Genomic DNA, 138,457 nt, shown 5'->3' on the forward strand with positions numbered 1-138,457 from the left:
GATATGTCACTATAGTTCTCAGCTGGATTCTTAATACATACTTTTTCTTTAAAAAGAATATTGTCATGCACTTGTCTCATATCAGTCTTCTGTGGTCAGTCCAAGCTTTCCCTGGCATCCTAGGAACTTTCATGGAAATAGTCTGGTGAACATTAAAACCACTCTGGTTCTGTGAGATTCCCATGGATAGATACTGTCCAAGGTTTCTTACAACTCTGATTTTTTTATGCCATCTACTCAGACGTGTGGCTGGGACATCAGCAATATTGAAAACAACTAAAAATTCTTTCTCTTTCAGCTGGAAATGCAACAGAAAAGGACATTCACATCACAGGGTTATCTGCCTTTCTGAATTTCTAAACATAGTTACTCCCATCCAAAATGACATCACAGCCACCCCCACACCTCAGTAAAAGTTTAGTAGCAAAGTACTACTAGACAGATGGATCATGTTATTAAAGATTTATCTCTGTAACAAAATAGGCATTACACATCATTCTCTGGAAACTATTAAAATTAAGTCTTAGACCCAACTTTACATAACTTTTTTAAGTTTCAAATTTGGAGCCAAAAAACTAGGCAAACTAGAGAACCAAGCCTAAATATCTCCTAGTTCGAGAAAAGGTTGGAAAGAGACACGAACCCACAATCACTGATGATTTTTAATCATTTGGCCTAGGTAAGGACACACTGTCTCCTTTATGAAGTAGATTCTGGGTGGTTTGGGAGGCCAATCCAAATTTATCCGCTATTCTTCTAGCTTAGCCTACAGTGTTTCTGAGATTAACTTCTTGGTATTTTCTGCCTTCTAGAACAAGAGAGTTCATGCAAATCCCTCTCAGCACTTACACATAAAAAGGAAGAGCTTGTTTTCAGTTTTATGCTCAGGAGGAAGCCAGAATACTAAACCTAGTTATGGTGAGAAAACGTTGCTTTTCAGCTCTGGCAGTCTGACTGAAGTCCACCAGGACAACAAGGGAGTCTTGTTCTTTTCCCACCTTTTTTGTCCTGTCCATGTTTCTCAGTTTTTTTTGAGATAGGGAATTCTAATACCCAACTCCATTTAGTCTTTGTCATCTCTGTTGAGGTGGCCAATATTGTCAATGGCCAAAGGGCGACATGATCCATTTTCTGTTCCCCTGGGGTATCTATTCCATGAGAGAAGTGACATGGCCAAGAGTAAAACACACAGATACTCCAAGAAGTTTATCTCCAGGGTTCACAGCAATTCAATCAACTGCATATGTGATTAACCCCACAATGAACCCTGTCTGGGAGGAGATCCCTGGAGAAATGTCTTTGTACAAAGAGAGCATCAAGGTCTACAATTTTTGCCCGACATCCTTCTCCCTGGATGATCATATACCTCCAGTTCCCTGTCCTACCAGTCTTTGGACGCATTTCACATCTCCTTCTCCAAAGAAAGAAATGAACTAATGAGATGATAATTAAACTAGGGGTAATAACTAATGAATGAGCAGAAATTAAATTTGTGTGAGGAAGGAGAGATCTTCACGCAGTGAAGAACTAAGGGAAGATTAGCTCCACAGTAGAAGTGACCTCAGAGCTTCTGCACAAGTTTTTTTGGGGAAACAAAAGACTTGAAAACTACAGAAGCAGGGCTTAGTCCCTGTTTTGAGGCCTCTCCCTGCAAAAACATAAACACCCCGCACCTCCATACTTTGATGAGATAGATTTGTGGAGGAGAAGCTCAGGTTTTATTTTGTACCATCTCTGTTTGAAGGGTTCAGCCATGGGCTATCCCCCATTCCCTGTAACATTTCAGAGCAATCAGGGAAGACAGACAGATGGAAACACAGGGGGATGGAGAGAAGCTGATTTATATGCAGCTGAAACACAGCCGTGGGGCTGCTGCCAAGCCATATAGATGTGGTGGCAACACAAACAGAGACACGCAGAACAGCCTGTGCAAATATAAACACTGCCACACGTGATGAGGGTTCACCAAGTTCATGCAAACACCAGGGAAGGAAAAGAAAAAAGAGACTTAACTAGGGAAGCAAGTGTAAAGATTATGTCAGGCACAGGAGCTCTGCTAAACAAGACAACAAAACAAAATGAAACAAAACAAAACAAAAATTGCCTTTTCTCTTGTTCTGCAGAAAAGCACGCTTAGATAACAGAAATTTGTAACAGATTTAAAGGATACAAGCCTATCATCTGGTGTCATCAGAGGATATTCTTAACACTCCTGTGTATAACAGTTGTTATTAGCAATCAGTTTTCCTCTCCTGTCTTGATCTCCTGGCTGATCATTCATTAAATCACATGTCTCAAATTGATCATTACACTTCTTTCTCTGTCAGTTCAGGACTGTTTCCAAATGCAGATAGCTCCTTACAGAACTCTGTCCTGGCACTGGCTGCTCCAGGAAATTGGCATTTCTTCTCTAGCTTTCCCATGTGAATCTAGATCAAGTCCAGCAGAGACTAGAAGTCATCATCCTGTTAGAAGGGGCTTGCATGGAATGAATTTGTGGATCTGTGTATAGTCCCTAGAGGTTAAGAATTGCAGGGTAGAAACCACTGAAGTAATTATTGCTGACTGCCATCCTAGGACAGAAGGGACATGGAAACTAAACACTCAGCCATAGCTGAGGATGTCTCCTCCATCACCACGAAGTCCTACTGGCCGCAGATGTAATAACAAACCGTATTCTTGCTTTGGGGTATCATATTGCAGAGATGCCAGTACAGCATTTTTTATCAGCACCAAACTGCAGAAAGCACTGGTTTCCAGATAGTTTGTTTTCCAGGACGGTGTGCTTTTCTTTCACAGCAACAGCACTTCCAGCACTTCTCCTATTGCACATACCCCATCTTTTCACACCCTGATGTCCCTCTCACATCTGTCTCTTTGCTGCCATCCTTTGGCAGCCTCCAGGTAGAAATAGGGAACAGAGTCACTGAATGTCATCTGCGAAACCTTCAAATATCCCATTCAAAAGCTAAGCACTCAACAAACAAAGCTGTGGTGTCTTACCAAGGGCCCACAGGGACACCGCAATTTCCTTTGGGCTGAGAGATTAGATGGTTAGAGCACAGGACTGTAAGCCAGAAGGCTCCCATCCAAGCCCAGCCACTGAGTCAAAGTCCATAACCACCTACAGGCCCTAGCCAAATACAGCTGTAAGCAGAAAGTTATATCCATGAGACTGATGAGACACAGTGTCCTCTTGTTTATTGCTGTCCATAATATTGGCCTGAGCAGGCCACATTGGTTAGTTAAAACTGGTTGAGATATCCTTGAACAACGTTCCTTGCCATTTCAAAGCCCTGAGCTGTAGAGCCACTGTTGGCTGTTGGCTCATCCTTTGTCCACCCGCAGAAGTCAGCTTCCTAGATGTGGAGAATATCCCAAACTGCCACTTCTCCAGTCTTACCGCCTTCACAGAGTGGTTCTCCTGTACAGAAGAAGGGAGACAAGACTAGGAAGCTGAAGTTTCACCTCTTTTGTATCTTATAGTTTCTAGTTTCTATGGAATCTTTTTAGCCATATTGGGATGTATGCATGTTCATAACTTGCATTTTCTATCTCAGTTGGATGAGGCTGTGTTGAATTCTCTCTCACATACTAATCAACCTGCTTGCAATAATAACAATAACAATGCATGCTGTTTCAAGATCTCAGGCTTTCATAGTGATTGCCTTCAGATTCTCACTTTCTTGAAGATCTTCTTCTTTTTCTTCAGTTTCTTAAATTCTGCGAGTCTTTCTCAACAGTTGTTAGGCACTGGTGTTACCTCATCTGCTAGATGACTGTGCCTTTTGCTCTCCAGACAGATTGAGAAATGAAAATGAAGTGACTATTGCTTTTTACATCATATTTTTGATAAGGGGACTGGAGCAAACTCTAAAATATAGCAGCACAAAAGTCATTTGTCTTTTCAGAAATGCATCAAAATGTCTCCACATCTGTTTACATTCTCCAGTTCTACATCTCATCTCCACAGGGACTGAGCAACTCTGCTTGGTCTCGCGTTGAAGTCTGGATATTTGCTCTGACTCCTTGGGAAGGCTGTACAACCCAAAGCACAGTTCTTTTGGATACACCCCTATTCCAGCAAGATCACATTTCACTTTTTTTTTTTTTTTTTTTTTTTTTTTTTTGCATTTATAAAGTTCTCTCTGTAGTGTGAAGGAGGTTCAGTTGACAGCCCTGGAAATGGAGGTCCTCTGCTTAGCCATAGTGGATGCAATGTAAATTTCACCACTCCACCCACTGGCAACAAGACCTTAACTTGGAACGTCAGCAAAAGGAAGAGCAAATAAAGTTCACTCTCCATGATCAAAAGTGAGCTCTTCTGCTGTTACAATTAATAGAAGTGTCAATTTTGAAGCAAAGGCAGATCAGGGCAAGTGTTGCTGACCCTCTTGGAATTAGATACCATCTGTTCTTCTTCCATTAATAATCAGTTCCAAACATTCACATTTCACCAGCTTTCTTTGGTCCCAGCCAGGAACCCTGCTAGCAATGATTCAGACTTGCTCCCAAACCAATCACCAGCACCAACCTCAGCTCATGCAGTACTTTGAAGATCTGGACAGCTGATAAGAATCCGTATTTCTCTTGGTTACCCTGCACATACCACCCAGCTCTCACCATTCCGCAGCTCAGCTGGAATGAACAGCCAAGCCAAGACTGCTATGATGCATTGGGCATGCAGGAGGGCCAGCAGTGTGCTTGACAGCAACCATGGTTTCAAATTAACAAAACACAGCCAGAAAAAAAAAAAAAGAAAAAATAGTTAAAAAAAAAAAAAAAAGTTAAAAAACAAACTAAGAATGAGGATCAACTTCTATATAAAAGTTTTCCATCTGGGATTTCCTCTGCCAAGAAATATCTTTGTGATTTAAACTGACCCAGCAATGCAATTATACCCAGTTCAGTTTAAAAAAAAAAAAAAAAAAAGTAGGAAAAAAAAAAAAGAAGGTGGATAGGACGGGATATTTTTTTAATGAAGCAGTGAAACTCTGAAAATTCTGTTCAAATATTACCTGTTCAAATACAAATATGGTCAATAGCATGGAAAGTTCTCTGAAAATTCTCTGGTCCCTTACTCATGGTAAAACATAATTTCAGAGTCAGCTAGTGCTTCCCTTGCAGTATCACTAACATAGCTGTAACCCTTGTTGGAATACAGACAACACTGAACATGTATTTGGAAAGCAAGTAAATTGTTCTTAGTGTTCCATAGCCCGTTTTTTACATTTTCAGACAACTTCTTTCATATTTTGTCCCAAAATTTCTCCAAGGAGCTCTCTGTGAATATCTACAAAGTTACCATGTTATCTTCCTTGAAATTCATCCTTAACAGTTCCTTTTTTTATAACGTGGAAGGCAATCTCAGCCTATGTCTCTGATACCCTGAGATATGTGATCAATACGTTTCATTGCTCCCATTCTTCAGTATCTCAGTGCACATTATTTTGTACCCTCTCTTTTTGTTTATATAGCTCATGGGGCAATCTAGTGCTGGTTTATGAGGAATAAGATGGGGAAGACCAGGTGGGGGAATGGTTACAAGTGACTATATTTTCCCTGGAAATGACCTTTAAAAGGCATTAGTGTTGGCCCTGGAGCTACAGGTCAGTGAAAGGATACCTTTGGTCACTCACATCACTGATCTTTTTGGTAGAGCTGTGTCACACGAATAAAGTATGAAGGAAAGTGAATTCTGAAGGGGAACTCTGAACTGTCCTCCTACTGTATAACTCCAGGCCTATTCTGTCCAGACTAATCAAAACCCATTGGATCTAACTGTTTCTCAGACCCAGATTCATTGGTTCAGTAATCAGAAAATACTGAGGGCTGTTTTGTGGTATTTACAGATGTCAGTGATTTCATGAGCTGTTGTAAACATCCCAGCCACTTAAAGTGCATGTAGCGTGTTGAGAATATATTGACCGTATACTTTCACGGTCAGTACCTTTTTAGCAGAAATTAAATTGTATTTAAGACCCTTTTGCTGGCTGTGATGAATTGGCTTCCATCATAAAAAGTGAAATACTTTAATGAGAGCTTTCTTTATGAGTCTAGCTGTTAGCCATGGGGGTGTCATCACACTGCAACTTTCCAGTTCTTTCCCTCTAAGATGAATCAAAGGTGGCTGGACACCTATAATAATAATTAATTACAAAGACAGCTGCTGGAGACAGCAGAGAAGAAGCAATTAAGAAAGAATGAGAAAGCAAGCAAGCAAGCAAGATAGAGAGGCTTAACTACAAGATACAATTTGCCTGGACTACAAATTATTTGCACACCAGATGTCTGTATGGTTCAGGGTGACAACACTGCAGAGGGTGGGAAGTTCAACACTGCCCAGAGCCAAATAGAAGAGAAATAAATAAAACAAAAATAAGACTGACTTTGCTGTTTATTTCCTTTCACCCCGCTTCACCAGTAAAAATTGGGTCTTTCCAATGAACATACCATACACTAACACTTTCCCTTGCAAACATGTGTTTGGAGTCCTCTTCAGAATTTGGCCAGACTAACTAAAAAAAAAAAGATTTTAATTCAGTAGGCTGAAGGAGTTGCAAAATGCATCTCTTTAATTCATTTATCAGTTTGAGAGTGAAGGATTTGAGTAAAGAAACATAATGATGTCAGTTCTATGATATTTGAACAGGCTTATTTATATTCCTCACCTTATATTTTTTTCTTGTTCCACCCATCTTCCTTTCTTCACCTCTCCCCCTTCCCCCAACCTTCCTTGTTTCTTTCTTGTTTCTTGCCAAGTCCATCACATACCTGGGGTCAACTAGACAGTTCTGCAGATGGGTTGACGGTACTGTGAAACAGTCATCATGAGATGTTCCTGTCTGGCCTACAGATGGGAGACTCATAAACACTTGATACACCCAGTCCCCAATTACTGGTTTAACAGCTTTTGTACTGGAAAGTCAAAAACTTCCCCAGGCAATGCAAGGAGTTGCCATATGTTCAGGATACTAATAGCCCCTCCAAAAACTCATTTGTTTTTAGGCTAGAAGAAAAAGTGACATTCTTTTCTTCCTTCTATGTTTTTGGTGGTTGAGAAAGGATTCAACTATATGGGTTGTTCTGTGGGTATTGGCAGGCTTTGCCAATTGGATGTGTGCGAGTGTGAATGATGCTTTTTGTCTTAAGTCATACAGATTGGTTGCATTCAGAATATTTTACGTCAGTATCTTCTGTCCCTGATGGTACCTCATTACAGCTCCTCAGAGGCACCACCACTTAATCTGCCTGAGTCAGAGCACAGTGTTTTTGAAAGAGTTGTATATACATCCCTGTAAAAACTAAGTGGAGGAAAAAGGCTGGTCCACACCTCCAAAGCTTTCCTTAGCCCAGCAGAGCAATGGATCTCTTTGAAGGCTAACTGTCTTGAAGTCAGAGATAATTAAGAAACCCCTTTTCCCAGTGCAATTCCAAGTGTGAGCTTAGGACATCCTCCCCTGCCAGAAGAGAAAATTCCAGGGCAATTCCTCCATGTGTGAGGCCTAAAAGTGTTAAACTATCCCAACGGAAGAATAAGTCTTCCTGAATTCCTTTGGCTAACCAGAAACAGAGAGGGTCAAATATCTATCAGGTGCTGCAAGGAGCCAGGAGCATGATAAAGTAGGCTTTTATCTTTATTTCTTCATTAAATGCTAGGAACCAAACATCTTGACACTGTCTGATGGCACCCTAAAGTTGGAGGGCTTAATCAAAGACTACATCAGCCTGTGATGGTGGAGGATTCCAGCTTGCATTTCATAGGAAAAAGCCCATTATCTTTGGTTTTCTGGCTGAATTACTGCAGAGAAATTTTATTCTTGTTCCAGAGTCCTTTTTGTGGTTTGAGATTGACAGAGCATCATTCCTTGCACACAAGGAGTACTTGAGTGGTGTTGTTGCATGCCACCTTCCATCCCAGCTATAGTCATATTTTTTTGTGTATTTTGTATTTAAATCCCTGAGGAAACTATAAAAAGTTTTGCAGACCTCAGTGAAAGCAAACAAGCTTCTCAGTGAGACAGAAATGAGGTGTGCTGAGAAGAGAACACCTCTAAAGAGAAATTCAAAGAGTTATTCCCTGAGATTTGTGCCAAATTACTTTGTAGCCTCAAGGTCTTGGTGACCAACAGAGACTACATCATTCTAATAGGAAAAGGCTAGAGAAAACGACTGAAAGTGCTAAAATGCCATTGTGTTCACAGTGTCACTCCCTGACCTCAAACATGGTTTGAATCACCAGCCTTCAGAAAATATAAAATATATTAAAAAAAAAAAAAAAAAAAAAAAAAAAACTACAGCCAAAACATGGAAAGGTGTCCAAATAGAAAAGACATAGAAATAAGCCCTCTGATGTAGGTTATAAACAAATAAAATATTAGAGAGGAATATAAAACTGTGTTTGAATCATGGCAGTCCCCCATGACCTCATCATATTCCCAGAATGAGGGACTTCAACCTCCTTCTGAAGCACTTGCCTAGTTTGAAATATGTGAGCTGTTCCTGTAACATCTTCATGGGAATTCCTTGGATTACTCATTAGGTTTAAATCTTGGCACCTGCAATAGGATGTTGCTGATTCAATACTCAGGTTTGAAGAATAGCCAGTGGACAGGACTGCCCCACTCACTGCAGCAGGGCTCCGTGGACAGCAAAGCAGCACTTAGGATTTCCAGTCCCAAATCAGCAACTGACTCATCCCACCTTCTTTCTTGGAAGCCTTAGTGTCTTCATACCAGTGCCTGTTTTTCCTTCAGATTAGTTGAATCTCTATGACATTGGATCCAGTATGTATAACCTGGGGGTGTCTGTCTCTGCCCTTTCCTGGAGAGCATTCTAGGCTCATGATTAAGTTTCTATCTAGCTGTGCCATATTAAGTAATCTAAAAGCCTGCAGATGCTCCAGACCCCACTGTGATCCCCATTATTAATATGAGGAATCTTTCTACAGAGAAACTATGTACTTGTATCCAGAAGAGCTTAATACATGCCGTAGAAAGTTACATAAAAGTTGGTTTTGATGAGAACTTTCCATATGCAAACTGACTTTAAAATCTTGGTTTCATAAAAGGCTGTGTCATCTCCAAAAAAATAAAAATGCTGAAACACTTGCATTAAAAAGACAGAATTCCTGGAAATCTGTTTCTTCTTCTGCTAGTTGCAAAGGAAAGAAGAAAATAGTCTGCTTTGGTAATTCTTTTGTCTTCAGTACAAGACAAAGGCCTTGGGGTCCTCTGCAGTCTTGTCAAGTACTTCTTATTGTTACTTGCATGGGGAAAACAACTTTTGTATCTTCCAAAATGTGGTGCAGGAGAAAATTTATGTAATAAATCAGATGCTAAGGCTGGAGGGACTCACTCTTATCTGCACTGAGGTTCATCTCACCAGCTTCAGCCAATTATAAATTAGGATCCTAAATCAAGCAACCGTCTAGATCCTTCAGTTAATGAAGAAAAAAATGCATTTCCAACCTGGAATACCCTCCACCTCTGGGACAGGTTAGGATAAATATGCCATAGAGATACAAATCTTTCTCCATTGCCTAAACTGGGGTCTATACAGCTTGCAAATACCTGAATATTAGACAGTTTAAAACTAGATGAGTTCAATCCAATGTTCAGACCGAATTCCTGTGTAACATTATCCATAGAACTTTCTAGATGAATTCATTCATTTAAAACAGCTCTATATTTGCAATCCTTTCCCACATTTCCGAAGACAAGAACTACACATATGTTGTGAGAGAAAGAGGAAGAGAGGGAGGAAGGACCCGCTATGGCCTCTCTTAATCCTGCTTTATCAAGTATTATATGCCTGATTATATGAGATGCACAACACTTCTGCATCCTTATTAAAGTGCTCCTTTTCTGAATAGGCAGACCTCCTTGCCAAGTGTTACCAACGTTACTACTTCTTTTTTTCATGGTCTTGCTCTTCCCACTTTGATGAGACTAAATGATGGTTTCTCCTCCTTTTGGCTTACACCTTGCAAAAAAATACTGATCGCTAAGTCAGTCCTTCTTAACCTTGGAAATCATAGGTGACTGACCCTGGACCAGCTCCTTTCTCACCATTTTATCCTGCTTCTTAGAACTGCTTCGTCACTCCCTGTCTGGTAAAACTGTGCTAGACTCCTGCAGGACAGCACAGCAATTTTACTGTTTGCTGATGTAGTATTTTTCCCCTCACAGCTTACCACCAGGTTGGTGGATTTCCTTGCTTCACGCTGCCACAACAGCAGCCTTCTTTCCTTCCTGCATCTGTCCCTGTTGCTCCTCATGGGAGTTCTGGGGACTTTCCCATCCTGTTTCACTTCATTTGGTCACCAAACAACAACCCCTCCAAAGCTTCATTTACTAAATGTGTTATGTAAGATTCAGCCTTGTGGGTTTCCACTGGAGCAAGAAGAAAACAGAAGTCCTCTGTGGGAGCAGAAACACCAGCTTTTTCTCTCAGGGTGCCCTAGGAGGGGGCTTTGGCCTCCTCATTTCCAAGTGACTTCAGAGTTTAACCCTGCCTGGTTTACAGAACAGGAGGAAGGTACTTTAAAATGTCATAAATTACTGACAGCATGAAAAAGAAATCATTTTGGTACTAATTGCCCAACTAACAGCCAGGGTATAGCTGGGGGTACTACCAGCAAATATCTCCTGGCTGCCACTCACCAATAATCTGACGCATGATCCTAAGGCATATACCAGGGAGCTGCAAGATTGTAAAAGGACATGAAAGCAGCTGTGCTGAGTCTAACCTCATGACCATCTAGCCCAGCAGACTGGGGAAAGTAAGAACAAGACAAATATATATGCTGTTTCCCCCAGGACTGCTTAAACATATAACTCTCTGCATATATATTAACCCTCAGTTAATTTCTTCTTCATGAACTCATCCAGTCTCCTTCGAAAGTTTGTCCTGCACCATGCACCCCCCAGCCTCCTTTGCCTGGTCCTGGCCTTGTCTCCCTGGCTCCATTTGCTGCTCACCTCATGGGTGCCCACCTCAGTCCCCTGGCACCCCCATGGGTGGCTCTGGGTCCCCTTTCACCCTCTGCCGTGCAGCAGCTGTGACCAGAGAGCAGGGACCTCTGCAGTGAAAGAGTTAAAGCTCAGCTCCTCGGCCAGCATACTCCAGTGCTCCAGCCCCACTTTTGCAGAGCTAATGCTCCACACATGTTCTGCACCAGACAGGTATGCAAGACAAGATAGCAATCAGCTGACGCATTTCAGAGCTGCAAACAGGCCAGGAGTGCTGTTCTCTGAGACCTCCTCACACACACGGGAGAGGAGCCGCCGAGCACGAAGGAAGGAGACGGCTCAGCGTGTTGGAACACGATGCCCAGTCCTGCTTCTGCTCCACACGAGTGGGGAGGAAATGAGAAAGCTTTCTTCAGGCTTTCCTAACTGAAAGTGTGTGAATAGCTGAGGTTGAGGAAGAAGTTGCCCCCTGCCAACACACACAATTGTTTCTCCTATCCGTATCTCCCTGGGGCAACTGAATTTCTGGTTAAGCCCAGTGCTGAGTCACTCAGGTATAAATTTAAACCAATATGAAAACCTTCCTCCTTGATAGCAATCCAAAAAAGCACAAATGAGCAAAAGAGATGGAAGAAAAAGAAGTTAGGAATGTGACAGGGCTGACATCCCTGGAGAAGGTCCTGCAGGAGGTATCTCAGCACCTTCTTTCTACAACAGCCTGCCCTGGCAAAATCAGAGCTGCTCCTTTCCTGACACCCCTGACATGCAACAACAAACCCAAAACAATTCATGCTTCTTCCTGCGAGATGTCAAGCAACCCTCCACTCCCACTTACATTAGGAGATTGCAGAGTCTTGCACCTGGCAGGATTAGGTCTTTTGGGTCTTGGAGGAAAGATCCAGTTTTATGGCTGGAGATGAATGACAGCCATCTGAGCCATTGTCACATGCTGTGATGGGTGGCAAGGCTGCTCTCTGAGCTGTTCTGGCCAATTTTTACAATGGTGCCATTATCCATCAGCCATCTGGCAGGCGAAGCCTCTATTTTTTCTGCACTAGCCCTGTGTTGGCAGATGTTAGGTGGATAGGGAGGTTGGCGGGGATAATGGAGATTTGACATCTCATCCCTTCTCCCTTTTGCTAACATTCCTTTGGCGTGTAAGTCTGACTAACCAGCAATGGGAGAAGACTGTGTTATCAGAAAAGTTCTTTGCAAGGACACCGGGTCATGTGTTTTTCATCCTTTTCTTTTAAGACTTCAATGGCAAAATGGAAGTGCATTTCCCAGGAGTCAGCAAGCCTGTTCAGTAAAGCAACTAGGGGAGATTCTGGGTTTGGTTTTGTTGTTTGTAGGAAGGTGGAAATGATGCATTCTCCAAAATATCCTTGGGGTTCACAGGTATTCTTGCTTATAAAAGCTCTCATGAGCGTCAAGGCAATGCAGAGAGTGTCATGCAAAGGGAAAGCAGATGGGGGATGAAGGCTTTCAACAGGTTATGGTTGCACAGGTTTCATATTCATGCTGCTGGTATGGAGCTGAGCTGCCCCACAGACCCATTTCCTAGAAGAAAAGGGTGCATCCCCCCACCAAATAGGGCCCACTGGCCTCAGCTGATGATGCTGATCACTGCTATTCATTATTTTAAAACTCAAAGCAGGGATTAGGGTCCCATTGTTCTCAGCACTGGATTAACAGCACAAGGATGAAACCAGCTCTGGTAACCAAAACCAGCACGAGAGGGGCTCCCTGACAGCCAGCCCCTCCGCTGGGTGGTCTCTCCTGGGGAGACAGGGCTGGAGCAGCCAGCGTTTCTCCAAGCATCCGAGTGCTAAAAGCAAAAGGAGAAACAAGCAAGCAGAGGAGCTGCCCAAGGCACTCGCCTGCACCGTGGAGGCTCTGGGCGCTGCAGAGCCGTGTTCCTCTCCAAGCGGGCTCGGTGGCTTTTGCCAAGGGCAGACTCATCGAGAAGCTTGTCCAAAGACAGCGTGTCTCACTCTCCGAGTTTAACGTGACGCCTTTTGGTCTCTGCAATTCCCCTAGCACCTCTCAAAGGCGCATGGATTTGATTTTGGCAGCCGTTCAGTAGGCCACATGTTCGGCTGATCTGGATGATGTGATTGTTTTTGGGAGGACTTTCCAGGAACATTAAAATTGCCTGGAGGATGTGTGTAGCTGGCTGGAGCAGGCTGGTCTGAAAGCAGAAACCCATCCAACTGTGACGAGTCCCGGTCCCAGGTGCAGCCCGTTGGTCGTATCGTTTCTTCAGCAGGGTGTGCCTGTGCATCCCGCCAGGACAGACGGACACTTGACACAAACCCACCCCGGGAATGGCAGCTGAAAGGGGACGCTCTGGCCCTGCATGAGATGCATGAGTCCTGATTTTGTTCCATATTATCTGGCAAGAGAGGAAGAAGGGGAGGGAAGCCTGCAAGAACAGCCCAGAACCTGGATTTGTGGCCTGAGGGTAGGCCTGCAGTGGCATTTGTTGGCTTGCCTGCGGTGTGAGCATGGCAGTGCGGGGATGTTGGTCCTGGTACCTGTCCTCATTGCTGCCCTCCTGGTACCTGTCTACATTGCTGTCCTCCTCCAGCAGGGTTTCAGGCCTCAGAAACACGTCCCTGCCACAGCTGCTTCGGAGAGGTGGCACAGAGAGCTGGTGAGCTGCACACCGCAGCACTCACGAGAGCCCAGGGGGAAGAAAAACGAGGATTTTTTGGAATAAGCTGGGGGTGAGGACAATTAAATGATGGTCTTTGGATTGAGGTGCAGGGCTCTGTTCCAGCAGACGGAGCTTGTGCCTGAAGCTCAGCCCAGGGAGCTGTCATGAGCAGGAATGGTTAGCTCCTGGGGACAGTGCAATGGCCAGTGTCATACAGGCTATCGGTGACCAGAGGCACCAGGCCCACTGGTCTGGCAATGGCACACTCGGATCAGACTGCTCCTTGTAACAGGGGGTGAAGGAGATAATGAAATACAGAGATTTCCACTGTCTCACTTTGCTGATAAAACTCAGAAATAGGACTTAGTTTTAGGATAGTTTTTCTGTCCTCAGGAATAAGGAGAAAAAAAAAAAAATGAGCAGGCAGTACAGTGACAGCTTCTCTAGCTATGATGGAAAGATAGATGTTAAAACACTTGCTGTTGACTAGCAAATTTTAAAATGACCAGCAAGATGAGGGTTTCTAAGTAGGGCCTCCAGAGTAAAATGCACACAGTCCTTGCCCTGACTGCCTGAGTTTTCATTGCAGGGTCAGGCTTTTCTTCAAGTCTTCTCCTCAGCCAGCTCCCTCCTGGCCATCTCTCAGCAACTGTGGTCCTGTTTGACTGGCCACCTCCCGAAGGCCAAAAAAACAAACCTTTCAGCAAAGAAATCCTGAGCTTGGACAGGGTTACCTTTTGCAGGAGTCTTTTGTAATGCAAACCTTTGCACACAAACACTCATAGCTCTCAAAACCTCCTTGGAGGCTCATCACATTTCTTCCTTATTTGTAATGGGCTTCAGCAAAACTCATTGTCCATCAAATCCATGTGTCCAAGATCATGTAGTAGGAATCCTGGATCGTATGTGAAAGCAATTGCATTTTGCTGTTGGAATGTTAGATAAAATGCAGATTAGCTGCCGCTCTTGTAACTTATGTGGTACCAAGCTTTACCGTGCTTTCATCTTTGCCCTTGTGTTATATACAAGCATGGCCTCTCCTTCGCATCTGGGGATGCTGAGAGCTCAGCCAGGCAGCAAGATTTGTCCGGGCCCTTCTGTTTATAATAGCTTACAAATCTCATCACTTAAAAACTATGAATCACACATGCGCACTGCTAAATCACTCGGCTCCACATGTTTGGGGGAACCCAGCAAGTCTAAGCACAGCACAGAAACCCAACAGAGAAATGGACATCAGAGTGAGATATGAAAAAAGGACCAACAGTCTTGGGGGATTTAGCCCTTGTACAGATAGAAATCTGTTCAAAATTGTCTCAGGTAGGAGCTGCAGCCCATTTCCTTACAAGTCTTCTGTAGAGAGCTGTCAGCTTCCCTTTCTCTATGTTATCTTGTGCTCTTTCTGGTGCCCCAGGCTCTGGCACCACCAAAAGCCAGCAGCACTTCAAGTCTCAAACACCAGTTCCTTCTCCAAAAGGCTGTCACAGCTGAGCTGTCTGCCTCTTGTATCAAGACCTGGTGGCTGGAAATTTTTTTTGTTGTTGTTGCTGCTGGTGGTGGCGGGTTTTTTTGTATTACTACCAATTACAGCAAAGCAAAATGAATTACTTGTCACAAGTTTGGATTACAATAAAGTGGTTGATGCTGGGTCTCTCAAGAAAATTAATAGCTCAGCCTGGAGAACAACCTGACTGCGAGAGGTAGCAGCCAGCTGGAAGGCTGCAAACAGCCTAGTAAAATGGCAAGGTCAGCAGTCAGTACCTTTTCCCTGTGGCTTGTGTATCTCATACTAAAGAGAGGTGACAGCCTTTGGTCACTTTATGAGCTTTAATCACAAACAGTGCACTCAACATGAGAGCCCAGCCTCCCATAGCTTGGCATATTCTGCTGCAGTCTCATAGAGCACCACACAGGAAAATAAAATAAAATAAAATAAAATAAAATAAAATAAAATAAAATAAAATAAAATAAAATAAAATAACAATAAAAATAAATAAAAAAAAATCAGCACAAGTGTTTCTGTGCACAGCAGGACATCTGTCCCCAGGTTCAGCCACTTTCAGGTAGATCCAGCCCCTGAAAAACACAAGTGGATATTTGTACCCAGGTCTGAACATGACTTTGGGCAGGAGGAGATGTGGATGCTGGAAGGAAGGTTTTGGAGCAAGCACCAAGATCAGTGCAGTACACAAGATCAGTGTGTGCGCAGGTGGCTGCAATGAGCCTGAACTCCAGGCACTACTGGAATAAAAAAAGCATCCAAACCTGGTCTTGTCTCATGCAATCACCCAGCCCTCGGTGCAGGAAACCATTATTGTCTATGTCTGCTCCCTTTCTGTTCCTCTTTCAAAGTGTGCTGCTGGTTGAGGAGCTCAGCTTTGCACCGTTGGGGTCAAAGCCTGAGAGATAATGCAAGACAGAAACAACACACTGTGAACTGTCTACTAGGCACATCTGGATGCAGTGTAAACCTCACCTCTTCGTCAATATAATACTATGCATTTATTTCTCCCTCTGGGAAAAGCAAAAATAGTTCAGATCTGAGCAACAATAACAACAACAAAACCAGTGATTAGTGATGCAGAAATGATGTTATAAAAGGAGACCATGCAGAATGTTGGTTTGGATAAAGCAGGTGAAACATGCAACTCTGCCTCAAACAGAAATCAAAGCCTCCTTGGATGAGGTTTTTTTCCAGAGATGATTCCTAGGGGAAGGAAAAGAGAAGCACTGAACTACAGGATTAATGCTCACAATGGAGGTTACCCCTCCTGAATATAACCCCAAAAGTCACTGTCTTCAGTTTCAATGAGCTTCCCAGCCCCCAGTCTCCTATCCTGGTCACCGGGATGTGGCAGATGCGACAGCTTCTCCTGTTCTCCTGTTCTGAGCAAATATTCCCTTCCACAGTCATGATCATACCAATATACCTTCCAATTTTCCCCACCACCTCCTTCCTCACCATCTTTCCTGCTTTGCCTGGCATGGCATTACCCTGGTAATTACATCTGGCTACCCTCGTCCAGCTGTAAGCATCCCATACATTTTTCCTGCTGCCCTGCCAACCGCAGTAGGTTTCACAAGAAGCTGACACCAGCTCCTCCTCTACTCCCAAGGTCCACATCTAGTGGATTATGTGTAAGCACAGATGGCTTTGCACCTTGTGCTAATTGGGGATTGTTCCTTTTTATCTGGTCACTGGGGCTTGTCCTGCACTTCTCTTTGATTTCAGAGGTTTTTGTGTGAAGCTGCCAGGCAGAACTGAAGGGCTGGTCAACAAGACTTTCATGAATGCCCTAAAGTGCATGACCTGCCAGGCGGTCTGTGGCTGTGCAAACATGCTTGTGGCTTTTCAAGGCTCTTACCCTATCTGTACAGGGCAGCAGGGTGTACAGAAATGTGACCCAAGGAGTCTCTGATCCCCAGGACAAGGAGAAAAGTGGATGTAGAGTACGGGGGACTATGTTTCTCCTACCACTTCACCCCCTCTGACAAGTATCTGAGTATCAAGGGTGAGTAATCCCAGCATGTGCTACAGGCCACTGCACAATGAGACGGTTTTAAACACCCATTTCTCAGACCTATGTAACACTCATGCACCATTCTGCTTTGCTCTGCTGGGGGGAAAAGCACGGGAAGGCATCTGCTCAGAGTAGCTTACACCTCCCCTAAGTGTCTCTCCAGGGAGCAGGGAGAAGAAGATATCAAAGCTACGATGAGGTGCCCCAGCTGTGCAGGAGGATCAGCAACATCAGCCCCCTCACATGTCATACTTTGAGCAAGAAGCAGGCTTCACAAGCTCCGCTGTTCACCTGGCCATGCCCCATAATGAAGCGTGGTTCATCCCACCACCTCCACTCCCCTCATGGACTCAATCTGCCAGCGGTTTGTAGGAGGGCTGAGCTGACAGCATGATTCTTTCCTACATTAGCTTTTATAGGGAAAGTAACCCTTTGCCATGACATCCAGCACCTAATAAAAAGCTGCCTCAAAGAGACTCCTGACAGTCTTCCCCAGGACCTCACATCGCAGTCACATGTGGGCACAAACCCTTCTGGTGGCAGGGGCAATGCTCAAGCAGGTGGAGCTGTGGGTGAACATTTCCCAGTGCGGGAGCATCTCTGACAGAGAAATGAACGGTCTGGCCACAAAACGTCATGCAGGCATTCCTTGGATGGCTACAACCAAACTTCCACCTACTTGGAATGAGTGAGGCAAGCGAGCAGACCTTTGCCTCGGCTGTCGAGTAGTATCTCAGCAGGGGAGCCCTCCTTCGCCCTCCCCACAAGCATCCAGGCATCATTAGCATCGCTGGTGTGTGGAAGTCCTCATCAAGGACATGACCTCATTGTTTCTGCGGCTGCACAAATGTAGCTAAAAGATGGTCTCTGCCCCCAAGGAGCCCATAATCATGTGTAAAAAGCTGCACGGGGAACACAGTCTGATTGAAAGAGAGTGTGGAGGAATAATAAGATAATACGGTAATATGTCCTTGGCCTGTATCCCTTTCCTTAGTGTGTTACTCTCTTGACCCTGATGATGTGATGTCTCATTTACAGTCCTGGAAATGCAGGCCATATATATCCCTGTAGCTAAGAGATCGGGGACCGTGCTCTGCAGTCTGACTGGCACAAGCCAGCTCAGCTTGGCTCACAGCTGAATTCCCTTCCCTTCCCTCCTCCATGCCGCAGTAGTCACCTTCACGATCCTTACAGGGAACAGTCCCTGGCACATGCTGTGCCCCAAGCCAAGCCCAGAAAACACAGGTGTGAGCTGGCCAAGTAAAAGTCAATGTCTATTATCCCCACCATATGAGGCTAAGAAGTTGAGACGCCTCGCCTGTGGCCACGGGGAAGGTCAGTGTTAGAGACCAGGCTGTCCTTTCCAAGGGTCAGACCAGGAGGGAAAGCCAAGCACTTTTCAGGTTAGGATCAGCCTTTATTGGATATCTGTTGCTTTTTTAGCACATCATTCAGAATTTGTTATCACCTAAAGTTCAACTTTGTAAGAGAGCCGAAGCACATAAATCCTCACTTGCAGAGCTGCGTGTGCTTGTGGGTCTGGCCAAGCTGCGAGGAATGCCAGCTGTGCGTGCAGACAGCCACTGCCGCACACCGGGAAGCCTTTTCTGCAAACAAAAATGCTTTCTCAACCAGGACATGGCTGGTGCTGCATGCAGTGCCCTGGCAAACAAGTTACAGCAGCGTTCAGCAGAGGCCATTTTGGCATGGGGTGCTTTAGGAGGCTCGAGCTAGCTCCAGCTGAGCCCCAGATGTTCAGCCACAGCTCCTGATCCTGCACTAACTACTGAGCTGGACAGCACTCATACCAAATCTTCACCAGCAGTGGCTTTGGCCACCCTCGAGCTCGAGGTTAGTGGTGCTTATCCCCAGCGCTGTGACTCGCACTATAGGGAATTTGGGCCTGGGAGCCCTGGATAGCACAGGGATCCCATGGATCATTTCTCCTTTGAATTAGGAGGCAGCATTTGTCACACTGCCTTTAGGCATTATAATTAGCAACTTAAAGCTACGAGATCCCTTTGCCTAGATGTGAGGCTTTACCATGTGCGGCTGCAATGGCAGAAATGTCACGCTGCCTGCTCGCGCTTCTGTCATTTCTTGCTGCTGGGGAATATCTGTAGGGAGAGAGAGGGGAAGGGATTTATTTTTTTGGGTGATATAAAGTGAGCGGGGAACAGTGAGAAGAGAACTGCTGATTTGACCTTGAGCGCTGGGAGAAAGCATAACACACAGCCTGTATGAAGTTTCCTCTTGAAGAAAAATAATAATAATAATAAAAATCTTTTTGTTCCTTTACCAGAGAAGACTATAAAAATCTGCTCCTGCAAAGCTGAAGTGGATTTCACAGCCAAAGCGAGGTCATGCAGAAACTGTTGCCAGGTCAAGTTTTCACTTTGAACATTTTCACAGTTAAAGGAGGATCCAGGACATGTAAGAAAACACAGCCCCAGACTTTCCACTTTAAACTGCTTCTTGCTTGAACTATAAGGTGCAAAGAAGAAATCAGGATGGGGGAGAGGGAATCGAAGTGGCAGGGTTTGGGTGATTTGTTTATCTAGAAAATCTCTGCATCTGCTCTTTTCAGTGAAGTTCCCATTGCTTTTTTTTTTTTTGCCTTTTTTTTTTTTTTCTCCATTTTCCAGCTGTGTAGCACAAAGCACAGGCAGGTCAACAGTCTTGCTGAAGATCACAGAGTGAGTCAGTGGCTCTGGAGAGATCAGAGCCAGGACCCCACTGTGTGCCAGCTCTTTGTGCTTCCCTCTGGTTTTGAAATTCGTTTCAACCCCAGGTGCTAAAACAAGGTGAAGCAGGACAAATTCCAGACAGCGGCTTTGGCGGAGGCTTCTGAAGGATAAAATGCCACCACGACGCTGTGACACTCGGGAGTCGGGACATTTCTGCATCTGCCACTCCATGACTTTGCAACGGCTTCACAAGACACTGGCGCATTGCAACCAAAACTGACAACACCGCAGGGTCCTCAGAGTTATAACATTTCCACATGTTTCATGAAAACTGGTGACGAGGTAGAGGAGAGCACCTGAAATGAAGTACCTGCTGTAGGACAGAGGGACTCAGCCACCAGCAAAGCCACCTGAGAAAGGGATGCTGCAAATCAGAGGCTGTGGCTGCAGTTGCACAAGCAAAATTAAACAGGACAGGGGCTCAAGCACCAGCACGTGCCTCCCCATGCTATTTAAGTGCTTAGCTCCCCCCTCACGGCTGTCATAATGTCTTCTAGTCCTTAGCGTGGGCACCACACCAGAAGGGGACATGTCCGCGCATAAGGTGGGTGACAACCCCCTGGACTGGACAGCCACACAAGCCTTTATAGGGTCAGAGATATTTTTTGGTTTGTTTGTTTGTTTGTTTTTCCTGATTGGACGCATAGCCTGTTAAAATTGATCTCTGTCTTGTCCCCAAAAATATGATGTCTTTGTGCTAATGTTAATCAAAGTTCTGGCTATAAGTTTTAATTGAAGAAAAGAGTGGAAAAAAAATAAATAAAAAATAAATAAATAAATAAATAAATAAGGATTTTATTTAGCTGTTTTGATGTTTGGGAAAAAAAAAAAAAAAAGTAAAAAAGTGTTTATGTGTATATATATATATATATATACACGTGACTATTTTGCCAGTAGTGGATCTTGGTTTGTTATTGTAGGGTCCCTTGAAAACAAGGGCTGGCAAAGGTGAAAGTAATTTGCAATCCTTGAGCTACACTGATTAATTGTGGCCAATTTGTGCAGCGATAGTGGGGTCTTTTAACGGGAGGTCACCCAAGGGTACGAGGCTGAAGAGGATAGATTATTAGTGGAGGGCTGCTGGTTAACAGCAGCCATGGAGCTGTTCATGAGCAGGGGGCTCGGCTGCTATGAACAGGATATTCATGAAGGCTGCACTACAAAATGGTTCGTTGTTGTGGTCATGCGCTCTGGGCTGCTAATATTCGTGGGTGCACTTGTGTGGGCATGTTCAGTTTATTTAGAAAATAAGGGCATTGAAGCACTTGTTTTCTGAAGGGGGGGAAAAAAAGCACAGAGCAAGAGTGATTCCAACTGTGCAAATATTGGAGAGAAAGAAAGGAGAAGGTCTCATTCTCCATTTCACAAGTTTTTAAATGACGAAGCGAAAGATGTGAAATGCTGGGCAGAACCACGCTTGCCATTGCCTGGGGTCTCCAGCACAGCAGAAGGCTGCTAAACCAATAATCTTGCTACCCTGACCTTGCAGCCTTCTAACAAATCCTTTCTGCTTTAGCAGGATTTGTTTCAGAGAACTCGGCTGTGTAATCTGGTACTCTGGTAATGTCCTCATTTAACAGATTCAAGGCCAAATCCTGCTCGTAGCTCCACTGGCGTGGTCCCACTGCTTTTGGTGAGGCTGCTCTGGCTGAGAGCAGAGCGTGACATTTTTCCCATTAATCTCATTCCGCCTTCCTATTGTGTTTCATTTTACAGTGCCCTGGAAACCAGGAAACCTGTATGTCTTCGGCCATTTGATGTACAGGAAATATATTCACTTAACTAATCTGTTCCCTCCACAGAGGGCTGTGTTTGTGTTTTCTGGTTGTTGTTTTCATTTTTTTTATATATTTTTTTTTGTTTCTTGAGCCTCACAGTGCTTATGGAAGCCAGTTATGGTAGAGGGGAAAAAGATTACTGTTGGTACTCGGCAGCCACATGTATCATACTCAGTTAAAACTGTCTCCAGGACGCTCCAGGAACAGAAGTCCTCATTCCAAACTTTGTCCACGGCCACTCTCCAGCTACCCTTTCAGCTACGAGAGCAGCCTTTCTGGCTCACCCTGGAAGCCAACCAGCCCTTGGCCAAAAGGCTCATGAGCCTGCTGAAAAAGCCATGCAGTCCAAGGCACAAAAGGCGGACTGTTTTGGAGGAAGGACTGAAGGCTCTGAGAGCACTGGAGCAGCCACTATTCAGTCAAGTGTACTGGAAAGGACAGCATTTCTCAGCATCCAACAAAAGTCCCAGATTCCTCACACCCGTCTTCTACCACGAAGAAGTGCAACAGGTACGTTCAGCCAGACAGCCAACTTTTAGGTACCTATGGGGAGCTGGGGTGGAGTCTCCAAGCCTGGTTTTTCAGGGCATATGGGCTACAACACGGACTTGGAAGAGTGTGAGTAAAGTCAAGGATGAGGTGGTGGAAGGACAGAGATGGGACCCCTCTGACATCCAGCACCACTGCACTTGAAATATGTTCAGATTTAGGAGGCTTCCTGTGGGCTGCAAGACATACGGTACAAGCCTGGAAAACTCTGCCCACTCTTTGAAAACCTGAGACTTTAAGAGGCAGACAAAGGGGGCTTAAAGGAAGAGATGGGAAATCAAGCAACATGTGCTATTCATGGCGGACCTCAGGAAAACATCAAGGATTTGGCAGCAAGTAGTGGCTTTGGGCAGAGCTAGAGCAGAGAGAATAGCTACAGGAGCCAGTCACCTGGGAAAGCAGCTACAGTAAAGTTTATATTGGATCAGGCTGTCCTGAGGGATTTCTGCAGGAAGATTGAGGAGGCTGCTGAAAACTCTGGAAAAAGCATGCAAATGGGCCATAAAAATGAAGGCAAGTGGGAGGCATGATTTTTTTTTCCTTTGGCTGAAATCTATTCATTTTGTTCATAGATTAAGTTCTTGTCCTTCTGAGGAAGAATCTATCATGCTGGTATATGAATGTCTGCAGCGTTGATGCCATTGCCAGGATGCTCATTTGCTGTGCAGCTTCCTAATGTGACATGTCAGCACCAGGAAAGAGCTCTCCAGCTCGCTCATGCTGCTGGAAAGGAAAACCCCTGCTCCTCTTCCTAACTCTTGCAACTTGTCTGCTTCTCATGGCGCTGTGCTCTTTTATGTCTACCTTGTTATGCTGCTGCTCATTCCTCTTGAGCCTATATCCCTCCGATGCCTTCTTTGCACATACTTGTTCATCCCCAGGCTCTCATCTGAAATGTAAGTGAGCTGCCCTAGAGGAAGCCCAATGTCTAAGGGCATCATTCACACCAGACTCGTTCCAGACAGGCGGATGGTGACCAAAGGGCCGTGCATCCCAGCAGGTCATGAGACCCACTGCTATGGAGAAGCTCTCCTGGAATTTCCTATCATAGGAGGGCTCAGTTTCCTTGCCCTGTTCCCGTTATTGTCCTCTTGCCAAGCAGCCCACAGTTGGCTGGCATTTTCCCGAAACCATTGCGAGCAGTGCCTTCAAAGACGCGACGTCACGTGTGCCGGAGCATGCCTCTGGTCTGAGTGAGTTCCTGTCAGCCTGACGCACGGGGGGAATACTCAATTGATTCCTGATGCGCTGACACGCATCACAACACGGAGATGTCGCCCACTGGCACGAGCGTGTTGAGTCACCGCATTTCCCCGGGCTGCAGAAGTGCAGGAATCGTAACCATTTCCCAGCACAGCCCCATGAGGGTGCTGGCTCCGGCCAAGGCACTTGTATTCTCTGTCCCCCCATCCTGATGGCTTTTCCGAGGAGTCAGCATCAACCCAATGCACAGGCGTCTGCCTTTCCCTCTCTCTCTCAGCCTAACGTAAAATATCTGTAAAAGAAAATATATATATACTTTATATACATATATAATGCACATATATGCCTTTTATATATATATATTAGTAAATATAATTTTATATATATGTTTCAGTACCACATTTTTAGTATTTCTTTTAATACTGAGTGAAACAATGATTTATGGGTTTTTGAACAAGGTTTTATGGGCCACTCTCAACACTTCAGGCCAGTGTGTCCCAGGGGCCATTTGTCTGAGGGCACGCAGAGGCTGGGGAGGTGGCAGAGACTCTTGCTGGGTCATCCGTGAGCAATGCTCAGCTCCACCAGGAGGGCCAGAAGGGCAGAAACAGGAGTGGGGATGTTTCCTAGGGAAAACAAAGCGCAAGGCAAAGGACATCTTGTTCACAGGGTGAAAATGTCGCCCTTCACCAACCAGGAGCAGGAGTGAAGGTAGCAGCCTGCTAGCAGATCCCACAGCTCTTGACCTCTGTGCTTTTGCTACTAGAGCAGAAGTGGGGCAACAGTTTGGGAGCACTGCTGCAAGCCATTTGTCAGGAGTGCAGGAGAAATCTGTCCTTGGCTTACGAACACCACACATGGCTCAGCGCTTTGATGACTGCAGCTGCCTGCATTAAGGGAGCCGGCAACCGGAGAGTGGAAGAGGATGCTGGAAAAGGGGAGGCGGGAAGGCTGTTGGTCCTGGATGGACAGACAGACAGATAATTACTGCCTTCAGGATCCCAGGGGACGGGTAAATTGTAGGAGAAGCTGTAATATGCCATAAAATGAATATCTCTTGTTGAGGCCGTGATTTGTCACAGCCAGGAGAGTTATGAATTTTAGTTCAAGAGTCAGTATTATTTTAGCTTACCCTTGAGGATCAGCATTCACAGGCTGGAGATGAAGTGGATGTTGTATAAAAATGTTTCCCCACTGGTAAGTGGGTGTTTGTGCTCTTCACCGAGTGGTCTGTGTGATATGCAGTTTCTGGGAAGGCACTTGGTGTAAGGGATGAAATATATCACATTCCAGGTGAGAATATGTGGGATCCAAAGCTTTTGATGGGTCTGAAGTGGGACAGCTCTGAAAACACAGATAACTGGGTCACTGTCAAAACGTGTTATTTTAATGCCTTTGAGGTTCTGCTTCTGATGAGTATTTACATCCCCACACCTCTGTCTTGGGACAAGAGAGGGGGGTTTCAAGTAGGAACTGTCAAGCAGAGGCAAGGAGAGGAGATGATAACTTGCACTGTGCTGCAAGAGAGGGACTTGTCAGGGATCCCAGCGCTGCAGGAGACTGGGGAAGATGGTGGCCAAAGAAAGTCATCAAGAGAAGGGGCTCGTTGGAGGAGAGCTCTATGCTTTTTGATATCTCTTCCCTAATCACTACACTCCTCCGGATAAACCAGCAATGGTCTATCATGCCAGTGCTGCTCAAAATCTCTGTGGTTGAGCATTAGACCCACCCATGCAAGGGCAAATTCCTGGGAGACTTGAACGGAAGCAACCTCAGCCCATGACCAGGTGATGGTGTCCCTTAATTCTTCTTTGCCTTGGACAAGAGCTTTAGACAGTTACCCCCAGCCCTGCATCCAGCCTCTTTCATGCTTGGGAGTGTCAGGGGAATGGGCCAACAAAACATTGCACTGAAATGTGGCCTCAGAGGAGAAGGTGAACTGGCAAGCTGAGCTGGGACCCATTCAGGGGAGCAAGCTTTGCCACTGAGTGGGTGAAACCATTCACCCTCATCATCCTCTCCAGCCCACGGGGGGTGGAGGTGTCCCAGCATCAGCTGCAAGCCTTGTTCTAGAGGAAAGGCAAAGACGAGATGCGCACACAGGTTCCCCTGCAAGAGCTGATCCTCCTGCATGTCAGCAGTGTAACCATCCGGAACAGTGTAATTATTGTAAACGTAATTAATAGTGATCTGGGAAGATTATAACTTTCTCTCTCTTCCACTTTTTTTTTTTTTTTTTAAACTTTTTTTTTCCCCAAAAAACTTTCTGGTTGTGCTTTTTTTGGCAACCCCAAAATAGTAATTCGATGCAAACGCTGGCCACAAATCCAATGGAGCTTGATAGGCTTTAAACGAGGGGAGGGGGACAGGCGGGGGTGATTGCTTTAATAACTGTTCTTGGAAAAAGGCCACTGATGTGTTTTCATTACTCAGAAGAAGAAGAAAGCCAGAAAGAAAACAAGTGGCAGGACAGCCATTAGAAAATAACTCTGAATAATTATAGAGTGGGGGCAAGGGGAAGTCCAGGGAATTACTTCAGGGATATAATCATGAGCCCACATCCAGGCCAGTTACTGGCGGCTAAGAAGAGGATGTATCCAAGCAGTGTTTGTGGGCCCCTCTGGTTTGGGTCCGTCTCCATCAAGTCTTGCATGAGCCTACATCCCCGTCACAGAAGCTGCTGTCCCCACTGTCACAGCAGGACCCCAGAAGACTACACGTATTCCTGACCTCACAGCACTCTGCAGACCTTTGGGGATGAGGCTCCGGGTGCGTTTCTGGGGTGGGATGGAGACGGGATATTTTTCTTTCACAAGAGGGAGGCTGGGGGCCTAAGCCTCAGCCTGGATTAAATTGGTGAGGATCTTACCTGCCCTTTGAGTGGCACAACCTTCATAAAGGAGGCTATACACGGACATCTACCTGATCACACAGCAGGAGGTTCTGCAAGAAATCAAGGTGTGCTAACCGAAGGGAGAAGAAAGAACAAAGTTTTCCCTAGTCACAAGGAATATAAAAAGGCACAGGCAGTTCTTCCCATCCCCAAAAGCCCAAGTATTTTGGATGTCCCCAGGGAACCTCTGCAGCACCTCAGCAGAAAAGGCAGCCTGGTTTCTGAGCTCTCCTCAGAGCCAGGCTGGAAAGGTCATGTCTCCTCACCATTAGGAAGTCCCCAAACCATCCATAGCCTTTCCTCTCAATGTGCAGCTAGATATCCACCCAGGGGGCTCTCTGTGAAAATTACACTTCTTCAGGAGTGAACAGACACAGCAGGCTTGGAGGGAGCTGATGGTCACAGTCAGGAGTCACCTCCTGCAGGTAAACCACCACTTACCACCAGTTCATGGGGCCAGGCAGCAGGTACACGATCACAAAGTGCCTCCCCACATCACACTGAGCACACCTGTAAGAAATCTCTCTTTGCTTGGTCAATCCCAAGCATGCTTGCTTGCCTAAACCCTTTTCCTAATGCTCCCAGCAAAACGTGCAAGGCCTCACAGGGGACAAAAGGAAAGCCCTTCAGAGGATGCTTGCTCCTTCCAGGAGACGCCCCTCTCCCACCAGGGCAACAATCTGACTTATTTATGAGCCACCCATCACCGTGGCATCAGCAAGGTTTCTAAAGCTCCTTGCTCTATGCCAGAGAGACATGGCAACCCTCTGTATTTCACTGTATCACAAAGCAAATAACTAGACAATACCTCCAGAAGACAGCAGGCTGGGGCATCTGTTCGAGTTTCCCAGAGACCATCTGAATTTTTACTTTTCCTTTTATTTATGCCATTTTTTTTTTCTACTGGTTATTGATGATGTTTCTCATTTGTTTTTATTAGATGCAGGTGTTTTCTGCCCTTCAGCTGGGAGCACTTTCTCTTTTCAGCCAATTCCAGCTCTACTTTGTGCCTCGGTCACCTTTTGACTGTGATACTGGAGAGGCAGAGAATGGGAGAGGGAAAAAAAAAAGGAGAGCGGGAGAGATACCGATTTTTGCTGCCTCAGCAGATGTGTGTTAAAGTGTTTTAGTGATTCAGCCAGTGCGCCTGCCTGAGGCCAAAGGAGAGGCATTGTCTGAATCTAAAACAATTAATAACAAAAAAAGAATGTGGGCAGCACGGAGCGGGGGAAGGTGGAGGTGGAAAGCGAGCGAATCGCGGGGATATTTTGAGCTTGCCGAGCACCTCGACAAGAAGATTCCCAACCGCTTTCGAAGGCAGCCGCCTGAACCCACCCGGTTCCCTCTGCTATGCAGGATCCTCACCGGCCCTGTGGCAGACAGGGGAAGATGAAGCTGCTTTTGCAACTCCTCCCCAGCCCTCCCGAGCCTCTGGAACGAGGCCAGCCTCCTCCCCAGAGCCAAACTGCGCTGCCCTGACATCCCAAGCGAGCACAACCGTGTACGCAGGTCCATGCCCGCGGGGCTGGGAGGGGGAAAATGGCCCCACGTGAGTGCCCAGGGGACACCGAGACACTTGCCCACACGTGGGGACCCTGCTCAGGCCCTTTGAGCAAGGCAAAGGCCTCAGCTCTTTGCACCGGCCGGGAAGGCGCAAAGGGAAACCTCTGCTGTCTGCTCGTGATGAAACATCTGTCTTTTCCCCGTTAGCAAAAGAAACTAATTTCGCCTGTGCTCAGGCAAGAGGAATTTGTCCCCTGAGCAAGTTCTGCCTCTATCGTTTAAACATCCAGCACGGGCTTTAAGCTCTGGCCCTTGCGAAAGGGCCTTGCGATGCGCGGGAGCTGACATCCCCCACACCATGCAAGGTGACTCGGGTGGCTATGGGGGAGATGGAGGCACCCCAGTCACCAGGCATCGCTGGAAATCTTGGCAGCCGAGCCTTGATAACGTGAAACGGAGCCAACCCCGGCACGCAGAACACCCAGGCGCTGATCTGGTGAGGGGAGACTCCATTCCTACATGCGGTTTAAAATTGATACCCCCATGAGGCATGTTAGAAAGCAAAACATTGATGCTGTCTTCACTGGAAGCATCGGTTGCTTTGTTTTTTTAATGACACAGAAAGCTGCCTGCAAAGAGATAATTTCATTCAGCCTAGCCCTTGCTGGATGTGGAAGGAAGTCCTTGGAGGTGACTCCAACGAATCCAGTATGCCACCTAGCCCTCGCTAGCTCTACTACACCCACCGCTGCAGCACAGGCTGCTCGCGCCTGCTGGAAAGGGGCTCCCAGCATGAAGCTGTGAACACCTCTCGGGGTTAGCATCGCAGGGATGGAGGCACCACCCGAGAGAAGGACAAACATCTTGGGAAGGAATCCGAGTTTCCTCCTGACTCTCAACTCAGCCTCCATTCAAAGTGAAGTAGCGTGTTGGTATCTGCACTGCCTGCTGTTGCCCATCTTCTCTTTTTGTGCTTCTCCCCCAAGGCTTGCCCCATCAGTTCCAGTTTTGTCACTTGTCATTTCGCCCTCCGGGATTTTTTACACCAAGGATGAAATATAGGCTGTTTTCGTAACGATGCTTCAGGCACCTGATTTCACAACCTGTTGGCGTTTTTTTAATACTCGCACATGAAAAAAAAAAAAAATCTCCTGTATAAGCATTATTTTCCTAACAAGTTTCAGATCTACACCAACTGGACAGTGGTTTTGGAGGGAGAAGAAAAAAAAAATCTCATTCATGTATCTGTGATTCAGCCCTTAATCTTTCTAGATTGCCTGAACTTGTTTGATGTTCTGAGTGCCTCCAAAACACACAGATTAGCCCAAACTGATTAAAGCACAAGTTTCATCTTCATTATCATGCCCAGGAAAGTCAGTGCTTTTGCACATTACAGAGAGTATCATAATGAAGCGTGACGTATCTGAGATATAAAGAATGGTAACTCTTTTCCAAATGACTACTTCTCTTTTTTTTTTTTCCTTTTTCTTTTTTTTTTTTCCCAAGAAGGAGCCATATGTAACAAATAGAGCCTATAGCAATGAAGTATATTAGCAGACACTAACAGAAACCTTGGTTTCCTCTTGTTTATCCCCCCAAAATATGAAAGCATGCCTTTTAAACATAAAACATCATTGTGACCTCCCCTGGAAGAGAAAAGGCCAAGAGAAATGAGATCTTCATGATCCGTGGGCTCTGCTACAGCTCGTGACCAGCTGTACACTGCCCCATTGCTGTCTTTTATTCCCAGGGCTGTGGGTTTTTTGAAGCATCAGCACAAATGTCAAGAAGCCAGCCCTTGTGAGGAGCATGATGGCACACACCAAGAAGTCATCTGCAACTCCATCCCTGCTCCAGGGCTCAGCAGGATGGATCCTCACGGTTAAGGCCACTTCAATATTTGGGCAGAAAACCTGTTACCAGGGCACGTCTCGTGGCTAAAACTTTACCTTGCCCTGGTTGAGTATCTGACAGAGTTTCCAGGTGCACCGTGATGGATGAAGGTCCCGGCACAGCCTCGCAGCTCAGCGTAGGAGGGAAGCGAGGGTGGCCTCAGGACAACTTCACACCACTTGGATGTGGCCTGCTCTGAAACCCCGGGAGACAGCTCCCAGGCAGCCTGAAATTAGGGCAGCTTCCCTGGGGCTGCCTCGCAGGATCCCTGCCCCGTAGCGATCCAGCCGTGCCCAATTCTCCTGTGCCAGGGCTTGCAGCTGGGCTGCACGGAGGCAGCTCCCTACACGCCTCGCTGCTTCGTGTCCTGCAGGCTGGAGTGGGAGGGAAACCTCCCCGCCACCCCTCTCCATACTCCTGCTGTCTCCGCAGCAGAGATTATTTGGGACTCTCTGTTTCCTACAGGGTGGCAGAGAGGAAAAGGAAAAGCCAGTTCTCTCCTGCCCTTTCACAAAGTGCTCCCAAATCTCCAGGTGAGAAGTGCTCCTCTGCCCGCTGCTATTTTCTGCAAGGCACCCAGTCAGACCAGCAGCAGAGCCTCATAAAAACCAGCAGCAGGATGCAATTAATATGCTGTAAAAGTCATAAGTGTCAACTGGAGAAACCGTTTAATAATGCTTCTAGATAAAATCCAAAGGGGTTGCTTTTCTTACCTTAGGGGTGCCTATTTGGTAGCAGTTAACTGGGATCTAAGCAGAGATTCAGGTGTGATCAAATAAAACCTCTGGAAAACCTGCTGGCTGAGAGAAAGAGGAAGGAAAAAAAAAAAAAAAAAAAGCTCAGAAATGTGGCCTTCTTTTTGAAGGGAGGGGGGTCAAAAAAGGACGGCAGGGAGCTGATCCTTACTCCAGAGCTCCCATGGGGTAGGAAGGCAGTAAAACAAGGAATACCTGAGATGTGCAAAGAAAAAAATAATAAAAAAATAATTAAAAAAAAAAATCTTAAGCAGGGAAATTTTGGGGAAGAAAGAGTTAATGCTTTTAAGCAAGCACCCGTCCTCTTACCATAGATAAGGGTGCATTCTAGTGGCAAAATCCATGCAATGCAGCTGCATAGCTGCCTGATCTAAAAAGAAACCTGGGGAATATGAGGCTCTGGAGGAGTGTGTGCATGTGTGGAAGGAGGGTGGGGGGGGGGGGTGACTTGAATTGCCCGTGAGCCTCGCCCAGAATTGCCTGATGCCTTCCTGGTAGATAACCCTGGGCTGGTGCTGGTGAGCGATCTCCCAGCCGCTCCTCCAGGTGTAACATCCCTGCACACAGCTGCCTGGGCTGGCCACGGGGCTGCACACGAGGCAATTTTGGAGATTCCCTTTGCCACGCTTCCAGCTTCCCCACTCCTAGCAATGAATGAGCACTGAGGGAGGCAAGTGCGAAGGACCAGGGCCCGGAGAGCTGTAACGCTGAGGAATGCAGCGGTGGAACAAAAGGCAGCAAACCGCAAGCTGTCCAGGACAGAGGATGAGCATTGCAAAGCCTTTTTTTTTTTTTTTTTTAATTTTATTTTTAAACTTCTCCGCCCCCCCCCCCGCACACACACACACACATTTGTGCAGGGCAAGAGGCAGCAGAAGAATGAGCTAAAACGTGCAAATTGGACTTCGCATGGCAAAATTCCCCTTGTTTTCTGGCATGCCCTGAGCAACAGCGAACTTTTCCAAAGAGGAATCTAACACAGTTCTTACAAGCAGCCCAGCCCTCCCTCCTGCTCCCTGTCCGGCCGCCTTAACCCTTGCTGTTTGGGGGTGTCAGGGGCACAGCCTGGCATTGGGGGAAGCTCCCCCCTTGCCTTTTCACCCCTTGCCCAGGCTGGGGTGGGTGGGAGAGGAGAGCTGGGCACACCGCACGCACAAAGGCACCTCCTGGGATTAGGGTGGGCGAGAGCAGCTCCCTGGCACCCACCCAGCCATCTCCCTGCCAATCTCACCTTTGGAGCTGATGGTGGGGCGCAAGCACCCGCTCCCCCCTCGCCGAGGGTCCCCAGCCACCCGGGCAAGGGGCCGGGGGTCTCCACCCCAAGCGAGGCTGAGAGCAGCAGGATCAGGCCCTATTAATACACCTCCCCCTCTTCCCTCCCCAAACTCAGCACCCTGATCTCTCCCTCCCAGGCTCCCCGCAACCCCATTGCAACCACTTCTCTCCTTCTACCCTTTTTTTTTTTTTTTTTTTTAAACCGTGAAGATCTCAACTTTTTTTTTCCTTTTTTTTTTTTTTTCATCTTTCTCTTCCCCTGCCTTTCCCCTCCCCATCCTCGCCTTCCCCTTCCCCCCTCCTCCTCCTCCTCCTCCTCCTCCCCTTGTCTCTCCTCATAATATTATCCTTGATCACTGCCCGGGGTTTGAAGCCCAGAAGTCAGAAGCTGCGCACCCCACCCCCACCGGCTCGAGTGTGCACTGATAGGGCCCTGGCTGCTGGCACCCAGTCAAGCTGAGGTGTCATTGGGATCTCAAATTGCAGCTAGGGGCTGGCAGGCAGCCAGGGGCAGTCTATTTAAAAGACAGCCTGTTCTGCAGTATTCAGTCTCTTTAGAAACTTCTCCAGGGGAAAAGTGTTGGGAGATCTACAAAGTGGATTTTTTTTTTTTTTTTTTTTTACCTCTTTTCTTATTTTTTTCCCCCCTTCCTTCCCCCCCGTTTTTACCGCTCCTCTGCAGACTTTGCAACCAACCACTCTTAATTTTGCAGAAAACTTTTTTTTTTTCCCTTTTTTATTTTTTTTTGCCTTTTTGGTGCGTGGGGGGGCTTTTTTCCCACTTTTATATTATTTTTTGATTTTTTTTTTTTTTTTTTGCCTTTGCAAATCTTGGAAGAGGAAAGCGGGAGGTTGAACAGAGCCGATCGAAACACAACTTTGCTTCATACCAAGCTTCCCAGCAGCTCGCTGCGTCGGGAGAGACTTTTTTCTCCTCCTGCAGAAGAAAAGGGGGGAGGGAAAGGGGAGCTTTGCATCCCCTCTTCCTTCTCCTGCGGGCTTTTTTTTTTTTTTTCCTTTTTTTTTTTTTATTCTTTTTCTCCTGACTGCTTTGATGCAGTAAGAGCAGGACACTGGTTTGCAAGGAACTTTGCTCCCTTCCCAACCTGCCTCCTCCCAGCCCTTTGGGGAGAGTGTGCGTGTGCGTGTGAGTGAGTGCGTGAAGTCTCCGGCCCCCTCCCACCCCCCTTTTTTTGCTCCCCCCGCAACCTGTGGGCTGCAGCCCCCCGTGCAGCCCCCGCACGCTTCTCTCCCTTTCCCCCCCTCCCCTCCCTTTCCGTCCCCCCTCTCTTTTTTGCGCTGAGAATCCCCCCTTTTCCGAGGCGAGAAAAAAAAAAAAGAAAGAAAGAAAGAAAAAAAAAAAAGCCGGCAGGAGGAGAAAAAAAAAAAAAGCAAGAAAGACAAAAAGCCCCAAAGCAAACCTAGCCGCCCCCCCCCGCAGCCAAAAAAAAAAGCAAAGCGGGAGGCTCCCGCACCCCAATAACCCCCAGCCTGGGGCGCCGGCAAGCGGGGGCTGCGCTTTGCGCCCTTTTTCTTTTTTGAATCCGATTTTCTCCTTTCTCCCCGCACCCCCCCGAGCCCACAACACCCCCCTCCGAGCCCCCCGGAGGGGGCCAAGCGGGAAGCGAGCTCCGCCCGCCCCCCCCTCACCCCCCCCGCCGCGCTCCCCATCCCGCAGCATCCTAACCCCGGCGCGATGCTGCTGCGGCTCCTGGTGCTGCTGGGCGCCTGCCCGGGGCTGTCGCGGTGCCTGGGCTCCTTCGTGCAGTGCGAGCCTTGCGACGGCAAAGCTCTGTCCCTCTGCCCTCCTCCTCCCTTGGGCTGTGAGCTGGTGAAGGAGCCGGGCTGCGGCTGCTGCCTCACCTGCGCCCTGCCCGCCGGGCAGCCCTGCGGCGTCTACACCGAGCGCTGCGCCCGGGGGCTCCGCTGCCTCCCCCGGCAGGGCGAGGAGAAGCCGCTGCACGCCCTGCTCCACGGCACCGCCGTCTGCCTGAGCGAGAAGAGCTACCGCGAGCAAGCCAAGGCCGGTGAGTGCCCCGCAGCCGGCTCCCTTTCCTCCTTTCCGTCTCTTTTTCCTTTTTTTTTTTTTTTTTTATCCCAATCCCGGAGTGCGTTTCCCTGCCTGCTTTTTTTTTTTTTCCCACCCCGGCTCTCCGCTTGCTTTTCAGCTCCCCCCCACCCCTCCCCCGGCTCTTTTTATTTTTTTTTTTTTTATTTTTTTTTCCCTGCCCCCGCTCCCGCAGCTCGCCGCCTGCGTTTTGCAGCGGTCCAGGTGCCTCTTCCGCGCCCCCGCTTGCTTTTTTTCCGCCCCGCCGGCTGCTTTTCCATCCTTCGGCCCCGCTTTTCCGTCCCCGGCTGCTCTTCCGTTTCCCCTCCCCCTGTTGGCTTTTGCTGCCTTTCCGGCTGCTCTTCCATTCCCCTCCGCCACCGCCAGCTGCCCGTCCATCTCCCCAGCTGCTTTTTCCGTCTTTCCACCTGATTTCCACCCTCGCGCACACACCCACCCCGCCTGCCTTTCCGTCCCTTCCAGCTATTTCCCCCTTCCTTCCTCTCCCTGCCCCTCCAGCCGCTGCTTTGCCAAGCCCCCATCTTTCCAGCTGCTTCTCCACCGCTTCCCCTGGCTGCTCTGCCATCCCCCTGTTGCTTTCCCACTTTTCCTGCTGCCCTTCCACCTGCCCGGCTGCTCTGCCATCCCCTCAGCTGCCCCCCACCACTTCTCCACTCCTTCTTCCCATCCGTGCCCTGCTTGAACCTCCTGTTGCATCATCTCGCATCCCCCCCATCCACCCTCTCTGGGTTGTCCCATCCCCGATGGAGAGGTTTTCTTCCCCCAAACTCCAGAAACTCGCTCTTAGTCCCAGCTGCATCCCCGTCCTTCTCCAGTTGCACCCTTTACATCCCTCCCGCATCCCCATCCTCACCCTCTCCAGGACCCCCCTTTCTCTCCGCTTCGCTCTGGGGCTCTGCACTCGAGATAAAAGGCTCCTTCTGGGCAGGGCACCTTCCCCATCCCCAAAACCCTCAGGTTTATCCCCCCTGGGTTTATCGCTCAGCCTCCCGGCTTCTCGTGGCCGCGGCAACTCCTGGCTGCCTGCTGCTGGACCTCTTTGTTGGGCAACGGGTTTGAGCGCTGGGAGGTGAGGAGAGCAGGTGCACAAGGAGCAGGGAATCCGCGGGTGCAGAAGCGAGTGGCAGTGCCGCTAGCAGGCAGACAGAAGGCATAAAAACCAGCACGAGGGCTGGCGCGGCAGCAGCAGCGCAAAGCCAAGCTGCTGAACCGCTTGCACCTTGCACGTGACAAAAGCACGGCAGAAAGCGCTCCTTCGCTTGGGCGCCCGGTTAAACTCCTGGGTCCTGCGGCTGGGACAGGGACAGGGCCCCTCATGCTCCTCCAAAAGCTTCTGCCCTTCTGCCATGGCACGCAGGGGAGGAGGGGGGCGGGCGGGGGTCTGCGAGTCCAGGGGACCTAGGAAAGCACTTTGCAAAAAAGAAAAAAAAAAAAAAACAGAATCAAGTCCCCCCCCCTTTTTTGTTTTTTGTTTTTTTTTTTTTTTTTTTTGTTCAGGAAAATGTCATTTTAGCTTGTTAGCAAGCTCCTGCTTATACCGGCGCAATGGGAATCCGTTTCTCCTTTCCAGCACCTAATAAATCCTGGTGCTTTTATTATTTTTCCCCTTTGCTGCTTGCAGGCAGCGGTGGTGCTGTTGGGCTCCATCCTGCAGGGCAAAACCAATTTCTGTGGGCACGTATATACATTGACGTGTAACTTTCCCCCCTCCAAAGGACCAAAACTCTCCAGCCTCTGCAAAAAGTGGCCAAAACCGGCAAAACAGAGCTGGGCCTTCTGCAAGGGAGCTTGCAGAGGGGGTGAGGGCCGGGTGGAGAGGTGCGTGGGGGGCAGAGGGGGGAGCCGGGAGCTGCTGCCCTGTGTGAGAGCCCAGGAAGCCGTGCACGAAGCTGCTGACGGCCGAGCTATGCGAAATATCCCCGAGCGCGTCATCCGCTGTGTTTATTTACCCTGCGCGTGTGCGTGTGTGTTCAGGAGGCAGGCGGTGCAGCCAGGAGGGGAAACCATGCAGGCAAAAGGCGGTGGCATCCGTGAGAGTGGGGCTGAGCCTTGCACCCCTAGGCAGGGTGCCTGGTGTGAACCGAGGGCACCCCAAAAAGCTTTGTGTCTTGGCTGACGGTTGAGTCTTCTTTCCTTCCACCTGCCTTGCTCTGCCCAAGGAGCCTGGTCCTTTAGCAGGTGCTCTGCGTGCAAACTCTGGCTGGTCCCCTCATAATGTCGCTGCTTCGGGTGAGCTTGGGATGGGGAGCACCCTTTGAGCGAACAAGGAGAGGAATAGGGAAGAGGCTGCAGGTTTGTTGCAAAAGCGACCCCCGGCACCACCTGCAGCTGCCATTTGGACTCCCTGAGCGCCGCAGGGGGCTCCTTTCGGTGGGTTTGGTTTGCAGGTGGGAGATGAGCCCTGCTGGGGAAGGCTTCTGCAGGAAGCCGCAGCAGACCAGCAGGCTTCTCCCGAGCTTTGCACGATTGAAAAAAAAAAAAAAAAAAAAAAAAAGAGAGAGAGAAAGAAAAAGAAATAAAAAATAAATCAGGAATTCCTGAGGATGGGAGAGGGAAAAAACGCTCTTGGCATTCAACTGGTAGTGTGTGAGAACAAAGTATATTTTCATAGGCGTGTTACTAAGCAACGGGGCAAGGAAAGAAATGAAGTTTGACTTGAACTTTCTGGCCTCTGCCAGTTTGGCCAGCAGCGCAGGGACTGTGTGCTGGGGAAGCTGGCCTGGCCCTCCGATCTATCAATGACCAAAATTGGCCCTGAGCTGCAAACCGCTGAGAAAGAATCAGCGAAATAAACTCTGGGACAGTGGCGAGGACTAGATCAAACTGCATTTCTATCTATTTCTGCACTTGCGCTGGCTGAGCTGAAAATCACAGATGCTTTCCTCCTTATAGCCGAGGTGGAAAGGCAGCAAGAATACTGCAGGAGCCCGGCGCTGGGAGGCCGGGCTTGGCTGTGCTGCAGACCAGATGTTTCGCGTGGGGACAGGATGCTCCTGGGCACCGTGCCTCAGTTTCCTCTTCTGTAAGCTGGGCACGGCAGCGCTGAGAAACGCTAGGGCTCCTGCGCAGGATGTGCTCCTGGCTGGCAAAGAGGTCGGAAATGAAAGCAAATATAGGATTAAAGGGCTTTGGTAAGGCTCGTTTTAAGTAGGCTGATGGGTAGGTAGTGACAGGATGGTCCCTGTAGTCCTTGCTGGCACAGCAGTCAGACACCGTCCTTTGCCGAAAGCCAAACACCGCTGCTGTAATTGACATTCCTGGTTAAAAAAAAAAAAAAAAAAAAAAATACATGAATGAGCTTCATTTATGGCACAAGCTTCAGGATTCTGGGTTTTCTCTGTTTTGTTTAAGTTTTGTTTGAAACACACCGCGTCTTTCCATTTTCGCCGCCCCGTGCTCCCGCCAGACTTCCTCCTGCTGACACAGCAAGGTCAGGCCGAGCGCCGGGGAGCGCGGGGCACAGATCGCAGCCCGCCGCCCTGAAACAGCTCGTGGAAAAACAAAGGTTGTCAAATATTTCCTTCTCCTCTCTCGTTCCTTCTCTCTTTCTAGAAAGCGAGCGAGACTTGGCAAGTTTCCCCACGAAACCGTGCGCCAACGATAACCAGGAGGGGAAGGGAGGGGGGGGGGGGTTGCGCAGAATTAGCGCTAAGAAAATCGTCTTTGCTGCGTCAGCTGGAAGCAGGCGGCGGAGGAGAGCTGTGGAGCCCAGGTTTCCTGCGGCTCCTGTTGGGTGCAGTCCTTCATCCCGCCCCAACACGTTCCCCCCACCCTGCTTCTCCTTCCAGTGCACTTCCCCTCCCCGCCCAGCGATGCAGGATGCGGGCACGGGGTTTTTGGGACACGCAGCAGCAGCTGTGGGCCTGGGGAAGGAGCCGTGCGGTGCTGAGCACCGGGTCCTTTGTGCAGAGCAGCAACGGAGCTGTCAAGGCAAAAGCTAGTATCAACAGGCCTGCAAAGCCTCCTATCCGAAACAGGAAAAACCCCATTTTTCTTTTGATCTGAAGTTTCAGCAACAATAACAATATATTAAAAAAAAAAAAAAGAGAGAGAGAGAAGGTGAAATCCATCAGGTGCCAGCAAGAAAGCTGGGTTTCTGCGGTGTGCGTGTACGGGGGAGGGAGGGATGGGGTGGTTCAAACAGGAAAGGAGGGGCCTTGGCTGGAAAGACTTTTCAGCAGCCTGGTTTCTAAGGAAGGAGCAAGAATATTAAGTAGTTGATCCAAATGAAATTCCTGCCTGGTGCCAGCAGAGTTCACCGGAGCAAAGACGTGGCTTTGTGCGTGCATGCGTGCGTGCGTGCGTGCGCGAGTGATGGAGCGGCTCCAAGCTCCCGCGCACGTCTGTCAGCCTGGACCCACTCCCAGCGAGCCCGCCTGGAGCTGTACCACCGCCTGCAGCACTGGGGCTGGCCTTACATGGCAGCCTCCGCAGATACGAGGGATGCTGGAGGGAGGCCGCCTGCCTCCTCCCATCAGTGCTCCAGCACCAGCATCCTGTGCCCGGCACACGTTTGGCACACGCGTGTTGGTAGGGCAGGGAGGAGGAGGAGAGGCAGCGAGCGGCTGTGCCTGCGAGCACAGCACGGTGCTCTGCTTCCTCCTAACGTCGGCTGCGAGCTTTGCTCGCTGCACTCTGCAGCTTCGCCTGCTCCTCGGTTTGTGAGCACCCATGCACGAGGCAAGGAGCAGCAGCAGGAGCGGATTTAGCAGTGGTGGCTCCCAGTGCTCCTCACCCAAACTGGGAAGCCTGAGAGCACTGGGAAGGGGCAGGACAAGCTGCTGAGAACTGCCGTAGCTCATTTCACCCGTGCTAACTCATAGGGCAGATAAAATGATCCACAGCATGGCAGATCCTGCCTGTGTTTTTTTTTTTTTCCCAGCAAAGTAGTGCAAATTCAGGGGCAGACATAAATGAAAGTGGGATTTGGCTGGAGCACACCTGCCCCTCTACGTGGGCTGCTGAGCAGCAGGGTTGGTATGTGCCGGGAAGATATCCCTGTGAGCATACACACACATGTGCCCATGTTCACACACCCACACATGCCTGCACAAACATTTAATGTGTGGAAACACACAAAGCATTTTTGTCTCTGGGGGCAGAATGGTTTCCAGGCAGCACGCATAAATCGCTCTGGTTCTGCTTACGACTGGCACATGGGGTATTTGGCCATAAAGATCAGATATTGGCATACAGAGAGCAGCCTACCCGTTCCTCCCACCGAGGGCTGAGAGATGAGATGCAGCAGGTGAGCATATCAAACAACGGGAGGTAAGGGAGGAGATAGAGGCCAGATAGTCCCCCCAGCCAGCTGCGTGGATATGAGCTCACACACCGTGTTTGTTCTGCAAGCTTCCCTTTGCCAAGGCAGCAGCACGTGGCCTTTGGGGAAGTGGGAAACAGGACCTGAGCTGAGAAAAGGTGGCATTTTGGTGATGTGGTGAGCTGAAGACAGCAGAAATAACCTGAGAAGGAGGAAGCAGCAGGCCCTGAAGACATGGTGCATGGAGAGGTCAGAGATGATCCAGAGGGTTTGGCCTGGGTGAACTCCTTGGCAGCCTTCATAATAACCACCTAGTCATTTGTAAGGAGTTTTGTTTTTTGTTTTTTAACAGGTGAAAAGGATTGGTATCGTGCATTTATCCTCAGGATAAGTGTAGCAAAAAGCATGAGGATGCTCTGCTGCAAGGAGGGGAGGGCAGGTAACCTGGCAGGTTGGAGAAAGCCTCCCAGCTGGGTGTCCCCAGGGCTGCTGCAGGTTGCAGAGCAGGGTGGCAGCTGTGGCATGCTCCCAGGCCCTAGGATGCCACTGGAGAAGGCCAGGCATGGGTTGTGCTCCGTGTGTCAGCCCGTCTGGGAAGGGTCGTGTCGCATCTGGTGATGAAGGAGTGAAATCCCCTGTCCTCTCCCCTCCACTCCCCCACCAGACGCTCTCTTTCTATTCCTTCAGCTGTGTAGCCAAGGCAACTCTCAGCAAGATGTTGTTTTTGAAGTGGCTCTTTGATGCTAGTGATCTAAGGGGACCCCTTAGTGTTTATGTCAATCCACCGGTTCGCAGTTAATCCCAGCAGGAGCCAGCGTAATGTGTTTGCAGAAATTTGGGACTCTCTGTGGTTTGATGTGGGCAAATTTGCTCTCAAGGAAGCCATTTCTCAGCATGTTCTGGTGGATCTGTTGTCTGCCTATGATGTTTCCAGGATAAGTGTGTGAACTGCCCATCAGTCCATGTCACAGAGCAGCCAGCTTCTGGCTGGGACACCAGGGCACCACACCTGCCTCATGCTACAGCCTGAAGGAAGGTCCAAGCCTCCCTCGGCTGCACATCATTCCCTATTAACCAGGCAGGGCCTGATCCTGCAAGGTGCCGAGTGCCTTTTCTCCAGGGATTGAGACCCAGAGCACCATAGGCCTTCAGGCACCTAATCCCTTCCTTGGGGGCCAGCTAATTCAGTCCTCGAAGGACTGTGAGGCGGAAAGCCCAGAGATGCTGTTGGCTTCAGTAGGATTGGAAAGCACTTAGCAGCTGCCTGCCTTGAGGGCTGTTATTGCAGAGTTTGGTTTGTTTGCTTGTTGGATGGACACAGCTGGTTCACTGATGGAGATAATTGTTATGTTGATGGAGATTGCTGGTCTGGTTGCTATTTAAGGGCAAGAAGGTAATCCTGTCAGATACTTAAGGAAATGATCCCCCAGCTAAACAAGAGAGGGAATGTATCTTAAAGGTAACTTTAGGGGCAAAGTTGACTAATAGTCATATTTCTGTTTTGCAGAAAACCAATAGAAATATTTTCTTGTTCCAAATTCAGATGGGATTTGTCCTCTGAAAACAATTAAATCAACAGACCCTTTCATTATTCATGCTTAAGAAATCAGATGTTATGCATTGGACTAATGATGAAAATCTAGTAATTAAGACAGTGAACAACCATGGGACCTGGCTTTCACTTTTTAATTTAAAAGTGATGCAGGAAAAGAGGAAAGAAGTTTTACTAGAAAGTGTCATTACGGTGTACCAGTCATTAAAGACATATCTTTGGCTGTGTCAGTCACTTTCATTTGTGGCTCCTGCTTTCCTGAAGAAATGGCAGAAATGGGTGAAACTTTACTGCATCATTTCATAAGCACTTCAGTATTCAGTTATTTTGTTTTGTAGCAACAGGGACAGCTTGAGGTTGTGGAAAAAAACAGTGAAATGCAACAGGGAATTAATTCTGGAAAGGCTCGGGACCTGTTGCAAAGAGCAATCCATTGTTTTTCTTGGAGTTTCAGACCCCAAAATGGAGGTCTGTACATTTCGCTGCATAAAGGGACTGTTGATACTTTTTACCATTTAAAAGCATCTTTACATCCTGCCTGGACCAAAGGGAATCAGGCGGTGTATGCCCCAGTGCAGTGTAGGGGGGGGAAATGGCTAGGAGAGACTAGAGCCAGTGTTTCAGATCAGGCTTGGGCAAGTTTCTGCTTAGCAATATTGTCAGAGTGTGAACATCAAACTTCTGGTACTTTTATGTGGTAGTGCTTAAGTGGACTGAGGGATTAAGGAATGGCTGGGCCTACTCAGGCCTACTCTACTTTCTGACAGAAGGAGCCACTGAGAAAGCAGAAGGGAGGCCTGAGGGCAGAGGTGGAAATCTCATCACTTCGAGCTTGTAAAAGTTAGGCTGGACAGTGCATGTGACGATGTGTCATCTGGTGCTGACACAGAGATGAGCAATGGATGATCTCACAGATCTTTTCCATCTGGTTTAAGGCAGAGCTGTGAAAGTCAGGCCGAAGGCCTAGAAATTAATCCAGGCTAGGCTGGAGGTTTGCAGTCACAGCTGTACGTGTGAAATATTTGTGGTGTTTGGACAGTTCTCGTTCAGCACCTGACACAGGTGCATCTCCAGACTCCACCTGATGTGCTTTCATCTCTTTCTAGAGAGAAGCAGGTTTGGCTTTCGTGGATCTTTCAGATATTGGTTGCTGTTGGGTCTGACAGAGCCCATCATTACCATAAGTGGGGATGGATCCTGTGATGGAGACCTCTGTTCTCCAGTGCAACCAGCCTCTCCCAGGCTCAGTTCCCAGTTGTTAAGAGCTCTGCTCAGTATGAAACAATCAAATTCAAAACCCTGAGAAGAGGTGACCTGAAAAAAAGGCTCACTGTGTCCTTAGGAAGTAAGGAGGTGTGATGGGTTGGAAGAAAACCCTAATAGCAGATGCTTTTTCAGGTCATCTCTTCTCAGCTGGTAGCCAGATGAGCAGTTCAGACCCTTTTGTTTTCATTCAGAAGACGTGAAAGCATGTTTGTTTTCCATGAGGGGCTTCCTTTCTTTTTGCCACAGCTAAATCTCACAGAGAAACTGTCAGTAAATGATTCAATAATGTTTGTCAGGAGCTACTCCAGATTTTCCTCACTTGTATCATCAGTTAGACAGAGACAGGCAATCTTCTTCCCTGGGTTTCCTTCTTTGTTCTTTTCTGCTCTTAGTTGGCGGCATGGAAGCTTTTTTGATGCCTTTATTAGAACCAATGGAATCTGCCACTAGGGTGGATTTGTTGGAAAACACGCAAGACTAAGAAAGACTGAATGATTTCATCCTTTCCAGGAAGGAAAAATATGTCTTGGTCACTATGATATTGAAAGTTGATTTATTTACATTTCTCTGAGTTGTTCTTCAGTTCAGCTCTCAGCTTCTTCTGCAGCTTCAGCATATGGAATGGGGAACATCTGTAGTCTCCAGATGATGTGAAGGAAATATGTTTTATCTTCCTATCATCAGTGCATCAGCTACAGAAGCTTCTTGATGTAAATCTAATCCTGAAATACTTCCTTCCTCTCCACTTGCCAGTTCAGTTCCCTGGAAAATAACTTTGTTCAGGAAATGTCAGGGTGATCCAAGCAGCTATCTAGAAGCAGAGTGCCTGCAATTTTGCAAGATGGGGCACATCATCATCATTTCATTGAGACGGATGGATATTCGTTCATTTTTAATACAAGGGAGAGACTCAAAAGTTTCCTAACCCTTTTACTGGTTAGGTATCTTGGGTTCCACCTCACCAGAAATGGTTGTTGCTGGGAACCCCAAGCCTCTGGTCACACTGCCTGGATTCTCACCCTGGCTTTGTGTGCCCTGTATACACATTGCAGACTCTCAAGCCTGTGTTGAGAACTAATCTCGTACAGATTTGGGAGCTATCTGGAGAGAAACAACCAAGTCAAAAACACCACCTCTTTGTCAGCCCCAGTCCTTGCTTGTACATCCCAAGTCACAAACAGCCAAGCTCACCAGTAGATGCCAAAGCCTGGCTCCTCCAGCACAGCATGGACGCTTGGAGCCTGATGAACTAACAGCTGGCAGCAATTAGGGAAGGAGATTTTGTCGTGGTGCTACCCATATCTAAACCTGATTTTCTCTTTGTTCTGGAGAGTTGCTCCGAGGTAGTTTTATTTTGCGGCTGCAGTAAGGAACGCCAGCTTAGGAAAGTATCATTTGGCACACAGCTATGCTTCCAGCTCCCATAACTTTACCTCTCCCACCTCCACAGCATTTGCTGGCAGTGCGGAGAAGTGGTGCTGACCCAGAGATTCATTCCTACAGATAGGCCATGTGCTTCCGCAGCAGACCTAAACATGAGTTGGTTCCCTTGAGAGCTCCTTCCCACATGCTGAGCTGCATTTCTCCCCCATCCAGCTTTGTGTGAAGACGCAAGGTCATCAGGACAATGATCTCCCTTTCTTATGCATCGTATGTGAACCTGGGGGCAGCCCAAGCACCTGATATTCACGCTCTGCAGGTGAGCCCTGGCTGATGCAGCAGAATCTGCATCCACAGGTTTCTGCTGAGGAGACATTAATCTCCTGAGAAAGAGCTGGTCTTCCAGACTACTTCAGCAAAGTCCAAGCTCTAACTTAAGAGACGAAGGCCTCAGCACAGAACATCCTTTTGCCATCTGTCTTCACTCTCCATGGTTCTTTGGGTGTTCCTGAGCAGCTCCTAAGCACCCTGCTAGGTTTCAGCTTGATAAAATGGTGATAAGTCTTAGCCTAGGGTTGAGCACTTCTAGCTCTTTGGCTGCTTTTCCATCTCTTCCCTGAGCTTGGTCCCATCAGTCCATGGCCTTCTCTTCAAAATTGTCTCTGTGGGACAAGAGAGTGAGGTTGCAGAAACATTGACCCTGCTGTCATAGGGATTTAAGGTACTGGGGTATCCCAGAAGTCTTTTTCCAAAAGCTCCTGTGGCTTTTGGGCTGCGGTCTGTGGATTGTTTGGACTCTTTTCTTTATCCTGAGTAGGGGACTGGGCATGGTGGGGCAGAATGAATTTTTTTTTGTGGGCACTTCACAGTGCTTTAGCTCTTAAAGACTTCTTGCAGCAGCCTGCAAATCGCAAAGGTAATTTGCTTATTGTGACAACTGTTGGGCAAATTCCCAGTGAAGGAAACAGGGTCTGGGTTTTCTTACCAGTGCACCTGTGTATGTAGGACAGTTTGGCACAGCTTCCCATGAGAGCTACCCCACAGGCTGCAGGGAGACCAGTCCAGAAGAGGTGGTGGGATTTACATTTCTTAGCTTCAGCCTATGTGAAACCATAGGAGTCGCAAGAAAAGAGACTGGGGTCTCCAGAGATAAGTCCTTCCACCCTGAAATCAGTATCTAAGCCAAATGACAGGGCTGGCTGCCGTTTGGAGGGTGCAGCATCTCCACAATGACCTAGACATGGAGTTTAGCCACCCCAAATCCTCCGCGTTCGGTCCATCGTCAATGCCTGTTGCGCATGTTGGGGATTTGGGGGAGGCGAGGTGGCCATCAGCAGAGGTTGTCCCTTCCAAGCAGGGCTGCTGCTTTCCAGCCCATCTCAGTGTGTGGTGCCTCCTCCCAGTCTCTCATCGCCTGCGAGCATCACCAGCGCACGCGCTGCCGCGCCGGCCCACCGCTGAATCCCCACCAAAGCACAAAAGTTCGTCGAAAGTCCAAGGCGCCTTGCAGCTGGCTCTCCCGTAGCCAACGCCCCGGGGCTAGCAGAGGGACCGGCCGCAGCCTGAGTCCCTGGCCCTGGCTGCTGCTCCTCCTGAGGCTGGCCGGCCGCCGCGGATGCCTGACATCAGCGCCTGACTTCACCGGGGCGGTGGTCCGCGGCACTGACCCCAGTCCCGGGCATCACGCCGCAGCCGGCTCCGTGCCCACTCCAGCAGGGCTGGGGGGGGTCATTTGCTGTCACGCTGGGGGTTTGTGCCTGCCCTGGGAATGGAAGCGAGCTTTTCTTTGTTAGGGCAGTGAACGGGCTGATCCCCGCAGCCCCTGGGGAGCTCAGGAATGCTTTTGCTCAGTCGTGCTCTCCAGCTGCCAAAGGGCGCGAGCTGAGCTGACCCTCCCGGTCCCTGCCTGCCTGGCGGGAGTGCAAACACTCTCCCCGTGTGCTGACCAGCAGGGAGGGAGTTTTACTTTCCTGACATGGTCACAGGTGCAAGTGCAGGCTGGGGAGGAACTTGCCTGCCTGTTCCAGGAGGTTTTGGTGCGGGTCAGGCATGTTCCGTCCTCTGGAGTAGGAACAAGAGGGGGAAATGCACCAAGATTTTTTATTTTTTTTTCCTAGGCAGAGACCTAAGCCCAGACTTGCTGTGTAAGACCCAATCTGAAGAAAAATAGGTACATCCCTAACATGACCTGCAAGTGCTAAAGCTGTTTTCAGGGGCAGCACTGATGTTCCTCCTCTCCCAGCCCCGGGCAGCTGCTTCATGCTGCCCAGCAAGAACCAGCAGCAAAAAAGGATGGGGAGGGAAAAGAAAGGCGCTCTGGCAGGTGCAGGGCAGGAGGAGACAGACACTGACTTCAGCAATCATTGCCTTTGCCTGCGTGTGCGTGCAAAGTCCAGCAGGAAGATGTAAGGCACCAACGTGGGGCTTCATCAGGTTGTGGAGGTGCAATAGGGAGGAGGCTGCAGCTGTCTGTGTCAGGGAGATGTTATGGGTGAAGCCAGGAGGGAGTGTCTGGATCTGGTCCTGATTAGTGCTTTGTGGTTCCTATCAATGGGAACTGTAGAAAAAGCCCTCCCTCTGTCCCCCAGCCTTTCCCATGCATTTTCCCTTTTTTAGCTCCAGCATTGCCTGTGTAGATGCCCGATCCCAGAGTGCTGTCCAGAAAGAAAGGCCAGGGTGTCAAAGATCACCCAGCCAAATTCAGAAAACGCTACGTTGTTGTATGCAGTGATGGGACAGAAACCAGGATGCCCAAAAGACAGCTGCCACTAGGGACCAAAATCCCAGGAGGAAAGCAGGGTGTGGGGCCATGCATGATGAAGTCCTCCCCTTCGTGGCAACACTGGGTGGTGGCACTCCGTCCTGGGGGTAAATCCTCTGTGGTGTAAGAAGCCCTGGGTAATGCAAGCCTTAATTAGTCCCATCCCACAATGAGCCCCTCAGAGGGCCCGGTCTGGAGGCAGAAGGACCGAGCGACTTCCCAAGTGACATTTGCTGTCATCCCCTTGCTAGAGGTTTAACTCAGGTCCCCGTTATGTCTTTCTCTAACACCTTCCTGCTCAAGCGGTGTATTATGTTAGCGCTCGTGCTGTAAATAATAATAATCGTGATAATCATCAAGCAGGCTGTTGAGCAAGATCAGAGGCAGTGGTTGTGCTTGTTCTCCTGAGGTGCACATGGCTTTTTTTTTCTTTTTTTTTTTTTTTTTTTTTCCCCCCGGTTTTTGAACAGGACGGCAAGTCCTGCAGCAGCGGGCTGTGGATGTAACGAGCACGGATCATTAGCAGCAGCAAATAGGTACTTTCCCTCCCTTCCTGCCAGCAAGCGATGGAAACTTGTTGCGAAAATTCGAGCCTCCCAGTCATTTTGGAAAACGCTTCCCGCAACGCGAGCGAGCGGGGAGGAGGTGGCGTTCCCACACACCCACGTGCACACGCGATCACCCTGTGCGGTGCCCAAAAGCCTCCGGAGGACGAAAGCACGTGGGCTGGCTTTGGGGCCAGGTGCAGGGAGGTGCACAGGCTGTTCTGCACCGTGCCTGTCGAGGACAGCGGGCGAGCTTTGTGGTTTCCCTGTCACGGGTGTTTTGCTTTCTACTGGCAGGGTGGAAATGGCTCCTGGAGGGAAGGAGCTGCTCAGGAGCTCATCCCAGCCAGCTCCAGCATTAAGCCCTAATCCATTGGGGCAGGGGACAGCCCGCACCCAGCTCAGGGTATTTTCTGCCTCCCAGGGCTGATGGGAGCCTGCAGAAATTAGGACAGCAGCTGGTGTTGGGGACCTGCAAGCTGGTCTCCAGGAGCTCTCCAGTCTTTCCCTGGGTCCCCCACGGACACCACGGTGCCAGGACCAGCAACAAAGTCATGGGGTGGCTCTGAATTAAATTCAATCTCCTGCCTTGGCCATAGGGTCTCCAGCCCCTTGAGATTCCTACAACCTGAGTGCCACCTCCCGGCTAGCCAGCGTCCTCAGCGTGGCCACCAATGTCACTCTTCGGTGTGGCCATGGGGTCTGGGACATCTGCGGAGAAGCTGACATCTCCCCGGTGGTGGGGAGAAGGGATGGCGACACGAGGCTCACCCACCTCCTGCTGCCCTGTGCCCGGGACTGGGATTGGGAGATTTCAGCTGCTCTGCCTCCGCAAACGGCCGCCTGCCTGAAACCCAAGCACCAGGGTGGCGAGGCGGATGGGAGTTGGCTCCGGCTGTAGGCGGGAATGGGCTGTGCATCGGGCCAGATCCTGACAGCGAGGGAGGAGATGCTCCAGCCTCCTTCCTGAGTCTCAGACAGGCACAATTAGGGCTCATTCGGGGAAATTGGGCGTTCCTCCCGCCAGCGTCTCCTTGGGAGCAGACACGCAGCGGTGCCAGTGCTGCCTGCCACAAGCCAGCCGGGGGTGGCAGATGGAGGCTGAGGAATGGGTGTGGGGGCTTTGGAGATGCTGACACGGTCCCGGTTGCACGGGGTGGCTGCTGGTTGGTGTGGGTGAGATGGCTGGGGGAGAAGGTGAGGATTTGGGGCAGCTGGTGCTGCTGCTGTGGCTCTGGCTGGCCCCTCGCCTTGGTACCACGATGGTCTCTCACCACCTGCCCAGAGCTCGTCAGTCGTTTGTATGTCGGAGCCCTCTGCCCTTCCCTTTGTCTAAATTAGCTCGTTAGAGTCAAATTGGGGAACAGGTGCATGAGCTTTGGCCTCCTTGCTGTAGGAAATCAGGCTAAAAATCACCAGAGGGTGGAGGAAAGGGATCCACGGAGTTCTCACCAGAAGATAAAGACCTAAACCAGAGCCTGTGGCTGTCTGGGCATCGCAATACAACAGCCAGGACAAGGTTGTGTAGCCCCAACCCTTCCTCCTCCTGCACCAGCCGGCCCCTTGGCTCACCCCGAGGTGTCCCACCTCAGCCAGCCCTCCGTGCATCGCTGCTGAGCATGCCAGGGAGGGCGAAAGCAGCTCCTCCAAGCGCTCCTTCAGCTCTGCAGGAAGAGCTGGACCCGGGCAGGAGCTGGGCAGCTTTCAGCACACACCATTCCCCGGCTCCCTCGTGCTCCTGTGCTTCCCACCTGCCCTTGCCGAAAGGGCTCCACGTTAGTCCCTGGCTCGCAGCCCGCCCCGGCTTGCTGGCAGGAAGCAGAGGAACAAGGTGTTTGCACAGGCTCGAGTTGCTGCCCATATGAGCGGACGGAGCCTGCTGCAAACACCCCCTGCACCACGAGCCCAGGGGACTGGACGCGCTGTGCTGTTTTTCTGAATCCTCGCTGCCGTGGCCCCTTGGTTTGTTGATTTTTTTTTTTTTTTAGGGCTGCCCAGGGAGCTGCGCCCCTCTCAGGTGGTGTTTCATAGGTGATGAGCTGCATGATGTTGTGTAAGGGCAGGCTGTGAATCCTCCCCTCCCGTAGCTACTCGGGGGCAGCCCAGGGAGATGCCCCAGCACTCGGTGCCAGAGGGGGCTCAAAGGACAGAGGTGGCAGCAGTGTCGGGGCCGTGGAAGGACTCGTTCACTGCAGTTGTCCCTGGTCTGCTTTCAGACCTTGGAGTGCAGCAGCATCTTGTGGCAAAGCAGGAACTTCTGCACCCCGTACGTTCCCGATGTAATCAATCTCTTCCCTATCCCGTGTCCATCGTCGTCTTATAATAGAGGAGTGACTGTGAATCCAGCAGCGAGGCGAAAATACAGGCACATGAGTGTCACAGGGCAAAATGGCAAGAGGATCCCGTCCTGGAGAGACGTGCAAATCCCAGGGAGGATGGATGGAGCCATTTAGGTGGCTTCTGGGTGCAGAGTCTGGGATGCTGATCCAGCTCTGCTCTCATGGAAGAAGAAAAAAAATAAACAAATAAAAAGGGGGGGTGGGGGTGGAGAGAGGAGCGTTCAAATCAATAAGTGTCCATGGAAAACTTAGCAGCTTTTAAAAATGGGGATCTAGTGACCAGCCTGTCCCCTGTGCTACTTCTAGGGCCACCCACTGCGTGTGCCAGGCTGGTGCTGCCATCAACCCCAAGCGGGTGTCCCCTGCTGGGTGTCTGGGTGTCCCCTTGTGCACCACTCTGTAACCTGGTGGGGCAAAGCCGTCTGCAGGGACGCTCCTGTCTGCCTTGTTTCAGCCCCCTGGCATTTGTCCTGCTGCTCTGGTGGCTTCTCCCGTGCCTGCCCTGGCAGCATCAGCACCGGTCCCCCGGGAAGCAGGGGCTGGGAGACCAGCAACCTCAGGAGCTAAACCGTATTCAAATTTAGTCCAGAAATAGCCCTTTTTCACTCCGGTGGCTGCACTAAAAGGTCACAAGTCAGCTAAGTTTAGCCTGTCACCAGCTCTCCTATATATAACCGTGCAGGGCTCCTGACTGCATCCTGCCTGGGCAGGTCACGCTGGGGCGATGCGAGGCGGTGCACGGGGCCACGGGCAGAGCCTAAATGTGCTCCTCGGTGCCACTGGTGGCAGCTATGGCCGGGCAGCACTGCTGTGAGGCGTTGCCACAGGCTTTGCCAGGGGATCAGGGCATGCGGTGGCTTTGCTGTGTGACAGTCCCAGGCCTTGGCGTCGTCTCGTCTTTGAGCGTACCTGGCTTGTGCTCTTGCATCTGCAAGGCGGGGTGGGATGGGAGTTGGTGGCTGTGTGAGGGTTGGTTTGTAGCTCTGCTAAAGCTTCTTCTTCCTGCTGGCCCCTTGAGGGTTACACCAGGAGCGAGACCTGGGGCTTTCCCAGAAGGGACCCGGAGGACAGATGCGTTTCCATGGGCCTTCTTCGGTCCTGGTGCAAAGATGTCCTCTGGGGTCAAACCAGCAATCCCCAGTCAGCCGCTGGAGACCTGATGATCTGCTGTCCTTTCCCCTCCAGAACGGGAGTCCCGTGAACACGAGGAGCCGACCACGTCGGAGATGACAGAGGAGACCTACCCGCCCAAGGCCTACCGGCCCAAGCACGGCCGCCTCTCCGAGCTCAAAGCCGAGGCCCTGAAGAAGGACCGCAGGAAGAAGCTGACCCTGGCCAAATTTGTGGGCATGGCGGAGAACACGGCCCATCCCCGCGTCGTCATCCCCGAGCTCCGGCAAGAGTTTGAGCTGGTGGGTGCCGTCCCTTTTTCCCTGGGAGGGCTTGGTGACCGTGAGAATAGGGACCTGGGGACATTCACTGCAAGGTGCTCCCCACCTGACAAACCCCATTTTCCCCTCGCAGGGCCCTTGCCGCAGGCACATGGAGGCCTCCCTGCAGGAGCTGAAGAGCAGCCAGCGGATGGTGCCCCGCGCCGTCCACCTCCCCAACTGCGACCGAAAGGGCTTCTACAAGAGGAAGCAGGTGAGAGCCCTGTGAAGGCAGGGATGCCTCTCACCCTGGAGGTTTTGCTCAGCTGCCGTCCCAGCTGGAACAGATGGAGGATTTTCCTCCATCAGGATGGTGGGGAAGTTGCTGGGAGCCTCTCCAGGCACGGCTGGTGCTCAGTGGTCTTGTTGGAGGCTCTGAGCGTGGTCCAGCCTGAGATGAGCATCCTGAAGCAGCGGGGAGGGGAGAAGGAAAAGGAGAGCTCGGGGCTGGGGATGGAGGTGCTGGGGTAAAAGTGGCCAAGCGCAGGGCTGAGCCAGCACGAGGGAGGCAGCGGGGGCTGGTGACAAGCTCCTGATCTTTGCCCTTCGGTGTCTTCCCCAGTGCAAGCCCTCCCGAGGCCGAAAGCGTGGGCTGTGTTGGTGCGTGGACAAATACGGCATGAAGCTGCCGGGGACTGACTACCTGAGCGGAGACCTGCAGTGTCACGCGTTTGACAGCAGCAACGTGGAGTGAAGTCGCATCCCCTCCCTCCGCCCCATCACCACCCACCCAGGCTCCCTCCCACCCTCCCCTCCACACCTCCCCGCACCCCGGGACTCCGATTCCTTTCATCTCATGTAAGAAGAAAAAAAAAAAGAGAGGAAAAGAAAAAAGAAGAAAGAAAGGCACCGAAAACAAAAAAAAATATAAATAAGGGATAAGGAAAAGGAGAGTGAAAAGAAAAAAGAGAAGTTAAGAAAGGACAAGGAAAAAGAAAAGCAGAAAAAAAAAAAGAAGAAAAAGAGAAAAAGAGAAAAGAAAAGAAAGAAAAGAAAAGAAAAGAAAAGAAAAGAAAAGAAAAGAAAAGAAAAGAAAAGAAAAGAAAAGAAAAGAAAAGAAAAGAAAAGAAAAGAAAAGAAAAGAGAGAAAAATTGAAAAGAAAGAAAAGGAAAAGAAAATGAAAATGGAAAAGAAAGAAAAGGAAAAGAAAACGAAAATGGAAAAGAAAGAAGACAAGAAAGAAGGAAAGAGAAAACCAAACCCTGAAGAAACTGAGGACTCGGAATCTACAGCAGCGTTTTGACAGCAAGGACTCAGCAAGGAAAGGACAGAGCCAGAGACAAGCCAGCTTCGGCCGCTCCGCCATCCCGCACCTCTCCCTGCACCACCCGCGCCCCCCTGCTGCCGAGCAGAGCCCACGCCAATGTAGGAAGCTCTCCGAGTTGGTGATTTTCTAATTGGGGTTGTGGGCGGGGTGAATTTTTCTGTTTTTTTTTTTTTTTTCTTTTTTTTTTTTTTAGTTCTTTCTGGATTAGCTAGTCATTTTCTAAAGGGTCTGGAGAGAAAAACCTTGCGGCCACCAGCGTCTCCACTCCTTGCTCCGTTCTTCTGGAGTTTCCTCCCTGCATCGCCGGGATGCACTCGAGTCAATCTGATCTCCGTCCCAAACGACCGCCCCGATCCAGGCAGATCTGAACCATGCTGGGAGGAAGAGGAGGAGGAGGAGGAAGAAGAGGAGGAGCGGGACTGCTGCGCACCTGGAGATGTACCGGGGAGGGACACACAAGCTCCTGCAACGGCACGAATATCCCCCGCAATATTCGTGGACTTCAAAAAGAAACACTCCAGAAGGGAGACGTCCCCTTCTCAGTGCAGTTCCTCTTGACCGGGAGGTCAGAAATCCGAGTTTTGGACGAGTGAGACTCCAAACGTCACCCAGCCGTGTGCGTGGAAGCATTTGTCGTGTGCGTGCACACAGACGTGACTTCTCCTTGCAAAAAAAAACGTGCCTGGAAACCTGCAATTTGAAGGCTTCACTGTAAGCAAGGGGAGAGCTGCTGGACCGAACAGGGAGCAGAGCTACGGAGGTGCCCCGAGGCCCCACCAACACCGAGGGCTGCGTCCAAGCCGGCTCTGCAGATGCTCCACCGCTCCCCAGCGTGAAGCAGGCATACGTGGGGACGGGGGACCGGGGACAAAACCCTTCACCACCCTTTGCTGCCACAGCGAAGACCAACTATGGAGATTTTTTTTTTAATGATTTTTTTTTTATTATTATTATTTTTGTTTTCACAGCCAAAAAAAAAAAAAAAATAGTTTGCTCCAGGGGGGAAAAAAAAAAGACTTTTATTTCGTCTTGGGTTTTTGTTAAGGCTGGTTTGTAGCCTTTCCCAGGGTTAGGAAAACACCAGTCTCCATCCTTTCACACTGAGGACACTGCTCATGTCTGCCCTGGCTGACTCCCTCCGCCACCTCCCCATCCTGCCGTGAGATCCTGCAACAGGTCCTCACGCTTCACCCAGGAACCACGTCCTCGATCAGTGACAGAGGCCACCACGAAACGGAGACCCACTGCCTCAGGCATGCTTGGACAGCTGTCAGCTGCCTTCCTGACCTTTGTTGTGTTATTTTTGTTTTGTTTTTTGTTTTGTTTTGTTTTGTTTTAATTTTCCACATTGGATTTTGGGACTCATTTCCCCACGACAAGGGTCTCCGCGACTGCTGCGCTGGGAAATCCTGCAGCAAAGGGAAGGAGGAGAAGGAGCTGTCGGGGGCTGGGCGTTGCAGCCCCGGCACTCAAAACACGCACCTGGAGCCATCCGAAGGATGCGGCCGGTCTTTGGGGGAGGATGCAGCCAATGCATCCCCCAAAGAGGGTCTGAGACTCTTGGGGCTGGACAGGGAGGAAGAAGGGGGCCCAAGCACCGGTGGGGCCAGGATGGGAGGGACTCAGCACCAGCTCTGGTGAAGGCTCCTCTCCATCACTGGCTGGGTGCCTTCGTAGCGTCCCAGGGGACGGCATCCCCCCCACCACCGCAACCAGGCATCCTGCAAGGATGCTTTGCCCTTGTGGGGGCAGGACTGGATGGCCCCCAAGGGTTTTTTTTTTTGCCAATAGACTTCCACGGAGACCCAACGGGGCACGTTTGGAGCTGGGGGTGGAGTGCCTTCCTTTGCTGAAAGGAAGCGAGGAACGAGGAGGGGGTGAGGAGGGGCACCAAATGCAGATCTCTTGCCCTCCGTGAAAGAAAAAAAAAAAAAAAACAAAAGCAGGAGTTGAGGCAACCCCCGTGGGGCTGGGGGGGAGCTGGGGCTGGGGAGGGGACCCCTTGGCTCTGTGGGGCTGATGGAGCAGGGTTGGATTGAGCAGGATGGGGGGTGAACAGGATGGTGAAGGGGGGGTGGAGGGACAGCAGGATGGAGAGGGAGCCCGTGCCAACCCCCAGGGCCACAGGCACCGTCACCGCTGTCTCCCATCTCCTCCACTTGCCTGTCCCCGTGCAAAACCTCCCGACTGTTATAGGCCAGTACCACCTTCCCCAGCGCCCCTCTCCCTCCTTTCCTCCTCCCTCTCGTTCTTGCTTTTTTTTTTTGTTGTTTTTTTTTGTTCATTTTGTTTGTTTTGTTGTTTGATTTCCCAAAACTTGAAAGCCTTTGGCTGCAGAGAAAGGAGCCGTGCTGCCCGGGGACAGGCGGGATGGGAGCGGGCAGAGGGATGGCAGCTCCCCATGGGACGTTTATTTCGGATAACTCAGCTCCCAGGGGACACAGACCAGCCTGGTGGTGGCCTTAAGGATGCAGCCACCACCTTGACACTGGGAGGGGGACAGAGGAGGACTCCCTGTCCTCCCCATACAAAGTGGGTCCCAGCTGTGGCCCCACGAGCTCCAAAATCCATCGGGCGGTGACCAAGCGCTGCCGTTCCCAGCGGGCAGGTGGAGGGACCCGCTTTGCCTTTGGGGTGGGAAAACCAGAAGGGGTGGACGCGGCACGGGGACCGAGGCGCACGGGGAGGTTGCCGGCCATTTCACGCACCAGCGGCCGCCGGGTGAGAGGAAAAGGCTGGAGCAGGGGTGAGGACAGCCCTTGGACCACATCTCCCAGGGGAGATGTTCAGCAGCTGGGTTACCCCTTGTCTGTACTGCAGTGGCCTTCGAAAACCACTAGTACAAGAGCATTTTGCACTATTTCTCTGCTCCCTCTCTCTCTTCCTCCTTCTCTTTTTCTCCCCTTTCCACGTGAAAACTTCTTTTTGTTGGTGTTGTTTTTTATTTTTTTCTTTTTTTCTTTTTTTGTGTTGTTGTTTTTACTGATTTTTTTTTTTTCCCAAACGGAGCATTGTATATTTAACAACCGACAGCTCACCTCGCTTCCAGACCGCTGTCCTGGCCCTGGCGAGGAGCCCTGCGCACCGTGCCCTGTCCCCAGCCCCGCCAGCCGCCCGCCACTGCCACTGGGACAGACGTCACCGCGCACGTCGCCCACCGTCACCCACACTAGTTCACACACACCAGATTCCGAGTTTCCTGCCTGGTCTTTTTTTTTTTTTTTTTTTTTTTTTTTAAATCTTTAAGCAATACTCACTACACATTTTACGGTAGCTTTTTATAGCTTTACATACATACGGTAGCTCTGTTGTTTCGTTTCGTTTTGTTTTCGTTGATTTTTTTTTTTTTTTCCAGTAAACAAGAAATACTCATAATCTTACTGGTGGGAAAAAAAAAAAAAAAAAAAAGCAGTTTGTGAAAAACTGACAATGGAAGAAGAGCTTAATGCTCTGTTTAGCATTTTGTACTTAAAAAAAAAAAAATCTCACATTTTATTAAAAAGTGAAGATTGCTGTATACTATTTATTCAACTTATAATTTATGTTACTCTTTGATCTTTGTCTTTTCTCATGACAAAGCATTTATTTAATAAAGTTATGCATTCAGTTAGCTTGTGCCTGACCCTCGTGGAGCGTCTGTGTGCCGGCCCTGCCCTCAGCACACTGTGCCCGGGGAGGCTCAGCCAGCCCCGCAGGGTGCTGCGGGAGGACCAGGGCAGGGCTGATGTGGTGGCAAGGGTTTAGGAGAGCTTTAGACTCCGGAGCAATCTGCTAAGGCAGCAGGAAAATTGCACGGTTGAGCTTACAGCAGGTTCTGCCAGGTTATTTGGGGAGAGAGATTGGTGCCAGTGATGCTGAGCTCCCAGCTGCTACCCCAAACAGATTCATAGTTTGGGTCACAATGTTTGAGCCTCGAAACACCACAGGCAAGGGGAAGTCCTGCCCCAACGCCCCAGGAGCATCCCCAATCCACCCCTGCAGGGCAGCCCAGCCAGGCCGTGGTCCTCAGAGACCTGAGGGTAGCTCTCAGTGCCCCTTCCCACCACCCCTGTCCTTCCCCATGCCAGATCCAGCCTCCCCTCCACCCACACCACCCTTCGTCTTCCCACACACCCACCTCCTGCCCTCCATCCACCCCAGCTGCCAGCATCACCCCGTGCACCCAGAGCAAGGCAGGACACAAAACCACCCCCTTCCTCCCCAAATGAGGACTGTAGGTCGCCAGGAGCGTGCCAAAACACGTCCCCCCATCCCCATCTACACCACGCGGGGCTGGCTCTGCCTCCCGCTCACCCCACAGCCCACTGACTGGGGGCCAAACCAGGCTGTGGGGTCACCCCACAAGGCTGGGCACCCCACAGCGCAGGAGCTGGCCGGCAGCAGGCGGCGCGCTGAGCCTGCCTGCGCTGCTCCTGCTGCCTGAGCTGCTCGTGCTGCTGGGCAGGGAGGCGCTGCTGCTGCAGCTGTCAGGCGTGCAAGGCACTGAAAGCAGGCTTTCCACCCCAAAAGCGAGGGTACTACCCCCCCAAGCTCACAGGACAGTGATTCATAGCCCTACCACCATGCTATGGCTACAGGCAGGTGTAGAGAGTAGCTGTAGCTGCACATACTGTCTCATTATGTTGTTTATATTAAATATTATTTGCATTATCCTAGTGTATAATGTATGCTGTACTAGAAGTGCAGTTTGCCAGTGCACACCAGACCCCACAGGGCTTTCCCTGATACCCAAGTGCTGCTGGCTGGGTCCCTGCACCCTGACCTCCCACCCCATCACCCAAAACACACAAAGCTGGGCAAGAAGAGAGCCCAAAGCCCAGCCCCAAGCTGTGACACCCAGCAGAAACGTGCGTGCACGCACACACACCCTTGAGGACATGTCACAAGGCTGGGGCAATCTAACCAGAAGCTCTTTGCCCCCCTTGCCCTACAGTAGACCCTACTGTAACCCAGGCATGGCCGGGCTCTGGGCTCCTTTGCCACCCCCAGCCCTCTTTGGGCAGGGTGCTCTGCCTGCCCCCCACCCCATGCCTTTTCTGGGTGCCCCCCCGAGCTGCACAGCTAAATACAGGATTTGTCCCCAGAGGGATTTGGGCACCCAAAGCCCGGCCTTCCCTCGGCCATGCAGCCCAGGCCCAGCAGGGGCAAGGCCCAGCAGGCCCACCCACAGCACGTTCCTCACAAGGCCCTTGGTTAACCCCAGCCACACGGGGCCTTGGCCTCAAAGCCGCGATTTTAACCGAATATAGCATGGTTTGTTGTTATTCTTTGTTTTGTGGTGGTGTGTCCCAAGCGCTGTGCTTTGGCCAGGGGACTTTTCTCCAAGAAGCACTCTGCCCAGCCCAGAAACTCCTCACACAGAGGGCAGAGGAGACCAAAACCATCAAGACCTGGCTGAGCCATGGAGAACAGGTCCATCTGCTGGCTAACCAACAGCATGGTCAGGCACAAGCACCAACTAAAACACTGCAGCTGGGAAAGCTGGGAGGAGCAGAGCTCCCTCACCCTTAGTCTTTGGCCAAATATCTGCCACGACCCCAAAAAGCAGCGCCCACACCGGGCAGAGGGACCCTTCCTCGGAGCTCTGCGAGCACGAGGCTGGTCAGGGTGCTCACGCTATCCCCTCCCCACCAAACCAAGTGTGACAAAACCACCCACCCTTTTCCACCAAACCTGGCTGCCATCAGGCAGGGAAACGGTCTCCGCACACATGTGCTGGCCAGATGCTGACTTGAGAGGACTCGAAGGCACGGTTGCATTTTGCAGAACCACAAAAAAACACCGCATGCAGCATGGCCCAGAGGGGGGATGGGGGTGACACCAGCTCCTCTCCGCTCGTACAACTGGGACCAGTGAGGATGAAAGCCAAACTCCCAGTGTCACTTGTTGGGCCCGGCATTTTACAATACCCCCAGGGCAAAAGCTAAACAGGCCCAAATTTGTGTGTGATGCAGCAGGCAAGAAAACATGCTCTATTAATAGAGGGGAGTGGGGAAGGGGGGGGGGGAAGATGACAGTTTTCTGGCATCCCATTTAATTTATTCCAACTTTATGCAGCTCAGCTTTTCCAAAAGAGAAAAGAAAAACAAAAGAAAACTTCCTGACTCCTAAACAAAACAAAAAGTACAAACTGCAGCTGAGAGCCAGCATGCACAAGGTTTACATGAAAAAGCAGAACACCCTTGGCTGTTAACAGAAAACAGGTAGCATCATTTTTACAGTTACTTGGCTTTGCATGCAGGTGCGTTCCTCCCCTCATACGTTCTTGCTCCCTCTCACACATCTCCATCACCTTCCCACCACAGCCCCAAGGTCTTTTCCTTTTCTCCTCCACTGATACTTCCAAACTCCCGCAAGGACACAAGGGGTTTAATAGACACAGACCATCCATGCTCTTTCCACTTCAGATGTGAAACATAGGGACAGGAAGGAAGAAAAAAATAGCAACAAATCCCAGTGCTCCCTTTCCTGCAAAGTTTGGGGCTTTTTGCTTTTCCTTACCCAGCTTCAAGCCCCCAGATGAGGGATATCAGCAGGAGGACTCCACTGTGGTGTTTCTCCAGAAGCTCCAAGGACAGCACAGTGACAGCACCAGCCCCTCAACCCCTCTGTTAGCGATGCCCACCCCCAGCCCTGCCCAAAGTCCTGCAAAAAGCTCTAAGACAATTTGCTTGCTTTTAATGTAAGGAGAAGGATGTTTGCAATTGCTTTGCAGAGGGTAGCCATATTAAAAAGGGGAGAAAAAAAAAATAAAATCTCCTTGCTTAGGCGACGGGGAAGTTATTTATTCTCAGCGTCGGTGTGTTCTGTACAGAAAGAAATCAACAGGTGAAGTAATGGCAGAGACACATCGGTCCTCAGAGCGGCATGTCCAGTGCAAAACCTCTCAGAGTGCCTGCAATTGCTTGGCTTTAACCTATACAAACGTGCACGTGGGCAGACGGGTGCGTGTGTGTCCGGGCCTTTACAAAGCATGATATATACTGTACTTACAAAAAAAAAAAAAAAAAAAAAGTGTGTGCTGAATAGCAAATGCTCACTCCTGTCCCAAGCGAAAATGGAGGGACAAGAGCAGCTGCTGGGAGTGCAGGTTTTAGATGAGTTTTTCCTATCTAGAAAGAAAGAAAGAGAGAAAGAGAGACACTCCCTGGCTGGTTATCCTAAATCTACACAGGCATCCTTCCACCCAGCCCCGGCAAGTTCACTTTAGCTCCCTCAGCTTAAGCCGATCCTAAGAAATACTGGGCAGCAGCCCTCCAAACCCCTCGGAAAACCAAGCGTTCAGCTCCGCAGTCACCCAGAGGCCCCATCCTCCTGGACCAGCAGGGCTGGCTGCAGCCAGGGGTGGTTTTTTGGGGGGGGCTGTCTTGTTTCTATCCCCTGGCGATGCCCCCTTGGGGGACGCATCCCCATTGCGCTGGCATGTTCCAGCTGGGAAGGGGGGCTCTCCTCCTTCCCTCCCTCCCACACCGCATCCCGCGCCAGGACCAACAGGACACGAGAAGCAGTATTTACAGTCTTTGGTCTCGGGGGAGGGAGGGATGGAGGGGGGGAAGTGGGATATTCTTGTTGGTTTTTATTTTATTTTATTTTTTATTTTTCCCCCCTCCCCTCTCCATGGCAAAGGGTTTTTGCCTGCGGAAGGTGCCGCAAAGCAGCAGGGAGGGCAGGGCCACGGGGCGAGGAGCAAAAAAAGACCGGTTCTCTGGCTGACGTTGGGCAAAAGACTATAGGAAAGCAGTCCCTTCTCCTTGCAACCCCCCCCCCCACCGCCCTTCCCCTCCCCTCGTCCCTTCCCTCCCCAGGAGCCGGGCAGCAGGAGGGCAGAACGTGGGACCCAACCCTGGTCTCTTCCAGAGCCTAAAGAGACACGCTGAAACCCATGTACAAATCCAGCACCAGGGCCACGGCGAGCAGGATCACGTCCGTCTACTGGCTCCGCAGGGCGTGTGCTCCCCGGTCCTCCTGCTCGTGGGCTGTGTAGAAGAGGTGGCACTCGGGGTCCCCACGGATGGTGGGCGCACCCTGGATCACCTTCCCGTGGATGGGGTCCACGCACCAGCACTCGCCACGCTGCCCGTTCACCGACATCTTGCACTGCAGGGAGAGGGATGGGGCAGACGTCAGCGGAGGAGATACGTGGAGAAGACCACCCCCGTCACACCCCTGTGTGGTTTCTCTGGAGATTCAGCGCAGATGGTTTGGATTTAAAAGCAAGGTTTAGGGGTGCTGTGCGAAAAGAGGGATTAAATATGCTGACAAAGGGCCTCCATAAGCTTCATTTTGCCTGCAATTGGGCTAAACATAGCAGCTAGGCCCCATGGAAGCACTCAACCGTGTTTGGGAACAGGGTCCCACCCTGTCCCCATACAGAGACAGGGACCACAGTGTGCCTGGACCTCAACTCTGTCCCCCAAAGCCTGCTCTAAGCAGAGCAGGCTTTGGTTTAGAGCAAAATTTCTTGCCCTAACTCCTATCACCCACCCCTTACAGGACTGCGGGCACCTTGTACCCAGTGCTCATCCCTCCAACCCCAAGGGACACGTCCCTGAACAAGGCACAGCAGGAACCAGCCCCCACAGCAGAGGTGAATCCAGCAGGCCAGGCTCTGCATGCGCTCTGCAAAGCTGAATTCCAGCCATTTTCTGCAGCTGGACTGAGGTCAAAACACGGCCTTGTTCACAGGGATAAAAAGCAGGAAAAGAGGTAGAAAAAGCAGCCCCAGCATGAGTGCGCACCCAGGCACCCTCCATCTCATTCTAGCCCACAGGAGGTGGGAGCAGCCAGGAATGCTTTTGTTGGCATCCAATTTCCAGCAAAGAAAGAGAAGCCAACACTCAGCTCTAGAAACTAGATGGAGAAAAAACTAGGAACAGCCTCATGCTTGCCCTGTTTGCCCTCAACCAGACCAGGAGGAGAAACAGCATTTTTGTCCCTTCTTTTTTCTGCAGCTACGGTCAATGTGTAACATCTGCATGCTGCAGAAAGAGAAGGGACAGAGAAAGATTATTTCAAAGCATCCTGCTCTTTTTTAATACTAAAAAAAAAAAAAAAAAAAGTGTTCCTGATCAAGGGTTGAAAGTAGTCCTTAAAAGAAAGGCTTAGCTGTGAAAGCAGCAGGCCACCTGATCCCTCCAAGGGATCAGCTCCACATAGCCAGAAGGGGTGCTTGCATACAGGTATCTTTGATGCAGGTCAGCCCTGGTCCAGCTGGTGTTTTGCTGCCAAAGAGAGCTTTCTCCTGTCTGCAGACTCTCCTGCAGCACATGATGCTCTCCTAGAGTCTGTGACTGTTCCTCACACTGCAGACATCAAACACCTGGCTCCGAATCAGGCCCCCAGAGGCTTTGTGGCACCACAGCATCTTACAGAGCTGCCCCAGCCCATCTTCCAGGGCCCCTGGGACCTGCTCCCTGCCCCAGGAGCAGAGGAGGATTTCTATGCCGTGCTGAGCAGAGGGATGCCATTAGGAGCACAGCTTGGGCTCCAGCTCGTTCCACTTGCCTGCTTGAGATTGTACAAGCCATGCTTGTCGCAGTTGGGGATGTGGAGGGAATAGAGGTGCTCCAGGGGACCTCGCTCATCCGGCAGCCGCATGGTGGAGATGCGTTCCAGGACCTGATCCAGCTCCTGCTGACAAGGGGTCTGAAAAGAGCCGAGGAAACAGAAAGACAAACAACCCATGTAATCCCAAATCCGTGTAACGAGACCGTTCACAGCATCATATCCCCAAATCTTCACGTGGCCAAGAGCCAACCCAACACCTGATTGCAGGCCTTGAAGGCACGATGGAGAAGCCTCGGAGATGCTTCCGCAGCAGCCCTGAGCCTGGGCTCCCAGCTGAGGCAGCTCTGCCTGCTTCTGCTTTATGTTGGGTCTGCCCCTGTCCCCCCCAGCAGCAGTAACAGCATGGAGACTCTCTCAAATGATGATATCCCCATCACCACACCATGGAGCCACGTCTGTCCCACAGAAATCAGCCAGTTAAGCTAAATTTGACCCAAGGGCTGCAGGAGTAAGCACAGGGAGTTCACACTGGGGAGACTGGGCCATGAACATGCCTTTTCCTTGGAGATAAAGGCTCTTAAAAGCTCCTGTCTGCCCCTGTACTCCCCACACATAAATGCCTTGTGTTTATAGAGAAGTATTACAGACCTTTTGGGGTGGCTTTCCAGCCCTATGCCACCTAGTTGCCTTGACCAAGCTGCCCACTAGAGGGAAACCATGGCCAAGAACCAGAGGGCAGCAGGACAGGGACAGCACACCGGGCACTGTCCTGCTGCATGACAGCCCCACAACACTCTTCAGGGCGCCCCTCAACCCACGCTGGGGCTGTCCTGCTGCAGGCAAAACCCCCCGCCATAAATCCCTGGGGGCTGCTTAGGGAAAAAGGGTGTGCAAAAGCCAGGCTGCAGGCAAAGGGCATGCTCATGCCCCTGCAGGGGCTGGTGCTGAGCCAGCAGGACCCCCCTTCTCCAGCCCTGCTGTCAGAGGGTGAAGCTGCAATGAAAATAACGCCTCCTCGCCAGCACATCAAAGTTCATCAGATGGCGTGTTCAACCCCAGCTTCGGGCCAAAACAAACGTTTGCTTTTCTTTCTTTTTTTTTTTTTCCCCTCTCTTTTTCTCTCCCTTTCTTTAAAAGGCAGCTGCAAATGTCACTTCTGCGTTCAGCATCTCCCCCTGAGAGCCCGTGAGGTCCCCGTGCCCCCACCACCCCCCTCACACGCTCCCTCCTCTCACCCTGCCCGTCGGCATCCGCGACTTCTTCGAGTCCTCGTGGTTGTGATGGGGCTTGCCCACTTTGCCCATCTGCCGCTGCTGCTCATTCACCTTCTCCCTCATAACCGCCAGCTCCTTCATGCCCGTTTTCATGGGTTTCCTGCCCCCAGCTCCGCTCAGGATCCCTGGGGTGCCATCCACGTGATTCTCAGCAAGGATGCTCTCGGACCGGTCATCGCCATTGTCTGCAAGAGAGAGGGCAGAGAAGGAAAGGGTCAAGCTCAGCCAGGCAGTCTCTCACATGTTCGTCCCATCCTGGATCGCTTTCAAGCATGGACAGCTACCAAGCCATAAAATCTTTGCATGCAAAAATTTTAAATTGCATTAGCCCTTTCATCTGGAAGGTGAGAATAGATCCTTTCATTCTGGAGTTATTACCACACGAAAAGACAGTTTAGAGATCAGGGGAAATCGCTGCTGCTGGAGAAGTTCTTTCTGGTTTTTCTTTGACCTTCTAAATTACTTCCCGAAGAATGTAATTTTCCCATCAGAAGTCCAGTTGAGTTAGTGATGCCAAGTGTGCTTCAGCTCCAAAACTTAAAAACCACAGTGATTAGTAACAATACCTTGAGTCCATCTATCATCCCCCAGAGTATCTCCAGGAATACTTGCTCAATATTAATGTGCTAAAATAAATTCTCAGGACTGCTTTCAAAAATACCTTTCCTCTTTTTTTTTTTTTTTTTTTTTTTTTTATGGCCACCCTAATTTCCCTCAAAGATCCTGCCATTTCAGTGATTGTCCTTGCCGTATCCTCTTTCACATTGTCATATGGTGCATTACTCACCCAGCTGCGAGCACGCAGCCTACCTACTTCTGCGTTTGGCCACTTCCCACTGTGGAACAACCCCACACGTCCTGGGCCTGACTCTGCCACTGCTGCAAGCCACAAGACCCCTACCTAATTCAGCCATTTCAAATCTCTTAGCAGAAAAGCTGGATAAACGCCAGGCTTTTCCCACCTCCTCCATTCCCTGCTTTGTGCATTTTCCCAGTTTGCTGGGCGCTGTTTCTGTAGGTGATCCTTGCCAAAGCAGGACACAACAATGGCAGTGCTGCAGTCCCTTTGGACTTCGCAGTGGAGGCAGATCTCAAATCCTCCCATTTGCTCCAGCAGGTGACAGCTCGGTCTCCTCCTTGGTGCCTGGCAGCACCCGTGGTCTGACCTGGCTGAGATACAGAGAAACCCGAGCAACCACATCTGACACTGAAGCATCTAACACTTGAGCTAGCCCTGCTCTGAGCAGGGGCTTGGACCAAGACTTCCAGAGGTTCTTTCCAGCCCAAATTACGATTCAACACATGCATGTACAACACCCTTCTCATTACAACCCAAGCTAATGTGTCTACACATAGCTCTTCAGCAGCTCAATCGGTACAATGGCAGTGACAGACCAGGCCCTTCTGGTCCTACAGTGGTGACAAGCATGAAGTTTCATAGCATACCAAGGAGAACTGTAGCACCCAGCCTCCAAACATCAGCAACACAGTCCAGACTGTCTCTGACACCTCTGATTTCAGCTTTCCAGCACCCCAGACACTTGTACAAAGTCACATTAAACTGTGAATGACAGGGCACACAATACTTTAGTTCACGTAACAAGGCTTAATTTATGGTCCTGCCCTGCTTTATGGAAGACCAAGCAGGCAGAGCACTTAAAAAGTTTAACATTTCCTTCCTTTTAGAAGCTGCATCATGTTTTGACAGGACATAACTGTACCATCTCAACACAGAGTTGAAAATCATAATAGGAAGTGTTTTATTTCTGCCACAGCTTCCCAAGCTCTTTTCTGCAGGTGTTATGACCCCAGGGTCCCACAGGGGAAATTGCAAGGAGAGTTTTGTCTGCAATTACTCAGTAAACGTGCAGCTGCCTACAGACTGATGGCAGAACAGCCCAAGAAGGCTGGATGACAGACCAACCCCAACGTCCCATCCACAACAGACCACCAGAAGCTGCTTGGGGACAAGTGTCAGAAGGACTATTCCCAATCTGTGCTGGAGAGCAGCAGCAACAGCCCTTCTGTGCTGGAGCCTGCATCTGATCCACAGGATTTAAAAGCCACCAGTGGACCCATCCTCCACGGATTTGTCCAATATCCTTTTGAACTTCCTCCCAGTTTTGGCCCCAGATCTCCCAGTACTGGGATCGTCTCACTTCCCAGAAATACTAAATGTGTTTGGTTTGCAGGTTTTTAGCTGCTTAGGTAGTGACTGAAAAGCAAACATGGGGCAAAACCAATCTGGCAAAGTCCACGACTTTCCTCAATACCGGTTCCAGACAAGAATTTGGATGAGGCTTGATAGCCAGATGGGCGAGCTCAAAGTCTGGGCTGCTGCCTGGCGATTGCTGCCTTGGCTATCATCCGAGGAGCTGGGCAAGGAACATTTTGAGCAAGAATCTTCTGTTTATCCACCAGTCTCCCCATTAATTAGAAACACATAGCGAGAAGAGAAGGCCATGAGGCCGCCCTTCAGACAGGATCAAATGAAAAAGCACCGTGCAGAAGATGGGCAAGGCCTGCCAGGCGCTGACTCGCAACCAGCTGCTTAGGAGGTTTTCAGCCTCTCAATGTCTTTTGTCCTCTCCCGGGTGACCCCACGAAGTGACCAACACCACGAGGAGAGCAGCAGCAAGGCAGTGTTTTGGACACATTGCAGTCCCCTGCTCCATTCAGAAAACTGCTGGTGCACAGTGACCGAGGAGCAGCGTGCTGAACGCAGTGCCTTCCCTGATCAGCTCTCGCTCCTTCCTCCCTCCAACTAAAATATATAGACATCTGCCCAAATAAGCACTGCTCTAGTAAATCAAGGCAAGCTGGTAAGCCTCTTGTCGGCTGATTCATTCACAAAACCTGCTTCTGATAATATTTTCGCTCATTTTTCTCACTTTCCAATGCTAACAAATGTCAGCCCAAAGAAAACCCCTGATGGGAGCAGAGCGTGCAAGCCCATGTGCACGAACACACCCAGGGACGGGAGAGGTTGGTCTTGGCTCCTCGGGCACCCTCACAGGAACAAACCTGGAGCCGAGGCCAGAAAGGTCCAGCTGCTATCAACTGCAAGTTTTCCTCCACGCCGCTGAGACGGCTTGATCCACCTTGGGCAGACTCCAGAGCCCCAGCACAGCTTTTCCCCTCTCTCAAAGCCTGCGCTGCTCCTTAAGAGGAGTCCTCCTGGGCTGAGGCTTTCAGAGATGGCACTTTTTGATTTTGATTTAGCCTCCGTTTTGTCCTCCCTGTTTGTTCAACTTCACTCAAGCCAACAACCAGGACATCCCCCCTTCCCAGCAGCTGGGGAAGTGGACAGGACAGGAGGCTGGGCCCACCATTACTTCATGAAACAAGACCTAGCTTGGGTAGACATTTGGTAGGCCTCATTTCAAAGCACTAAGAGGGGCCTGGCAGCCATGGCAAGAGCAGAGACATTGAGCCTCGAGGTTGGGAGAACAAAGAGCCAAACAATGCTTTTTACAGCCAAATAGCCGAGAGGAGCGAGTTGTACATGTCTGCTTATGACTATCTATGAACCAATTCAGCCACCCACCAACCCCACCGGCATGGGATGGGCAGGCATGAGATCGCCTAAGATACACAGGCCTAATCCATTTGTCATCCTGGCAGCCGCCCTTTCGCTGACCAATTTCAATTTGCGCTAAATATATCCGTGAACAGAGCGGTGCCGAACTCCAAAACAATTATGTTTTATAGCTCTTCCATTTTCCTGTGGCATGTGGAAAACATCTCCTGTGCTATTTTGGATCAAAAGGTAGAGCACGCCACGCAGGGCGGGAGCGGCGAGGCAGGAATCAAAGCAGATAGCCCAAGTTCTCCTGAACGCCGATGCAGAGCCCATGAAACACCTCTCTCCATGCCAAGGAAATGATTTCCTTATGGCCTTTTTCAAGGAAAATTCCCATTGGCTTCAATGGGGTGAGGACTTGGCTGAGGAAGTTTATCCCAAAGGCCATCAGCTAATGTCTGTAGCAAGCCACGCAGTCTCGCCAACATTTTCAGAAGCGGCTACTAATTTCCAGCACTAAAGTTTTCAGGAATCTGGTTCAAGACCTTCAGGTACCCCCACCGAGACGGTGGAGAAACAGAGGGGCTTAAAAAGGACCTGATGGCTCCTGAGAAGAAAGGAGAAAGAAGCCCCATGCACAGAGAGGCAGCTGCTTGCTTGCTCAGAAATTTCACATGCATTTGCTTATCCATCCAGGGTGTTTACACAGCATCCAAGTGCTGATTGTGGTCTCAAATCCACAAAAAGTTTTGACCAAGTGGCCTTCAACACCCTGCTCACAGCCCCCTCAGCTTCATGGCCTGGATGCTCCCCGGGCTCGCATCTCCCTGCCGCAGCCATCCCTCCTCATCTGAAGACAAAGAGCTTTATGGTCCATTAATGACCCCGGAGAGGGAAGTGTTCTTCCTGGGACACAGACAGACAGACTTTAAGGAGCTCTGCTTCCCATCCCAGCTGCCAGGAGCCCAGCCCTTGTCCTGCACCACCTGAGAGCAGACAGAGCCTGTAAGCCTGACCCTTACCACGCACCACAGCCAGGGAATGAGTCGCAGGAAGGTGGGGAAGGAGCAGACAAACCCTGACTGCAGCCTCGGTGACCTCTGCTTCATCCCTCTGCAAAGCATTTCTAGGAGAGCTCTGGGCAAAGGTTCCTGTGCAATAGCTCTGGTGTGGGTGTTGTTGACCTGGAGCTCGGATACCTCAGGAAACGTTTGCCAGCAGGGATTATATCGGCGTTGCAATTTCCTTGCGGCAGGGGCTGCCAAGAACAAAGTCCCCCCCGGGCCTCTGGCCCATCCTAACCCAAAAAGGACCCAGGTCTGTCACTATTGCTGCCAGAATAAGAAGCGCCGCAGTGGCATAGCGTCCAGCAGGGCTCAGCTGACAGCAGAGGGGGGGACTTTGGGGGCATCGGTGCATGGCCCAGGCCCACACGTAACTGAGCCAGGTTGGACATGACTCTCCAGAGGCAGAATAAACCAAGGCAGTCACTCAAGTTTCACTCTTTGCACTCAAAAAAAAAAAAATCAAAAAAAAAAAGGACTGGAAAATGCCACAGAGGGAGTGCAAGTAATGGGCAATGTAGGAGAAGGGAGGCAGAAGGGATGGAGGGCAGAAAAGAAGCCCTCCCACCAGACACATCCAAACCAGGTTTAACAGCCATCAGACCAAGATGGGAGGAATCCTGTTTTGGGTTTGAGGAAATTCCCACTTTGTTCTACAATAGATGGCTTTACCTCCACTATAAGCTGTCCACAAAGCACCCAGAGCTCCCCTGGGGCTCTCCAAACTGCCTTTATTTATTTTTTTTTTGCCATCCGATCTTTTCAGTCCATCTCTCGCTGAAGGGAACGCTATGTCCTGTCCAGGGCTTGCTTCACAAGCTCCTGTCCCTGCCCCAAGCCGCTGGCACCGAGGGGTGATCCAAGGGGCACCCAGTGCCTTCCTTTGGCTCAGCTGTCTCGCAGGAAATGCTTTATGCTCCTGCAAAGTGCCAGGACATTGACTCAGGGCAGCGCAGCCTCCAGCAGTCACTTAACTCTTTTCTCTGCTAGTTCTTGGTGGCTACAAGGAGCATCCTTCCCTCCTCCATCCCTCTGGGTCCAAAGCTCGAAAAAAAACCCCACACCTAGTGCAGAGTGCCCTGCAGCACTGCATCACACCCAGACTCCTCCAGCACACCGGAGCAAGCACTGAAGCGATGCTGAGACAGAACTGATCGCAGATGAAGAAGGAAGAGGGACTGAAATGTCCCTTCCCCTGGGCTTTATTTCAAATTGCCTTTTTTTTTTTTAAATCATGTTTGTAGACTGATTTCCCAAGGATACAGGACTTGTGCAATAACACAGCCTGCCCCTATGTGTTTCTGCATGTGCACGCGTTTGCATGACTGCCTATTAGTCCTCCTCCACCTCCCAATATATCTACAAACACGTCAGCAAATGCCAACTAAATCTCAAACAGGAACCCGAATTCTTAAAAATAGTAAGTTTCCACCATTTCATGGAAATGTGCAGCCAGGCTGGAGAGATGAAATAGCAAGGTTTGTTTTGTTAAGCTTTCTTTCCAACTGATTCAGCTGATGGGCTACGGAGCACATCACCAGCCCACTCTGTGTGGGCCCAGCAGAGCACAAACCACCGCTGGGGAAGGTCTGCTCCGGCCCTCCTCCTGCCAAAAGCCAGCCCACAAGTGTTGTTTGTGACATCCCGCTCCCTTCCATGCCAGTCCTTTGCTTTGTGCTAAGAACGATAAGGGAAAACGCTGCTTGGGTGACTCAAAAAATGCTTTTCCAGTCCTCTCATTCACCCCATGTCCACTCGCAATCCCGTTTTTCTCTCCTCCACTTCTTCCCCCGAGCATGGAACTGCAGAGCTGCAATCATCATCCTCGAAGGTGCTTACAGCAGAGATGCCCGGGACTCCTAAATGCCAAGGCTGAAGAACCAGAGGGTCTCAGGTCACGGCCGATGACAGTGGCTTTGTCCCTACCTTTGCCACACAGTGAGACACCTCGGGCGAGCTGACTTGCCCATCTCCACCTCCATCCTGCGGTACAGGGGGAATTCACTCACTGTTTTCCCAGGATGCTGCTAAGACACCAGTCCCAAAAGTGGCAAATACCACGTTTTGATGTTTTCCAAGGCTCCTGTTCAGCAGCACATGCACGATTTCAACACGTGTGAAGGCAGCTGGCTAAGGGGAAGAAACGTTAACATGTTTGAAAGGTTTTGCTGAGTGAGGCTCTCCGAGCTCCCTGCCACCATAAAAGCATTCCCCCTTGTTAACGAGCCGTATCTCAGCCCTTTCAACACACTTCTCTGATTAGCCCTCTGCAAAGCTGCAATCTTCCCAGCAGAACCGAGTGAATTAACTCAAAAACACTTTAAGCTTCAATTAATTGCACTGCAGCTTCCCTGTTTGACCTTGACCTCGCCTGTAAAATCCCTAGGGTAGCTACTTCTTAGTCATTAGGGGCTTCTGCCTGAATGAACCGAGCTGTTAACATCACCAGGCCACCTCTCTGCCTTCCATCCTCTATCACTCACAGGTATCCCTGTGGTCTTCAGTGCCTTGGCCACCCTAAAAAGCCTGCACCAACTCCCGTTATAAGCTCAGCCCCTAAATCCTCAGTTCCTGTGAATTTCCAAAACGAAATAAGACCACAAAACCACCTCATTGACTTCCTACAGGCTTCACTGCTGCGTTCAAATTTCTTTTGTTTTCCCAGTTTGTTAGGAAACACAGCATCAGCTGAGCCCAGTGAGGCTTTTGCTTCACATAGTCTGGACAATGTGAGCACTCCTCTCTGCAGCCTACATGATGGTGCCCCCAAGTTAATTATTATCTTAAGTGACCTCGGTTTGGCAGCAGGATGCTGCACCTCTCTTTACTGCAGGAGAAGAGCTGCTGCTAGTCACAGAAGCTTCAAGTCCTAACGAGGACAATTCCCAGGTATGAAGCTCTGCAGCTTGGCCAGAAGGAAGAAGAGATGCTCTGGGGATTTGGGAAGGAATGATGGACTAATGATCTGGTGGACACACAATCGGGTACAACCCAAACTCACTCTGAACTTCTCTGTCTCCCTCACGTTTTTGGAGAAAATGTAACATACAGGACTCCGACTTGTCCCATTTCGAGATGTTGCTGCCTGAACCTGGAAAGGCAATCAAGTAGGCACCAGTTAGTTGGAGACAGGCACCAAGGAAAGGCATGCTACCAGAGCAATTGCTCAGATCTACCCACCAGGGTCTTCCAACACATGGAGCACGCCTCTTGGATAGGGTGCTTTAACCAAATACAAGGCATCCTCTTCCAAACGGAGGTGGCCAAGGGAATATTTGGGGTCCTTCTCATCGAAGTTTGGGAGATGGTCACAAAAGCACTCCCTCTGCAGGCAAGCAGTGCCCTCCACCCGTTCCAGCTCCTCAGGGATGGCTCAGTTCAACAGAAAGGTGTCTTCTGACCCTGTAAACCCACCTGTGCCCTTTGGTGCCCAACTACAACCCCCACCAAGACCAACGGCTAGTGCAGAAGCAGCCGTGGACAGCATGCAACCAGAGGAACCTACAACGGCGTTCCCCTGTGCCTCTTGGAAAGGCTACACGCAGGGGTGCCAGAAATCTGACCTTCCGCTCTGCAGAAAGGTAGAAAAGCTTGAAAATCAGGAAGAAAAACAAGTGAGAAAAAAAATACAAACCTCAAAAGGTCAGAGCAGTGCCCCACCCTGCCTGCCAGAGCCATCTCTCGTCTATCTCCGGTGTGGCTCCACTCCCTTCTCAGCCACATTGGCTTCTCTAGTTATTATGACTATTGCATGCAAATGGAATGAACTTCAGCCATTTGTATTACTAGTTTTTAAATAACATCTCACTTTTCCACAGTCAGTTTTCCAGACAGCAGCCCGGTCCAGGGCTCCCCTCACCACCCACCCAAATCTCATTGCGCATTTCCTCAAAGTCTGCCTTTTCAAAACACGCTATTATTATGGTAATTCCTTTCTACCTTCTCCTCAGAAACCCTGCCAGACCCCAGCTGCAATTACCACCAGTGTCACCTCGAGGTCTGCCGGACTTACTGTCCCCGTGCAACCCCCTGGCTGAACACACCAGCTCTCAAAGCCAACCCTCGGTCGGATTTTTCCCCAGGAACCTGCATTCCCCAGAGGCAAAGCACAACTGCCTCCAAATAAAATCGGAGCACTGAACTGTAGGTGGAAAGGCAGCATCTGTCATATTTTAGTTGCAAGTCTCCTCTGCCCACCAGCAGCTCCCAGCTGTCTCAGGCACTCTCAGACGTGATCCTCCCCTCCTCGTGGGGGCCACCACGGGCTTGTCAGACCCCACATTTAAGCCCCAGGTTGAGGTGTTCACAGATCGTGTGGCTTTTCCCTCATTTGATGACCAAACACAACAACTTTGCAATTATTTCAGGTCATGTCAAAACACTTTGTTCATCTCCGATGGAGTTCCTGGAACAATATTTCACTCTGTTTGGCAGTCCCTTCGCTCAATTTCCTTAACCCTTGTTTTATCCTTCTCCCAGGTAGGAACGGAGCTAAATTTTACCCTCACGGCGAAGACCACCACAAGGAGGATTGACCCTGGTCTTGATCATGCATTTACCATTCACAGAAACCAAGCAATGAAGTCCTCGCTGATGGGGAGCCACTGTTCAAACAAACAGGATCTCTGCCAAAATCAAGCTCTGCCGATTTGTCCCACTGCTGAACGACACCCGGCGACACGCAGGAATGTGACGAAGGGCTCAGACTCACCGATATGCTACCAGAAGGCAGCAATTCACAGCAGATCAACTGATCTGGAATAGCAGCTGATGGCATACAACAGCCACGCTTGTTGCCTTTACGCTCCTTCATTGACTTCAAAGCCTACAGCGCGCGCAGATCAATGGCATTTGGCTTTCAGAAGGGGAAGTTTCCTCCCACACAGGTGGGAGGAATAAGCACAAGGCAGCCCTGCCACATCGCTCTGCTGTGTCACTGCTCTGGTCTCCTGCCGTTGTAAGTAAGGGAAGGGGGCTGGATCTCGCTGCGTTTCCAAACGATGCCGTATTTCGGGCCACCCATGAAGCTGCCCAAGCTCCAACCTCAGGAGTACGCAGACTCCCACCGAGCAAGAGGCAGGAAGAGAGAGAGTCATAAAATTGCGGTCAAGGAAGGAAGAAAAGAAAGAGGAAGATCAGTCGGCTGCGTTCTCCAGGAGGAGGGAGGCATCCCGACGCCTAAAACGCAGACCACCACAAAACAGCGATGGAGACAAATGTGATAAAGCAGCTGGACCACCGAAAGGGAAGCTCTGACGTGCAGCAGTCAGCGTGCTGCTCACAGAGCCCCGGGCGTTATCCTGCGTGCATCCAGCCAGCGTGCTCAGCACCAAGCGCCCCGGCACGTTTGCTGTGCACCTGATCCTGGCAGCACCCCTCACACCGCAATCCTGCTCAGCTCCAGCCCAGCCTTCCCATCAGGTGATACTGAAAAGATCTGGCTACTGCCTGCAGGACAAGTATTCGTGGAAGAATTCCACAAGAAAATGCCAGGCGATCCTCTGGCTTCAAGATGGACGGGCATTCTCCATTTACCCCAGAACACCAGACAGCTTTGGCTAGCTTCTGCCACCGTGATGTTTAATGCCCTGTCCAAACCAACCTCGCACATGGTCTAAGCATGGACCAGATGAGTCGCTTCCCCCCCACACAAACACCCCAAACCCCAGAGGGCTGCTCAGCAGTGGGTGCTGCTCACTGCCTTGCATTGAGGAATTACACAGCACCTGAACAAGCCCTACCTGCCCTTCATTCACCTCCTTACTGCTTAAAGCACCCTCTTACTTCCTGCTCCATCCCCATCCCCACCAAGGGCTTTCAGCAGCTCCAAAAACGAAATCACCGCGCTGCTCCCCATCAGAAAGCACGGGCGCACACATCCGCCTCCACCGCACTCAGTCCATAAAGCTCCGCTTCATCGGAGCCACTGTTGCCACATCTGGGAGCGCTTGAGAGCGCGTACATCTGGTTCGACTGAGCACTTGACTTTATTGCTGCTTTATCTCCGTTTTCGGAACAGGCCTTGAGGAGAGTGCTTGGGACACTTGTTTTCTGTTCTTACTCTTTCAAATTTTTCTCCCCATAGAAATCCCACCTGAAACAGGAACAAAAAGCCCCGTTGCAGACACTCGCGTGCTTTTCGTGACGCCTCCCCCCAGCACAATGAACCCCATCCCGAATTATCCTGCTGTACATACTTCAACACCACGGAGCCTTGATGCAATCTCCCCATAGCATTCCTCTGCCCTGGAAAAAAAAAAACAAAACCTGGCGGGAGGTGTCACGGTACAAGCCAGGGAGAAAAAGAAAGAAAAGAAAAAGGTCTCGCTGCCCCTGCCATCTCCAAAACTTTGCCTCTGCCAAGTTACAACAAACAGGAAAAGCAGAAATCAAAACACAGCCCCCACATCCCTCTCCATCCATGCAGCTCAGGCTGCACTGCTGCCAGCTACCGCTCACAAACAATTACGCTGTGAGCCTCCTCAGGCACATCCTTCCAGGTGGCCTGAACAGCAGAAAAGCCCAGCTCAGGAAGCCTGCATCCAACACACGGGGTGCTTGAAATCCTTTCCAGGAAGCGCAGAGGTCCTTCGTGCCCCTTTGCCAGCTCCTGTGCTGGAAGACGCTGGCTTCTGCCGCTGAGGAGCAGCAGCCAGGCACGCAGGGGCTGGGAACAGAGATGAGTACTGGCTGCAAAGTTGGCAATTTTCCCACTAAGCCACCCCAGATGCTTCCCAGGAGAAGAGCACGGCGGGGCCCTCCTGCAGGAAGGAATCAGGGCACCACCGCTGGGCGCTGGCATCCTCCCAGGGACCTGTGCCCAGCATCTTTCCACATTTTTCTGGCCACCGTGTGTCTGGCACGGGCAGGTACCAACCACATCTCTGAACCCTGGTTTTGACACTGCCCCTGTCATATCCCCCAGCACATCCCTCCAACCATCATCACCCACCCACACAGAGCCCTGCTCAGCCAGCACCGCTCTGATCCCTCCTTGCAAACTCCAGCTTTCAGCTCCCCTGATGGAAGCAGGCATCCGCGTCCTCCTGCCTGCTCCCCTTCCTACCAGAGTAAGATATTAAAAGCCCTGCCAGCCTTCCCCATGCCACGTTCCAGTTTGATTTCATGCTGCGGTCCTGAGTTCAATCCTCTTTCATCCCTGCTGCCTGGTATCTTTTCTTCCATGTCTAAGCACAAAAGCCACCCCTGAAGCAAGCAAAAAGCAAAAAAGCAAGCAAAAAAGGCACAATAGCAGCAGCTGAACGAGCTCCTCTGGTCCTTCCTGCCCCAGCCCAACAAAATTTCAGGCCCAGGGGAATAAACAACTGAACAGGAGAGGTAAAGGGGGATCACGGTGTAATTAAGCTCTGCACTTGCTGTCCCGGTTGGGTGTTGCTGTGTGCTTGAGAGTTACTTGGATGCGCTGGAGCGTAAAACAGACCCATCTTCTGGAGTTCTTCTGGGCTCCTTGGGAGGAAGCTACAAGCAAATTACAACTTCTAAACCTCTCCCATCCCCTTCCCCGCATCCAGCAAGGCTCACGCGGACAAAGCGAGGACACCTTTCTCATCAGAAAATCCCTCTTTTCCTTTCCAAGTGAATCCTGCTGAGCACTACCCACCACGGAAAGACCAAACCAAGTCATCCCCACAAGGATACCCAGTCTTCTAAAGAAGAACGATCTTTTCCGTGCCCGATCTTTTCCGTGGGATGCTCGATGAAACAAAAGCAGTGACCTCCTTGTTCCTCCCACTATTCACCGCCTCACAGCACGCTCTCGGCCCACGAGAACAAGCCAAGAGAAAGACCCAAACACCCAGGGCCAGGTCTTCACGTTGCTGAAAGGGACTCTGAAGACCCTTTAATCGGGAGGTGACCTTCAGAAAGCAACGGGCACCTGCTGCATGTCACACAGGTCTCTCTCGCACCTCCGAAATCAGCCGTAGCCCTCCCCAAGGGGCTGGGAGCCAGGACACCTCTTCTTTAAAGAGCAAGAAAAATGCCCGGCCTTTTCACAAGTACAGAAGGCTTTGGCACAAGCCAAGGGCACAGGAACAAAGCCAAAGCACATGGAAAACAGCAGCAGCAGCAGTTCTTGCCGCTGCCTAATTTGAGAGCTGGGACACCGCCCCGGAGCAAGCTCACAAGGGATTTATCGCAAGCTCCCGATGATCTCTGCAGGACAGAGCCCAACATTTCAGGACACCCTTCCAGGGCCATCCCATCGCCGCCCTGACAGCCCCAACCCATCAGCACCCATCCTTGTCACGGGCTGCTCTTTCTCAAAAGCCTGCAAAGCGCCTTGGCTGGGCCCCAACGAAAGCACCTTCTAGTGGGATTTTTCAGGTTTCAAGGATATCAGTGTCTGGCACAGGCTGAAGTAATTAAGACAACATCCAACAGACGATCTGGCATTAATTAACTAGCTATTTACCACTGCGAACATTACAAATCCCACTTTCTAGCTCTGCACCAAAACACTTTTTCCCCCCAACTGCTTTCTCTTCTCCCCTGCCCCATCCCTGACTTCCCCCAACGTCCCAACGCACAGCCGTGGCCTCTCTGCCAATTCTCCTCTGCCAGGGCCATGCTTTGCCTCACCAAATAAACAGCGATGATCACAGCCAGGCCGAAGCTGGAAGCTGAGGGTTAAAGGGAAAAACGTGTTGCTCTTGGCAAACAGAGAAACCCGGTTTTCACTGAACAGACCTCAAGATGGCCAGCCTCAGCCATATGCGCTTGCAAGCATCATGCTTGCGTTTTGGACCCTTCCTCTCGAGTACAGGGCAAGAAAAATCCTCAGGATGACCTCATTTTTTACCAGCTTCACTGAGTCGGTCCCTCTGCAGGTACAGGTCTGTTCAACATCAAGTTCCTCCTACCCAGAGACACCCCAAAGCTGTGACAGCCGAGGGGGAGCTCCCTCCCTCATCGCTGCATCTCCCTCCTGCTTCGGAAACGTGCCTGGAGGAGCAGCAAGCAGGCAGCCCGAGGGAAGGTTTTGCAGCGGTCATGCAAATTCTGCTGTTGTAATGGAGCACCACTGATAAAAGCAGGATAAATTGGTCAGAGGATAGAAAGGCAACCAGGGAAGATTTTAGTTCACCTATAATTAAGTATATAAAGACTAGAAAGGAATCGATGACTCTTGCAAATACACAACTGTTACTGAGATGAAAACTATTTACTGGATGAGACATACCTGGACAATACAGCTCATTAGTCACTGGCACTGTTTTCAGGAGGGCTGTGATGCCTCTCCTGTTGTCATTGACTTCCAAGTTCTCAAGATTTTCAAGGACATCTTTCTTCAAGCCTTAAGGCTGTGGAAAATGAACCCGAGAGCACCCGAGCTGGATGCATCCACAATAAAGACCTGATGTTGTATGGGCTGAACTGAGTAACTCCATGGAAGAGAAGGACGGTGCTCAGATCAGACCTGCTACCGTGGAGCAGAGCATGGGACGGAGGTCTCCAGATGCAGATTCCTCACAAAAGTGGCCTTGATCCATTGCCACGACTGATGAGGTTAGCCTAAATCCTTAAGTCAGACAGGAAACGAGGCAGTGTCAATACAACACGACAGCCCCAGGAACAGACAAAGGAACAAACTCTTAATAGAGCATCAGGTGGTGGAAAGTGTGAGAAGTCAGAGAAGTCATGCAGACAAATTAACTGGAAAATGGCAGAAGGCTGATGAATATTTGGCTCCAAAACAGCCATCAGCTTCCCTGGGATGTTCCCAGAATGAAACTGTAGAATGAGCCATAAATAGTCTGAAGTGCATCTTGCTCCTTTACCCCAAAGGCAGAAGAGCCACACTGGGGGAGCTCAGAGGTAAGGAAAAGCAAATGCCTAAAATCCAACCCTCCCTGAGTCACAGGAATAAATCATTCCAAAGCAATCTACATGGGACTGCCATAAGCTGGGGAAGAGCCTTCAGGAGGCCTTCGAGGCATGTGACACGTCTCAATTTCTTTCCTGCCAGCTTTTATTTCATTTGCAGTTCAAGTACCAGAGATGCCAGCTATCCTTTCCCCTGCTGGGGGCTTGGGACCTCCAAGGATGTACCCGATAACTCCTCTCGAGCAACTAATTCACTATCAAGGCTTCCTAAACCTTACCATATCTAGTTATTGGCATTGTACAAGAGCTTTGCTTCAAAAAATCTTCCCTCCTTTCCCCACTGCAAATATTCGCTTTCTGAGCACTTGCAATTTCTCCATTCCCTAAGTCCCGTTTCTTTGAAAGTTTAAGGTCACAAAGGACAGATTTCCTCACTTCTATCTCCCCCAAAGCTGGAGTGATTTGGGTTTGCTACAGGGCAAACTCTAGAGCCTACAAAAATAAACACATAGTACACTTCTGTTATCCTGAAATGCTGAGCAATAAAACCTCAGTAAATAAATACATACATGGAAACTTGCTTTAGGTCAGACTATGTCACACTGCTTGGTTTGCTAAAATTAGAAAAAAAAAATCTTTTTTAAAAAAGAAAATAGGAGTCCAGCACCCAGAAAACAGCACTGACAAAGGCAGAAAAAGCCTCTGCATCTCCATTTCCTTTCAAAACTCAGTAGAGCAACTGCTTGCAAAACAGGAACATTGCTTTAGTGTAGATCCAACTGCACTTTGAACCAGACCCTAAATTCTGCGAGCGATTTTATTTTGCATTTGGTGGATAAATATTGATCTTTATCAACCCCCTGCCCCCGACAAAAGCTCCTTTTGCCAAGCTGGAGGAGCGTTAGCATGGCAAGGTCACCGCTCCGTTTCCCTGTGCACTGCAAAACTAAGGAGAATGCAAGAGAACAAAAATAACTAGGTACTGTTTAAGGGAAAAAAAAATCCTCCCTAGCATTGGTGCAGAGGTGTCCCAAGGCACTGGGGACCTGCCTGTGCCATCAGCCACATGGTACCACCCAACGTGGGAACAGGAAAGCTGCTGCCCTGCCCTTGAGGTGCCAGCTGGAGAAGATGTCCTAGAAGGAGCGCGCTCCAGCCAGCAGAAGTTTGAGATGGGATGTCATTAGGGCCGAGTTCTGGCATGCTGTCCTCATGCCAGCACTCCTCTCTAGCTCGCTGTGCTCTTTTTCTCTCCCCGTCTTTGTTTTCCTCCCATCTCACGAGGGAGCAGCCAAGCCCTCCCCATTGCACACGCTCTGGCTCCCCTGGAGCTCTTCCGTGCACCTGCGCCGGCCCTCAGCCATTCTTTTTTCAAGCTCGTGACTGCAGCCAAGGGCTCGCCAGCTGCCTTCAGAGGGGTTAACACTTCCCTCGCCCCACAGGAGGCTTCTCTACAGATTTGGGTGAGACTGGGTTTTGCAAAGCAGGACCCGAGTGAGTGTCCACCCTCACCCTGGAATCGATGAAAATGCTCTGGTCTTATCTACAGATGGATCCCACTAACGTGTGTCCTGTTCATCAGTCTCTGGTCTGGTCTTTTACTGCACCCCATGCGATTGCATTTTATCCCATTTTGGACCTTGTCACCCCTCCAGATCACTTACCCTGAGAAGTTTTCCTGAACTTTCTCTTTCCGTAACAATCCCAATTCACTGCAATCAACCAGTGAAGCCCTTCACACCTACCGTTTGCACCAGGGCCATCACTGCAAACCCACTGCCAGCTCCCCTTGAAGTCCTATCCCTGGGGTCCCCTACAGCCAGCAGCCCCGCAGCCAAGCCCCACCATCCCCTCACAAGCTTCTGTCACCCCCTCACCCACCATTTCCCAAACTGACTCCCCCTGGCTCCATTTTAAGGACTATCTCATGCACGTTTGTACCTACTGCTCTCCCAGAGATCACTCAGACCTGACACATGGCAATGCTTTTTTAATTTTTAAATGAAAAAAAAATCAGTTACTGAAGTATTGGCTCAGCCTGGCACGATCTGCCTCTGCTTAGCTCCCAGGGCACTCCATCTGCTCAGCACTTACCTTCAAGTCCTTCATTACTCCTCCTTCCAGATCTGTTACAAGATCAGTCATCCATTAATCTGTCCGATTTACAGCTCTATATTTGTTTGACTCACTCCCCCACCTTCGGGGAGCCTAAATACTGGGTCCTTGGCAGCTATTTACACCATGACCTACAAATCCGTACTCATGACACAGCGATTTTTTGGTATCTGTCCCTTTATAAAGTTCCTGGCCTCTGCTCTCCTACCAATTTCAATTTTGATTTCTGTTTTTCCCATCAGCTTTCAAGGTTTCCATGTCCTCATCCCCTCCGACTGTACTGAAAACTGAGGCAATGGTTGGTTCGTGTTGGAGCCATACCTAGATCATCTTTAACCTCCAGTTGGTCTTCACCGCACAGCGGATTCAAGTCTTTTTATTTATATAGCTGAGAAACCTGTTGCTATTTGTTTTAATTTCCTTTGCCAGGCCTAACGCAGCTTGACTTTTGGCAATTCTCATTTCATCCCTACCCCTCCTGACCTCTAAGACATCGCTTTTTTTGCCGATTAGTCTTTTTTTTCCATTCCTTGCAGAGACTCTGCTCGGTCCCAACTACCCTTTTTAAGGTGGCTACTCGCTAGCCTCAGCCTGGAGCCCTTTCCTACCAAGTTCTCCCCTTTTCCTTGGGATCCCTGGTCCAGAGAGTTTCCACACCTCTGAACTACAGGAAGGCTTTGCATCCTCCACACTCAAGTTCCCGTGCTTCCCTGCCCGGATGACTTCACCAGCCAGATTTTCATTTTTCAAAGTTTGCCCTTTCAAAGACAAGTATCCTAGCTCCAGGCCTACTTTTGTTTAGGCTTCCATTTAATTTAAAAAGGAATCCATTTTATGAGCACTAAGTCCAAGATTCCTCTGTACAACAAGGTCCTTCTGTAACATCAACACCAGTTACCAAAACAAAACCTAAAATAGCACCTCCATTTGCTGGTGCTGTTACTATTTAATGAAAAAATCCAGGCTATTCCATCCAGGAATATCTGTTTTACCTTATTAATACAATGCGTTTGCCAATGTGTATTCCTAGATATAAAGATACATACCTAAGCTCCCACAGCAGTATTATTTTGGAAACATTTATCTTTCTAGTAACATTACAGAGGTCTATCCATACCAACTCTGCTACGCCTCATTTCACAGGCTGCAGCTCTTTATCTGTCCTCCCGTGGCTATTTCCCAAGGTGCTTAAATGAACTGCCACCTCCCTAGGTATTTCGTGAATACCTCCAAGCGGTCCTATCACCAGGATGTTCCTCCAAAAAGTCAGGCTGTCATGGCCCTTCGCTGAAAATCGTTAGATAATTTATACCTTCACTACTTTTGCTCGAACAGATTGAAGACAGGGACACAAGTCAGGCAAATTGTGAGGGGCTGTGAATGGATTTGTCATGGAAGTCACAAGCTTTGGCGTGTTTCTTCATCAAAACTAGCGTTACACAAAAAAAGGCAAAATGCAAATGAAAGGATGAATTAGACTAAGACAAAAATGAATTCTGGTAGACAAGAGATTCCCAGTGCCCACTTTGTTACTGATGACAAGACCAAAGAGATTTGCTTTCAGTACTGCCTTTGTTTCTGCTCCCATTCCATTTTTTTTTGTGTGTGTGCTGTGTTTCACAGTAAAGTCCTTGGAAGCAGCTAACACGGCTCCAGCCACAGTCTGCTTAAGGTAGTTTACACTGATGCAATATAGCTGACTTCAGGGGAGTCAATCCTGACATCATGAAGGTCCCATAAATAGTTTTGGGGCCAAGTTCACAAGCTGGGAGTCCAGAGAACTGGACTCAAGCCCTCCTGTCTTGCTCCCTCTCCCCCCCCCATGAGACCTTGAGGAAGTCACTTTATCCCACAATATAAAAAACGATCATAAAATTCCCATCCTTGACAGAATGGCTGCTAAGATCAAGCCAGCAGATACAAGGAAGTCCTTGTAACTCTGGCAAGGACAGCCACATAGCCACACCAGATATTTCGCTTCAAGTCCCTTGCTCCGATACTGTGCTTTTTAGTACCACATAAATAATTCCTTTTTTTCTTTGGCCTCTTATCTCCAAGCATACAGGTTGGATAAAAAGGAGAAAAAAAAAAAAAAAAGGTTTCTTTCTCTCATCAGCCTCCTGCAAAGGCTGGAGCTGCTTTGTGAAACCTGAGAGGAAAAGATCCGTGGCAATTACCTCACCTGCCTCACTCTGAGGATTGCCTCTTCACAAGAAGCCTCACGCACTGCAGCTGCCCAAACCGAGACAACCCCAGGCAGTAACACTGAGCTGTGTGTCTGACTTGCTTTTTATCTCAGGCGATGCATATTAAGCAAAGCTGACCCCATGCAAAACCCCAGGAGAGGCAGCTGCCTCTGCCCACCTGCAGCACCAAACACACCTCACGGTATCGCCTCATTACCCGCTGAAAAAATTGTTCTTGCTTGGCACCAGGCGCTGTGATTATTGAAGGTGGCTGAGGTTAGACACTCCTCAAACTCAGGACTTTCAGGAAAAATTTGGGTGCGCCTCTTCCTCCCATGCAAGAAGATTCAGCAATTTTGCAAAAAAGTCATTTGCATTTTCCCAACCCAGTCGTTTCTCATATCAAAGAGGTGTACGTGCCAAAATGTACGTGAGCCTAGGCACATTAACAGGTAACAGTAGTCTCCAGCTTGCCCTTAAGAAAAGTCAGGCAATAATCGGCTCTTTACTCTCATGGGGAGAAAGTTGCTCCCAGGTGGTGAGCAGCTTCAGAGACCGAGGTTTGGTCCTGCAGGAACCTTTAAGACCCTAGGAGTGAAGGCCAGACTCCACCTCCTAGAAGCAATAAATCTCATTCTACCTCTGAGTCAGGTGAGCCAGTCAAATGCTGTTATCATCACTGAAGATGACCACTTTGACCTGAGGTCCCCTCAGGACAACAGGGTCCCAGCGTATAATTTGCTGAACAAACCCATTTAGAGATAATCTTGTCTCCCAAAGCCTTCTTCATCAAAGAAGAAAAACAGCCAGGCCTCTAGGGATACACAGCTCTTATCTCATTGCCTCGTGGCTGGATTAGCTAATAAGGATCTTCAGGTTCAGGTCCTGAAACCGGCCTCCTCGAGTCCACCTGCTCCTGCCAAACCCCCAGGGGCCCGGCTGACTGCAGGGCCGCGTTATGGAGAAGGCCTCCACGCAGCCCAGAGCCTTCGCTCTCCTCGAATGCACCAAGATTTCGAAGCACTCGGGGAAAACAACAACTCTGCTGTCTCGGTGCTTACAATAGAGCAGACAGGCAAGCTGCAGCAACCGAGGGTCATCTGTTCAAGATCATGCAGGCGTCGGTGGCTGCGCAAGGAATCGAGCCCCGTGCTCCCGACTCCAGCCCTTGTTTTTTCCACAATGGATAGCGTAATCCCAGGGTGAGGCAACTCCACTTGCACAAGCCCCGACTGGCTGCTCCTCTCACCATAAGGAATGCTCTTGCCTGCTCTCCATTGTACGGTCTCGATGGCCACGGGTTTGGAAGGAGGACAAGGCAGAGGCGAAGGAACAATACAGCGGTATAGAAAGGCAGCCTGACTGCTCGTGTTGCCCTATCTCCTCAGCTGGTTACAATCTCTTCCACAAAATGGAATAACAAGATGACTAATGACTGGAAGACGAGTGCCTTGCTGAAGCAATGCAGCAGGGCCAAGGAGTCTCGCCAAGGGCCATGGAGAACCTTATTTCATTGCTTCCATGAAGATAGCAGCCATCCACCTACCTCACTAGCTCCATCATGCCTTCGAGAGGCCACTGCAATGAAAAATAACCCTTCGCTTCCACTGAAGGCACTGATTAATGCCCCCAGATCACCTCAGTTGCTCTGAACTCCTTTAATGAGCTCGGCTAGGTCTATGCTATTCCACCACAGCTGTTCACAAGCACCTATCAGAGATCTCAAGCGCCCAGGGAAAAGAGCATGAGCAGGATCAGCCAGGAAATCCCCAGATGGCCTACGGGGAGGGAAAAAAAAGGTTGCAACCACATGATGCAATCCCTTGAACTTAAGTAAACCTGTCCTAACCAGTTCTCATCCAGCCTAATTTCTTCCCAGGGCAAATGAATTTCTTCCTGGGACAGCTGTTTGTTCACGTACAGATGTCCAGAGGTGGCTACCTCTATGTTTCTGTTGCCTTGTCTCCACCACTTCAGCTGCAACTTCAATTATATCTAAAACTTATTTCACTCCCTGGTTTGAGCAACAGCAGCTCTCATTTCGGAGAAGGACACTCTTTCCCCTCTTCCCTGTTTTCTTTGATTTTCCCCACGTTTCCACATCTGGGAGCAAGCCTTCACGTTCCCTTTCCCTGGAACAAGGTTAATTCGTGACCCTGTCCTTCCTTCTGCTCTTGTGGCAAATAAGCACCAGCCCAAACCCACTGCATGCTGATGATTCCCACCTGGAAGACCCTCCAGGAGCTGGAGAAGTTTCTTTCACACCTTACTCTGAAGATGAGGGTTTTGCTGAGCTGCACGATCAACAAGTGCCTAAAGAAAGGGAACCGGACTCAGGCAGCAGCAGCAGCTCTCAGTAGAGGAGAGAAAAGGTTTGAGGAGGCAGAAAGGCACAATTGCATTAAAATGCCCAAATCTTTCCCAGAATACTCACAGGGGGGTAAAAAAAGAAAAAAAAAGAAAAAAACAAAGCCAGTTTTGGCAGCTCCCAAGCCCAAAATGACAATGTACTGGTGTGTCCTCCAGAGAGCAGAACCAAGGAGGCCAGCAGTCCAGGGGGCTGGCACAGAGGAATGCTTCCCATGCAGCCCTTTGACGTCAAATTCAAAGTATTAAAAGGGTCTCCTCTCTGCCAATTTTCACAAAATGAACAACAAATAGTTCAACTGGCTTCAAAGATTATTACACCGGGCATGCAATGGAATGACTGAAACATGGGGAATGTCACCACTTGTTTGTTTAAAGACCAGGCTGAAAAAACACAGCTATTTTTGTTTTTTTTTTTTTTAGGAGACCTGACTCCCACAGTCGGTCTAGAAAGACCGATAAGGAACTATACATCAACTTACCACCAAATCTTTCATTACTGAGCATTATCCAACCTGGCACAGAGCAGCTCAGAGCCAAGGTGGGGCTGGAAAAACTCCTGTTCCTGAGCTGCATCCATGTGCCACCATGGCTGGACAAGGCAGAGAAATAAAAACTATTTTCCAAGTCCCACCACGTGTGAGACAAGCCAGTGAGTCTCCAACGAAGGTCTCCCATCTAAGAGACCTAACACCCACAGGAAATGGGATTGGTGTTATCCCATTTGTGTCACTTGTGGTCCACACAACACCACTTCCAATCCCCCGCTTCGGCTCCTCACTCTCACCGCTGAGAGGGTGACCTTCAGGAGGGGAGCAGAGATGGTGCTCACCCAGGAACGAGCTCCAGAGAGCCCTGAAGGCAGACGGCCCTGCAACAGGAGCCTCAGCAAGTCATCTCTCACAGTTAGAAACGCTGACTAATTAGAAACATCTTTAAATCCCCAACTGGGGAGATGCCTGAAAAAAGCCAAAACATAATAATAATACTGATGATATTTGTAACTGCTGTTACTTGTTATCTTCCCAAGATGTTGACAGCAGCTCTTAGCAAGCATACACCAGTGAATAGCTTACATGCACTAATTCTCTCTTAAAAAGCACATATTTAACCCTCAAAGAGCACTTTTCCATCCCACGTGAGACCTTAGCAATTGCCAAAATGATTTAAAATCTCAGCAAACAAGAGCTCTTGGAGGTGATAATCAAACCCCTCTTGCCCACATGTGACTCATAAGGTCTATGTTTCTCATGCTCTACAGTTTCCAGCTGGGACCCATCAGCAAGCTATCGATGGCCCCTTATATACAGATGAACAGGTAATTAGTAAAAATGACCTAATTAATATTAATGCGCCAGAGTGACAGATCTAACAGAGCTTGACTTTTTAGGGTTTTCTGATTTGTTTTTCCTCGTGTAGCTCTTTCCTGAGACTGTGCTCAGGGGACTGTTGGTTCTCCGATATCTGATACCGGAGAAGTTTTGGCTACAACCCATCAGGAGACACGTACGAGGTGCAGTCCCACCACCCACCAACTGTTTTCACAAAAGCTGTAGGAAACCAGCACCTTAGAGCTCGATCCCCCCCAGTGAATGTTCTGGTTCAAAAGTTTTCAGGGTAGCCATAGAGACAAGGATAATCCACACGTGCCCGCACACAAGGCTCGTTTGGAAGAGAGCCAGGCTCAAAATGGGACAGCCAGTACACGGCTTTAAAACAAGAAATAGAAGTCTCTGCTGAGCACAAGAGCCAAACAATGATCACGTTTGCACTTCATTGCTCAGATGCCCTCCTTATAGATTTAAAATGGCATGGCAGAGCAGAGACATTCAGAGGGGAGGATTTGTAATCAGACACTGAGTGCTCAGGACGCACGCAGCGTGCGCGCACGTGACGGCGAGCAGAGAGCAGGGGATCAGAAAAACATGAAACTTGGGGATTTTAAGGGGTGGGGGAGAGGCAAAGAACAGGCACACGGTGCACCCAGCTCTGCAAAGCTCATGCACACACAAGCAGGGCAACCGCAAGCACTGCCCTGGGGAAGCAGAAAGGCAGCTGCTCACCTCACAAAGCCTGGGGACAAGGCTTGCTCACAGCCACAGCGATAGCAAGATGTTGCCCCAGCACAGGCAAAAGCTGATGGGGCAGCATCCTGGGGAAGGGGCAGAGATCAACAGCCCAGCAGCACACAGGAATTTTATTTTATTTTATTTTTTTTTTTTACCCCAAACACGATCCAGGGGCTGTTCCCACCTCTCACGTGCGGAAAGTCCAGGGACAAGGCTGGCTCGAGCAAGTTGAATTAAGGTTGAACTGACTTGGGGAGGGGGAAGCTTTAGGACCCAAATTAAATACAGCAGGTCAGTGAGACCCTGCCACTGGCTGGGGTATGGGCTAGCTCAGCACAAAGGAGGAATTCAGGTGCACCTTCTGCAGGTGAGACACCACCTGACTCCAACTAACCTTGTTTGCCAGGAGCAGTATTTGCCCCCGTGATGTGTCACGCAGGAGACCAAACTAGTTCACAACTCAAGTACTCTCGCAAGATTTGCTCTCCTCGGGTCAGAACAACTTCAGGAACAGTGTCAAGGCTTACATACCGAAGAAAAACACATCCCATCCCCAGCCCAAACCCCTCGAAAACGAGCAAGAAAGGAAAAAGCTGCGTCAGGCTGGAGGACACAGCACAGGGATGCAGGCACCAGCACGTCCACAGCCCCAGGGAGGGGCAGGGGCTGAACCACAGCCCAGGGCTGCTGCTCAGCAGCTGGGGCTCGAGCACTTGTTGCAGCAGGAGGAATTAGTAAGAGGCATGGGGAAAGGTGGGGGTGTCATATTCAAGGCCCGAGCTGCTCCAAAGAGCAGCAAAAGCAGCCTGAGGTAAGGGTTAGTTGGTTTTCTTCTGTTTTCTTTCTTTGCGTTCAGACTCCTGAGCACAGCCCCAGGAAGGGTGCACCCATCCGAGGTCTCCATGTGCATCTCCAAAGACGGAACACCCTGAAAACAAGAAGGACAAGCCAAATTTTATTATTTTCCCCCTCCTTGAGCTTTGAGGGAGCCAGAAGAAAATACTTCCCTGAACGGCAGCAGCTAGCTTTAACATCTACCATTCCCTCCGCCGATCCTTGCAAAGCACTGAATGGGAGGAGCAGGACAAAAAAAAATCCCTGTTGCCCCATCCCCTGGCAGTTCAGCTGTTTGCATCACCACCATGAATCAGCCTGCGTGCGTGTGGGCACTGCCCACGCTGCCGGGCATCGCCTGCAGCTCAGACCCTGCTCTCCTCTTGGAGGAGAGCGAGGAGGGACGATGGCCATCAAGTGCTCCCGCAGCAGCGCAGCGTGGCCAGGGGGAAAAAATCATTTTTTCCAGGATAACGCTGCAGCAGTGCAAGCAAATCACCCCACCCGGCGCCTGAAACTGAGTTAAGATAAAACACCAAGCTCAGCCCTCGCCCATCGGAGCCGGTATTACTGCAGCAAAGGTCCTGAGCTTTCCCCCAGTATCTTTGCTCCGCAGCCACGTTCAGGTTACGAGCCCCAAGGACCACAGACCTCAGCCTCTGAGGTTTCCTCCTGCAAGGAATGCAAACAGCTGAGAAATGCTCGCGGCTTTCCCACACGGATCCACAGAGGGAAGCCGAGACACCAGGCAACCGCAGCCTTTCAGGAAAGAATTCGGGCTGAAAAATGATGGCTCTCCCTCCTGGCGGGGGTAACCTTACACGGGGAGGGACTCTCGACCTGCATCCGCACCGCAGGCACTTGCTCCAAGCAGAGATCCCAAGATCCCAGTGCACGAGGGCTGCCGGATCGGGACCGTACATACATGTTAGGGCTTTTTCCTAACGCACATCAGTCAGTGGAGGGACCCAGCAGGAGCCTGGTCGGGCCGGTGGACAGAGTGGGGGTAGGGGAAAAACTGTGACAAATTGAAAATTCAGCATGGATTGCGTAAGCGCCTGAATAATTCCTTTCAAGCCAAAAGGGATTCCTGTAAAAGAGGTAGTTTGCTGCAGTCCCTCGGCTCTGCTTAATGAAAGGACCCCCAGACAGGTCTGGTTGGATTTTTTTTTTTTTTTTTTTATTTCTCCTTAAAAAAAGGACCTCCTTATAGCCCTGTTGCAATCTGGAGGATGCAACTGAGCTTCCATACTTCGTTTCCCACAGCTCTCCCCTGCCAAACGGGTGACACTGGAGACAGATTTCCCCACACTGGCTGGGCGAGGAATTTGTTCAAAACGGCAAAGACGCTCATTCCCTTCAGCTGGAGACAAATTAATGAAAAACAATGCAAGATATTCATAGGGGAGGAGGGAAAATCTGCTGACAAATATTTTCTCTAAAACATTAAGCGAGATTTATTAGAATGTGGGATCATCTCCCAGCAAGAAAGAAAAAATTGGTGAAATGAAGGGAAAAGCAGGGGAAAGAGTCACAGCAGCAGGACTGACAATCACCAAACCAGCCTGAAGCTATAGGAAGGAAACATGGAGCAGCAGTGCACAGGAGGGTCTCAACACCACACGGTACCAACAGCCACCCCAAACCCTGACAAAATGACAGCAAAATGACAAAAAACCCTGACAGCATCCTCCCAGCGACAGACTGAAAAAGCCTTCCTCAAGGGCAGCAAATCCCCAGGGGGGACCGGGGGAGCCTGAGCATTTCACCTGCTTGGAGAAGGACATCAGGAGGTGTGAAAGAAGGGGGTTGCAGGCCATCCCCAAACTTTTTTTTGGTGCAGTGTGTTGTTTCCTAAGAGGATAGCTGGCCACAGCAGAAATAATGCAGTTCATCTTGGTCACCTCGGCACCCATGTGGATGTTCTGGTGTCTCATACGGTGGTTGAGCCCAGAACTCCAACCCCACAGCTGCTTATTTTCTACCTCCACTCCTGCCCCAGTTCCCCTTCCTCCCTTTTCTTGCCTCCCACATGAGCCCTAACTCCCCTCCTGGCCAACCTCCGACCCCATCTGGTTCGGGAGGGCACAGATGTCTACCCTGAGCTCCACGAATAGATGTGAGGACCAGAAGACGGGATGGGATGGCAGCTCAGACAGTTTGGAAACTACTGCCCATGGGGAAGGTGGGAGAGCTCCAAACTCATTGTCCCTGCTTGGGTGTCCCTTCTCCTAAACAGGGCCACAAATGCAGCTCAGGACCATCTCCTTCCCACAGCCCAATCCCCAGCACAAGCGCTGACTCAGGCGTGAGCAACACCCGCGCGATGGCATTGCCTGCCCTGGGCACCCAGACAGCCCTCAGCATCAGCCGAGAACGTGCTCTGCCCCAGTGAATCACACACCAGCCCCAGCAAGTCCTTTCATGACCCATCAGTCACCAGAGGGGAAAAAAATTACAGGCACACAAAGTAATTAGAGGTGTAACCCTCTCCCCTCCCTCTGTGCAGGCTTAATGCTCCCTTTGTCCAGGCATGTTTGCCTTGCTAAGTCGTGCCTCGGGACAGCTTTCTTGACAGAAAACAAAGGTTAATTAAAAAAAAAAAAAAAAAAGCAGCACAAAGAAATCCCTCATTAAAATGGCCACCCTCTCGGCATGGCTCTCGACCCAGCCTGGTCCTTCCTGGAAGCTGAGCACTGACCCCCGGCCATCACCCCTGCAAGGAAGCCAAATTACACGCAGCCAGCTCGGGGCTGACTCCAGCAATGGAAATCAGGCAGGGGAGCAGACCTGAGGTGCAGCAAGGTGCAAGGTGGTTACCTGCCCCTCTGACTGACCATTTTTCCCCTCTAATTAAAACCTCGGTGGCACACATCACCTGTGACCCACTGCAACCCTGCCACCGACAGCTCTTGGGACGAGCCAGGGCGCTGCTCCCATCCTGCCGCACCTAAGCAGCCGAAACCACAGCAAACCTGGCTTCCAAGTGCTTCCCCTCCACGATGGAGGTCTGTTACAGCACAGGCTTGTCGAACACAGGTAAAGCCTGCTTCAGACCTGCTGTCTGCAAGTGCACAAACACCTCTCCCACGTACTCATCCCATTTACCTGGGACGCACACCAGCGCCTCTGAGCCTGCGAGCTCAAAGTGGTGAAAGCACACGCACGTGTATGCACACCAGCCAGCTCATTAAAGCTAATTAAACAGTCTTCCACGGGGAGTTTTGAAATGCATATGCAGCAATTTCTGCACATTGCTTTCTTCAGCCCTCTGGATGTGTGAACATGATTACTCACACCACATGAAAAATACAGCTAATATGAAACTTCAGGGAGCTGCCACGCTTGCACATTAATGGAGGTGTGCTGTGATTTAATCAGATCCTTCCTGCTCGGAGACAAACACGGTGGCAGCAGCAGAGGGGATGAACATCCAATGCTCAGACTTCTGTCCAAGCCTGAATCAAAGGGATTGATCATTCGGAATTGCAGGGTTTTTTTGGTAAATTCTGCAAACCAAAATGTCATCAGGGTAAGGTGCAGAGCCAACACACGTGTAAGCAGCATTATCAGCACCAAGATGACCACTGAGCAGAAGTACAAATTTATTGAATTGATGGGCTCAAGCAAAGAGAAAATAAAGACCAAAAAAAAAAAAATCACACCTTCATGAGCTTCCAGTATAGAAAAATTGTGGCCTCAGACCTGATAAATGGTGCAAAGGAAACCTGAGCAGGGCCACTGGCACCCTGGCCACACTCAAGGAGCAGCTCCATTTGACAGGAACCACAGAGCCATCAGCCCCAGGAGCTCATGGAGCCAATGCTAAAGCACCAGCCCTCATGCAAGGGCACAATTTGGGACCCAAACCCAGCCACATCAATACAGGGAGACATTTCAGTTGGTGTGTCTGTCTGTATACGTGATCTCACTAACTTCATGACATACACTCCAAAAAACAGGAACACATACATTAAAGCCATGTACCATGACTGCATAATGAGGAAACTTCCCTAATTTTTCCACAGATACACTTTGGGTCAAATTCAGCTGCAGACAGATGATGGAAAGGCTTCCATTGACCTTTTGGGAGTTGGTCATCATGTAAATGCACTCAGGGTACAGCTAGTTAACCATAAGGCCAGCATGTTCAGTGAATCTGCAAGCTTGGCTAGTGAAGCCAAAGGGCTTGCAGTTTCCATCAATCAAGCTACTTCCAGATTTGATTTATCTATTTATTTTTTTACCATTGCTCTTTCAGGTCTCAAAGAAAAACATACACTAAGCTCCTACACTGAAACAGAAAATAATGAAATACAAGGGACTACAACAACCATCATTCATATGGATGACACCTGCAGCATTTTATTCTTTTTTTTTTTCTAGTTGTCTAACCTATATTCCTACAGTTCACAGTAATAAGGAGGTCAAAATATGCAGGACAAGTATCCAGCCACAGTTAGTGCACACAGCTGCACTGACCAAGCCCTTCAAGTTTCATGATTACTCCAGTGATACAGTTTTGACAAACACTACACTCTCAATTTAAAAGGCACCAGAAATTAACTGCGAACCACAGCATATAAAGCTAGAGAATAGCTTAGCTGTCAAAACAAGACAGGAGAAGCCATTTTCATCAATAAGATCTTTCAAGAGAAGATCAAGATTTCAGCAAAACGATACACAATAAGTGTAGTTAAAGGAAACCATAGTTGAACAAAACTGAAAACAGCTTTCCACAGTATTTTGTTGACCCTACATTAGATGACTTTCCTGTGTGGCTCATTACCAGAGCCAATAATGACATTTTCAACTTTTTCCCCAATTTGGTCTGAAAGCTTTGGGTTACAGCAAAAAATTCAAGAGAATCTGTAAAGCTTGAGAAACACCACAACCAAAGACTTTGCTTTATTACAGAGCTGGCTTTACAGAAGTGTTGCTTCATCCAGAAAACTTAATAAAGATTTAAAAAGGTATTCATTCTGACTACTGGAAAATACAGATGTTAGTCCTAGATTATATCCTGTGAGAAACAAAAGCTTTGGGAGGGGAAAAATTTAAAGCACTGGAGTCACAACAGCTTTTTCACAGAGACAGCGAGAAGCAACTTGAATATAAATAAGTGTCCAAAATAGGTCAGCACTCTTTTCTTGGCCACTGAAGTTTGATACTTTTCACTCAGAGTTAGCCTGGATGGTGGAGGCACACACACAGCACTGGGAGATCCGTGGGGACACAGGGGGGGCCCATCAGCAACTGGCAGCATTGGGCAAGACCTAGGCCTGCAACAAATCCCACGGGGATGGGTTGGGGCTCCCCATACATCGGGCTAGGAGGTGCAGAGGAAAAAAAAATGAATCATTTCTAGAGCACGGAGCAGCAGCAAGTCTGCTGGTCAAGCCCCAGCAGCACCCCTGCCTCACACAGCTTGTTTACCACCAATAAAAAGCCCATTAATTGCACAATGCACCTGTTAAAAATAACCCCAAAAAGTCATTACTGGTAAATTAGTAAGGCATCAGGAGATGCAGACGCCTCCACATGGTGTTATGGAAACCACAGAGGAGGCAGGCTTCCCTCAGGAGCTTTCCCTGAGGAAGACAGGGACGGGGATTTCTCTCCCTTTGAGAGGGCACAGCTAATTTGAAGGGCTCAGGCCCAAAATACGGCCTCCCCAACAAGCCCAGGGTTTCTGGGTTCAACAGAAACCTTCAACAAACTTCAACAAGTGCTGGGGCAGCGTTGTGTCCCCCCCCAGGCTGCCCACAGGCCCAGCTAAGGAAGGAGCCCACGAGGGCACATGGCTCAGGCCTTGCACATGCTGCCTCTTGGGTTGCTGCCCCCAGACTCGTGCAGCTGAAGAGCTGCCCCAAAAACTGACCTGGAGTCACTGCCCAAGCCCCACTGACTAGAACAGGGCCAGGATCCCTTCTGGTTCACAAGGTGCTAAGAGGGGACCTCGAAAGCCTTCCCTCCCCATACCCTCACTCAAAAGCACGTCCATTTTTCAGACATGCTCCAGGCCTGTAAGAATGGACATGGGGCCATGCAAACAGGTGAGCGAGTGCTGGGCTATATCCTGACAAATAAAAAACAAAAACCCCCAGACTTCAGAAATGAAACTGTTCATCAGCACAGAGCCCACAACACCTGCATTGCCGCTGCTACAAAGAAACCTCCCCCAGAGCCCCAAACACTGAAAATCCCCAGACCTGAGGATGACAGGCGGTAAAACACACCCAGTGGACTTGCAGGTAGAAAGAAGGGAGGAAGAGCTCCCCTACAGCCTCCACACCACAAAGAAGAAACAAGCTGACCCCTGCTGACCCCCCTATTTAACTCTTAAATTCAGGTGGGACTTGATGGAGACAACAGAGGGATAAAAACTAGGCCCAAATTAGCAGCTGGTGCTTGTGCCTGGATGGTGAGGATGCTCAGCTGCTTCAGCCGAGATTGTCTCCAGCTGGAAAGGGGTGAGGGCAGCTTCCCTGGTGAGGTCTCTATTTTGGGAACTGCCACTGCTGTTTTAAAGCCGCCCTCAGGGACAGCTGTCCCCTTGCAGGCAGCTTGTTCCACAACGAGTCACCTGCAGCACCAGCGAGGTTACGCCAAGGAAAAGTTTCGTCTGTTGAGGTCCTTACCAGATTTGTGCTTTACCAAATAGCCAAAGGGCTCCTCCCAAGGGAGCCACGGAAAGGCAGCGTGCTGGGGCTCCATCTCAGCAAGCTGCAGCAGAGCTGTGCTGGACCACTCGCTGCAGGGAGACCAGGAGCTGGACTCAATGATCCTTGTGGGTCCCTTCCAACTCGGGATATTCTCCGATTCTGTATATTCTATGATTTTCCTCGCCCACGCAAGGTGGCAGGGACAGCTCACACCAGAACACCACCACCTCCAGCCCAAATGCAGCTGCATTTGCCCACCCCAATTCAACCACGTAGCGCGTTGAGAAACCCAACCTAACCCAACTCCAGCTTGAGGATGCTTAAATCAAAGCCTGGCGGGATGCTGACCCGCTCTGGTCTCGCCCCTGCTACATCTACAGCGCCCAAAACATTTTTGGGGGCGGAGGGCGGGGGGGGACGACTCCGCTCCAGCAGATTTCAGGCTGGATCGGGTGTCGTGCTGCCCGCACCGCTGTAACGCGACGCCGGCGTAGGGCAGCCCGCCAGCATAAACACCGTATCGGGTGCTCTGGCTGCGCCGACAGCAATGCAACCGTGTCCTGGGGCCGGATCCAGCCCCAGCAGACACGTGCACCTCCGGTGCCGGTGGCTGCTGAGATGGAGCTCGGGTCTGCCCGCGGCGGTGGGCACGGGGCAGACACAGCGGAGCAAGCCCCACGGAGGAGATCTGCGTGGCTGGCGAGTGCCTGAGCTCCTGGGAACGGCCCTTTTACTGGGCTCCAGATGCTGTGGAGTGATTGCTTATATGAAGGCGGGGGAGGCCTCTTTACTGTTTCTCATTTCCTCCTTTTTTTTTTTTTTTTTTGCTTTTTTTTTCTCCCTCCCCCCCCCCACCCCCCCTTCTGATTTCCTGGTTTTGTTCAGAAGCACAAGAGAGTCATTCATCATTTTTCTTCGAGCACAAGGAGCGCTCTCACCTCCCCCTCACCCCGAAATCCCTCCCCACCAGAACAGGGCAGGCGTTCGCCGGCCAAAAAGGCTCGCAGCGGGGAAGGCAAAGCTCCCCGGTTCCTCCAAAGAGCTCGGCACAAAGGGCCACTTTCTCAGCCGGGTTCAGTGGGTGCCAGCCCCGAAAGGGTGAAGGCCAAAACTCAACGACAGCAGAAACGCTAGGTCAGAAAACGGATATCGGCAGCAGAGGAAAGCAATTTGCACCGGTTTGAATTACAGGAGATGCAAAGCAGAGGGTAATTTGCATGCTGAGGAGACAGACAGTGCCCCAGGTAACAGGAATAAAGAGCGAGGAGATGCAGGGCCGCTGCCTCGGCAGCCCTCCTGCCAACCCAAACCGGGGCAGTTCCCGTGCAGGGCTGCCCCAAAGCCTCTGGAAGGGGATGGGCAACAGTGCAAGAGCAGCCCGGGTGCAGGATTTGCACGTGGTGCCAAGCCACCCGCCCCAGCTTTGGGATGGGCTTTCAGGAATCCCTCAGATAGTTGGTAAGAGGGAGAGGAAGGAGATGACTACAGGTGTACACATCCAGAGGGTCAACAACAGCCCCAGGAAAGCCTTCTCATACAGCTTGAACATGTCAAGTTCAAGCCCCACTGGTGTTCACCATCGTGCTGCCCTCTCCATAGCTTCTGATGGCTTTCTCCTTGCCCTGCTCTTGGAGGGGGAGAGCCAGGACTAAAACATCTCATCTCAGTACAGCTGCAACAAAAGGAGACGCTCTCTCCAGATGCAAGCAGAAAAAATAATCAAGGTAGTTAAAATGCTTGCACACGTTTTTATAAAGCAACTCTGAGTTTGCACAGAAAGCAGGAGTGTGCAAAGATGTGGCAGCTGTATGGGGTCTTTTGGCTTGGCTGATGACCTGGAGGAAAGGAAAGTGGTAATAAAACTGGACTTACAGAAAATGTTCTGGGCTTTTGTTTTGTTGGGTAGGTCAAAAAGGTCTGCTTATGGTCAAACACGAGGCTCCTTTTTGGTGTTTTTAGAAGGAAAAGAAATTGAAGACCATGGTCAGTAACAGGGCTGGTGGGATGGAGGGAGCCTAAGTACCAGCAGTTCCGTCGAGGAGGTACGCTTGTGGCACAATTTCAGCAAAAACTGGAAAAACAATACAAATAAAAGCAACCAAATGGCTACAGCATTCAGGGACATGGTCTGGAGACTGGATTTGGTGGACTTCCATGAGCTCAAGTATCATCATTTGGAAAGACCACACAGAGTTTGAACGGGGGACCTAAGACAGACAGACAGGGGGACCTAAGACAGACAGACATCTCAGGCAAAGGAAAAGCTGGACCCCGCTGGCTGCTCTCTGTGCTCTCTGCAGGTCTGAGCAGGTCTCCACCGAGCCAGACGGGTCCAAATGAGGCTGCCAGCACCTGGGTGAAAATATGCAAAGTGAACCCGAGAGTGGGCGCAGGGGGAGAAGGCGAGGCTGGCAGAAACGCAGCAAGAGGAAGAAAGAGGAAAAGAGGGAGTACTTTATAGCAGAAATAAAATAATAAACCAAAAAAAAAGATGCAATGGGAAGAATGTACAAGGCTGTAAGGACAGGAACAGCAGCTACCAAAGAAGGCAAAGGGGGACTGGGGTGAACACATTGCTCAGCATGGGTATAGCGGTGTGTTTCCCTCTCGGCACCAAGGAGATCCCCAAGGGATCTCCCAAGAAGCCTTCTGCGAACAGGGACCAAGTTCTTGGCTCACCCACCAGGCTCCCACCCCGCAGAGGACCAGGTTTCTGCTGCTGGAAAGAGTATCAAAAAGAATTCCAAAAAAATCCCCGGGGATTTTGCATTGGAGGTTTTCAGAGGTTTCTTCACCCCGGCATGTTCCAACTAGGCAGCACATGCCGTGTGTGGCACCGCCGTGGTTTCTGCAGCGTTCAGCAGCGGAGCACCTCGCAGGCTGTTTTAGTCTAAGAAACGCGGATGCAGAAGGGGATGAGAGCAGCCCAAAACGGAGACGAGCTCCAAAACGAGGCCGCCGTCCCCTATTCCAGCTACAGCCCTGCACTAGGAGCAGCGAAAGCCCGGCACGTTTTTTTTTTTTTTTTTTTTTTTTTCAGAAAGAAGCCAGGCAGTGAAAAGCCCGCAGCGGGAGCATTTTCCTTTCAGGCTGACCCGAGCCGTCCTGCATACCCGCAGCGAGGGCACGGCCACGGGCAGCCAGCTTGGGGGGAAAGGGGAAGTTGATTTTCGCCGTCAAAAGAAAATAGGGAGTTCTGTTCCGACGGCAGGAACGCAGCCGTGACATTTAGTCACTTGCTATTTCTGTTTCCCGGGTACGTCCCTCTACACAAGAGGGGCAGGAGTCCTCCAGGCGGCCCCACAAAATGTGTTTGCCCAAACTTCGGTGCCTAAACCCGCACCGAGGTCCCTGCATGAGGGCAGGGTTTTTGGGGGGAAGGTCAGGCTCCTCTGCTCGGTGCCCGGGTAGAGCAGGCTGCCTCTCTGAACAGATGCATGGAAAAAGGGCGAACCTGCAGCTCTGGCCTAAGGCTGCCCGGGGTCTGACTCACCAGCCCAAAACAGCAAACCCAGCCACGCCACAAGCCGGGGCACGACAGCAGCACTGCACCACGTTAGTGCAGGTTCAGCGATGAGGGGACCAACGCCACATCTCCTGCTCCGAAGTGCAGCCGCTCACCACCGCTGCCATGGGAAAACCCACATTTGCTCCGTTTTTGGCAGCGACAGCCCAGGATCCTACTTCCCATGCTCTCGTGGCAATGCTCCTGCAACAAAACCAGCACCCCCGGCCCAAATTCCAGCTCCCCGATCAGCACAGCACCTCGTCCCTGATGTCCCCATCCCTCTTGCCCTGCCCGGAGGCACGGGCTGTGGCTGTTTGCCCTCCAGGCACCGTGCATGCCTGCAGGGTTGGAGAGAAAAAAGGTGCAACCGGCTCGAGGTAACTCCCGTGCAGGGCAAACTGCAAGCTCCGAGCCTTGCACAACAAGCCCAGGTCCCGGCGTCAGCCCAACCCAGCCCTGCCCCGCTCCTGCTGCTGACACTGCTCAGCCCACGGCTGCAGGGATTTCCAAAGCACAGCCCAGTCTGCTGCCCGCTCACAGGGACACCTTCCTCGCCCCGCTGATTTCCACCAGGCAGATCATTAACAGCTTTTTCATGGAGAAATCTGGGGGAATTCCTCCCATTAAAAAATATCTCCTCAATCTGCTGGCATCCACCACGGACTGCTTCGAGAGAAAAGCTGCAAGAGCTTACAGCAGAAAATGTAATTTTTTATGGCAGTGGACAGTCCAGAGTGGATTGTAAATACTCCCAGAGGAGCATTCACACACTCAACACGTAGCTCAACGTCAGGCTTGAACATGGGTAGTGATGACGGGCGACAAGCAAGACGCATTATTCAGCTGCCTGAAGTGCAGCCTCATCATGGGATGCCATGAACGGGTTATGCATTCAGGCAACTATCCCCACATGGGCAGGGGAAAAAGAAAGAAAGGAACTGGGGAAAAAAAAATTAAAAAAAAAGGCAGATTCAGTTAAATATTTATAGGGGGCCTCTGCATTTCAGAGGGGAGCAGGTTTGATGTCAGCTGGAACATTTTGGCTCTGCCTGGGCACATCACTGTCAGGGGAAAGGACACCTCCTGGATGGGACCTCCCTTCTCACCGCGGCTGCTGCTCCCAGACACATGAAGCAATGAGAGATGCCAGCAGGCAGCAAATGGGGTTTGTAAGAGCAACTCCAGCTTGGTCTTATGCGTGGAGATCTTCCTGCCCAACGCCTCAAGACACAGCAGTCATGTATACGGCTGAGGGTTTGCTTCCCTGGCACTTGAAGCCCCACTGCTAGAAGTCAGGAGGGCAGCTGAAGGCAAGGCTCACCCCATACTCACCCTTTTCCAGGAATGCCCAATTTACTGGCCACCACCTAAGGCAGGATTATGGGCCTGATGGACCTTTGGCCAGCTTGGTGTGCTGCCAAGTCATATCCGCACTGCCCAAGCATTTTCAGCACAGCCTGAATTCATAAAGGTCTGTTTCAGGACACGAAGGGCAGCCCAATGGCCAGGGGTTAAGGTAACAAATCCTTGAAATCAAACTGATAAAAAGACAGAATAAACACAAAACGGGGGTAAGCAAGGACTGAAATCAATAACAATCATTACTAGAAAGTCGGAAGCTGTCCAACCAGCTGAGATTAGAAGAAAGCTCTCTGCATTATCTTTTTTTTTTTCTTTTCTTTTTTTTTTTCTAACAGGCATATTTTGTTTAAGCTGAAAGATTTGTGATTAATCCGTTGTCAGCTCAGCTGGCCTTAGACCTTGTAGGATGACAGTCATAGTTCCCAAGAGGCCCGAGCACAAACCAAGCCATTTTCTGTGTGGTGGGACCTGCAGGAACCTGATCACCTCCCTGGTCAGTTTTGCCACGTTCAGCTCCAAAACAGGAGAAAAAAAAAAAAAAGCAAGCCAGGCACGCCCTGATCCACAAAGGTGGAGCTGCTCAGATTCACACGGAGAACCCCCTGTCCATACACAAGTCTCTGAAGCAATGTTCATAAAGCAAACACTGGGATGACCAGCAAGCAGGGCTCACTTTGCACACCTGCCCCTTACCAACAGGCAAATCTCACAGAATCACAGAATTTTCTAGGTTGGAAGAGACCTCAAGGTCATCGAGTCCAACCTCCAACCTAACGCTAACAGCCCTCCACTAAACCATATCCCTAAGCTCTACATCTAAACGTCTTTTGAAGACTTCCAAGGATGGTGACTCCACCACTTCCCTGGGCAGCCTGTTCCAGTGCCTCACAACCCTTTCAGTGAAGAAGTTCTTCCTAACATCTAGCCTAAAACTCCCCTGGCTCAACTTAAACCCATTCCCCCTCGTCCTGTCACCAGGCACGTGGGAGAACAGGCCAACCCCCACCTCGCTACAGCGATCTCAGGACATCGGTGCTTCTAAAAAGGAGATTCAAATAAAACTGAGCACACTGAGTCCACTGAGCACATTTGTTTAAAAAGCTACGTGAAAGACGGTAAGTATTTACAGACAGACTCCCCACAAACGTAAGCAGGGGAAAGTTATCAGCTCTGGGCTCCCAAAATATTTACTTAGTCCACAGTTATTCTGGCTACTCTTGAGTAGCTCTTTCCAAAGTCGCATGCTGTCATTTTGATGGCATTCCCTTGACCAAAACTCAACTGCAGAGGACCCTTTCCCATGGGTGTTTCCAAGCACTTTCCTACCACAGATACAAGTAGGGTCCTTGCAAGGCAGGAGCAGCACGATGGAAACTCATCACAGAGGTGGGAGACAGCTGAAGGTGCACGGCCTCCACCATAAAACATCAAAGGGTCAGATGTGAACGCTACGTTAAACTGAAATTGCAGGATTAATTAAAAAGCCTAGAGGAATGGTGTAAGCTGAGCAGGGGCCAAGAGGCTGAGAGAAGACACCCTTGTAGAGCAGGCTGGGGCATTTTAGTGGCTGCAATTGATCTAAAACTTGGGTTCAGATCTCATCTGGCCAAAAGCCACAGCTTCGGAAGCACGTCTGGTGGAGGATGTCGGTGTACTCTGCACATTTCCTGACAAAGGCTTGGGATACCAGTTCTTATTTTTAGTACTATTTTCATTTCTTCAAGTAATGAGTTCAGTGTTTCAGGCAGCCCTGGAGGAGCAGGAAGGACATGTCCTGTAATAAAACTAATTAATTCATGTGGAATTTCTAGCCATTATTATGAAAGTGGCCAAATTCCTCACTCCTGAAAAGCTGCCAAAATAGCCATTAATCTGGCTGTGGTCACGAGCAGGATTCCTGTGGCCTCCTTCAACACTCGACTGGCCCCCAGGACAGAGACTGCAGAAACCCAAGCGGATGTTGTGATTTCCTCGCACCGACTCCCACAGCCCGAGCTTTACTAAATAGGACCATTGCCTTACAGGGCTCCGTGCCAAATTCCTCCCGGTGCCCCCAGACCAGACATGCCCCAGTCATGTGCACAAAGGTCGAGACCTGCCAGACCTCCAAAATCAAGCAGTTTGACGGCATTCAAAGCCCTGCAGACCAACCACTTCCACCCACCCAGCCCTGGTCACTCTCTCAATGACAGGTGTCCTGAAAGGAGCAGGGTACCGAATATCTCCTAGACACGCTAAAAAATGTATTCCTACAGCTCCACCGGGCCTGCTAGGAGCCTGAGGTTTTTGGGTCCCATCTGCAGTCAGTGGGAAGCCAGGCTCCTCCACAGAGAAATTTCAGGCAAGAATCCCATCGACCGAAATCCCTCAATAATGCACAAGAATTAATGGAATCTGTCTTGCTCCCTGTGAGCTGGGGGTGACAGGGTCTGTGGGGTCTGGCAAGGAAAAAAAGCATGGAATAAACTTATTTCAGTCACTAAAATCAACAACAACAACAAAATGACTCAGAATACCCACAGGGAGCCAATCTATTGTGTAAGAAGGCACCATTTTGCCATAGTCTCTTTTTTTTCTCCCCAAAAAATTTTGGACTGCTCTTTAAATTTAGTGATGGGTTAGAGGGTTAGCCTCAAATAATACCTCTGCTGCTGTCCCACCATCCAGTCCCAAGAATGGTCAGGCTCCCTGAACACCACCAGGAACCCAGATTTTCTGCCTCAAATGTCCTGTATAACAAACTGGTTGGATTTCTAACAGTTTAAACAAAATCCTCCCCAAACCACCTCTGCACAAGATATGGAGGCAGGATTGTTCACCACGGATAAAGGAGAAGGTCCCCTACCATGTCCATGCATTGCTTCAGGCCTCCTGATCCCAGTGTCCATCATGGCAGATGATTTAACATTCACACCACAGTTGGATCAAGATGGTGCAGCACTGATTTCCCTGCCATTTCGTCAATCAGGTTCATATTGTGTTCAGATGAAGGGAAAGGACCCTCTACACATCAAGGATTGCATCAAGCTTGGTCAGTGGTAAGTACTGTGCCAGAAAGAAAAGGCTCTTGGAGCTCAATAGTGCAGAAAGGGAGATGGTTCTACCACAGGCCCGTTGTCCTTGACCAGTCTGACTATGAGGTGCCTTGCCAGAGCCTCGGATGGATGCTGGAGGAGTTGTTCTGACCTTCAGAAAGCAGTGGTGAGACTCGTTGCAGTGTTATCGCTCAGCATTTTCATTAGCTCAACTGCAAGCCTAGAAGAGCAAAGCTGTGCAGAAGGTGAATTGCAGCACCCCCGATGAGTGTCCCCAAAAAAACAAGACGTGATTCACCCAGGTAACTGGAATTTGCCTTTGGCAAAAGCTCGACAAGGCGACTGAGGAGGACCAGAAGGAACAGAAAAGCACCGTGGAAAGCCACAAAGCTGTTGGGTTAGCCTCACCGCCAACAGAAATGCCACTGTGGCCAACCACCCTGACCTTACAACCCACACGGCCTTACCCTTCTGGTGGCCGAGACCCAGAGGACACAAACCGAGGCACTTCAGGGAGCTCCCAACCCAGCCACCGAGGTTCATCTCCCAGCTGCCAAGCTGAATTGTCCACAATACCACCAGCTCCACAGCCCGGCCATAGATACGGGCCACAGCCCCACCACGACCCCAGAAACGCAGGAGGACGAGGGCCTCACTCCGGCCGCCCCTCCTGCTCCTGCTCCTCCTCCTCCTCCTCCTCATGCGAAACCTGCGTTCCTCTCCCCGTTTCTGCTTGCTTTTGAAGTGCCAGATGAAACGGCAGCAGATGGGGGCGAGCAGCCCGCTCGCCGAATGCGCCGAGAGCCGAGCGTTTCCACATGGGCTGCGTGGGAGGCCTGCCATTGCTCTGGCTGCAAAGCCCGCGCCGCCCTCCAGCTCCGCTCGCAGCTGAACCGCGCACCTCGCCCCCGGCGCCGCAGGCAAACCCTCACGAATTCAAACAGAAAATAATCGCCCCCGAGCAATTTTCCAGACGGAAAAAAAAAAAAAAAAAAAAAAAGTCAAATTCCAGCCAGTTTTTTTTTTCTGCTTTTGCTCTTCTGCCTTCGCTGGGACCACTTAGGGTCTGTACTGCTCCCCTTCAGAATAAAATTTGGGAATTCTGACATACAGGAGACAGGCCACGCTGGAGGACACACACATCCTCGCTGGAGGCACCAAAAACCACAAAAATGCTTTCTGCAACTCACTTCACCCACCAGTCCCCCCAAGACCGAAAAGCAAACATTCCTGGGACACAGCTATCAGATGCCCACCCCGTCCTAGTTTTAAAACAATATGGGAAGGTTATCAGAAAACCTGATCACCAAGCCAAGAGAAGCCCACTGGCATGGGCCAGGTCTTTTAGTACTAACCAGAAGAGCTGAGAACATGCTGCCCGGAATGAAGGCTGAAAACCAAGATCTTCCAGGGAAATTTGCTGTGGTCTCGATCAGAAGTACTGGGCATTGCTTAATGAATTTTCCCTGCACTGTAGGGCTTTGGGGCTCTCCCACAGAAGATGTCATGCAAGTGATTGCAACAGCTCTTCACTGCTGTAGGTACGCTGCATTACCTGGCTACAAGGACAAGATGCGAGGAGGCACAGAAACTCCTCTCAAAAATCGCCTCCAGACAGTAGGGTGGTGGAGACATTATTAATTTCAAGGGCAGAGCATTAAAAATCCCCTCATCCCACCTGAGCTGTTCTATCTGCAGGAAATTGTAAGGAAAAGCACGGATTTCAACACAGTCCAATTCCCACCAGCGCTTTGTGTCACTCTCAATTACAGCCCAGAATGAAATACCAAGAAATCGTTCCTCGCGGCCGGCAGAATTAATGGGATCTTTGACTACAGAGAGCACCAGGCAGTGAACTTGTTCCCTTACCAGCCAAGAGGCACAGTGCGGCTTTCTTCAGAATAAAAGCTGCAATGTCAAAAGATAGATTAAGGCTTATAAAAGTGACCTGATGTTTTTCTGTATCCCAGCCCATAAGAAAGGCATGTGATTACTGACCCTTTCCTTTCTCAAACAATTTCTCTCTATCACAAGCTGACGCAGCACGAGATTTTTATCTTCCCACTGCTATCTCGCTAAATACGTGTAGGGCAGAACACCAACTACAACACAGCTCTGCAGTGAGAACAACGGAGCCCAGGCTGTCAAACGCTGAGCTGCTGTAAGGCTGCCATAAGCACGCTCTAACCCTTTTTTCTCTTCAGCCTTCGCCCCGGATAAGCACCGCGCCACGTTCGCGTGTAATGAGATGTCAGCTCACGTGTTTAATGAGGGCACACTCGGCCAGCTCATGAATGTCCAACGCCTCCCAGCTTGCTGGCGGCGGCTGCCGAAGGTGGGCAGAGATGTCTCAGCCAGAGGTTCGGTCTGCTGAAGGCAGATTTTCTGTGTGGCTCCCCCTTTTCCTGTACCCTTGGGCCTGACCTTGGGCTCCTAGCATGTCCCTTGCATCAGTACTCAGCTGATCCCATAAAGAAAAGATTCAGGGAGCTAAACCAGCAGAATAATCAGCCAGAAAAGTGAAGATTTTGTTGGTTAATGCCTTATCATGGCCCGCCCAGGGAGCAGACAAGGACCAAGACCAACACGACAGAGCACAGGGATGTGCACTGGGACTGGGAGGGAGTGGGGCATGACTGCCGTGAGAGCAGCTCGGTGGGGATGAAAGGCAGCCAAAAAAAATCTGCACGGCATGCCAGGACCCAAAGCCCGGGTTTCTCTTCTCTCCCAGGTGCACTCCCAGAACATGCACCATTTTTAGCCTCCAAATCCCCCGGCCCACTCTGCACACGTGAGCCATCATGGTGCTGCATGGCACATAGCAAGGGAACAGGCACGGGGGGCTAAAGTGGCTTTCTCAGCGAGACTAATGCCATCTGGTAAAGCCTCAGTCTTCCACTGAGGACACACATGCCTCTCTGGCAGATGCAAACAGTCAGCAACACCATGATGGAAAGCAGAGCCCGATGTGTTCAATATGTGCTGTTAAAGGACACCCTCCAAAGCGGCTACACGCACGCTGATTTGCGCAGCACCTTCCCAAAGAAGAGGGAGGAACATCTGGAAATTCAGTACACGCCTGAGCTCCGTCCTCCTCGTGTGACAGAAATGCTTTAAAAGCATCTTCACGTGCTACCTCGCCCTTCATCTTACTCTGCTGGCCTCAAACAAAAGACCTTCCCCGAAGGAATCGCAGCCCCAGGAGGGAGCTGGGCTGTAACCATGCCCAGAAAGCTGGAGTAGCCCAATCCAAGCAGAAATGCACACAGGCCTCAGGACAACTGCTGCTCCTTGTAGCCCCTTCATGATGAACACTTGCCCTGGAAGAACAGGCACAGAAGTGCTGCCGGCCACCGGATGAAACCCTGTCCTCCAAAACCTGGTTGTGTCTGTGGGCAATGATGCCAACAGCTCATCGGTCGGACACAGCAGCCCCAGCTGATGCTGCAGCCAGGTCTAGCCCAGAGCCAAACACAAACACACCTCTCGCATTCCAGTTTTTTGCTGCTTTGCCTCCTGAATTGTTTATCTCGGCTCAATTCCTGGATGTGGATAAAACAAACGACATGGACTTTCTCACAGACGGGGCTTCTCGCTCTTCCCTTGACAAATACCACGCTCAGCGAGCATGAGCCTGAAACCCAGAGGAAAGGAAACAACTGCAAAGGGCAAGAAGGAAACAGATCATTTGCCAAGGGACAGCATGAAAACACATTTCTCCTTTTGGGCCAGAGCCTTGAAATCCTCCCAGACTCCCCCTTCCCTCCAGCCCATTTTCACACCGCTATCACCCCCACCACAGCAAAGCCAGTGGGCCTGGGCCTGGAGGAGCATTATTGTCAAGAAGCTGCTCCACAAGGTGTTATTTATTATCTTCCTACTTAAAGATGACAACCGGCCCAGGACCTGATGGGTTTAGTCCTTGACCAGACACAGCTGCTGCAGAAGAGCTTGGAAACCTGGTCCATCTACTGGCAAAGCCCCAGAGGCAACAAGGACAGACGAGCCGTATGCTTTTTCATTCACGTATCACCCTCAGAGCTGTTATTAATTGCATTTCACTTCTAATAACTTCTGCCACAACAAAGAGCTCTGCAGCCCTTCAGTATAGCCGGGGGAGAGCTGCAGCAGCGGCTGCAGGGGTATTAACACAGCAGGCTGGCTTCTTGCAGCTCTTTTCTCTGATGTCCTGTAACGCCCGAGCTTGCACAAGCCAGGCTGAAGACCTGGTTGCAGCACTCATCGTGAACTTCTCCCATGCCCGTGCGCTTCCACCCCAAAAGATGCCTGGCACGGAGCAAAAGGGGATGCTCCCAGAAGGGCTCTCCTCTGCATCTCACCCGCTTTCAGCAAGGCAGCAAATTCACAGCCTCCGAGGCTCTGTCAGACCTGGTCACACCGACCGAAGGGGCAGAAGCCGTGGGGGCAGAAGGACAGAGAGACACACACACACAGGCACGTGCGGATGACAACAAATGCTTCGTTTCCCTAGAAAAGCTGGAGAGAAGCAGAAGTCTTCCTGGCAATTCAGTGGATGTGAAAAATGTAGTCATAGCATTGCTGGCATGGTTTTCAAGTTGCTGTTAAAATTCCACTTCTATTATGCTACCTCCAGCCTCAGAGTCTTCTGTGTTTCGGAGCAATACATTAAACTGTCTTTTAGCAGCTGCCTGCCAAGGGGAAATGGAGGTTTTGACATTTGACCCGTAAGGAAGGATGTGTGGCATTTGGGGCTACCCAAATAAGGATTTTAGCTGCATGTTAAAAGGAGCTGCTCTTCTAACAGTTAACTATTTTGACGCTGTTTTTGTTCCATGGCAGCCCCTGACCAGGTGAAGGGGACAGCCCCAGCCTTGCACGTTCAAGTTTGCCTGAGGCCACGGTCTTTGCCCAGCTCTCCTTCCATTTGGGAAGGTTGCCCTGAGTAGCATGGGCTGCAGAACACATTTCCTTTGCTCAAAAAGCGGGATTCTGAAGCAGAACTCGGCAGCCAGCAGTGGGTTCAGAGGGGCACCTCACTCCATTAGCACAAATATCCCAACAACACAGTAAAACGGTACTACAAACCCACCTGAGCTGCACTGCCAACGGGGAAAAAAGTCCCTTAACTGGTCACTTTTGCAAAACTCTTTGAGAGATGAGCTTTAATCCCAGGGTAGTGTCTCCATGAGGAGAAAACAGATGTTCTTCAGCTATCCTCTAACTCAGGCAAGACGCTTTGGGCCATCTGCTGACGCTGCAAAGCTCTGCCCTGCTCCACCTCCCAGCACGGCTCCCGCTGTTTGCCCTGGAGCAGCACCAGCACCCCGCTGAGCCCTCAGCCAGGTCAGGTCGCTGATCCGACAGAAAAACCCACTGCCTGGTTTCTTGGGGCTGGCTCTCTGCAGGGCTGAGTCTGGGTATCCCGTGGTACCCGAAACGCCTCTCAAAGCTGGCTCGGAGTCCAGCTCCTCTTGGGTTTTGGGCCACCCCGGACCTGCTTAGCCAGAAGATGGCTATCAGGGACAGGGACACGAGTGCTAACATGACACAAATGCCATCCTCGCCCTGCTCCACGTGCCCAGCCCGTTACTCAGCCTTAAAATGGTGCGCAGACCTCCCGGCCGTGCCGCAGGAATAAATAAATACTCGGGAGACTGGCATGAGAGCTTTGCGCACAATAACAACCCTCTGTCCCGTGTGCAGGCGGCTTCCGTCAGCAGCATGTAAAGTTTGTTACACGATGACCTGAAATAAACTGGAAAACAGTGTGGTCCAGTGGCATCGAAACTATTTCAGAGGCCCTGATCCCTGGAGGTGCTGAGCCTCCATCTCGCTGCCTCCATCAGCGGGAGTTCGTGCCCCCGGCTCCCCGAGGAGGTAGAGGTTCTCAGCCTGATTTCCACAGACTGCTGCTATTTTGTTCCAACATTCCCAACATCTTCAAAATACCCAAAGCCTCTTGTGCAATGAGCAACATCCCCTGCTTCCTAGCTACATGGTGGTTTATGTTACTTTCCGCCTACAACCATTTCAGGATTGGCTTTACAGACCTAAGTGGAAGACTAAACAATGCTGGAGCCACAGCAGGAGAATTTGCAGAGTTTTATTCCTTGTTTCATTTGGGCAATCCTTCTGCCTCTCATCAGGGACAAAAAAACTTGCCAACCTCTTAATTTAGGAATAGCACGAGCTCTGCATTCCAGTCCTCAATCAGCCAAAGGAGCCTTTTCAAGCTGGAAAGGGGAAAAAGGGCAAATACCTTTAAGCACATTTGAAAAAAAAAAAAAAAAAAAAAAGGCTCAACACCTGCCTTTTGCAGGCAAAAACCTGCTCTCGGGGCACTGGTGAAACAAGCTTGACATCAGCATTTGAAAGGGAATTCCAATCCCTGCGCTTCGGGTGCCAGACTGCTTTCCCTGTCACTGCTTTGAACGAAAAGCAAACTCTCCCTGGTATATATTTTGCAGGCATGCTGCAGATGGAAGCAGAGATGTGAGCCTGAACAGAATAGCATCAAGTGAAGCTGGCCGATCGGGCTTTTGTTTTTGTTGTGGGTTGTTTTCCTTTTTTTTTTTTTTTTCTTTTTCTTTTTTTTTTGTTTTTTTTTAATGGCTACAGCAACCTGTTAAAAGTTTTGTAATCTGAAGAGAGCGAACCCTTTTCTGGATGTCCAGGCTCCTCTGCCAAGACGTGCTCGACTGTGAATATTCCAGCTGCATGTTTCACATCACGCTGGTTAAAGATGTGCCAGTATTTTTATTATTCACCCCCTATGGACATTACAGAGCACCACATACATTGAAGTGTTCTTAAACTGCGCTATTTATATAGGAGTGTGTGCGTGTTACATACACACAGATATGGTCAAATAAATCACATGCACTGTGAAGGAGTAAGGGTAGTAAAATCAAGCAAAACACCCAGTGAAGTAATGTAAAAATTCTGAAGAAAAAAAAAAAAAAAAAAGGATAAAATCAAAATCAAAAAAGCAGCGTTAACTCAGAAAATCACCTCTTAACCCATCTCTGCAGCCTTCCCCATTCCCCCCCCCACCAAAAAGCACAAGCTTTTTTTTCTTCCAAAAGCACAAGCCTGAAGTCAGCGCCAGATTCCTTAAATCTAAATGCCCTTGGCTTCTTCTGGCGAGTGTAAAACTCACTCCCTTGACACCCGTATGCTGTGGCCGAGCAGGATTTCCCATCCTCGTGTCCTCCGCAGCCGGGCAGAGGAGGGGGACGGCAGCGGGGCCCGCAGCGGCCGCAGTGACTGCAGCGAAGCAGCAGCTTGCGGCGTGCAAAGTTCCCTGCACCTCCGTTTTTTTCTTTCTTTCTCCTTCTCTCCTTCTGCTTCTCCCTCTCGATCGGGCGAGAGCCCAGGCGCTCGCAAACCATCGGCATCCCCGGGAGAGCTGCCTCCCGCAGCAACAGGTCGGGAGCCTGTAGCGCCCCGTCCTTCGGGCTGAGTGCTCCGGGATGCTCCCGCTGCTCCCCAGCACCCAGTGCCCGGGCTGGCGAGGAGGGCAGAGAGGGTCCCAACCTCTGCGGTGGGCTCCGTTGGGGTCATGGGGTTTGGGGTCCCCGCATCACAGCTCCCCAGCCAGCCCAGCAGGCAGCGCATGGTGCGGGACGTTTAGGGCATCGGTCACTTTTTGGGGTGCCTTCAGCCCCCCTCCGAGCCCTGCTGTGCACCTCCACCTCCCCTTGCTCCCCGAAGGGCTCCCCCTCGGCTGCATCTCCCCACGCTTCCCCCCTAAACCCCCCCACTGGGGCTTTTTTTTTTCCCCGTAGCACCCCAACCTCCACCTTAACCCCTGTGCATCCCCACAACCCTCGCTCCCAGCGGGGTCCCCCGCTTTCCCACCCCACACCCCCGGGCCCCCCATACAGCAGCACCCCCCAGGATCACCCCGGGGGTGCACAACCCCAAACCCCCCTTTCCAAGGGGATGCTCCGAGGGATCACCCCGGGGGTGCACAACCCCAAACCCCCTTTCCAAGGGGATGCTCCGAGAGATCACCCCGGGGGTGCACAACCCCAAACCCTCCTTCCAAGGGGATGCTCCCCCTGCTCCCCTCTCCCCGGTAGGGTCCCCCCTTTTCCCCCCCGGTGCTCCAGCAGCTCCCGGGGGGGGGTCTCACCTGCGGGTCGCTCGGCGCTGGCCCCGTACTCGGCGGCATCCCTGCGGCGGGCGCAGGTGCCCTGCCCTTGCACCAGGGCTTGCAGGGGCAGCTCGGCTCCGGGATCGGGGTAGCAGCGCAAACCGGCGGCGCAGCGCGGGGTGTAAACGCCGCAAGCTTCGGCCTCCAAACGAGCGCAAACCGGGCAACAACCGCAGCCCGGTTCCCTCACCAGCTCCGGGCAAGGCGGGCGGGAAGCCGGGGGGCAAGCGGCCAAACGCTCGGCCGTGCAAGGAGGGCAGCGGAACAGCACCTCGGGCAGCGCCGGCCCCGCCAGCGCCAGCGCCAGCAGCAGCCGCGGCCACGGGGCCCGAGCCGCGGCGCCGCCGCCGCCGCCGCCGCCGCCGCCACCGCCGCCAGCACCGAGCCCGCCGAGCGCCATGGCGGGACTGAGGGCGCGGCGGGGCCGGCAGGTGGATGGACGCGAGGCGCTCGGCCCCCCCCGGCGGCGCGGCTCGGCACGGCTCGGAGAGAAACGGGAGGGAAAGGGGAGAGAGAAAGGGGAGAGAGGGAGGGAGGGAGGGAGAGGGAGAGAGGGAGAGGGGAGAGAGCCCGAGCAGCGCTGTGCGGAGCGGGGCCGGGCGCCCGCCTGCAGGGGACGCGCTGGGTCCTAGAGCCGGCCCGCGGCGAGGAGCGGGGGGATGAGGGGATGAGGGGAATGGGGGGAAAGGGGGGGAGGTGATGGGGGGTGTTGGTACTAGATTGGGGTGGTGGCACCCAAATTGGGGTGCTGGCCCACAGGTTGGGATGATGGATCCCAGAGGGGGATGCTGGTCTCCAGACTGGGATGCTCGCCCCCAAACTGGGATGCTGGCCCCCAGACTGGGATGATCAACCCCAGACTGGGATGATGGCCCCCAGACTTGGATGCTCAACCCCAAACTGCGATACTGACCCCCAGACTGGGATGCTCACCCCCAGACTGGCATGCTGGCCCTCAGAGTGGGGTGCTCACCCCCAGACTGGGATGATGGCCCCCTGACTGGGATGCTCACCCCCAAACTGGGATGATGACCCCCTGACTGGGATGCTGGCCCCCAGACTGGGATGATCAACTCCAGACTGGGATACTGACCCCCAGACTGGGATGATGGCCCCTAGATTGGGATGCTCGCCCCCAAACTGGGATGCTCAACCCCAAACTGCGATACTGACCACCAGACTGGGATGTTCACCCCCAGACTGGGATGCTGGCCCCCAGACTGGGATGCTCGCCCCGAAACTGGGATGATCAACCCCAAACTGGTATACTGACCCCCAGACTGGGGTGCTGACCCCCAGACTGGGATGCTCACCCCCAGACTTGGATGCTGGCTCCCAGACTGGGATGTTCAATCCCAAACTGGGATGCTTATCCCCGGACTGGGATGCTGACCTCCTGCTGAGATGCTCACCCCCAAACTGGGATGCTGACCCTCAGATTGGGATGCTCAACCCCAAACTGAGGTGCTCACTCCCAGACTGGAACGCCAACCCCCAGAGTGGGATGCTCACCCCGAAACTGGGATGCTCACCCTGAGACTGGGATGCTGGCCCTCAGACTGGGATGCAGACCCTCAATCATCACACGGATGTGACTGACTTCTTCATTAGTTAAAAATGTTAATAGCAAAGCCAAGGGAATGCAGGCAGGCTAATGAAGCTGGAAATCCCTGTTAACATCGTTTTGGGATGATACAGTTAAAGCCAGGCGCTGAGAGCTGGAGCTCCCTCACCCGCGGGGATGCCGGCTCTGTGGCACTCAGCGTTAGCATTTTCTGCTGCAGGTTTGCTGGTGTTTGGGTTTTTCTTCTCAAATTAAGGCAAACGCAAAGTGCAGCTGCTTATGCCTCTCATGCAACATGACGTTCGGCACGGGATTACTCATGGCCTTGGAGTTTTATAACACATTTGTTTGCGGGAGCCATGAGCCCAGAGAGGAACGGCGGTCTGTGGCATCTGGCACGCTGCAAAACCCACAGTGTGCGTCCCGGCACCTAGCACACGTTCCCATCCCACCCCCCAAGAAATAACTCAGGTTTTTACAAGGGTTTAATCAGGCAGGGTCTCTTTCTCCGACCACCCATCACGCTTCTGCTATGTTGTTATGAAAGAGCTGCCAGCTCGCTTTATTTGTGAAATCCTACAGCCGCATCTTTGCACCTCGTGGTGATTTTAGCCATCCTGGTGTCACTTCTGGAGGAACCTGGTCGCTTTTGGGGTCCCTGCAGGAGCGGCATCTGGTTGCAGCACGCCCTGCTCGGAATGCAAGGGACTCCAAAACTCCAAGCCAACAAAAACATTGCCCTGAAATTAGAAGCAAATAATGAAGATATTTTTGTTTTGCTTCATCACTTCGTGTTACAAAATCGCCTTTTGCATGACAGAACCAGAATTTTAGCCTGAGTGACCTAAGAAAGTCCCTTTCAAAGCCAAGAAAGAAAGAAAGAAAGAAAGAAAGAAAAGGAGAAGGAGAAGGAGAAGGAGAAGGAGAAGGAGGAGAAGGAGAAGGAGAAGGAGAAGGAGAAGAGAAGAGAAGAGAAGAGAAGAGAAGAGAAGAGAAGAGAAGAGAAGAGAAGAGAAGAGAAGAGAAGAGAAGAGAAGAGAAGAGAAGAGAAGAGAAGAGAAGAGAAGAGAAGAAAAGAAAAGAAAAGAAAAGAAAAGAAAAGAAAAGAAAAGAAAAGAAAAGAAAAGAAAAGAAAAGAAAAGAAAAGAAAAGAAAAGAAAAGAAAAGACTTTGCATTTGTTACTCCTACAAATCTCGGGGTGGGAAAATGGGACGCCCAGCACACAGCAGCCCCTCAAAGCCTCCCTTTAGCACGGATTTGCGAGCAGATGTTCCATAGACAAGGGAGCGAGTTATTCTCGCTGCACACTCACGACTTTTCGGGGGGGGGGGGAGGCTCTCCGTACCTTTTTTATGATCTGCCGTTGACTTCACTAATGACTCACATTTGGTTCCAATGAGATATTTTCATATGACTAATGAATCTATATTTGGAGGCGTAAGAGGGTTTGGCTAATTATCTGTTGCAGTCAGTTAAATATTCCAAGTATTCCAAGTAGGTTTTCTTCCAGTGGCAAGCGCTGTGCCCTCGTGCTCTCCGTGCTGCTGGGGCTGTAAAAGCAGCCCGGCACTTTGACTCGTACCAGGCTGACATCTGGGTTTCTGCGTGTGTAAGCACAAGAGATGGCCTGAACTTAATTACGAAGTGAAGCGATCCTGCATTTTTTAGGTGGCCGGCAGGTCATTCCCCAAGGGAGGATTGAAACCCGTTTCTTCAGCAGGCGCTTGATGCTTGCGAGGCCCGTTGTGCTGGGGCGCTTGCTGGCGTGCCATTAATAACTCCTGGCAGGGGCAGATGCCCGATAAGCACCCTGCTGTCGGCTGCTGGTGCACAAATGGGTTTTCCCCAGGGAGAGCTTGGAGCCGGCGAGGGAAGGGCAGGGAGAGAGCCGAGGGGGAGGGAAGGGGCTTCTTCCCGAATTGCAGCAGGACCTTGCACGTAAGGACCCTGCGGGGAAAGAAATGTGCAGCTCCGATGAGGGAACCAGCCGGCTTTTTCTCTTTGTAACCTCCATCGGAGGTGCTGAGGCTGCCCCGTGGTTTTTTTATCACCACCACTTTCTTGGTGCAAGCGCGGCGGGGCAGATGCTGCCCGTTGTTCTCCCACCAGAGCCCTCGCTGCCGAGCTCCTCGGCCAGAGAAGAACAATAAAGAAGATTTTACAGCTGTTGTGCTTGTGGGGGGAGGCGAGGAGAAAACAGCTTGAGTGCCCATGGCCGGCTATAATTTCTCCAGTGGGTCTTTGCTGACAGTTTTAGGATTAACAAGTGAGCTCTGTTCCCAGGCATTTACCCCTCTGCATAAGCTGGCCTGTTTGTTCTCAAGGGTTTATTTTACCCTACAAAATATGGCATTGCCAAACAGATGTAGGCTTGTTCCTAGAAAGGCAAGTTATAACTGAAGCCGCATCTCACAGAGGCTTTAGCCCTCGGGATTGTTTGTAAATGCTACAGTATTCCTCCGACCCTTTTCAGGGCAGTTTTTTCCCACAGACGTGCTGGTCGGGTCTTTTATGGCTCTGTCCTTTGTCAAGGATGAATTAAGAAAAATAAACTCGCAAACACAAAGTGGAGGCCCAGCCCGGAGATCCTCTTGCTCCCAACCATTAAGAAGTATTTTACAGCGCTGGGTGGGGGAAAAAGAAAACAATGTGTCCTCCTGCATTTTTCTCTCCCTCATTTTTAGCTCTAGGGGTAAGGAAAAAAAAAAAAAATAAGAAGAGGAAAATAAATAGAAAAAAAAAAGAGCCTTGGTATTTTTGGAGGCCTCCCGTTCAAGAGGCTGACACAAAGCACTTTCTGTCGAGTGCTGCAAAAAGCCTCCCGCCTCCCAGGGCTGCCCAGGAGAGGAGCAGGTGATGAGGAAGGGAAGGCGGTGAGGAGGAAGGCTGTGGGGATGTGCTCGGTGGTCAGCTTCTCACTTTCTCCCCAGAGATTTGGCAAACAGACCGCGAGCGAAGGGGGAGAGGTGTGCAGAGCGCCGTGCACTGGGGTTCACCACACACCCGCAGCAAAGTGCAGCCCATCTGCGTCCCGTCGCCCCCACAGCCCCTCCTTCCCCAAACTGCTCTTCCCCCAAACCGGGCAGAGTTCAGATGTCAGCAGAAGGGTCAATTATAGGCCTTTAGATGGAGCCTATCTACGATGGCTTTAGAGCAGCCCTAAACTCATTATCTGTGAGCCTGAGCCAGTAATTATGAATGCTTTGGCCTGGGGTCGTTTGTTTAGGTTTCTGTAGCACTGATTAGAGTTAAGCCAGGCTTAAAGTTCGTGGGAGGGCATGGAGCCATGGTGGTGGCTCCAAGCCGTGGTGTTCCCCGGTAGCCAAACCTCTCGCTCATCCCTAAGCATCCCTCCAAGACGCCAGCATTAGTCTCAAGTGTAAAAAGCAGCTTGAAATCAAGCAGCTGGCCAGGAGGAGGTGATGCAGAAAGGATTAAATACTGACCCAGGGCAGTCAGGCACCGTGACTCGGGTTACAGGGACAATAAAACAGGAGCAGAAAGGATTTGTGTGGGCAATGTCCCCAACTTCAGCCGGTACTGGGTTAATTGCTGTTAAAAAGGACCTGGTGAGGATGAAGGAGATGAAGCTGAGGGAGGGGAAGGAAGATCTCTCAGCTCAGTGAGAGGTAGCAGCACATCTTTGCAGAAATATTCCGACTTTAATCAAATCTCCATCTAAAGTGGGTGGCTAAAGGGCCCTGTGGTGGTGTGAGAGCCACCACATTGCTCACACCTGCCAGCCACAGAGCCTCCCGGCCTGTTCCTTCTCCTCCATGAGGATTTAGGTCAAATCTGACGAATCTGAGAATCCAAAGATCCCTTTACATTTCTGTCGACAGGCTTTCCCCTGTGTCTGGTACCCCTTGAGCAGAGCAGTGGGGTGAAAGCATTTCAAAGCACACGTAGATGCTCAAGAATTTTATTAGCAGCATCAGCCAACATTTCCACTTGCTTTTGTATTTGCTGTTGGAAAAGTAATAACAACTCTGGAGAGTCTACTCAGGAGAGAAAACAGCTCTTTCCTAGGCACCATGCTGCGATGCTGCTTTGTGTAACAACACAGCACGCGGGAGCGGAGCAGAAAGGGGCTGCAGCCCCGTGAGGAGCCGGGATTGCTGACACAAGCCCACAGAAAGTGCTCCAGTGGAACAGGATGAAGGCAAAGGAAAGAGTGGTGCGAGTACGTAGCAAGAAAAGACTCCAGCTGCTGGTCTCTATCTGCCTGTGTCAAAGCCTCCTAGGGGAAGTAATTTTATTTGCCTCATGGGACGAATAAAACAAGCACTGGAAAAAATACAGGGAACAGTCTCATATTGGCAGGGGACAAGACAGACCATTCAGATCTCAACCCGGAGCACAGAGCTCTCCCAGGGCAAGGGAAATATTTGAAGGTGCACCAAAATTTACCCCGAACACAAAGGAAACCCCACGCCCTTGCAGTCTGCTGGCTGTTGGGAAGCAGCAGCTGTTCCTGGACCAGGGAACACGCGGGGCCACGCTGCGTTTGGCCCCCTGTTTCTAAAGCAGGGACTTCCCCAGTGCCCTGGTCATGCGTTCACACCTCTCTCAGGTCTGAATCTCTTCTGGAGACGGGGCTGGCACACGGGGAGACGCAGCCAGGAGCAGGGGACGCAGCGCTTGCAGGTCCCTGGCTCCCCCAGCCTCAAGCAGGCCCTGTCCCACCTCTGCTCAGGGATTTGGGCAGCTCCCACTCATGGGGCACTGCAGAGCAGCGCCAGCTCTGCCCTTCTGCCTCCAGACACAGCCCTGGCCCTCCTCAGCAGCAGCACAGCAGAAAGGCAGGGACCAGGCCTGGGTGAAAGCACTTTTCTTAGCTGCCTGGTAGCTCCTCAGGAAGGGTGAACGTGCCCTGGTGAGCATCGCAGCCACTCGACTGATAACGGTGCTCAGCTAAGAACATGGCACGAAGACACAGGACCTCAGCGGAGGGGATTTGATGGTGGGCTTCAAAGCACAGCACCTGTGGGAGGAGGTGGGCTGGATGGCCTCACACTGAGGTGAAGCTGTGAGACCTCCTGTGCTGGTGCGGCCCAGCTGGGGGGTTCTCCCAGCAGGACACTCCTGTGGCAGCCGGTCTCTGCCTTTCTTTGGCAAGTTTATACATTTCTACACAAGCCCACAGGCAGGACCACTGCTGGGATCTTCTGCCCAAGCACCACTGCTCGTTCCTGGCTTGTAGCTCTGAACCTTGCTGGTTCCTCTTACACAGATGGAGCCGGGCTAACGAGCTCTCCTCTTCCTTGCCAGCCTGCCAAAGAAAACGCAGGACAGAAATAACAAGGGTGGGTCCCCTCTGCCCAAGGCTGTGGATTCCTTCCACACCAAGGAGAAGTCCCCTGGTGACCCTGCAACCAGCACCTCCTGAGGCCTCCCACCACAACCAAGCAGGTGCTGTACAACGTAGAGGGCTGCCTTGGAGACCACCAGAGGTTCCCTTCAGAGCTGGAAAATGTTGCCCCACAGCCTTGTCCAGTCCAGTTTTGACCATTTTTGGAGATCCCACAGCCTCTGTGGGATTAACCAGTCTTCCTGGGAATTATGCCCTTTATACCAAGTCAGAACTTCCCTTGCAGCAGCCCATGTCTGTTGCTCCTCATCCTTTCTTGGTGCCTCTCTGAGAAGAAACCTGCTCCATCCCCTCTGAACCCTCCCTTGAGAGACTCAAGCACAGCAGTCAGCTCTGGCTCTGCCTTCTTCAGGTTGAACAAAACCAGCCCTCAGCCTCACCTCATCACTTGCTGTCACATGTTAGTAATTAACTGAAAAAATTGTATCCTTTTATTTAAGATTCTGGTGTCTCACCCCACAGTAGAGCACAATTTGGGGTTTATAGCTCTGTGTTTATTTCCAAGGAAATTTTACTAGCCTGATGTACAAAAGCTACTTAAACCTTCAAATGAAGTCATCTCTGCTGCAGAATACAGCTCACTAATTAACCCTTCACTAAAACATCTCAGCTTAGGTCTTAAAGGACGAGCAGTGGTGTAGCCCAGTGTAAGGGCAAAGGGCTCTTGAGGAGATACCGGGAAGGATCCTGAGCGTGCGTTTGCATGGACATCAGAAACTGCCTGAGCCAAGTTCCATCACGTTGCTTTGAAAGCGATTGGACATTAAAAACGAGGCTGCTCCCACTCAAATAAACTAAATTTGGATTTTAAGTGCAGCCCCGCTCTGCAAAGCAGCTCTATAAAAATGTCATTGCGGGACTTCCTGTTTATTGTCTCTCGCAGACTCCGAATGAAACCCGTTCCACTAAAAAAGAGACCTTTTCTACAGAGCCATTTGCAAATGCAGGTTCTCCTCCTTCACCCACAGCTCTGAAACAAAGGCTCCAAGTCCGCCTCCCCAAACCCTGTGCGATACCCTGGCTTTTGGGATACCCACCTAGCCAGAATCAGCTAATCAGCTTTCTTGCTCTGTGCTCAATCCATCCTCCTCCAGTGTCCATCTGTCCCGTGGGTCAGTCTGTCCCTGTGGCACTCTGCTGGGGCTGCACAGGGCCATGGGAACAGCCAAGAGCAAATGCAGCCTTTAGCTTAAGCCATAGATGGGTTACTCTCTTTGTACCTACTAGAACAGCTGTGAGATGGAGTAAAACCTACTTATTTTCATTGCAGGCATTGGGATTTTGCAGAAAACCCAAAGAAAACCAGAAGCCTGGACCTGGCAGGCATGAGTACAAGGTTTCCTCTGGCATTGTCGACTCTCCCAGCCTGCAGCACGTACAGCCCAATTCTGACCTGTTAAAGGAAGCAAATGCATAACAACTGGTGCTCTTCTCCCGCAGCACCTTTTGAGAGTTGAACCACGCTTTAAATCACTTTGATGATGCACACCAGTAATTTGTCCTGAGAACAAAGAGAGACCACTCCCCTCCCCCAAAGCCAGAAATATCTGCTTTATCTCAAACTCGAAGGTTTTTTGTTGTTGTTTTTGTTTTAATTTGCTAGTTAAATCTGATGAATCCCCACAGCCAGGTATGAGAGTGAGCACTGCACATCCCCAGAAAGCAGGGAACAGAGCTCCTGTCCTGCAGCACATAGGACCATATGCCTGCCAGCTGGAGCAGTAACAGGTAACAGTTGCATGTAGGGATGCACTACAGCTATAAAAGAGCAGCGGGAACAGTTTGAGCAATCTTTATGCACACCTTGGGTGGATCTGCTCCTTCTTGCAGCCGGCAGGCTGGGGAAACTGCAGCTTTTCCAGGGAATCTGCTGTCAAGATCCAAGCCTTTGTGCTCCAAAGTGGACCAAAGAAAGGAGGAGATGCTTCATCAGAAAGAAAAATAACACAAAAGCATCCTGCTTGCATCTAAGCACACTTGTAAGGGTGGATAATAGCTAAAGTTTGAATATAAGACTGTGCCAGTACAGCAATATAGCAAAGAATAAATGCTGGTGTTACCGGGCAGGAGAAATGACAAGATGCAGCTGGGTAGAGAGAGGGAGAAAAAGAGTTAGAATAAGCAGATCTCATCTGCTGGAAGCCCAAAACAGTCCCAAAGGATGTTTCCCGGCAGTTTGCTGGGTTTGCTGGTGTGGGCCTGATGCGAGCAGCGCCGGAGGGACTGCGGGGACGGGATTGCTCTCTTAGCTCGCTTGCCCTCTGCCGGATGCCAGGGGCTCGGCGAGCCGGGTCCAACACGCAGAGCACCCGGGTTGAAGTCGGCTCCTGCACCGTGCAGCACCACATTTCTGCAGGGCTGCATGCACTGGTAGCTGCAGGGCGAGGGTGTAGGGAAAAATTGAACACATGAGGTATGGCAGAGCTAGAAACTGCAATGGATATAGAAAGCTGTGGAGGGTAAGTTAAAAAAAAAAATCTCTTTGTCTTTCCACTTGTAACCCTCTGAATTGCACAGCATCAAAATGAGACAAGATTTTTCTAGTTAAGGTTCTCAAGATTTGGAGATCTATGCTCCTAAAGGAGTTAAGGGCTGCTTTCTAATGCCATGTAAGCCAGGCAATGCCAGCAGAGAGAGGCTCAGTGGAAGGGGCACAAAAGTGCCATCTCAGCAAAGCCCAGCCATGGACTCCCTGCTTCCTCCTGCAATGCTCAGCAAGAAGCCAGCCTTCCACCAGCAGTGTTCACACCAGAATAACCAGGAGGTGCCAGAGAGAATGGGAAGCCCAGCACCAGTATGGGGCCAGTGGAGCTCCCAGTCACGGTGGGTTTTACCGGAGCAGCACTACTGAGGGCAGTGGCTCAATACAGTGTCACAGGGAGAGATGGGCAGCAGCTGTCTGCTAGCTTTTGCCTTCATGAGGGTGTTTGGCCATGCCCAGGTGCCTGTCCCATGCTACACCAAGCTCTGGGGACATGCCTCTCTGCTGAGGGAGTCAAACAGAGGAGCAACAAGGGCACAGCTGATGAGATGGGAAGATAATGCAGCTTTCAAACTCTTCCAGCCACTTAGCCACTGCAGAAACAAGCCCCATCCCAATGGCTTTTTGTGGGCCAGCCCTACCCAGAAAAACACGGACACAAAGGATCTCCTAGGAATAGCTTCTGCGTCTCTTAATTTCACGGGACAGGTCAGGGCACGGAGCTGCACAGAAGCCAGCAAGGATTCCTGTGCACAGACAACAGCAGCAGCCTGCACGAGGGCTCCAACGAGATTTAAATGATGGCCTGTGGGAAAACATCAGCTTCTCCAGACACAGCAAAACCAGCAGTGATGAGAAGCACCTGGAGAGGTTTGATAGCAAGATCCACGTGGCACTGTGACACCTGCTCTTTCACCTGCACCCTCCCAGGCAGGTGGAGCTTTTCTCTTTCTCAGGACACCTCGCAGATCCCCCACTGCTGGGAATTCGTTGGAAAACCCACCCTGGAGTGGCTGAGAAAGGACATGACTGTGTGGCTTCCTATACCCAACATTGCTGCTTGCCAAATTGCCACAGTTACCCCCTACACCCACTTTTCTCCCTTGAAAAGCAAGTAGATGCCCCCCTTCCAGTGTGACAGTAACCTCTCACATGAGGACAAAGGGTGCCATAACACACATTTTGCCAACAGACACAGTAAGCAATGACTCCAAAAAGGGCAAAAGCGCAGTGAATGTCATGAAGCGCTATGTTAGTCAGGCATGAACACATGCCCTGCATGAAGTCTGGAGCCCTGCAGCTCAAATACAAGGCTTGCTTCCCATGCTCTGGGTGGGTCCAAGGCACTGCTCCGGTGCTGGACAGACAGCCAGAGCCTGAGCTCCTTGGCAGGTCCTTTGAACCAGAGCAGGTCCAAGCTCTGGGTATCTCAGCCAGTTTTCAAACCCACTCTTAAACAAGCAGTGCGGATGTCACAGCTAGCCTGGGGTTGCTACAGCCTAGTGTGAGCCCAGGAAGCCTCTCAGGGCTGTGCTGCACACTGGGACAGTAAACCCACCGTCCCTGTGACCGCATTAAACTGTCCCCAGAGCAGTACAGCTCTGCTGGTGTAAGTGCACTGGGGACTTCAGTGAGCCCAGCTAGAGCCACTCAGAAATCACATCACCCCCCACCCCTGACCCACATAGCTCTGCGGGTAAAAGTCTGTAGCACTGCTCTGGCCAGAGATATTAGACATAACAAATGTATTTTTAAAACAAGGGGGAGGAACATTTTTCAGGCCTAGGGGGTAGAGGATGTTGGCTTGAACTGCAGGAGAAAGTTCAAGGTCAAATCCTCCTGCATGCAAACCAGCTCCTGCGGCAATGCTTTGCAGCAGTGCCAAGTATCAGCCCCTAGTCTAACATCTTCCACACAAGTATCGCTCTGCTCTGGGCACACAAATGCTTCTAAAGAAATCAGGCTGTAAATCAGCTCTGCTCTTGGCTAATAAAGTCCTCGAGGCAAGGACGGTCTGTAAATATTACCTGAAAGCCAGGCGACAGAAAGCCAGGTGGTGCTGCCTTTCTCACACCATGTGGGTGCCGCTGCCCCGTGCTTCTCAGTCAGGGTCCCAAGGAAGACAGGGACTCATAATTCTTATCACCACCTCTCTTCCAAGACTGGGACAGATGGATGGACAAGCAGATCGTGCATCAGGAAAATGGATCACATGTAGAGTATCTCTGGCTTCAACAAGGTCTTCTTCCCCACTGGAAAGGCAACCTTAAAGAGCCTGGACCATTCTCAAGGGACATCTATCCCAAACCCCTTTCCCCAGCAGAGATTGCCTGAAGCCTTAGTGTTTTTAGCAAGTGTCCTAAAGAACCAAGGGGATACTTTGTCAGCTTGAGCTCCAGTCAGTTGACAAAAACAAGAGCTAAAAACAGACTCTGGTCCTATCTGGGGCCTCACTGCAAACAGATGTAGTTTTACAAGCTGTTTTTCTTGTTTTCTAAGTGTTTTGCTCTCCTCCTTGTTGGAAGAGAGGCAAGTGGTTGACAGTAGGGAAGGGAGCGATGAAGCCCACCCCATTCACGATGTTTGCTTGACCTCGCTCATGTCCCCCAGCCTGAGCCACAGCAGGTCCCTGGTACAGCAGATTAATGTCCTTGCGTGCAGCAGATTTATCACTGTCCCCCCGGGCAAGGTGTTCCTTCACTTTCATTACAGCAAACTGTTTTCAGAAGAAATGCTGCATCAGGAAATCAACTATGCCACAGATGCTAAAAAATGTGGCTTGTGTCGCTTAAAGCTCTCAGCGTGGCCATTTTTCTTCCCTGCTCCTTTTCAGTTCCTTGTCACCCTTAAAATACATCGAGAAAGGGACGTGATTAAGGCCCTGCAACTTTGTCCTGAGGTCTTTACCTCAGCCAAATCCTCAGCAGAATATTTGTCACGTGCCTGCCCCGAGGGCCATTTCAGAGTTCACCCAGCCACCTGTGACTGCCAAGTGCTCTTCCTAACCGCGGTCCTGCCCGTGCTCCTCGCCATGCTGGGGTCTTGTGTGCTTCCCAAAGGGTCGGGGAGCGTGGCCAGGCTGCGTGGCAGCCCTATGGCAGGGCTGAGCAGAGCCCCGAGCCGCCGGCTGCGGGGGGAGGCTCCGCGCATCCAGCTGGAAGAGGCCGTCAGGGCCGCGGCCTGCCAGAGTCAACACTCGCCCTGACCTTCAGCTGCGAGCGAGAAAATCCCGTAACGCACGCCTTGCCACGAACAGCTGTGCCTGCGCCGTGGCCAGGTGAAATTACTGTAACGGGCTGCTAATTGGCCTCTCGCTGAAACCGGGCCAGAGGCAGCAATGCCGGGGAAGATGCAGTGCAGTGGGGGGAGCATTGGTTGTCCTCCCTGGCACACCCTCCATCAGGAGACCACTTGCGAACCATCTGGGCTTGCAGTGGGTCACCTCCAGGCCTCCCAGCTCAGCTGGGGTCATCCCATCTCCAGAGAGTCCTTCACCCCAGCACTGCTTGGAGGAGAAACAACAGCCTGAGCCGCCCTGTCCTTCACATAGGGCCTTGTTCTTGCCACCTGGCTGCCCGCAGAGACCCTCCTGGCTGGCTTTCAGGAGCAGATCCTTCCCTTCGTGGCTCACCTCGCCCCACAGCCACGGATGTCCTTCTGCTGGTGCCCAGTGGTTAGAGAACTTCGCCTGGTGCCAGGTTCTCCTCCGCTGCCTGGCTGTACTCTGGGACATGTTGGCTTTGCGTCCAGATTTTTCAAATATTTTGCTTTGTGGTTTTTCATGCAGTGCTCGAGATATTTTGCAAAAGGCACCTTATAAATTGACTCAATGAATACACATAAAACACCAGGTTTAATCCTTCCTTTCACATTCTTCCTCTCATTACTAAAATGTCCCCAACATACCAACCCCCTCCCCACCTTGTGTTTAGGCCAGACCAGGCCAACTTAAAATACTTTTGGCTTCTACAGGAAGACTGGAAAATGATTATTTTATTTCAAGGAAGCTTGTTTTGGACTAAAATCAGGGCTTGTAAACGATTGAAGCGAAGAACGGCTGTAAGGACTATCACACCAGGTGCACTAAATAACAACAGCGTATTGTTGTTTTCATGCCAAGCAGTCCAGCACCAGGTGAGGCCTCCTCTCACCAGCTCTTCTTCACTGGGGCAACCTGAATGGGAAAAAGGAGATTTTTTTTTTTAAATTATAATAAATAAATAAATAAATAAATAAATAAATAAATAAATAAATAAATAAATAAAGAGCAATTACTCAGGGACAGAAAGGCTAAAGGAGCCCCAGCCCTGGCTTGAGCAGTGTGGGTGCAGCCTCAGGGGCAGACAGGACCTTCCCACACCAAGAATGGGACTGTCTCCCCTGTATGGGTCAAAAAAGCGCAAGACTTAATTGAGTTACTCCTAAAAGCTGGGTTCAGCTCTCCAAAAAGCAGGCCAGATGGGCACTAGTTTGGAATTAACTTTAGAGGAAGATCCATCAAACCTGTTTTAGTTTTCTCACCACCATGGTGTTTGTATCGTAGCCGAAACCAGAGGTGCTCAGCCATTCAACAACTGTCTGCACTCACCATCCTCCAGCTCCCATCTTCTCCTTGCAGCCCAGCTTTGCTCAGCACCAACGGGTCATTTCCATGGCTGCTGAACACTAGAGAAATAATGGAAAAGCACCAAGGAAAAGCAGTGCAGGTGAAACATGGTGGTGGTATTTCAGCCTGTGCTGGCCCATGCTCTGCATGCATGGATTTCCTCCAGCTGCTGAGAGATGGGGAGAGACGGGAGTATTGGAAGACATTTTGTACGTCACCAGGTTATATCTGAGCATTCAGGATCCTCTCTGCCACTGGATGACAGAGTCTCATCTGAAAAAAAATAAAGAAAAATAAAGAAAGAACCATGCTTTGGTACCTCCGTCACATCCATAGGGTACAGTGAGAGACTCATGCAGTCCACAGGGACCAGGGGGCACCCAAATCTGACAGGCCTCAGAGTGGCCCCTGGTGATAAATCCCGGAGGATAATAAACAGCACAAGGCTCATAATGGGGTCTCATCAGCCAAGAGGTCAGAGCAGCCAAGAAACCACATTAGCTCAGATTTTGTTCCTAGATCCCTAATCCTGCAGTGTAACTTTAAAATATTCCTTTAAGGATCACAATGTTCTGGGCAAAGAGACCTTTGGGACCTCTTGGGTAAACGTGGGCATTTCTTGTATTCATTACCAGCCTCTGGCTGCATTAATACCTTAGCTATTTCATCACAGGCCTCTCATGCTTGTTAATATGTCTTTTGGACTCATTTCAGCCCGCAAGCCTCCCAGTTCCACAGTTTTGCTGAGCAGCTTTGTCCTTTTTCAGAAGGAGCTGAGCGCTGTGGTCTGGAGGTTAAAGCCCTGGAGACCTGTGCATGTGACAGCCTGGCCTCCGTCCCTGGCTCAGTGCAGCCCGGGCACCCCTTTTACCCTTTCCATCCCTCTGAGCCCCGTGGAGAACACCCACCAGCAGCAGGGTGACCTGGCCCCAGTGTCTGTGGGATGAGGAATTACATGTGAACGGATGCATTTGTGTTCATCTGACCTTCTCACTCCTTCGCTGGCAGCCCAAAACACCGTCACAGCAGTGAGGCCAGGCACAACGCGGGCTCGGCCTGCCCTGTCTGACACCTGTGAAGCTTCAGTGTAAGGCTCTAAAGGCAGAGAGATTGGACTGCTTTGTCCATTAAAACAAACTAACAAAAACGATAAACCCTGCTTTTGACACAATCTTAACCATTTGACGATGACTGTAGGCGCAAATGGAGTTTTGTCCTCAAGGTCAGGAAGGGGAAAAGACATAGAGGTGCTTGTCATGGGATTTGTTTACATTTTTTTACTGGGAATAGTTCACTCCACGGGTCAGGGAGAACCTGCAAGCAAAGCCAGCAGCAGTGAACCCAAGCCCACGTGCCTGGGGAAAACCAGGCCCTGAGAGGTGTGTCCAGGGGTTACCCTTGATGCCCTTTGGGGGAGGAAGATGCACACAGCAGATGAGGACCAGTGTCCAGTGCTTGCTCCACGTGCTCCTGGCAGCTTCCCTGCCTGTCTCCCAGGACAGCCCTCCCCAAACTCCTTTCCCTTAGAGGTCTGGAAGGACCAAGACCTTTGCACAAACTGGGGTCACACACGGTGCAATGGAATCCATCAGGGCCCAAAACCCCAAGACTTAATCACAGGAGTGTGCAGCTAAAGGAGTCAGGCTGGCCAGCTCGGCTGTGGCACCGTCACCCAGCTGTACAAGTGGGACCTTCCAAGCAGCTGGCTTTGGTGCCACCTAAGCACAGAGATTTTGTTCCTCTCTAGGGCTTTTAACAGTGGTTTAATGAGCAATTAGCCTAGCTGGCTGGGAAGAATGATTATTAAAATGTTGTTGCTCTTCCTGATAAAACAAATGTTGTTTTCATTGGCCTACTTTGAATGTTTCTCAGGTTTAGGATGAAGAAACAAAGCATCCACAGTTTTTCAGCAAAGACCTATAAATTTATCTTAAAAAAATAATAATAACCCTGGGTTGTTTTTTTGTTTTGTTTTGTTTTGTTTTGTTTTGTTTTTTGTCATTCTCCCATGAAAAATCTAGGAAAAAAAAATCATCAGAAAGAGATGTGCCTTGCTAAAATGCTCAATTTCACAAAAAGGACTGGTTTTCATCTTAGATAAACAATTCCTGTGAGAAATTTAGAAGCATGTCAGTTGAGATAGTTCATATGGGTTCAGTTCCACAGGAGCTATTGGATCTGAAATTCTTACCCTGTCACACTCTGAAACTGTCAGTAAGGGAACCTGCATCCTCCAACCAGGTAACTAAACAAGATTGACACGTCTTTGCTCTTTTCATTACAGTCAGGGGTTTGTTGCTGCTGTTGAAGGCCTTAATTTGCAGAATTCAACAGCTTTAAAATTCCCCCACGCCTTCTGTTCACTAATTGCATCAATGAAAGGAATGCATTTGATTTATATCTAGCTGCATCGAATGATTGACACTCTATAATAGGAACAATATCGTCAGCAATAAGCGAAATGTCACAGTGCTTCCCAGGATAACAATAAACTGGTAGATCTCAGAGATTTTAAAAGAGGACTAGGTAAATTAATTCAGATTGTTCCTCCTGGTGTCAAGCCTGAAGCTGATGCTTTACCAAATCTACCTTAGAAGTGAAAATTGGTGAGGAAAATAAAAGATATGAACTTGTCACTTATCTTTTTGTTGCTTCGGACTGGATCTCAGACCACCTTCTGAAACACAGCTGGCTCCTTGGCATACACAAACTACCCTAAGAGAAAGCCTTGAAGCAAATCTTCCCCCATGGCCCTTCTTTCCTCTGCTCCCTTCAAGGGAGCAAGTACAGGTCTCTCCTCACTGAATTGCAGATGGTGACTTCAACGTCCTTGACTTTAGGAAGGGAAGCATGAAAAGGAGGAACTGCGGAGGGTATTGCCACTTCCGAAGGCCCAGTGACACCTCTCATGAGGCCAGAACTTTGCAAAACCTCAGATAATGTTGATGCAGGTAAAGTGGTTTATTGGCACCCAACGTACTCATCAGCCTTCTTGCCCCCACAATTAAGGGAAGGGCCAGAGGTGGCATTAAGCAGACAATGGCTAGTTCAGATGAGCTGTCTGACCCTGTTTTTACACAGGCGAGCCCACAAAACACCTGGATTTTCTTGCCTTTCTTTCCATAGATGTCGTCATGCTGGTCTGGCCACTGCAAACATTTCCACACTGATGGCTCTAGAAGCTTAATTCATTTGTGCTCAGAGGCAAAGCTGAGTAGCTGAGTCAGCACAAGCTCCAGTCCAGCCAGGAATGGGGAAAGGGGAGCCTGGCTTTTATCAGTGCCCTTTGCAGACACATTTGTGGGACTGAGTTTTGGAACTGGTGCTGGAGTGTACAGGAAATAAAATGAGTGAGAACAAAAGACGGAGGGAGGACAGGTTCAGAGATGTAACTTCAAGTCTCAGGGTGTTTGGGAGACTTTCAGCCTGTCAGTGACACAACCCCAGGGTCACTTGGCTGAGGCTGTGTATGCTTGTGAAGAAGAGAAGTGGTAACAACAGGGAGATCTTGAGCCTTCCAGAGAGAGACACAATGCAGTCCCTGGTATAGCAGCTGAAAATGGCCAAATTCAGCCTAGAAATCAGCTTAGCAGGAGGAATCACCTGTCAGCACAGCTCACCGGCTGATGTGCTGGCTTCTCCTTCGGTGGTGGTTAAGAACAGCGGATGGGCATTCCCCTGTGAGACCTGCTCTTGCTCTCCTGAAAACTCTTAGCACCAGCACTGTCCAGGAGACCAAATGATCAGTGTCTATGTCACCTTACCTGAGCCACCCCTCAGCTAGCAGCTGTGGACAACTTGAGGTGATCAAGACCTTGGCCTCAAAATGAGGCCTACATTTCAGTGAAGGACTGCTCCAGCACTGCTTCCCGACCAGTGCAGCCTGCTGGCCAGATATTTCTCTCCCTCAGCCTAACCCCACAGCTCAGAAACCAGCCAGAAGAGACCAAAATGATCGTTCAGGCTGAACTCTTGCACAAAACAGACCACAGAGCCCGCCCCAGTAATGCCTGCATGGATACACTGCAGTCCTCCAGAGCCACTGGGAATACAGGGCTGGAAACAATAGCTTTGAAAAAGCAAATCAAACTTGTAAAAATAAAGGGGGGGGATGGCGGCAATAAAAGTCGTGATGAGTCAAGGAGATAATTATGTGTGATAGCAGGGTTTCTTTGGCTGGGGACCAGCAAGAGGCACTGTCTGCATCCAGGCATCCAGCCCCTTTGGGATGAGGATGACAGAGCAGTTTGTGCAGCTCTGAGAGAATGCAAAATCTCCAGACAGGAGAAAGGTGAGGGAGAAGGCAGCAGTCTGAGATGGGGCTGGGCCTAATTCAGACACGCACAAGTCGTTAAGCTAATGTCTCTTGGCTAATTACACACACAGAGTCATATCCTGCAAGGAAAACAGCGCAAGAAGCAGCCTCATGGAATGGGCACTAAACAAACGCATTAGGCAGGGGAGCAGTAATCCCTTTTTGATGCCAGCGGGGTGTGAGGCATTTCTCATCCCCAGGACTGCAGCCATTCAGTCACGCTCAGCCCACGGGAATCCCACAGAAGCAAGAAGCTGCAAGAAGCTACAGGCCCCCCATCACCGCTTCACATACAAAGACTCAGGGCAAAGAGGAAGAGATCTGGCCGGTGATATGTGCCTGCTGTTAAACACACCTCCCTAAAAAGAGCTGAGAGCCCCTGGTTTAGATTTAGTAATAAGCCCCTGAAATGGGAACAGAGGAAGGAGGCTGATATTTCTGGGTATTGTTTGCAGCTCTGCCTGTGTTTGCTCAGTGATTCAACACAGCATTATTGGGGCTTTCAGATGGAGGCCATGAGTCACCCACAGAATTTCTTCCTTCCCTGCCTGGAAAACCCACAAGCCAGGAGGGTGAACATGGAGAACGACATTTTTCTTGATGAAACCATTCAGCCTCACAGGTTTCCCTATCTTATCTGATGTCAGGTGTCTGTATATCTCAAGCTCCTCCAAGCAGGAATGGAGTATACATAGCCTGATGCCCTCAGGGCTCGGTGCTGAGAAGTAGGACCTGCTGTTCTTCAAAGCCAAAACCAGAAGAGACCTCAGGAGCACAGTCCGCTTTCATACCTCCAAACAGCATCAGCTCTACCAGAGCCACTTCTGACAAGCGCTTGCCTCACCTCCAGCTTAAAAACTTCCAGAGGTGACAATTCAAGCACCTCGCTTCTCCACTACATGGCCATCCTCATTGCTGAGAAGTTGTTTCCTAACAGAACTGTAGAATAACTGAAGCTGGAAAGGACCTCTGCAGGTGTCTGCTCCAACCCCGACTCAAAGTAAGGCCAACCAACACCTAACCTGTACCTTCCTTGCTGCAGTTTCAACCATCACATCGTGTCAGGTGTGCCGTGGGTACAGGGAATTGATGAGACGTCTTCTCCTTACGGCAACCTCTTGCATACTTAAAAAAAAAAAAAAAAGCCCTTCCTTCTCCAGATCCTTCAGACTTCACTCACAGGTCATGTTTTTGGGACTGCTGATCTTATACGCCTTATATGCCACAAACAATTGCAAGTTTCCAGCCACAGAGATCCTGGAATTGCCAACCTCATGAAGACTACTGGGAAAAGTTAGAAGCACGAGCCTCCACAGGCCTCCTCCACGGAGAAAAGAAGGCAGAGGAAAGGCAAGCAAAGCAGAAACAGCTCATCATACGCTCTGAACACCAGCCTTCCCTTGGGCCCGTTCCCCTCACGTCTCCCATAACCTCAAGCACAAAGACACATAAAAACCCAAGTCCTCGGTTCAGCTGTTGATAGCTGCGGTACTTCTGGCTGTGCCAACAATGCTGCACGCCCCATTTCTTCCCCAGGGCTAGCAGCATAAAAGAGTGGAAAACCTAACTCACGAGACATTCTTGTTATTGTTTTCTAACAGGGCCATGCTAAAAACCCTCAGCCCAGAGGAAAGCCCATCTGTGCCATGAACAGGCCAAGCACACCCCTTGCCTCCAGCTGCTGACAGGCAAATGGGGAAGAGTGGCTCATGGACCAATGCTTTCCTCGATATCCAGAAAAATTAGGACCAGGCCACCCTTGGCTGGAGGCCCATGTGTGAATACCCTCTGCTCTGCAAACCCCTTAGCTGTGTCACCCCACACTCCTCCTGGCTCTGCTCTAAGAGCTCTGCTCTGCCATCCCTCCCTGCTTGCCCCGTTCTGCAGAGCATGTACAGCCTCAAGCAAGAGAAAAGCCCTCCTTGGACTTCTCTTTGAACCCAGTCCCGCATTCTCTCCACGTCCTCCCCTTCCCCAAATACACGTGCATTTTAGGGCTGAGAAACTCCAGTCAAAGAGAAGCAGCTTTAGGAGAGCAAGGCTTTGCATAGAAAGGGTCTTGCCATTTTAACCAGAGTCTCCTGCCAGCGAACAGCACAGCCCTTGAACGCGCAAGGAATTTTGACCTCACATAGCGAAATTTCCTAGAACTTTAAACCTTTGTTGTTGTTGTTGTTGTTGTCGTCGTTTCTTTGGCTCTCTCTCGCTTTTCAATTTTCCACTTGGCAACCGTGTTGAAATGATGCAAGGAAGTAGCCACTGCTTAACTGCAAGTTATTAATTAGATGCCAGGGTGTCTGTGCGTGACTGCACGCAGGGCACGGGGTGGGGGGAGTCCGTCCCCTGCATTACAAAATCAATGAACCAGATTGGTGTTTCTTTTCTGCCTAGAGATATAATTTAGAGGCACGTCTCTGCTTCAGCACCAATTCCTGAAAGAGAAGGTACTTGCACAGCCTATTGGGGAGGGGAAAGGGGAAGAAAAAAGCCCTCAGTGACCACGGGCTGATCCTTCAGCTGTTGAAACTCTTTCCTAAGAGTCTCAACCTCTGTTAAAACAAACGCTAATTGTTCCTCACTAGAAACAGTCCGAAGACGTGCTGCTGTAAAATACCAGTCTGACAAAATTGAGAAAGACTTCAGGCGCTCGGGGCTACCCAGCTCTCCAGGTTTTCCCAAGACTTACTGCCACCCCAGCGGGAGTTGACACCCCTCCACTGAGACAGCGTGTCTGGCCACACGCGCCCTCCCAGACTGCTGCCGCGCAATTGAAAGTAGATTTGCACAAGCCATGGCTGAAGGCGCTGCGGTTTTCGGTGTTGAACGTACACTTTGCCCTAGACACGTCTCTGCTCTGAGGATCTCATAGTTTAAATACCCAAGACCAGCAAACATCCCAGGGGGAATCTGTTCCAATGGGTAATTACCCTCATTGTTAAAAATTAACAACAAAACAATAATCGCAGACAGCTGGGCCTTTCGTGCCTTTTATAGCAACATTCCCATAGCTCTGCTAGGGACATTGTTTGGGATTTGTAAATAAATTTTCACCCCAATTCAGGATAAATCCTTAGTCGTCTATATCAGATGTTTTCCCAACAGGGAACGGCTGCTTCCCATGAGGCTCGAGCCATGCCATATCTTCCTGGCATGCACATCCCAAGAGGTAAGTCTAGGGTCTTTGATGCTTCAGAGAGATGAGTTCCAAGACAATGCTGGTGCACCCAGAGTTGCTGCAGCCCTCATTTTCTGCAAGGTTTAACCCATGGCGTTGGCCAGCATTGACACCGACAGAGGCTTGGGAGCCTTTGGTTGCATCCTTCCCTCGAGGTTCACTGGTGACAGATGGCCCAGGGCAAAGGGAGGCTCAAGGACAAGCGTAAGCATGAGAAAACTTGCAGCCAGCTCATCTTCAAGGGGGTAGGCGCAGGTGGCCAGGAAATTGACTTAATTGCAAAGAAAAACAACCCCAGATCTTCCAAGCCAAGCTGATAACCCAGGAGAAGAATGGTGGAGGCCTGACAAGAAGGGTGGAGGGAGGTTGGTTAGCTATGATGATGATGTGTACCCTACAAAATCAGAAGGCCATACTTGGTTTAGAGTGCTCCTGAGTGCCAAATCCTGAGTGGTTTCAGGACTGTCATTTGGAGGCAGACCTCCGCTGTCCCATTGTCACGTTGACTGTTAAAAGCAGTACCTAATTTTAGGTACTAGTTTTAAAACCAGTACCTAAAACGCAGTACCTAGTGAGCCAAGAGCACATCTAGAAAGCCTGGTTATCACCGTGGTAAGGATACTACACCCGGAAACCAACCTTTGACAGATCTTTCTCTCCCACCTTCACTTGCTCCTACATACTTGGCTGCAATCCCTTCTCTGGAGGCAGTTAGGTCAGAAAGGAGGAGGTAGAACGTCTTTCTTTGGCCCTACATCATCATTTCGGGACTGTCAACTCAGCAAATGATGTGTTCTGCACCCTCAGAGCCCTTCCTTGCTCAAAGGACATGTGGTTGGGGGAAGAAGGGGGTGATTCACTCTCCTTTCTGCATGTAAAACTCCTCGTGCAGCTTCCTGCAAACCCAGGGCTTCAACCTCAGGTTTGGGTCCCTCATCCTTCTACCACCCTATTCAATAACAACTCATATTTCTGTATGCCTGGAAGAGCTAGCCAAGACCAAGGGCGTGGGCTTGCAAGTGGCAAGAAAAAGCTGCTGCTGGTCCCCTAGACACAAAAAAATGATCACCACCTTGCTGAAAAACCAGAGCAGCAGGATGACACAGCCCATCACATAGACACTGGCGGGGTCAGCAGGAACAGCCAGTGCTCGGTCCCTGCCCCGAGAATCAGAAAGCCTCAGTAGTCCAGACCAAGAAACATCCCCAGGGAATCCGCTCCACTGGTTAATCACCATCGCTCTTAAAAATTAATAACAAAACAATAATAGTAGACAGCTGTGCTTTTCATGCCTTTTATAGCAACGTTCCCACAGCACAGCGAGGGACATCATTTGGGGTTCACAAGCAGCTTTGGGGCTGCGTTTGGGCCTTCTTCTCTTTTTCCATGGCCTACCTCTCACCTGCTAGCCTCTGCTGACCAGAAGGCAGCCAGCCTGCCACTTCCACTGCAATAAAATCAACCAGACAGCAGAAAAGCACACGCACACGCAGCAAGCTTGGTCCTAGCCTGAGTGAAGCTTAGCATTCCTTCACATTCTGGGTTGTGGAAAGAGTTGTTCAAACCAGGCTCATAGCAACCTTTTAGACGTCGTACTCAGAGTTATGTAAAATATTTTCCCTGCTTTGGTAGTTGGCAAACTTTGTTTTATAAGACAAATGGAATTTATTAATGCAAAATATTTATCAAGTCTTTGTATTTTTTTTCCAAGGGAGTGGAGAGGTTGACCAGGAGTCTTTCATCTTTGTTGGCTTCTGAATGTTAAAAATGCAGCTGATTTAGAGCAAGACCACAAGCCAGAGTCTCTTTCATTTCCACATAACCCCTTTTTCTGCAAGCGATAGCAAGCTCTGCCTTTGAGAAACGTGTCTTCTTCCTGCGGTGACGGCAGGGAACGCTCACAACGCACATCCTCAAAAGCTTGGGTGATCTCCATCCTCCAGGTGAGCAACAGAGGCAAAAGACAGACAGCAGGCAGGTTCCTCTGTGCTCAGTCCTCCAAAGATGAGCAAAGTGAGATGTTCTGTGCCTCAGGGACCTCGCATCCCCCAGGAGAATGCATGTAAGGTGGGAACACAGAAGAAAGGGGGAGTAGCAAAAAAAGGGAGGACAGCACGTTGGCCAAACAAATCATCATCAAACAAGCACCCTCATCTTAAGCTGCCAGGCACTGCTTCCAGGACAATCAGATCACAAAGCACTTTCTTTAGGCTTCCGTATCTGCCTGATGGTTTATCATCCACCTTTTCTTTGACTGTTTTCTTCATTTTGATAGGTACCAGCATAGTCTTCACTGGAGGTTCATAAGGATTACCATGGCATATGTAACATTTTTGTCAGAGGTGGGTCCACTCTGGAATAAATATCTCTGCTTGCTACAGGAATTTGTATTTATTTTCTTCTTTTTCTTCATGCACAAAGAATAACAGTTTCAGGAGGCTAAGGTTAAAATCAGTTGTTTGATGCCTGGGTTATTTATTTGTTCCTCTTCTTCCCTTTCATGACTTGGGTCCGCTCTGCAATTAAGGTTTTAAATGTTCCTTTTTATCTCAAGTGCAATCCATTACAGTAAAAACAGTTTCAAGTCCAACAGCTTGAATGGAAACAGACATCGTTGTCAGAGACCAGGTTCCTATCTTTAGGCAATCAGTGTGGCCTCACAGCTGGGATCACAGAATCAGAGAATGGCTGAGGCTGGGAGGGACCTCAGGAGGCCACCTCATCCAAACCCTGCTCAAGCAGGGGCACCTCGAGGAGATTTCCCAGGACTGTGTCCAGATTTTGAAGATCTCCAAGGAGGAGACTCCACAGCCTCTCTGAGCAACCTGTGCCAGTGCTTCGCCGTCTGCCCAGCAAAGTGCTTCCTGGTGCTTAGACAGAACTTCTTGTGTTTGTGCACGTTGCCTCTTGTAAATAACGGGATATCAGGGAATCCTGCTCTGCATCAAATCTTCTCCCTTCAAAGGTGAGGCCCAGTAGTAGGTGGTGGCTCAGAAGAATTTTATTGAGTGAAGAAGCCAACGGCCCTCTTGGTTCACCACTTAGCGTCTCCTGGGAAATAATATTTATTTGGAAGAGTCAGGTCTTCTCTTCACACTTTCAAAGAACTGGAACTGGTCCAAAAATGCCTGAAGGGGAGAACAAAGCAGTGACTTGAAGGACATTTGTCTCAGGGTGGCCAGGCCTGCAGAATACAATGTTCCTCTTACAATATTAGACTTAATCAAAGAAATGGAGAGAGGTCACAGAGCAAATTCCTGACTCCAAATTCACGAGTTATAAATAAGTATTCCCTGGTGTGGACAGAGGTCCCTTCGGAAAAGCCCAGTGAGTCAAGGCTGAAAATATTCCATTTTGGTGGACAAAATACAAAAGAGAAGTCATCGTTAACACGAGAGCCAGAGGATCCATGAGAGACGGTCCCCTTCACGCCAGGTAAACAGCCCCACGTTGCAGGAATGGGCCCAAACCAGAAAGCCCCAAGCAGAGAGAAGACAGAAAAGAAGCAACCGAGTGTAAAAGGGGGAAATCATCACCTGGCCTGGACCACCCTTCCAGTCGTCTCCTATAAAGTGTCTTCTGGGCCAAGGTCTGCTCCTGGCTGTCCACCCTCTGCTCACGTGGCTGTGATGGGATGAACGCAGGCTCCGTGGCCCCGCAGCTCGGTCTCCTCTGCAGCAGCTCCCCCACAGCCCCTTCTTCATGCTCTCGCCATGAAAAGCAGGCAGGACTCTGACCAGAGGGGTGCCCAACATCTCCAGCCTGAGCAGAAACACGCAGTCCCGAAGCATATCCATTAGATGCCTGAAGGCCAGGAGAGGACATCTGAAGCCGAGCAAATTCCAGGGAAATCTTTTACATCACTCACATTTCAAAAGCGCAGCCCAAAGCCTCTGCTGGTGCAACCTGGCAAGAACGTGCCCCTCATTGCACAAAAATAAGAAACCCAGGCCAGCTCTCCCTCCGCCACCACAGGGGCAAGGGGCAGCCGTGACAGTGAGCACCACAGCAGAGCTGGGGAGGAGAAGCCGGCTCAGGTTTGCCTTTCCTGCTGAGAAATCAGGTGCATCCCTCGGGTTGGGGCGTGCTGCCAGCAGAGCCCTGAAGGTGCAGCACAAGGAAGCTCAGGAGCTTTCCCGGTGATGCTGCTCGTGCTCTAGGTCAGGAGAGGCACAGGGATGCATAGCAGGAGGTGAGCGATACAGGACGAGAAGAAAAAGAGGTGGGTGAAGCTCAAGAGGACACCAGCCCTTTGGTTCTCCAAAAAATGCTGCAAGACTGGCCCAGGTAGAGCTCAAGGGAAGTTTGTGGCCTGACATTGAGGGATGCCAGAGCCCAGGGAGGTTTCTTTTAGGCAGATATTGGGGTTTGGGCAATGCTGTGCTGGCTTCTCCCCCTTTTCTTTGCTTTTGTAGTTTGAGGTGCCATAGTGGCACTGCCCTTTGCTTGGGGAAGAGGGAGATGCTGAGGCCAGGCCTGAAGCTCCGTGCTGCAGCTCCGGGCATCCCAGCCCAGCCGCAGGCACCAGCTCCAGCACCAGTAGGCACACTGGGGGGGAACAAAGAGGGGGCAGGCAAGCTCATTCACTTGCTAATAGGCTACTGAAAGCAAGACATCACATTTATGATTGCCATGCAGGGATACGGTCCAGCTTGCTAAAATCAGAGGGGAAAGCATGACAGGGCAAGGGAGGAGAGGAAACGGATTGGGTTTTTCAGATGCACCCCAAAATCCACACAACTCGTAGGAGCCCCAGGAGGCCGAGCAGGGCAGTGACACCAAGCTGCTGAGCACCCAACGAGAGTTTTTCTCAGCTCTGGTTAGAGAAACCCTTTCCTGCAGAGCTGCCACTGTTCGTATGCTTGGAGCAACGCTGTACAGAAAGGAGAAGGGCTGTTTTTTGGGGGGGGATGGGAAGGGGGAGCACAAACCCTGCGCTGGGAAAGCCACACCGATGAGCTTGTTAACATTTGAAGAGACTGCCTGGCGTGATTCCTTACACAGATCCCTGCCAAGAATTTGCAAGAGGAAAGTATATTTAGCAATCCAAGGCATGCCAAAGCCTTGTCAAGAGAAAAAAAAAAAAAAAAAAAAAAAAAAAACACTTTGAATATGTGGAATAGCAATTAGACATTTTCTAAGCAGCCATTTTCAAAATGCATCCAGGCATCTAATAAGGGCACCTGAGGCATATCCACAACCCCGCCACGCTCCGTGCCTCAAAAGACATCCGCTAAGGGGCGAATACACAGAGCAAGGGCATGTTAGCGATGGCAACTGCCCACTTGCAGGGCACTGGGGCTGGTCCTAAGCTTGTGATCCTCTGCCACCCCCCTGAGCCACTGCGAACACACGGTCTCGTGCCACTGCGTGTTATTTCGCAGCATCCTCTGAGGAATGATTTCTCCTAAAGCCGTGAGCCGTGCTGCCTGAGCAGTTCGATGAGAGCTGTGCCGCCAGCTCTGTGATGCTTTGTGTCCCCAAAAGGAGCAGCTGGTGAAGCTCCAGGTGAGAGGAGCAGCAGCTGGAAGCTGGGACACGGCATAAAAGCAAATGGCAGCTTGCAGCCCGCCACAGTGCCCCCAGCCCTGGTTGATTCTCCTCTTGGCCAACGTGCTGAGCTGTAAAAGTGTCAATAAACTTCATCGCTAAGCTCCTTTCTTGCTGGGGAGAGACCTGGATATGTCTTCCAGGACTGGGCATGTCTGCCCCAGGAAGGCCACTCACCTGCACTGATTCTGGAGCAGCTGCTGGGAGTTTCCCTGGGGTGCAGCACAGAGAAAGAGGCTCGGGGGAGCTCTGGAAAGCCACGGGCACCTCTTGATCTCACCCAGGGATGAAGGCAGCCAAGCATGCAGCGAGGCCACGACCTTTGCTGCTCGTGGACGTGAGAAATCACACCAGGACGTGCTCCGTAAAGCGTGGCACAACGCCACAGCACCTCCCTAGGACGTAGAGATGCTCTCGACAGAGCAGCTCCACCAATTCCTGCCTGCTGACCACCGCTTCCCAGCCCCCCCGCTCCCGTTTATTCCTCCTCTTGGCGCCGAGCCCCCAAATCCTCACCCGGCTCCGTGCCCGGAGGGCGTGAGAAAGCAGCTGGGGAGGGGGACAGGTGAGCAGGGGACCCCCGAGGTGGGCAGGGAAGGACGGAGCCAGGCTCAGCCCCCAGCCGCAGCGCGGCAGTGGCGCCCGCTGGCCGCTCGCAGCATCGCCCCGGCCGCAGCAGCTCTCGGCTCCTGGCTCTGGGTTTCTCGCTCCTGGCAAGGCAGGAGCAGCTCAAACCCAAATCCCAGCCTCATTTTCTCTTCCCGTTTCCACCCTGCCCTTTTTCCACCCTCCGCCCACGCTAATCCCCAAGGGAATTAAATCGGTTTGGGGTATCAAGGTAGCGTGGATGTATCCTCTGCACCTGCTACTGCGTGGCTATTTCATGCCAGGTGGGGAGGCTTTAATCAAAGCCACGTGCTTTAATTATGGCCTGTGCATTAATGAAGACAGAGGGCTGTTATATCACAGCAACTAGAAATGAGAAAATGGAAGGAAACATCCCAAGCACCCTGAGTGGGGAACAAAAGGCAAAACACGCAGACCCCCACCTGTGCTTCCAGTGGCACCTCACAAGCTGGTACCACAACTTCCTACATCCATCACCACAGGCTTCAAGGGAGTTTTGGTGCAGTAGAAGCATCTTGTGCAGGAATCTCAGACCTCTTCCACACCCTCTCAGAGAGGAGAACGCTTTTTTGCTCCTTCCCTGATTGCCAAACCCGCTGCCCACAGTGCCTCCCTGTGGAAACAGCTCAACACCCCGTGTTTTATCAGTTAAGGCTTCCATGGGATGAAGATGCAAACCGAGGCACCAGCGCACAGCCAGGGCCTCATCACAGTTTTCTGAGAAAAGGACTCCCATTTTAAATGAAAACACCTTAATAAGGGAAATTCTCTTTATTTTGATGCAAGTTAAGCAAAAAAACAAAAAACCCTTTCCTTTAGTAAGGGAAGCTTATAGCACTGAACTTTAAAATAAAAGGAAAGGGGTTCAGGGATGCCAAATTCAAACATTTGAGTTGCATGAAGACTTTTTGCAGCTTAAGAAAGTGCTCCTATTTAAGTCCTCTCCTGAATACAACTTCCAAAGACATCGGGCTCATTAATGACATTATTGTCTTTATTGTTTTTAAGTTGGAGCAACTTTAGTTACTTTACTATTTTTCTTTTAGCCCTTATCAAGGCTATTACTAAGACCTGTGTTTTCTGATGTGTATTGTGAAGGACCAGAGAAGTGTTGCAGTGACCAAAAAGCCCAGCTCATAATCCTGAACTAAATCAAAACTCACCTAAGAAATCAACTGTAAAAAAAATAATGTTCCGGTATCCCAAGCTTGATAGTCTAAGGAGGTGATTTGGAGGCAATTATTAGCCTAAACAGCAGCTTTTCCTCCAAGACTGATGGTCCCAGGAGTTGGCTCAACATGAAAAGCATGAAAATGGACTCAGGAACTTGAACAGAGATGAGAGCCCTACCACAAGTAGGGAGAGCAACCCAATCGCAGCATTTGTGCGCGCTGATATTGAGATCTGCACACAGCAGAAAACACTACGGGCTGAGGTAAGCCACCATCTGCAGCTGGCACTGAAAATGAGCAGCACCAGCCAGCAGCAGAGGATGACAGCTGCTCTTTATTCATTTCAGTCTCTGCCCTCAAGCCACGATGCTCTTTTCTCTCCTTGCAGCACATGCACGGCTCTCCCAAGCCCTCCTCAAAGACGAACAGGAGCAGGCAGGCTGATGTTCCACTTTCTCTCCTCTCCCCTTCCATCTGC

At 50.3% G+C, this 138,457-nt stretch overlaps 2 protein-coding genes across 2 annotated transcripts; one reads left to right on the plus strand and one right to left on the minus strand.

Annotated features, from left to right (window-relative positions):
* The first annotated feature begins 32,384 nt into the window (after positions 1-32,384).
* On the plus strand, positions 32,385-54,873 carry IGFBP5 (insulin like growth factor binding protein 5). Its single transcript, XM_082763087.1, has 4 exons — positions 32,385-33,776; positions 50,109-50,335; positions 50,448-50,567; positions 50,916-54,873. The coding sequence occupies exons 1-4, from the start codon at positions 33,446-33,448 to the stop codon at positions 51,045-51,047; spliced, it is 810 nt and encodes a 269-aa protein (XP_082619213.1). The 5' UTR covers positions 32,385-33,445; the 3' UTR covers positions 51,048-54,873.
* Positions 54,874-59,415: 4,542 nt separating this feature from the next.
* On the minus strand, positions 59,416-109,646 carry IGFBP2 (insulin like growth factor binding protein 2). Its single transcript, XM_082763183.1, has 4 exons — positions 109,096-109,646; positions 62,364-62,587; positions 61,126-61,266; positions 59,416-59,718 (listed from the first exon to the last, which is right to left on the minus strand). The coding sequence occupies exons 1-4, from the start codon at positions 109,514-109,516 to the stop codon at positions 59,551-59,553; spliced, it is 954 nt and encodes a 317-aa protein (XP_082619309.1). The 5' UTR covers positions 109,517-109,646; the 3' UTR covers positions 59,416-59,550.
* Between the last annotated feature and the right edge of the window lie 28,811 nt (positions 109,647-138,457).

The sequence above is a fragment of the Aythya marila genome (assembly GCF_965140915.1).
Source record: "Aythya marila genome assembly, chromosome: 6".
In the NCBI taxonomy this organism is placed as follows: domain Eukaryota; kingdom Metazoa; phylum Chordata; class Aves; order Anseriformes; family Anatidae; genus Aythya; species Aythya marila.

Excerpts from the sequence above, each read along its gene's own strand:
- IGFBP5 (XM_082763087.1), top strand. The coding sequence starts at position 33,446 with ATGCTGCTGCGGCTCCTGGTGCTGCTGGGCGCCTGCCCGGGGCTGTCG. Across the intron at positions 50,336-50,447 it reads TCCGGCAAGAGTTTGAGCTG|GGCCCTTGCCGCAGGCACAT; the intron begins GTGGGTGCCGTC and ends TTCCCCTCGCAG. Across the intron at positions 50,568-50,915 it reads GCTTCTACAAGAGGAAGCAG|TGCAAGCCCTCCCGAGGCCG; the intron begins GTGAGAGCCCTG and ends TGTCTTCCCCAG.
- IGFBP2 (XM_082763183.1), bottom strand. The coding sequence starts at position 109,516 with ATGGCGCTCGGCGGGCTCGGTGCTGGCGGCGGTGGCGGCGGCGGCGGC. Across the intron at positions 62,588-109,095 it reads CAGCGCCGAGCGACCCGCAG|ACAATGGCGATGACCGGTCC; the intron begins GTGAGACCCCCC and ends TCTCTCTTGCAG. Across the intron at positions 59,719-61,125 it reads GCTTGTACAATCTCAAGCAG|TGCAAGATGTCGGTGAACGG; the intron begins GCAAGTGGAACG and ends CTCTCCCTGCAG.